General features: G+C 41.1%; 1 protein-coding gene across 1 annotated transcript; it reads right to left on the bottom strand.

Annotated features, from left to right (window-relative positions):
- Window positions 1–30,487: 30,487 nt before the first annotated feature.
- ST3GAL1 (ST3 beta-galactoside alpha-2,3-sialyltransferase 1) lies at window positions 30,488–129,172 on the bottom strand. The gene is made up of 7 exons (XM_075211685.1): window positions 128,845–129,172; window positions 58,440–59,004; window positions 47,879–48,072; window positions 42,530–42,709; window positions 37,227–37,272; window positions 35,792–35,911; window positions 30,488–34,983 (listed from the first exon to the last, which is right to left on the bottom strand). The coding sequence occupies exons 2-7, from the start codon at window positions 58,731–58,733 to the stop codon at window positions 34,810–34,812; spliced, it is 1,008 nt and encodes a 335-aa protein (XP_075067786.1). The 5' UTR covers window positions 58,734–59,004; window positions 128,845–129,172; the 3' UTR covers window positions 30,488–34,809.
- Between the last annotated feature and the right edge of the window lie 15,007 nt (window positions 129,173–144,179).

Raw genomic sequence — 144,179 nt, 5'->3', positions numbered from 1 at the left:
TAAATTAATTTGTGATTTTTTTATTCCTGGTTTTAAAAGGAAAAGTCATTTTAAAGCTGGGTATTGAGTAAAGGGGTGGGGTACGTAATTCCGGCACTGACAATGTCGGCACTTAACCTACCGACATGAAGATGTGGGCAGGCTAAATGCCGACAGTTCCATTGTGCTGATTCACACGCTCGCTTGGCCCAATCCATCCCATCAGCCAGTACAGCCTCTTCCACAAATGCCGCCATTCTATTTGATTTCACCTGTGTGACTGTCTCAATAGAATAAAATCTTTAATACACCAATTTGATTGGGTTCGACATTTACCGCTAACATTCACCATGCACGTTGAGGTTTAAAAAATTAAAAAATATTAAAATAACTATAAAAAGTTGCCTGTTTGAGCTACATTTTGATTTATGTCACACTTTTCTTTTAAATTCGAGCATTTTAAATTTCAAGGAGCGGTGGAAAAACAAGATCGACATTTGCAGAGCAGGATTAGTAAAGGGCAGATCACACCAACTCAGGATTCATCATTATACTTATAGAGGGGAATATAATTCAGCGCGAGGCCGCGTAGGATCCATGCGCAATGTGTGCGCTGCGCACGATTCCTGGTATTACGGTACCTGAAACATAGCTGATTTTTGCTCGCACCTGAACTCTGCAATGTTTTAGGTCCCAATCATCCCATGCAGACGCGTCGCTGAACTGAATTACTCCCATAATGTGATGTGTTTCTCACCATCAATTTGCACTCCTGCGGGTAACCATATTTCTAGGTGTACAAAACTTAGAGCATTGTGAAATAAAGACTTCAAACACACAACATGGACACATTGAGACAGTACCACACTCTCATGACTGATGTAAGACTTAAATGAGTCTAAATCAAAAAGTATTTTAGACTGCAATATTATATTTAATAGAAGTGGTGGGAGGCTGGATTTCGATGGGACGTTTACATGTTTGCACAAAGATCCCCTGTAGATTTTTCCACTTCCCCACAAGTCTAGGTCCACTTCTAGTTGACAGATAGTAGGCATTGCACCTTGAAATGCGTTGGGTGAACGATATGACATGTGCATCCCAAGGAGTACTGACAGTGCGTGAGGGGCCCGGCCTTCCCCTCTTGGTGCCGGATTATTGTGGGCGGAGAGAGACAGCATGGACCTATAGCCTCCTATTGGTCCCCACGGTCACACCCCCTAGGCTGCGCGCTCTGTTCCTGCTGTTGGTAAAGCTGCGCTCACTGCTTGGGGAAAGTGGCTGATAAGATGCAGCTGCACCGCAGCTCACAAATCCCCTCGGCGGCCGAGTGGCTCCAGTTCACATAGTACATGAGGTCCACTATATGTAGCTGACAGGTCCAGGGAATATTTCACCATTAATTGAACGTTTACTTTTGAGTATATTCTTTCTAACATCTTACACCTTCTAGAAGTTACAGTTCCATCCTACTATAGAATTGTTTAATACTATGCAGCCATTCTGCATTTCTTTATAAAGCACTTCAGCAAAATGCCGTCTGTCAAACACTGAGCAGGAGCTGTCGGCCTGTCTGACACAGACGTCTGTACTCTTCCATGCCGCAGTTACTTATTAAGGGCTGATAAAAACAGGGTAATTATAGAGAGACATGTGGGAATACATTATTAAAGAAGTCTGGTAGAGACCAGGGTTAATCATTAAACCAAGAGAGACTTCACTAATGTGTGTTCACAAGACGCAGGCAACGAGCTTTGTCCAGGAGCAACAAATAATTCCCTCTATAATACACAAGTGGTGTTATATGTTTATAAAGTACTGCAAAAACAATCAGTTATAACGACTTGCTTGTAACTGGTTCCGATGTGTGTATACTGGTGTATTATAAGAAATAATGTACTCCTTACTGTAAATTATAATGGATATAAGAATTCACCTCGGATTTCTACTGCCTGTATAAAAACACTCTACTGCAACCTTGGGCTTTTATATGGTCACAGAACTCTTCGTTAACCTCTAATAACAATATAATATACAGTAGGAAGTGCATTATCTATATATAAAACTTCATTTCGGTCATGCAGATATTTTGTTGCTGTAAATAATAATCTTGGTAACTTGTGTAACATCTTATTTTATGTACTGTTACACCTACTAGACAAGAGGTGGACGAAATGTTTTTGATTATTATATTAATATTATAACACATATTGGAAGGAGCCACGTGTGTTAGGTATGTACTGACATTTAATTCTGATCAGTGAACAGAGGTATCACTTAATCACAGCTTTAACATTGAATGTATTCATGAATATGACAAACTATATATAGTTATCTGAAATATTCCTTCCAAGATAGCTGGCGCTTGTGGGGCAGAGAGAAAGTCCTCTATGTGTCCTGATTTTTACAGGACAATCCCCCCTTTAAGAAGTTAGACATTTTTTAAAAAAACCTTTTTAGTCTCATTCTTCATCTGACTGCAAAATGTTACTAGGAATGTTGCTAGGATTTCGTAGATCTCAGTCCTTATTTAATTATTTATTTTAAACTCCTCACGAACCCAAATTAACAGGACAGACTGAAAAATATTACAAACTGTTTTACCATGGTTGAGATCTAAAAGGAAGTATGGAAAAACCCTGATCCATGTATTGTACAATATAGTTTGTAATCTAAACTTTTTCCAAAAAGATTCCAAGGACAGCGCCAGGTTTTAAACATTTGTCTCTGGGAAGGTCTTTTCAATATTGACCTAATACCATACTTGCCGACTCTCTCGGAATGTCCGGGAGACTCCCGAAATCCAGGTAGGTCTCCCGGACTCCCGGGAGAGCATTCAAGTATCCCACATACGGACAGTTACTTGTCAAAATAACGCGATTTGCGGTGAATCGTGTCATTTTGGCCCCGCCCCCTGCGACAAAATGATGTTTTTGTCATGGGGGTGTGGCCAAATGACACGATTGACCGTGCCCTGCCCCTTCCGTCCTCCAGCCACGCCTCCTGCCTGGGATCTCACTTTCTCTCCTTGCCACGTCTGCTTTCCTACAGTCCACACTTCTTTCAGGATAGTCCCTCCAAAATCAGGACTGTTGAGAGCTATGTACATTGTGTGTATTTTTATTCTCTGGGCTTTATAAGATAATATTTATTGCAAAGGAGTATTAAGTACATACCTACCCACTTTTAAAACCTCCCCTCCGAGAGATCCCGCAGGGGAGGTCAGGTGACCAGTGTAGGAGGAGCCATGGCTCCACTCCCTGATATGAAATGGCAAAATGCATGGCATTAAATAGCGGGGGGCGGGGCTTGAGGATGCCAACAGTGTCATTAAGCTCCACCTTCACCTACCGGAAATTCCAGGAGAGTAGGATGACTTAATATAGAAACATTCTACTATTACTGTGATTGGAGAACATGTTCCGATCAGGACAGGATTCATTAAAAATGATTCATAGGCCGAAGCCTAGTTCTGAATATGTACAAAACTGCTACTACTAATACTGCTGGACATTAATGGGCTTTACTACTACAACTTGTCTATTGCTACTGCTGATGACATATTTCTGGGTATTACTACTACTGGTATATTACTGTGGAATGGAGAGCCAGAGTTTGGGATCAATTCCATGCTTCTTCTCATGCAAACTAACAGCTAAAATCACCCCACTCCACCCACTTTTTCATGTAGCACAAACATATCAACTTTAAATTTCAGTGTACAAAAAAGCTATCAAGTATTTGTGTGCTACATGAAAAAACAGTCAGCATTTAACTTATGTGCAAAACAGAACACTCATTTGCACCCCTTGCATTGTAACATGGTTTTATCCAGGAGACTGAAATAAGAATCCTCTTCATTTAAGATCCTTAATGAATCAGGCCCCTAGTTATCATTTATTTAGTACATTCTACAAAATGACAGCTGGAATCTGATTGGTTGCAATAGGCAACATCTCCACTTTTTCAAACCAGGTTAGCAAGTATACCTCAGTGAGTTAAGTTTTGTGAAGTCTCAGATGACATTAGTGTACACCCCTCATTACCACTTAATCACGCAGTTCACATCTAATTAAGGCTAGGTTAACCCTAAATGTAAATAGTATTGTTAGTGCAATGACCCGTATAGGTGAGGTCATTTACCCTATGGCTGTGTGTAGTGTAATAGGGAAATAACCTGTTACCTTTCCGAACATTAGATAATTATTTTGCATATGAAATGATGTGGATCGTTTTGTGTCTTATTATGACAAAATATTACTTTGCTCTTGGCTCTTATTCGAGCAAAATTTGTAAATAAACAGCCATAGAGATATTTAGTGTGTTCCATTCACAATTTTGAAACCATAAATATAGTTTATGTTACATCTTATAGCCACATGTATGGAGAAAGTGTGTTCTCTCGGAGAAGAGTGTAGTGCAGCTTTTTCAGCAGCGTATTTTTTGGACTATAAGAAGCTCTCGGTCTTAAGACTCAGGAAGTTGGAGCTTCCTGCCCAAAAATAAAATCAGCCTATTCCCTGTGTCCCGAAAAAACACCACCTCTCTCATTTATAACAAGCAAGACATGAGCATCTCACGACGGGATGGCGTCTAGTGGAAGCCTTCGTGGCTATTGAATACAAAGCGAATTTTCCTCTTGTAGTTGGAACGTCCTTAGTCGGTTTCACAATTTTCTACATGTTTCCAAATGATAAGTGAGCACAACCTATTGTTTTATCAATCAATTGAAACAATAAAAGCGGTACACACTATTTTTACGTTTCTTCTTTCCGGTATTACTTCACTGGAAGGACTTTTGGGGATCTTCCTTATTTGTTTGTGTCTGCAATAAAAGACGGCTTCAGGAGGACTTTTAGCTGCAGTTTGTCATGTGGGCTCTAGGTGGCGCTAGTCACAACAGTTTATTATAGTGGACGTTGAGGTATGGGGTAGGTGAAGTTAGGTTCGCACCTAGCAGCACATGTGAGAAAAATCTGGCATAATCAAGCAAATTACTTAGATATTTTTGCATTGTACTAATGTTTAGGGAGTGGGATAGAATTTTACAGGTGTACAGAGATTTGCTCCATGGAGCTTACACTCCTATTTTAATATGTAAGGTCTACAGCACTATAAGATGAGATGTGCTTGAAATGCTGATGGAAAATGTAAAGATACCCTCTAAGTTTTTAGTTATTTCTCTATTAATACATAACTCCCAACATTTACAATCCTGAAAGTGGGGAAAAATAAGCCTTGCCCTCATTACACCCAATGCCTGCCCACAAATGGACCACTTTGAGTAAAACTCCACCCACTTTCCTTTTAAACCCCGCCCCTGTAATATTTAATTTTACAATATTAAAATGCCAATTGGGTTGTCCCTCCAAAATCGGATTCATTAGCAGGTATGTCAATATTTTTATTAACTTGTTGGAGAATCTCAATGTGTTCTTTGGGACAGAAACATTAATTTAAACGTTGCACTTTCTCCGTATATCATCTTACCGTCACTACATAATACCTTCACAACATCTCAATTTTTTGCTGTGCAGTCACACAGGTTACAATGGGAGTGGCCTATCAGTTTGGGGGTTTGTCCACTAAAAATAAATTGCTGGGGACAGACTCAAGGGTGTGTGTTGATTGCATAATAATTTCTCTTTTTATTCTGCAGTGTTGGCAATTACTATACACATTGGGTTAGAATGAATCCCAAAGTCTTAGTGCTGCAAAACATTTAAATAATTATTAATGGGAACAAACAGTAATAAAATGACTGTATTTTATTACATAGACAAGAAGGTCAATTTAATTACCAATGTAGTACACAGGAGTACAAGTTCTGCAGATAAGGAAAAGGTCAGTGACTTATTAATGAAGTTGAAAGGACAACATAGCTGCACTTGAAAGTGCACTGCTGAGATGATGAATAGCGTATTACAACTAGTGGCTGCGTGCAATCATATCTAACACAGCAAATGTCACAGAGTCACAATAATATTAAAAATAAACAAAGATGTAGATGCACGTGTTAATCTTGGATTATTCCGTATATTACGATTCCATGTGGCAATACAGAGAAGAAATACAACAGTGCTCACTATATCCCATATTCCATATGGTACCATATTATATATAGGTCAGTGTAGGACCTGCATACAATGAGGGGGCTTTGGCGCTGGGATGCAGGTTTAAAAGTTTTGATCAAAATATGAACCAATACCTCATGTTTTTATTTTGCTAGATACATACAGATATGCAGTGTTGTGGATAAGCGCTGACAACAACCATCTTTTTGTTTTGTATACGTGGCCATACAGAACCTGTGTATTCATAGATACATTCATGAACAGGAAATTGATTGGGTTCTACTCAGAAGTGGACTAGCACAAATGGATATGGAAAACATACCCTCTGGAAATCTCTTATTCAAACAGGAAGAAGTCAAGTGGGCCAGGAGTGAACCAGAATCTCATGTCTGGCTGCCACTTACATCATCATCATCACCATTTATTTATATAGCGCCACTAATTCAGTGGCGCTGTACAGAGAACTCACTCACATCAGTCCCTGCCCCATTGGAGCTTACAGTCTAAATCCCCTAACACACACACACACACACCGAGAAAGACTAAGGTCAATTTAATAGCAGCCATTTAACCTACCAGTATGTTTTTGGAGTGTGGGAGGAGACTGGAGCACCCGGAGGAAACCCCACGCAAACACAGGGAGAACATACAAACTCCCCACAGATAAAGCCATGGTCAGGAATCGAACTCAGGACCCCAGCGCTGTGAGGCAGAAGTGCTAACCACTGATCCACCAGGCTGCCCCACTTACTGGGATAGATAGCGGTGCTTATCCCTGGTCGACAGACTGGGCCCGATATAGAATTACTGCAGCGCTAAGCATAAGTAAATAGTGTTCACCCCACACTCTCTTGTCCATCTACCCAACACCACATCTGTCGTGGTTGTTCCTCTGGAAAAATATATGTGGCAAAGAAAGAAGAAAAGAATGAAAACATTCTGAAGCTGCTCCCAGAAGCTTCGTACTGTTCTGCATCTGGTAATAACATGTAATTAGCGGCTGTTGCAAAGTCTAAGGAACATTTAGGTCCTGATTTAGTGTTGGACATAAGTCCTACTAAGGGTGGTACAATCTGTCTTTACTGTGACTTTGGAAGCGTATATGTTGCAGCTCCTGAAGACCTGCTATAGACACCTGTGGTCATGATGATGACCATCGGCACTTATCAATACTTGTTAAAAAAATAATGAAAGCAAAACAAAAACTCTATGGTCCACCCCCCTAAAATAAGTAACCAGTGCTATAGCCTGGGCTGGTTACTGAGTGTTTGCCAAAATAGTGCAAAATTATTTGTACTATTTATCTTTTTCCTGAACCACTAAAGGAAGCAGGTGTCAGACCGCTTCTAATTAAAGCCTTCACTAGACCCAGATTGTATGACTAACGACAGACAAGTATCAAACTTTACATATTTATGGAAAGGGTTTGTCACGGGCACTAGGAGTCTTTACCCAGGGATCACCAGGTGATAGGCTTACCAGAGCAGTATAGGTGGTAATATGGTACTCTGGTAGCAGGGTGATCACGGAACAGGAAATAGCAGATGATGAGATGCTCAGGAAAGTCTATGACTAGCAGCACTGGCAATATGGAGGTAGTAATACACGAGGAACTGTATGGACAAAAGACACGTGAAGGTAGTCAGTGGTCTGCGGTAGCAAGTTGTACCACTGCTATAGTGAGGAGGAATGTCCAACAGAAACGAGGAGGTGATGAGAGTCAGCGGTCTGCGGATAGCAAGTTGTACCGCTGTCTGAGTGAAGGAATGGAATCCAAGTGGAGATATCCGGGGAGTCAGTGGTCTGCGTTAGCAAGTTGTACCACTGCTATGTGAGAGGATACTGGAACAGGTGAAACTGTAAACAGGAGTCAGTGGTCTGCCACTAGCAAGTTGTACTACTGAATATATATGTGAGGAGGTGCACGGGGAGAGACTGCAACACAATATATACACGGGCACCTTGACTTTGATCCACAGTAATATGCACAATATAAATGTATAAATGACTGAACAACACTGCCAATATAGAAAGTCTCTTGAAGTAATCCGGCATGAGATAACACAGTCAATGATGGCAGTAGAGTCAGCAGATAGTACACTCCAGAGGAGAACCAACACAGTCAATGATGGCAATAGACTCAGCGGATAGTACACTCCAGAGGAGAACCAACACAGTCCAGCAAGGTATGCAATACACAGCACAGTCAATGGGAAGTATGCATACCGTGGTTCAGGAGAAGGCAGTCAGACAGGAGTGCAGAGATACCTGAAGGGCAGGAGGCCAGCAGGATACAAGTCCCTGGATGGGTGAAGCAGGGGTCTAGCAGGTGCAGCGCACAGGTAGGTAGACCAGCAGGGAACACAGGAAGGCGTGGAGAGCGGATCAGCAGTAGATGGATGAGTAGCGCTGAGAAGTAACAGCAGCGGGTCTCTGCGGGAACACGGAGGTAACCAATAGCAACCAGCAGGTGCAGTAACGATGGGACACCGGAGCAGAGTTGAACTGGAACAGATGATCACGGAGAGTAGCGGGTAGCAATAGTGGCAGCAGACTCAAGGAAACACGGTAGAGTAGACAAGGACTGAAGACTGAAGCGCACAGAGGCAGCGGATAGGAATCAGCTAAACAGTCACGATGAAACACAGACGGGTTGCAGGTTGAAGACTGTAGTGCACGGAGGCAGCGGATAGGAATCAGCTAGCAGTCACGATGATGAAACACAGACGAGTTGCAGGTTGAAGCCTGTAGTGCACGGAGGCAGCGGATAGGAATCAGCTGGCAGTCACAATCATGAACAGGTGAGTGGATGTGGTTGAAGCCTGTAATGCACGGAGGCAGCGGATAGGCATCAGCTAACAGTCCCAATGATACATGGTAGAGTTGAAGTGATTAGAAGACTGTAGTGCACGGAGGCAGCGGATAGGAATCAGCTCACAGTCACGATGATATAGTAGATGGTAGAAGTGGTATGGGAACCACAGTAGCAGAAGTGGTTTGGAAACCACAGAGGTAGAAGTGGTTTGGAAACCACAGGAATCAGCAGGGCTGAATGAACAAGGAAACACAGGAACACCTTCAGAGACTCATGGGGAATGAGACTCCAAGATCAGGCAACGTGGTGTTGACCACAGGTGCTTAATATAGGGAGGTTGCCTGATCTGCCAATTAAGTTAAAGGAACATACACTGAAGGTTTGGAAAGGGCTGCGCATGCGCAGTCCCTCAGGATAGAGGACGTCCACGGTTCCTAATAGTCCGGGAAGAAGCACTCACAGTCCGGTGAGTGACAGTACCCCCCCTTTTAAAGGTGGGCACAGAACGCCTGGAACCGGGCTTGTCCGGATTTTTGGAATAAAACTTCTTCAGAAGGGCAGGAGCATTAAGATCTTCAGCTTTGATCCATGAACGCTCTTCAGGACCAAAGCCCTTCCAATGAACGAGGAAACGGAGGACTCCTCGCGAAATTTTTGCATCCAATACCTCAGTAATCTCGAAATCCTCCTCCTGATGAACTTGAACTGGCTGCGGTGCTGAGGGAGGAGTCGAGAAACGATTGATAATAAGAGGTTTGAGTAAGGACACATGGAAGGCATTGGAAATCCGAAGATTCTTAGGAAGAAGAAGTTTAACACATACTGGATTGATAACTTGAATGATCCTATATGGACCAATAAAACGAGGGGCGAATTTCATAGATGGAACCTTCAAACGAATATTTTTGGTAGATAACCAGACACGATCTCCAATTTTTAGTGGTGGAATAGCCCGCCTCTTCTTATCTGCGAAAGACTTATATTTGTTAGATGTCTTCTTTAAACAGGTTTTGACCTGAGACCAGATATTTTTGAAGGTCTGACAAGCAGTCTCCACAGCAGGAACTTGGGTGGGCGGGAGGGCAGGAAATTCCGGAAAAGACGGATGGTGACCGTAGACCACAAAGAATGGAGTTTTGGATGATGACTCATGGTACATGTTGTTATGGGCGAATTCAGCCCAAGGGAGCAATTCTACCCAGTTGTCTTGGTTGGCTGAAGAGAACATCCTAATAAAAGTCTCAAGATCTTGATTGACTCGTTCCGTTTGTCCGTTAGATTGCGGATGGTAAGACGATGAGAGTGCTAATCGTATGCCCAAGGTTTTACAAAGGGCCCGCCAGAATCTGGAAACGAATTGTACTCCTCTATCTGACACAATCTCAGACGGACATCCATGGATGCGGAAGATTTCTTTAATGAAATGTTCAGCCAGAGTAGACGAGGAAGGTAAACCGGACAGAGGGACGAAATGAGCCATCTTCGAAAATCTGTCTACCACTACCCAAATAGTATTGTGATTCTTACTTGGTGGCAAATCAGTAACGAAATCCATACTAATATGGGTCCAAGGCTTGGACGGAATGGGTAGTGGTCGCAGCAACCCTGCTGGAGTTCTGCGGGAGGATTTGAACTGAGAACATAAATCACAGGAAGCAATAAACTCTTTGACGTCTCTCCTCATTGAAGGCCACCAGTAACTACGAGAGAGAATCTCAAAGGTCTTATGTTCACCGGCGTGTCCAGAAAAACGAGAGGCATGGAACCACGAAAGGATTTTCCTCCTCAGAGTAGGAGGCACGAGGGTCTTCCCAAATGGTAGCATTTTGGTGGATGACGCAGCCAGAGAAATACATTTGGGGTCTAGAATAGCATGGTTGGGAACCTCTTCTACATCAGAGGACGTCACAAAAGCTCGAGATAGAGCGTCAGCTTTCTTGTTCTTAGCAGCTGGTTTGAAGGTTATAATTAATTCAAAACGGGAAAAGAAAAGAGACCATCTTGCTTGACGAGGGTTCAAGCATTGAGCAGATTGCAAATATGACAAGTTCTTATGATCCGTGAAGATCGTCACAGGATGGCGAGCTCCTTCCAACAAGTATCTCCATTCCTCTAATGCAGCTTTGATGGCCAGCAACTCCTTGTCCCCGATAGTATAGTTTTTCTCTGCGGGCAGAAGACCCCGAGAGTAGAAGGCACAAGGATGTAATTTTTGTTGCTCCGAGCGTTGGGAGAGAATAGCTCCTAAGCCCACATTAGAGGCATCTACTTCTAGGAAGAAGGGGAGTGTCACATCAGGTTGTCGCAGAATGGGAGCAGACGAGAAGGACTCTTTGAGGATTTGAAAGGCTTGGAGAGCCTCAGATGACCATTGCTTAGTATTAGCCCCTTTCCGAGTTAAGGCCACAATGGGAGATGCAATGGATGAGAAGTCTTGAATGAAGCGTCTATAGTAATTGGCAAAACCTAAAAAACGCTGGATGGCACGAAGAGTAGTTGGCTGAGGCCAATGTAGTACAGCATTTACTTTGTCTGGATCCATCTTCAGGCCAACTCCGGAAACTATATACCCCAAGAATGGAATCTGGGGTAACTCGAATGAACATTTTTCCAATTTACAGAACAATGAGTTTTTCCGTAGTCTGGAGAGGACCTCTGCCACATGTTGGTGATGAGAAAGCAGGTCCTGTGAGAAGATCAATATGTCGTCCAGGTAGACAACGACACATACATATAATAAGTCCCGAAAGATCTCATTGATGAAACCCTGGAAAACCGCGGGGGCATTACACAGCCCGAAGGGCATTACTAAATATTCGTAATGCCCATCTCTGGTGTTAAACGCGGTCTTCCATTCGTCACCGGAACGGATTCTAATTAAATTGTAGGCACCACGAAGATCCAACTTAGTAAATATCCGAGCTCCCTTGATGCGATCAAATAGCTCAGTGATCAGCGGAATGGGATACCGATTCTTGATAGTAATGGCGTTGAGTCCACGAAAATCTATACAAGGGCGTAATGATCCATCCTTCTTTTTGACGAAGAAGAACCCAGCTCCAGCGGGAGAGGTGGAAGGTCGAATGAACCCACGCTGGAGATTCTCCTGTATGTACTCAGATGTGGCTTGAGTTTCAGGTAACGAGAGAGGATAGACCCGACCCCTGGGAGGAGTCTTGCCAGGTAGAAGGTCGATCGGACAATCCCAAGAACGATGAGGAGGAAGACGTTCAGACTGAGCTTTATCAAACACATCGGCAAATGAAGCATACTGAGGAGGGAGTCCCGGGGAGGACGATGAGATGGAAGATTGCTGTACTTTAAGAGGAATAACTTGAGAGAGACAACGATGGTGACATTCAGGCCCCCAAGACGTAACTTGAGGGGTGCGCCAGTCAATCTGGGGAGAGTGACATTGAAGCCATGGAAGGCCTAAGACAATCGGACTTGTCGTAACAGGAAGAATTAAAAACGAAATTTCTTCATGGTGTAGTACACCAATCTGAAGGGTTACTGGAGACGTACTCTGGGTGATGAGACCATTGATGAGACGTGATCCATCTATAGCCGTCACAGTAATGGGTGTTTTTAAAGTGATCACTGGTAGGGACCATTGATTCACTAGTGATTTAGAAATGAAATTTCCTGCTGCTCCGGAATCAATCAATGCCTGTGACTCAAAGGATTTGGTAGCAAAGGAAATCGTAACATCGAAAGCGCAGACTTTAGATTTCATAGACAATGGAGAGGACTCCAGGGACCCTAACTTCACCTCTCCAGAACTAGTTAGGGCCTGGCATTTCCCGATTTCTTAGGGCAAGAACTGAGCATATGTGTGGAATCAGCACAATAGATACAGAGTCTATTCTTTACTCTTCGTTTCCTCTCTTCTAAAGATAATTTGGAACGTCCTATCTCCATGGGAATCACAGAAGGTGAAACTGGACGAAATTGAGGGTTTAAACGAAGAGGTGCTTTAGCAGAAGTTGTTTTCTCAGATTCTCTTTCACGAAATCTCATGTCTACACGATGGCAAAGAGAGATCAAATCTTCTAGTGACGAAGGAAGCTCTTGGGTAGTCAGTGCATCTTTAATTTTATCGGAGAGCCCCTGCCAGAAGGCGGCAACTAATGCTTCAGTGTTCCACTGAAGTTCAGAGGCTAAGATCCTAAATTGAATGACATACTGTCCTACTGTATGGGAGCCTTGTCGCAAACGAAGAATGCTGGAAGCAGCGGAGGTCACACGACCTGGTTCATCGAACACACTTCGGAACGTGGAAATGAATTTGGCACTATCTTGTAGAATTGGATCGTTTCTTTCCCACAGAGGGGAGGCCCAAGCCAGGGCTTGTCCAGAAAACAATTAGATAAGATAGGCCACTCTGGAACGATGGGTAGAAAAATTTTGAGGTTGGAGTTCAAAATGGACTGAACATTGGTTAAGGAAACCTCTACAAGTTTTGGGGTCCCCGTCATATTTTGACGGAGTAGGCAGGTGAAGCGTAGGAGCTGTAGACACCTGGGATGGCACTGGGGAAACGGAGGAAAGCACAGGAGCTTCAATACTAGCTGTAACAGTCTGTCCAGATGTTCCTTGGGAGGTTAACGATTGGTAACATTGAAGTAACAGCTGTTGGCGAGCATCCTGTTGCTCCACACGGCTGACCAGATGCTGCAGCATCTCCTTAGCGGTAGGTTCCGTATCTGGGTCTGTCATGGCCTGATCTTACTGTCACGGGCACTAGGAGTCTTTACCCAGGGATCACCAGGTGATAGGCTTACCAGAGCAGTATAGGTGGTAATATGGTACTCTGGTAGCAGGGTGATCACGGAACAGGAAATAGCAGATGATGAGATGCTCAGGAAAGTCTATGACTAGCAGCACTGGCAATATGGAGGTAGTAATACACGAGGAACTGTATGGACAAAGGACACGTGAAGGTAGTCAGTGGTCTGCGGTAGCAAGTTGTACCACTGCTATAGTGAGGAGGAATGTCCAACAGAAACGAGGAGGTGATGAGAGTCAGCGGTCTGCGGATAGCAAGTTGTACCGCTGTCTGAGTGAAGGAATGGAATCCAAGTGGAGATATCCGGGGAGTCAGTGGTCTGCGTTAGCAAGTTGTACCACTGCTATGTGAGAGGATACTGGAACAGGTGAAACTGTAAACAGGAGTCAGTGGTCTGCCACTAGCAAGTTGTACTACTGAATATATATGTGAGGAGGTGCACGGGGAGAGACTGCAACACAATATATACACGGGCACCTTGACTTTGATCCACAGTAATATGCACAATATAAATGTATAAATGACTGAACAACACTGCCAATATAGAAAGTCTCTTGAAGTAATCCGGCATGAGATAACACAGTCAATGATGGCAGTAGAGTCAGCAGATAGTACACTCCAGAGGAGAACCAACACAGTCAATGATGGCAATAGACTCAGCGGATAGTACACTCCAGAGGAGAACCAACACAGTCCAGCAAGGTATGCAATACACAGCACAGTCAATGGGAAGTATGCATACCGTGGTTCAGGAGAAGGCAGTCAGACAGGAGTGCAGAGATACCTGAAGGGCAGGAGGCCAGCAGGATACAAGTCCCTGGATGGGTGAAGCAGGGGTCTAGCAGGTGCAGCGCACAGGTAGGTAGACCAGCAGGGAACACAGGAAGGCGTGGAGAGCGGATCAGCAGTAGATGGATGAGTAGCGCTGAGAAGTAACAGCAGCGGGTCTCTGCGGGAACACGGAGGTAACCAATAGCAACCAGCAGGTGCAGTAACGATGGGACACCGGAGCAGAGTTGAACTGGAACAGATGATCACGGAGAGTAGCGGGTAGCAATAGTGGCAGCAGACTCAAGGAAACACGGTAGAGTAGACAAGGACTGAAGACTGAAGCGCACAGAGGCAGCGGATAGGAATCAGCTAAACAGTCACGATGAAACACAGACGGGTTGCAGGTTGAAGACTGTAGTGCACGGAGGCAGCGGATAGGAATCAGCTAGCAGTCACGATGATGAAACACAGACGAGTTGCAGGTTGAAGCCTGTAGTGCACGGAGGCAGCGGATAGGAATCAGCTGGCAGTCACAATCATGAACAGGTGAGTGGATGTGGTTGAAGCCTGTAATGCACGGAGGCAGCGGATAGGCATCAGCTAACAGTCCCAATGATACATGGTAGAGTTGAAGTGATTAGAAGACTGTAGTGCACGGAGGCAGCGGATAGGAATCAGCTCACAGTCACGATGATATAGTAGATGGTAGAAGTGGTATGGGAACCACAGTAGCAGAAGTGGTTTGGAAACCACAGAGGTAGAAGTGGTTTGGAAACCACAGGAATCAGCAGGGCTGAATGAACAAGGAAACACAGGAACACCTTCAGAGACTCATGGGGAATGAGACTCCAAGATCAGGCAACGTGGTGTTGACCACAGGTGCTTAATATAGGGAGGTTGCCTGATCTGCCAATTAAGTTAAAGGAACATACACTGAAGGTTTGGAAAGGGCTGCGCATGCGCAGTCCCTCAGGATAGAGGACGTCCACGGTTCCTAATAGTCCGGGAAGAAGCACTCACAGTCCGGTGAGTGACAGGGTTTGAGAAAGTGGGCGTAACCCAACCGGAGACCTATCTGTCAGGCCATGATATTAATGATCTGTTCCAGTCAGGATTCATGGAGATGACATAGTACTAAAACAGTCCTGGTACGTTTGGTTTATGATCTTCCGCTGGCAGAGGCGATTGTTTGATCTTAATCCTCCTGGTCCTCTCTGCAGAATTCCATTCTGTGGACCTTGAGATTCTGCCTAAAGAATGTCTGTGGACTGGATGCAACAGTCCTTAGCTGGTTCAAATTGTTTCTCACTGGCAGGACACAGAGAGTATCTTCAGGACTATTGTCATCTACACCAGTGCTCCTGTCATGCAGCGTTCATCCTACCTCCCATGACATACTACCACTGGGTGAAATAATCAGACTACCACTGCTATACGGACCATACTCACTAAGAAACCAATACCGATCCTAAATGACTGCTTAGCTGAGCACCAGGAGTGGATGAGCGGCAGTTGGCTGAGACTGAATCTTGATAAAACAGATGTTCTATTGATAGGAGCTCCAAGTCATATAACAAGATTGCAACTGGTCCAACCAACTGGGCTTAAGCTTGGGGGTTCGGAGTTGTGCAACTCTGCTCATTGGCAGAATCTTGGTGTTGTATTCAATTGTGGCTTGATATTTAAACATCGAGTTTCAGCCATAATCGTCATTCCTTTATCTGAGGAACATTGCCAGAATCAAGTATTTCATTATCTCAGAAGATCTTCCTGCCCTTATACATACATTTGTGTCCTTATACTTTGACAACTGAAATACACTCTACTTTGGTCTCCCAGAAAAAAAACTGCACCTCTCATAGCGGGTGCATTATACAGGAGCCAGGCTTTTACTCACCAGCACCATTCCTGCTACATAACATCTGTTCTCCATTCCCTTTAATGGCCGCCTAGAATTGTGTTAAAATTGGCTTATTGACATTCAAAGCCCTACATGACCAGGTTATACTGGAAGCAGCATCTGATTCCTTATACTCCCACTAGCTCAGTTCGATCCAGAGATAAAGGACTAGTAACAGTACCGAGAATCTTCAATGCTTCATTTGGGGCTCGAGTAGCTGTGTGGCTCCTACTCTCTGGAACTCGATTCCTCACTCAGTCCATCAGGCCCCCACTCTAGAAATCGTCATAAACTGACTAAAGGTTTACCTGTTTACTCAACCGTTACATTAATACCCCGTTATTTTCTAAAACAAAAAACCATACTTGCCAACTTTTAATTGTTGGCTTCAGGGAGATCCCGTGGGAGGTGGGCGTGCAGGGACGGGGCTTGACGAATCGCATAATTTTGGATCCGCACCCTAAACAATTCTCACAATTTTGTCCAATTACAGCAGGGGACGGGGCTAAGATGACGCAATATTTGCGTCATTAAGCCCCGCTCCCGCCACTCATCTATTGCGGGGGTGAGAACCGGGAGGTTGCCCTGCTCTTCAGAGAGCCCGGGAGGTCTCCCAGAAATGCAGGAGTTTCACGGACATTCCGGGAGAGTAAGCAACTATGCGTTAAAGAAAAGTAGCTAATGAATCTCTAGAGACTGAAGTGTCTCTTACATTTCTGTCTCCATTACTGAAGTCATGTTGTCTTACCTGTCAGTCTTTGATTAAATCTTGGTCTCCATGAAAATGGCCATCTCCATAGGCATCAATACATGGACATAGGACACAATTTCTGAACTGTGTCATCATGCCACAGATGGCGAAGCCAACCATGTCTTGTACTGGCTCAGCATCAGGGAGAATGCCAGACTCTTCAGGGAGTGAGGGAGATCACCCCTATTTCAGGGAGTCTCCCTGACATTCAGGAAGAGTTGGCAAATATTCAAAAAACAACAACCAAATGCTTAGCTCTCTTCAGTACTCTTTTAAACATTCTTTGTATATTTCTTTTGTATGCTGTGTTTTTTAATTGCCAAATGTAAAGCGCTTTACACAAGTACACAAAAAGTTGTGGTTCTGGCCATACAGAGTAAAAGCTTATACTGAGAATTACCTCCAGCGTACGGACCAGGAGAGGTGGTACTGTGCAGTTGATCTTTGTTAAGAAATAGAAGAAACATTTTCTTGGATAACAACTTAGTGATATAATTAAGGAAAATTGGCAAGAATGTCAATACATCTATATTTCTCTGGATTATGTCAAAGTGCAGAGGAAAGTTATATGATGGTAAAGTATCGCCATCTAGTGGCAAAACTACAAATTGTTTATCTCATGCATTTTTTAATAACAAAAGAAGGATAAAAAAGCCAGGATTTTATTCCAAAGAGTACAAAGATACATTTTAACAAGGATCAGGAGTAAGAGAGAGCACATTTGGTTATTGGTATTGCTGGATTTTACCAAAGAAAAAGACACCTCATGAACAAGGTGTAAATGATGTTGCAAGGTACAGGAAGCATTCAATAGCCGCTTTCCCGACATTTCTAGCCCCCGAGAGGAGAATAGCTGTGGCTCTGACCACATGACCTTGTAGATCTGTCCTTGTGATTGGATGGAAGTGAATAGATACCAATACCCCCAAACTAATGTCTTTACAAAGTAAAAACCTGTGAGCTGCATTGTGGTTCAGTTACGCCTATCATTACATTGATGAATGCTCCCATTGCGCACTTTAATGGCGCATCGTTGCTCTATATTAGGAGAATGTAAACTGTGAATAAATGTATTTATATATATGATTATGGTCACATTAAGACCAACCCTTTAAATCATTGTAACTTTTCCTTTTTTCTTATAAAATACGGGCCTTTAGATGGGCCTGGACCCTGATTTGTGTATCTGCGTCCCCCTCCCCCTCCCCCCCTTGACGACCCTGCATATAGCAAAATAGATATCATCTCACTAACGTATGCACAGTGGAACTAAGTTAGATGCACAGTTGTTGCCTGTGCCATAAAGTCTTCAATGATCCCCAAATCCATTATTTTGTCATTTTGTGTCACCTTCAACATTGCAGCTCCCTGTTCCTCCCATTACAGAAACCATTGTCAGATTCATTCACAGCAAATACTTTCTGCTTCATCCTCTCAGCCTTAGGACTGACTCCATCTATCATGTAGGATAAACGTTATCATATGTAACCTCATCCCTGAGCATTGTACAGACTACTAATACCTATGTTTGTCCCATAACCTGTTGCTTGCAGAAGTCATCCAGACAAATCTTTGTTCAACAGATTAATCTCACTACCCCCAGAATTGTCAGAATCACAGGACTTTCATGTTTGGGACCACAGGAATTCCTTAGAAACTCACAGCTGCCTCTAACAGTCAGTTCTACAGAGCCCGGCACAGCGGACATGTTTGCAAGGATTACGCCACTGGGCGCACATGTGCTGATAAAGCTGAATGGATGACTGCCGACAAGCCAAGTGAAGCAATTTTTTTTTTATTTTTTTTTAAAAAGACACATGACTCCAAGGACTTTATATGACAAGCACACAAATGAAGACTGTGGTCCTGATTCACCAAGGAGCGTAAGTCCATTTACGTGCTGTATCTTGCGTAAAATCGCTCTGCATGTGCGTGAAAACGAGACTTGTGCTAGTGAACGCAACTGCGTGCGAATCATGTTCGAAAGCATCTGACACTTTTGACTGACGACGGTTTGAAGGGCGGATCGGGGTTGGGAAGTGCCGAGGGAGAGCACTGGGGGCAGAGATTAGTAACTTGCTGATTTCATGTCTATGTCTTTTAGTTTCTTTATTTTCTTTGGTTCATTTCCAATCATTCTCAAACACCTATTAAATGGCAAGATGTTTAACAGATCGTCTTTCTTACCATCCCTCTATGGTATTATCCTTAGAGTTACGACATCCGTTACCCCCTTGCATAACACCCCTTTATGCAAACTGCGGCCTCGGTGCTCCACTTCTCTATAACACTCATGAACTTATCTTCCTACCGTCATTCCGTAAAATCTCTACCTCTCAATTCTTCAGCTCCTGGCAGCTGGTGATATATCATAAAATCTTCAATACACTCAAATATATAATCAGTTTCCATCACTTTCAATCTTTTAAATGCGCCTTTCACACGCCAGACCTGCGATCAGGTCCAGACATAGTTACCTGCTCCACGCAGGTCTCTCCTCTTGCACTGAGCACCGTGATACATAGTAACATAGTTCATGAGGTTGAACAAAGACACCAGTCCATCAAGTTCAACCTATTTTGGATCTCCTGCGATCCTCAGGTGGCACCCGCTAATGCAGTGTCATCTGACACTGCATTCAGATGTCTGTTCTTTGTGTTCACCTCTGTGAAGGTGCAAGAGATGGGTCTTAGTGCTCCTCAGCTTATACCTGTGCTAACATCTCTCTGCAGACTATCACCTCTGCTGTACTATATGCTGTTCCAGTAACTTTCCGGGTAGCTGTCACCTCCTCGTGTTCAGCTTGTTGCCTTCAGATTCCTCTCTGCAGATGATCTCCTCCAGTGTGCAACCCCCTGTTCCAATGGCTCTTCGTTTGCTGGTCTGAGTGTCCTTCAGCAGCCTGTCACCTACTGTTAATAGCCTAACAGGTCTCCTCTAGTACTCTCCCAGCGGGCAGCGACCTGCGGGGCAGAGGCCGCAAAGACCATACCTCCTTGTGGGGGTCCCTGGCAAAGACAACCTGCCTCGTTAGACTCCGCACCTTTGGGCTGAGTAGTGCTCAACTAGACTGACCCGGGGGATCCAAGTTCTCAGCCGGGACAGCGCCCTATAGAATGCTCACCCTGGGTCTGATTCAGAGTGGAATGAAGTCATAAGCAGAACTTGTGATTGAATGAGTCGCACGCACCATTTATATTATATGTCTGGAATAACAGCTAATACAGCAGGAACAACCCCCTGGGCGTACAATTTTTAATTTTTTTTTATCTTTTTTAATTTTTACTACAAATATAACGCTCTGCAACTCCTAATCTATGACCAGGGGACCACTAAAGCCTTAATAAACATCTGCGAATCATTTGCAAACTCTAATTACAAGTCGTTTGCTAGTTTGCATATTTGTCATCATCATCATCATCATCCGCTACTTACAACTGCCCCTCACCACCAGAAAATACATACGTCTCACTCTGAATCAGGACTCCTGTCTGTATTTTCCTCTCAAACAATCTCAACGTTCTGCCAATAACAGAAACATGGTCACATCTCACTTGCAGCCCTTTCACATGGTCGTCTCCGCTTCACCCGACCTCCTGGCCTAGAAGCAGAAAAGGAAGTGTGAGTGGAGTCCTCCTTTACCCACGATGCACATTCACAGTTCTAACAACTGTTACTCACATTTCCATTTTCTGAAGTATGTACTATCTGGATATTCTACCCCATCTCTCTGTATATTGCTGTGATCAATTGTCTCCTCGGATCACCCCAACAATTCCTTGAACATTTCTCTGCTTGGCTCCCTCACCTTCCTAACTTTCGACATCCCTACCATCATCTTGGGTGGTTTCAAAATCCCAATTGATATTCCATATTCTTTTTCTGCCTCCAAACTACTCCCTCAAACCTCTTCCCTTGACCTCCCCTCTCGATGGATTAACCTCACCTGCCCTCTATCCTCCACCACTTTAAGCTCTTTGCATTTTAACTCTACCAAACCTGCTATTATCCACAGAAATCTCAGTTCTATTCATTTTCAACAAATTTCCACCTCTCTGCAACAGCTTCTCTCCACAATATTTACAGACACCTTTACTGATCTGCCCATATCAAAGGTCCACATCTCAATCACACCCTATAGACAGCCCTTGATCGCGTGGCTCCAGTTACTCTTACTCCTCAGTGTCGGCCACACGCTCCTCAAAGTAGAACTTCATTGGTGAAAATCTTGTACTGCCAATGACTCTCCACAAATGAAGATGAAATCTCTACCATTTTCATTTCCTCCCACTCTGCTACCTTAACCCCTCACAAATCCGTTGTTCACTGTCTCCAGCACTGATCCCAGCCTTAGCTATCATCTGTAGTGTCTCCACTGGTATCTTTCCATCATTATTCAAGCATGTGGTTATTACTCATATTCGGAAAATATCTCATATCTCAACTCCCATTCCTTTACTAGCGTCTTCAGAGTTTTGCCAACACTCTCCTCACATGCTATACTGTAGCAGTATGGGTTGCAAGCTTGCGAGCTGAGCCGTTAATACACAATAGGCCTGATTAATCAAGCCACATGTCTGCCGATTTTGTGCGTATCGCACACAAAATCATTCTGCGCAGGCCCTGAACCAGGACATATGCCACAGAACGTGGCAACATTCACTGCATCTTCGCATGCGCAGGACACATACTACAGCCTAAGGATTCTGGGAGGCAGCAGGGCGGGGAAGACACGTTCATCCATAGTCAATGTACAGTAAGGGAGTGTCAAACTCGAGCTCACGCAGCCATGTTGTCCGAATCAAGCTTTGGACGTCTCAAAGTTACTTTTTTTTTCTGCTATCTCTCTTGCTCCAGCTACAGGGCTAGTTTAATTCCTGATAAGTAGTGATGATGGCTGTGTATGCATGCTATAACGTGTGTTTGCAATCAATAGCAACTGTTAAAGATGTATTTTATGCTCAGTAGACATTAAGATCATCCTAAAAAAATTATTTTGTGGCAAAAAATAATTTAAAAAAAAACAGTTTTTTTTAAAACACTAGTTTGTCATTAATGTTATATTATTACCAGTTGCTATTAATTCAATAGGTTATTTTTTTCTGTACATTGTATTGTGATTGTTATTTGCTACAAATACATGGAAGTATCCTGCAGTGCCTTGTGCAGTAAAGCAGAGCAGACCTACACCCGAATACATCAGCGCACGGATCCTCAGATCTGTTTTTTGTTGAATTTGGGAGTGCACAGAGCCGATTTATGTGCATTTTAAAACAAAAATACATTGAGCCTGATTCATTTAGTAAAGCAAGGTTAAAAAAAAGGAGTACGTTTTCTCTTGGACTAAACCATGTTACAATGCAAGGGGTGCGCATTAGTTTATTATTTTGCATGTAAGGAAAATACTGGCTGTTTTTTCATGTAGCACACAAATACTTGACAACTTTATTTGTACACTGAAATTTAAAGTTGATCTAGGACATGTCCTACCCCAACTATAAATCTGACATCACATTTTAAATTTACCCCCCCCCTCCTGTTTTCTGCTTTCCATTCCTTAATGAATCAGGCCCAGTATCTTTTATTACTGTTCATCTATAGCAATAAATATTATTATTATTATTATTATTATTATTGTTATGTAATTTATTCAGTGTTCCATTTGGATATCATTAATCATAATTTCTAGGTGCAAGTTATGTCTTGTTTCATTTGAAGTTATGTAGAAATGTCATTTGCTGGGAGCTTATGATTATTTTGTTTTTGTTTTGTTTATAATAGTTACTATCAAAAGTCCCATCTGGAATTGTAACCACATCTTTCTACACAGACCAAACATGAATATGAATTCTGCCTTTCACTATTACGTTTCATTATCAGTAAACTAATTAGGATACATCACAAGATGTCATCTACAAGACTCTTTTGTGATGTTTTATGTCTTTATAACCAGATGTTGAGGTATTACTCCAAAAAAAAAAAATACTGGTAGGTTAATTGGCTACTAACAAATTGACCCTAGTCTATGTGTCTCTGTGTGTGTGTGTATTAGGGAATTTAGACTGTAAGCCCCAATGGGGCGGGGATTGATGTGAGTGAGTTCTCTGTACAGCGCTGCGGAATTAGTGGCGCTATATAAATAAATGGAGATGATGATGATGATAATAAAAATGTTTTGTTCACATTCATACTCAAATAACATTATCACTGTAAATAAAAGTAATTTAATTCTTGAGTAATATTTGTAGAGCCTGACTTCATCAGCTGAATGTTAATCAGAGAGACAAATGTGGATAAATAGTAAAATGTCATTAGTCATAGCTGCAGATTTGACTCTGTACATTGGTCTTAGCAGAAGATTTGGCTCTGTGCATTAGTCTTATGCTCTGCGTATTAGTCTTAGCAGCAGGTTTGGCTCAGTACATTAGTCTTAGCAGCAGATTTGGCTCTGCACATCAGTCTTGGCAGCAGAAATGGCTCTGCATATTAGACTTGCCACAATAGTGCATATTATCCTTGGCACCAGATATGGTTTGACATATTAAACTCTGCAAGACATATGGCTCTGTGTGTTAGTCTTGGCACCAGGTATGATGGTGCATATTAGTCTTGGCAGGAGGTATGGCTCTGTGTATTGAACTTGGCACCACTTTCACTTACCATAAGTTTGCATTATACTTACTACCCAGTCCCCCTGTTGTTTTTCTCCAATCAATAGACATGTACCGTTTTGCTAATAGTAATAATAATAATAAAAATAACAATAATGATAATAATTTAAAAAAATTATAATAATAATAACAACATATATTTCCAATTCCCCTCAGATCTCGAAGCATTATACAGTTACCATATAATAAAGTCATGCACTCTGCAACTGTTAATAAAATTCTGGGCATGACAGGGTGATTTTGCGTACGATACTCTCAAAATCTGCTGATACGTGCCTTGGCAAATCAGACTCAATTTCTCTAAATATTTCACCAACGATTGAAACTCCAGATGAGCATGCCGATACATGTGTACACACCTACACAATTTACCTTCAGATCTGTGATCTTCATCTTTCATAACCAACTGCTGAAGAGACATCGTTGTTCTATCGTTAATCGTGATTTTCAGTAAGTTTATAGAACCAAATCAACTGATGCGTTGTATTTTGTTGCGATAAAACAAGATCGTGGGAGCGTACACACTCTTGCAATATCGACCAAACGGTTGTGAATCATGTGATCTACTCAGCTTAATTGTTAAATACAATCAAATTTGTTTCCACTTAAGCAAATTATTAAACAATTATCTCACTGACATTTGATTCCTTTACTCTACACTGTTTTTCCTCATTTTACTTGTTTAAGTTCATCTCGTTAGGAATCGGTGCATTTAATTTCTCTTTTATTAATTAATCTCTCTGTTTTACTCCTGTCTCTAAGTAACTAATGTCCCTCTCTTTTTCCTACTTTGTACATTTATATTGTCTTTTCTCTTTCTCTCTATAGTGTTCAACTAGGGTTGGACATACATCTGTTTTTTTGTGTAAGATACACATTTCTTTTCTGCACATGTCCGTATATGAATTTTTGCCTATCGTTGTCTTGCGTCTCCTTAAATTAATAAATATATTTTCATGGGCTTAACCCCTTGAGAACTAAGGACTCATCCCTTGCACTTCAGGGGTTAAGAAACAGATCACTTCCCACCAGGATCAGTGGGTTTGATGATGGTGCCAGAGGAATTGAATATTTCCCTCTATTAGGCTGGGTTCCCACTACAGTTTTTTCACAAGGTTATTGTGCCAATAACACAAAAAAACAACTGTTCGGCCTGATATCGCATTAGTGTTTACGCTGCCACAATCAGCAATTACTGTTCCAAAGCACTTGGTATCTTTTGATTTGATTTTATATACCGACTAAAAATCTCTTTAAATGATAGAACAATGTTGGGTAAATCCTGCAAACTGCTTATGCAACAGAACGGTAACATTTTAATTGCAAGTCACTGAGCGTAAAAAATAACTTCACCAAGAAAAGGTCATCTTTAATTATATTCATGATTTTATTTCAAGTAAAATAAACGTGCATAGAAATTTGGAATAGAAGACAATATAAAGCAGGACGTAGCTCTAGCCCCTTAGCTGGAGCAAGAGAAAAGGCATTGGGTGGTATCTATCGCATTTCTTCACTCTATAAGGCTAATTTGCAAACCACAGACCCGAAAAGCGCCCTCTTGTCCGCAAAGTGCAATTGCAAAGCACAAGGTGCACACCCACTTCACGGTCTTTGGAAACTCCCCTTAACATAAAAAATCAATTGCCTACATTCACAGGTTGGTGGTTGCTACAGAAAATGCAGTTTACATGCTAAGGGGTTAATTTACTAAACTGCGGGTTTGAAAAAGTGGAGATGTTGCCTATAGCAACCAATCAGATTCTAGCTGTAATTTTGTAGAATGTACTAAATAAATGAATACTATAATCTGATTGGTCGCTATAGGCAACATCCCCACTTTTTCAAACCCGCAGTTTAGTAAATATACCCCTAAGACTCCTCCCTTTAGTCATTTCATCTTCGTGTTTTTCTCCTAAAATGGTGTTTAATTGTTTTATTCTTTAGTCCTTAGAATGAGGAAATGTCGGGACTGTCTTTATTACTTTTGTCACTTTTGTCTATTTTAATATTGTTATTACTTTGACCCATATGAGCCTTGAAATGTGTTTTCTTGTAGAAGTACAACTGGACAGGGCAAAGTGTTTCAAATTATAAGCAGTGGCCGAAGTGAAAATGTAGAAGTTGCAATATTGTAAATGCAGAATTGGCTGTATGGAAAATGTAAGTGAATGGAGTTTGACAGTTTTACAATGAAGGTAATAGAAGAAGTGGCGGTATGGCGTACCACCACTGGGGGTGTATACGGCGGTATGGCGTACCACCACTGGGGGTGTATACGGCGGTATGGCGTACCACCACTGGGGGTGTATACGGCGGTATGGCGTACCACCACTGGGGGTGTATATGGCGGTATGGCGTATCACCACTGGGGGTGTATACGGCGGTATGGTGTATCACCACTGGGGGTGTATACGGCGGTATGGCGTACCACCACTGGGGGTGTATACGGCGGTATGGCGTACCACCACTGGGGGTGTATACGGCGGTATGGCGTACCACCACTGGGGGTGTATATGGCGGTATGGCGTATCACCACTGGGGGTGTATATGGCGGTATGGTGTATCACCACTGGGGGTGTATACGGTGGTATGGTGTATCACCACTGGGGGTGTATATGGCGGTATGGTGTATCACCACTGGGGGTGTATACGGCGGTATGGTGTATCACCACTGGGGGTGTATACGGCGGTATGGCGTACCACCACTGGGGGTGTATACGGCGGTATGGTGTATCACCACTGGGGGTGTATACGGCGGTATGGCGTACCACCACTGGGGGTGTATACGGCGGTATGGCGTACCACCACTGGGGGTGTATACGGCGGTATGGCGTATCACCACTGGGGGTGTATACGGCGGTATGGCGTACCACCACTGGGGGTGTATACGGCGGTATGGCGTACCACCACTGGGGGTGTATACGGCGGTATGGCGTATCACCACTTGGGGTGTATACGGCGGTATGGCGTATCACCACTGGGGGTGTATACGGCGGTATGGCGTACCACCACTGGGGGTGTATACGGCGGTATGGCGTACCACCACTGGGGGTGTATACGGCGGTATGGCGTACCACCACTGGGGGTGTATACGGCGGTATGGCGTATCACCACTGGGGGTGTATACGGCGGTATGGCGTATCACCACTGGGGGTGTATACGGCGGTATGGTGTATCACCACTGGGGGTGTATACGGCGGTATGGTGTACCACCACTGGGGGTGTATACGGCGGTATGGCGTACCACCACTTGGGGTGTATACGGCGGTATGGCGTACCACCACTGGGGGTGTATACGGCGGTATGGCTTATCACCACTGGGGGTGTATACGGCGGTATGGCGTACCACCACTGGGGGTGTATACGGCGGTATGGCGTACCACCACTGGGGGTGTATACGGCGGTATGGCGTATCACCACTGGGGGTGTATACGGCGGTATGGCGTATCACCACTGGGGGTGTATACCGCGGTATGGCGTACCACCACTGGGGGTGTATACGGCGGTATGGCGTATCACCACTGGGGGTGTATACGGCGGTATGGCGTATCACCACTGGGGGTGTATACGGCGGTATGGCGTACCACCACTGGGGGTGTATACGGCGGTATGGCGTATCACCACTGGGGGTGTATACGGCGGTATGGCGTATCACCACTGGGGGTGTATAAGGCGGTATGGCGTATCACCACTGGGGGTGTATACGGCGGTATGGCGTACCACCACTGGGGGTGTATACGGCGGTATGGCGTATCACCACTGGGGGTGTATACGGCGGTATGGCGTATCACCACTGGGGGTGTATACGGCGGTATGGCGTATCACCACTGGGAGTGTATACGGCGGTATGGCGTATCACCACTGGGGTTGTATACGGCGGTATGCCGTACCACCACTGGGGGTGTATACGGCGGTATGGCGTATCACCACTGGGGGTGTATATGGCGGTATGGCGTATCACCACTGGGAGTGTATACGGCGGTATGGCGTATCACCACTGGGAGTGTATACGGCGGTATGGCGTATCACCATATACACCCACACTGATTATAAGTACAGGATAATTCCAAGTCTCTGGAACCTCAGAGGTGGCAGAAGATTTAAGTCCTTTTGCTGGAAGAAAGTAACTGAACTGTACCTCTTTATCTCATTTAAATAATCCCATCACACAACTGTTGTTTCTGCACTTCAGTGACAGTTTACTTGTGTACCTACTTCGTACTTAGTAAGGAAAGTCCTTGACATACCCAACTCCTTCTTATTGGTCGGTGAAACCTTTTCGAGCTCTGCAGATGCTAATCAGTGCACTCTCCCATAAAAAGAGCGGCTCTTGCGCAAATGTAGACGCATGATATCAATAAAAAAATGACACACGTCTTACCGTTTTACAGTTTTGTGGTTGGTAAATGTTCATCAATGGACCTGCGACAAAGTCACTGATCTATGAACATTACTATAACATAATGTGAAAATCATAATGGGTCTGATTCATGTTCGGACATCTGTCCATTTGCGCGTCGTGTCTTGCATGAAAAAGCTCTGCCCGTGCCCAGAATCGGACATCACGCCAATGAACGCAATTCATGTCTGAGTGCAAATGACACTTATGACTCCCTATGACTTAAGAGGTGGAACGGTGGGAAGGGGGTGGAGGGAAGGGGTGATCTAACCTAGGCTATGTACAGTTATGGAGGTCCGACACAGATGCAGCCAATTCAAGTCCTGTATTTGTCATAAGTACGTTTGTTTTCAGCTGTATCATTTGCATCCACTAGAGGGCAGGCGTAAGTGGCGACTGATAGTGGTGACTGACACAACACAGTCCTTGTATTACAAAGACTATTATGCATGTCACTAGGTAGCACAGAATAACTGTATGCAACTAAGATACACTATAAAAACACATTGTATGAACAGAAAACATGTTTATTTATGTAATTAATGTAAAACAAATATATATTCTATTTGAAAATAAATATTTATATAAATGATTACATTGTTAACTTTTTTATTTTACTTTATGTTCAAATAAAACTTTTATGCGTTCTGATGTCACCTTTTACTGTACTTACGAATGTGCGTATACTGCAGTCTGTTCTGTGTGTCTGTGTACGGCAATCTTGAGATACGCTTGGATTTGAATATGGTCTGAACTACGCACAAGTTCTGTGCTCTTTTTAAACACGTAACTTATGTGCAAGTTGCGTTCGGACATGAATCAGACCCAGTGTGCGAGGTACAGATATCTGCTGCTTTGCAGCATGCAGAAAAGTGACGCGCAACAGAAGCTGCAGGAGAAAAGCTACAGAGATAAGCACAGCAGCTTCACTTGTGCACATTTATTAAAAAAAACAAAACAGTAGAAATCCAGATTTTGTGCAAAAGTAGAAAATCGAAGATAGCAACCATACCCACTTAATAACTGTGTTTAAATATATGTATGCTTTAAATACAATTTCCCTGGTAGGGTCCCCTAATGCTGAATGCTGCAGATGTTCCCAGGAATGCAGATATTCCAAGTATCTACCCAAAAATAAATCTTCTCTCTCATTTAGCAAATTCTGTTTATTGGCACCTAAGCTAAAGAAATCTTATTCAAACGTAATTACATAGTGACATGCTTTGCAAACTGTCATATTAATATATTTCCGTTTTTATCGGACAAATAATACACTGTTTCATCCAATCACATGGTTTTGTAGTGGTCATGTGACTTCTAAAATTGGTTTATTATCTTATTATAGATTAGAGCACTTTGCAGACTTCTCTCTAGTCCTCTCTGTAGTTAGCAGAAGAACTAGAGACCCCTGCAGGCCATACATCAGTACTGCACTGTGAATATTTTACATTTTTTTTAATCTTTTCATTTACTCAGGGAAACTTTATTTTTTTAATTTTGTTTTTGCTTGTGTCTTGCGGGAATTAGATTTCATGAGCAAGTATCCATTTTGTATGCCTGTTTTTGTATTCTTGCTTCCAGTGGTTGCCATAGCAGCAAATATTTATCCCTAAAACAATTGTCATACATATATTTGTCACATACAAATATATATTGTCCTCCTCCCCCCTGGGGGTCTCCCTGTCTTCCGCGCCCTCCTTCTTGGGCCCCGTCGTTTGCGGATCCTCCCTCCCCCTTCCCCGCCCTCTCTAGCTGTGCATTGAGCTTACTGAGTTGCTGTGCTTACTGTTTACTGTACTGTGCTGTCTCCCATTGTATTGTAATTTGTTTGTCTCTGTACGGCGCTGCGGACGCCTTGTGGCGCCTTATAAATAAAAATTTATAATAATAATAATAAATTGAGTTTCTAAATAAAGTGGTTTGAAAATAAAAATTAAAATATGAGAGGTAGATGCTAGGAAATCCAAAACTGGGGCTTTAAGTTTCTGCAATGGATTGAATAGAAAAGTGCATAGATAAAGCAGTGTAAATTAGACAACACCGAGGGGAAAATTTACTAAGGCTTCTAAAAAGGAAAAGTGGAGGTATTGACCATAGCAACCAATCAGATTCTAGCTATCATTTATCTAGTACATTCTAGGAAATGATAGCTAGAATCTGATTGGATGGTAGAGATTTTAGTAAATCTACCCCCGAGAGTTATTAATAGTAACCCAAGAATATTGTAAGAACCAGTAATAAACCACACAAATTCTGAATCAAATAATCAAATAATCAAAATAGATTTTGTACTTTCCCCTGCTGAGGTACGTAGATTAATGTCTGTACTCCAACAAAATGGCTGACCATTACTTATTTATTTTTGTCGAATTTCAGTATAAATGACACAGTAAATGTAAAATGTAACCACCCACATCCAATTTAAGGTTGGGATTAAATAAAAACAAAACCCCGCAAGGAGCGAGTTTAATCTGTCTTAAATAAAAGTTTACCATTTCCCCCTTTAAATTATGACATCACCACAAGTTGTATGGCATCAAAAAACGTATAAAAACATTTAGTTCTTTTCACATTTACATAAGGTAAAAAAACAGACATTTCTGGACAATTGAATACATGTGTACACTGCATAGTCATTTCGCCTGCATCAATATTTTTGTAGGCTTGCAATTAAAATATGTTGAAATGAAATCAGTTCAAAATCTTAAACACAAACAAGGAATACATTGTCATATGCAGCAAATCAATGTTACATTTCTACGCAAGAGATAATACTGTGGCATTCACCTTAAGAATTTATAAAAAATATATATATAAAAGTAATACTTTTATTTACTGTGTACTCTAGTCAAAAGTTTGCATATTTTTGCAAATACCTAGAGGAAATGTGTTAATATCGTCACAAGAATTACAAAATTGGTAAGTAAACATCCTGTCGGTTGCTTTCTGCATGCCAAACATAAACTTTAGTTACTGCTTACATGTAATTTCTGGTAGAAACCATTTATAAAACACATACTTTTTTATTGAAATGCATTTGGCTGTTCAATTACAGTGGTTAATATAAATATGAGTGAACCAGGAATTTGAGGTGGAGAAGGCATAGCTAAACAGGCTAGAGGATCAGTGTAATATTTAATAAAAATAATGTGTACCCATCCCTTACAAAGAGCGGAGGCAGGTGATTTGTGGGCTGAACCAAAATTGACATGAATGATGTCACTTCATCCTAGTGAATTGATTGGCTACTGTACATTCTAATGAATACTAATATAGCCCACAAAATGGCCTCCGCTGTGTGTGTCATAAATTAAATCTGTTTACATTCCTACTTAACAGCTCAGAATGAACCCAAAATATGTCAATTAAATCACTCAAATGGTTGTTTCAATCTAACAGAAAGGGGTAGATTTATCAAAACTTCTACAATGGAGAAGTGGGGATGTTGCCCATAGCAACCAATCAGATTCTAGCTATCATTTATCTAGTACATTCTAGAAAATGACAGCTAGAATCTGACTGGTTGCTATGGGCAACACTTCCACTTTTCCTTTTTAGAAGGTTTGTAAAGTATATGACATGCGTGTGTTACACACTCTTGCCTACAGTTTGAACCTCAGCACCTGGACAAGTGCAGGGGGCGTTAAAAAGCCATTTGCATCATCACCGCCCCCTGCTGGAAAACAACGCGATTCGCAACAGATCTTTTCTATTAGTGTGTGGTTCTTGGGCAGGAAATCCATATTTCCTAATTTCTCGAGGAAATAATAAAGTCTCCCACATGACAGAGAACAGTTAAGAGTTACAGGCACACAGGCTAACCATACAATTCAGCCCTTTATTGTTGTACATAAATAACTGTTGATTATTGAAACTTCGAGACTAAAGAACACATTGGTGAACCTGGCCCTAAAATTTGAAATTTACATATTTTGTGAAGACAGGACAGGAGACAAAAAGACTGTGCTAGCAGAATTGCTTAAAAAATAAAAATAAAAATCAACATAACATGAGATGGTCATTAATATACACAAAGAAATCCTGTTGGCTGTCGCTTTCTGTATAAACGTGCATAATTTATGCAACTGAGAGTGTGGCTAGATGGATAGATTAGTGGATTGGTTGTGCATTTAGGGGTGTGGCCAGTTATGTCCTATTATTTATTACAGCATATGGGAGGGTATGCCATGGTATCTATATCCATAGCTGTCATAATTTGGATATAATATTTAATATGCTGATTACATGTATAACTAAACTTTTTATTTTCTAGATACGTTTTGATATGTGGTTTTTTTTATGTCACTGTTGCAAAAGCTACCTTCAGACATCACTCCTCTTTACTAGGCTGTTAACAATAACAAAAACAATGAATACAATTGATTTTTTATTTTCAATGAATATAATCTAAAAGTTACTCTATTAATAGGCAATAAAGGATAATTGAAGCCAGAACCCCTCACAAAACGTTTGCGTGGAATTAGGTGTGAGAACATAAAATCCTTAATTTTTCTCACCAGCATTCTGTGGATTCACTCTTTGATTAGTGGCCCCTCCCTTGTGAGCTCACTATTTATTGTAAATGGGAATTTCATGGGAAGGGTCCTTGACAACCCCAAACCAGACAAGATCAAGGGGTAAGGATCTCGTTAGGAGAATCAGAGGAACGTCCATATTAAAATTTAACACATCTAATTCCAAGCAAAACATTTTTTTTTTTACTTTTAGGTGGAATTATCCATATTATGATGTCAACTTTGAAGATTTTATATGAATTTGTTAGCAATTCTGCTTTATAACTTTGGTAAACTGTAGTTTCCTCTGGCAATAATAAGTCATCTATACTCAGTATACACAGGCTTTTTTCAACTATCATGAACACAACATTATTTTTAGCTGACAATGAACCATCATCTTTTTTTATAAAAATCCTGTGAACATTGAGCTCCTCATGAAATTTCCGTCTAAAACGCAGACGTAAATTGCACCCAATAAAAAAAACACATTCTACACAGGTATGTAGAGCTGGACGTATCTCAGCGATCACTATCAGTTCGTGACTTACACTAGTGCAAGTTTGCCGTCTTCTGAAAGGCACATATGCATCTGAGTCTTACACTACATAAGTCGCATTGACTCCGCCCTGTTCCGCCTCTTCAATCGTAAGGAGCCGCAAGTGGTCGTAAGGCAGAATTCACCTCAATCTACATATGACCATAACTAATGCTTTGTGGACAAAATCTGTATTAAACTCAGCATACTACACTTTTCGTCCAACTCTACATGAACCCCCGATTGTTCATTTTCCATAGGGATTCATCATCCCTATTTTTGTGTTACTTACTTAACTCTCTTGCCGTGAGAATTGAGGAAAGAAGCTTGAGTACTCGAGTTATTAACCTGCAACCGAAAATATTTTGTAGCAGGTTTTTTTTTTGTTTTAGAAAAAGTTCTATTATTCAGAAGACAAACATCAATAAGTTAAAATAACAGAAAGATGTATCAAACACAAGACCATATACAAGATGAACTATGATATATGCTCATACTTAGAACATGTTTATCTCAAGTTGTTTTTTTGCAATAAGGTCCTAAAAATAAATTATCTGTACTTGTAGTGTAACTTTTAAGCAAAACTCCTAAATACCTCTGTGGTATTCATGAGAATTAATTACCAGTCCCAGCAATAAATAACAAGAAAATGAAGCTGAGGTAATCAAACGAGTAAAAGAAAGTTTTAAAGCCAAGAATACCGTATTTTTGTAGAGTCTGCTGACTACATTTGGCGTAGATCCTCACACTTCCTTAAAATTGCAATTATTTACCCTCTAAAATGGAATCATCTCTGTAAGAGCTCATATCCTTGCTAAAAAGAAGTTTGGTGACTCCATGAACTCAAGGAGATGACCAGATGTTAATAGTATAAAAGAATGTCTGGTACAAAAGAATCATAGAAATATTTTCATCAGCAGAGAACAGAGGTCCTCACAAAACATTAACGCAAACCATTAAATTCAGTCCAGGCTTTAACCCATTCAAGGAGTAGAAAATCTGATCTTAGGTGCGAAAGAAAGTACAAGGATGTTCTACTGGTCCGAAAAGGATCCGTAAGTGACCTATATACTCAAGTACTGGATTTATGAAAGTGTTAATATCATTACTTCTCTCTGGTTTTGGATGTCAGCTAGAGGGAAAAACAAATTCAAAGAACCAACAGGACATCCCAGTAAAACCAAACACATCAGATCTTAACCAATGTATAATCTTTAGGTGCTCTTCAGAACTTTCAATGAATGCCAAAATCCAGATGGTTATTGTTTGAGTTATGATTGAGTAGTGTTGGCCATCAGTTATTGCCAGTCCATAAAAGGTTCCCTCTTGTACCCTAATCTCCCAAATACCTAGTAGAACCTCAGTTACTGGGCGAGACCGTCTCAATGGACACTACGTCCCCACAGTAGCTCCAAAAGTGATTACTTTTCCATTAGAATTTGAAAATGATGATTACAAAAGCTTATTTTAATGCTATAAGAATAGCATTAAGTCAAAGAAATAATTTCAATAGTCTTTGTACAAAATATCCATGTCGGCTCCCCCCCTTGTAGGATGAGATTCATATAAATAGCAAACATATCAATCCAAGTTTGTCATGGGGTGGGGTCATCTGCCTTTGTAAACTTCAATTTTCTTGATAGAAGTAAGGTTTCCTATAATTTCTGCCTCAAAGTCACCATCGTGGACCCCGGTTTGTCGGAAAGCTCCGGAAGATGGATTGTTCTCCCAGTAGTGATGCCAATTTCCCTTACTGTCTGCTCCAAAACCATACAAATCCACCTGAATGGACGAAACCAAAAAAATATAGAAATTAATTATGATGCCCAAGAATGAAGTAAAATACAATGTCAATGGGTGACTTTCAGTGTATTAATTAGTAACAGACTCGTTCTTAAATATCCATATATGCTGCTTAATCTTTGACTTACTTTCTGTTTGGAGATACGGGAAATACGCACTGTTGGTATTCCCTGATGACAAGCTTGAGAAACAATAAGTCAGGACAAAAGCTCTACGATCTACAAAATTAATTTGCAGGTCCTGTGTTATTATTATTATTATCTCCAGGAAGCTGTTTTTTTCTCATGGGCTCCAGCTAAGGCAATCACCAGCTTAGTAAAATGTATCTGGCAGGTGGTAGCGGAGCCAAGTTTACTCTTCTTTGGGAAATCTTTTAACATAGCATGATTTTTTTTGTTAGAATTCTAACTACTACATCCCTAACAATATGGCTATTAGCAGAAATATGATACCTATATATAAGACTCATGAGATAACTTTATGTAACATAGATGTCGCCACTCAGTTTTCCCCAAAAAATAAATCTTAATTACCGTCAGATGCTGGAATTTAGCATGGGATCCAGAAGGTAGACAGTGGAAAAGGGGAATTGTAATGACTGACAGATATCAGATAGGGACATGAGAGGGTTTGATTGATAATAGCTTTAATTTTATGGACATATTTTATGAAAAATACTAAATGTCATGGTTAAGGGCAGTTATGATGAGATGGTTGTATGACTATAATACGACAGGGAGGGAGGTCTTTACATTGTGAGTAAGAAAGCACTAGCGAGAATTTTTACCTTATCACAGATGTGAAGAGCAAATATGACACTTAGCAGCCCGGTAGATGGGTAGCGGCCATGACGGTGTAGCCAATTATCGTATATATACTTCATAAACTCCGGGTGGTAGACAAGGATCTGTTGAAAGAATGAATCAGCTGTCAGAACATTGGGATACTGTAAATGTATAAAAATAATTCCAATGTCAGAAAAAAGTGACCTGTTACCAAGTGCGGTATTCAAAAACAAATACGCCCCCTTCCCATAACATAGAGAGTAAAAGCGCCAACTCGCGGTTATTAAAAAAAACTCCTAGTGATGATAACCCTATGCTGGACCCAAATACATATAGTAAAACAGATAGGTACGGATATACCACTGGCTCTAGTACTATGCAGCTGATATGAATGTTTTAATATTGCTAATAGTGATTTAATCCAATCATTGTACTGTAGAGTCAGGGGGGGTTCTGTTCAGTCTATTGTAAAGCTACAATGCAGGAAATGACTTTACACCAAGATTAGCTGTATAGTCTTGGCCATTATTAAACATCTGATATTAGTTCTTGCATGACCAGTTCGAGTTTCATTAATAATGTACAATGGACAAAGGTTTGTAACATCTCAGACAGAAATGTAGCAATGTATTACACCGGCTGATCGCAGGCAGGAAGTAACATTTAAATAAATAACGGTACACTGTAGGGGTGACTCGAGTTGCCGATCACCACAAGTCCCACCTGAACATTAACTACCTTGATGTTGGGCAGCATGGTGGCTAAGTGGTTAGCACTTCTTCCTCACAGCACTGGGGTCATGAGTTCAATTCCCGACCATGGCCTTATCTATGTGGAGTTTGTATGTTCTCCCTGTGTTTGCGTGTGTTTCCTCCGGGTGCTCCGGTTTCCTCCCACACTCCAAAAACATACTGGTAGGTTAATTGGCTGCTATCAAAATTGACCCTAGTCTCTCTCTTTGTCTATCTGTGTGTGTGTGTGTATGTGTGTGTGTGTCTGTGTGTGTATGTTAGGGAATTTAGACTGTAAGCTCCAATGGGGCAGGGACTGATGTGAATGAGTTCTCTGTACAGCGCTACGGAATCAGTGGCGCTATATAAATAAATGGTGATGATGATGTTAATTTCTGCCTCTGATTGGCCAACGTAATACAGTGCTGAAGTCTACAGGTGAGAAGTCCCTACTTATGCTGATATGTGAATGGCTGTTACAGTTTTACGGCACATTCATTATTAAATTAGCCCTTACAATGGACATAACCCATAGATGCCTACTCCACAAATTTTGCCTATGACTTAAAACTACATATAAGAGCAATAATTTGATTGGTTGATATGGGTGTCCGCACATTTTCCTATTGACAGTAGGTCATTATAAAAAGATTTTACATTATCATGTAATCCAAAAGAATATATGAATTAAACAAGACCAATTTACCTCGTCTTTGGAGACTTTGATTTTGCGTGGCACTGGAGCATATGTACTGTACAAAAGCAAACACAAAAAACAACATATAGAATATCAATAACAGGATACATTTAAAAAAATATATATGTGTGTGTGTGTGTTTGCATCATTTTTTTCGAAAATCAAATACAGTGTAATCTTTCATATCTTTTTTGCATAATGTTTATTTGAAGAGGACCTGTCAAGTTTGGTATAATCAAATAAATAAAATCGTATAAAAAAATCCAATGGTGTGCTTTTATATTTCTGAAATAATATTTTATTTATGAGGCTCCATCTCTTTCCTCCAAACAAGCTTACCGTCCGATATCTACGCTGAAAAGGGGTGTTGGCTCTGCCCCCAGCTAGTAGTATCACAATGACTGGCACTGCTGAGTGTTCTTATAGCCTACACAAGAATATTGCCAATGTATCAACTGTGGAAGACTGAAAAAACTGGGCTGGTGGGACCGTGGGAATAGGTGAATATGAAGTGTCCGACCAGTTTTATGAAACAGCGGGAGCCCCAATGGGAAGTAAATGTCATCCCCAAACATTCACTTACTTACATGTTTTTTAACGTTGTGTCATTACAGGATTGGAAAAAAAACCAAACACTTAAAAGAACCTAACATTAAAAAAAAAAAAAACCTGACGCTTGGTGAAACAGATTGCAGCTCTAAATGCCAGCTCTAGCACTGGGCTTTTTATGTCCAGCTCAGTTAATTTGGTTGATTCCATTCATTTCAAAATAAGACTTCACAAAAGCAAACCGGGAACAATGAGTTGCAGGGTTATCTAGGTCCACTAGGGGGAGCAAAAAGCATGTTAAAGTATCTACTCTCATGTCTGATCATAACAATCTTCCCTCCTATCTGCGTGTGATGAAAACTCCTTTCAGCTTGTTCCAACTAGTGTTCGGTCAACAGATGATTAAATTCAAATATATATTACAAAAACATTGGCAGGCATAGATGTAATCATGGAGATGGACTATTGCTCCATTGGTTCTAGGAGATTTTTTGGGTTAAATCTAGGCAATACAAAAAAATAACACTTATCACCGAAATCCGTGTTCTTATGAACAATTGACCCAAATGAGACAAGTGAGGAAGGAATTTAAACTGTTCCCTACAGCAATACGCAGCACTCTATGCAGGAGAACATACTTCTGGGGAATCTCACTTCTCAGAAGTCTCTTCTCGATAGGCTTATCTTATTAGCACCTTTCTACATTAAGGGACTTCTAGAATTAATCATTTATATTTCTTTTAAAGATATGAAAATACTGCAGAAGCAAATTGCGAATGATGTCTACGTTTTTTTTTCCGGTCAACTCGTGCATTAAGTTTTCCACAGCACGTTCAGGCAGATTTAACTTAGTTTAAATCTAAGTTAAATCTAAGCTTAGTTTAACTTACAATCTATTTCTGGACTAGATCTAGCGAGACAAAGGCGCTGACCCAAGGAGATTGGAACCGGGGTCTATTGCAACTATCACAATTAAAGCTAAGTTACTGGTTCCATGTGAAGTTTAGTTGAAGGCATGAATGGGACATTCACAGTTTGTTTCATACACAATGGCTTCTTGTTATACACCCCAACAGGGATATAAACTCGTGGGGGCATTTAAGTGAAAGTCTTCAGCTGAAAAGATGGAGCATTGTTCTTACCACTAAACCCTTATTAGCCACCGAAAGAGAAATAAGTATATAGGAAACCAGCTGTGACCTGTAATTCAATCATGCAGGAACTCTGTGCTATGTCCCAAAGCGACCACTTCAAGCCAATAACCTAAGTCGGGCAGGAGTTATTGCCACACTGTCATTTTTATAGGAAAAGAACCTGCATATACACTGTCATTAATCCTAATTCACTTCCTTAATCAAGATAAAGACATGGAATTGTCTACAAGACTCATTTGCACAGTAGCCTTTAAAGTATGGTCTCGATAGTGCAGAGGAAAAACCACAGGACAAAGCTATGATAATAGTTGAATATCGCAATTCCCAACTATTCTTCTTCTGGAGGTACAGTCTCTCTTTTAAGTCCAAATTTGCTTGTCCCTTTTTTCCCCCCAAATCACCTGATGTTTAGACCTTATGAACCAATTGTAAAGCGCTACGGAATTTGCCGGCACTATATAAATAAATGTTGATGATGTTGATTGAAAAACTCTTCGGGGCAGACTCGGGGCCTTATTTAGAGTTGGACGCAATTTTTTCGTCTAAATCGCAAGCGGAAATTACGTAAATTAAATTACGTAAAAAAAATACAAAGAAAAGACACGTTTTACATAGTGCGTCGAGTTGGACGAATCAAAGGAACATCATCGATCATTTGTTACACCAGGGAAAGAGCACCCGCGACAGATAGGTTTCCAGACAGGCATAGCTACATCAGTCATATTTACTTGAACTCGCCCTTACTGTACTTGGCTTCACTTGCATGCAACGCAATCATAGAAATAAGTCACTCATAAACGTCATATTTATGCTATTAATATATGGATAAATAAAAAACTATTTACAATTTTTTTTAAAAAAAACTATTGACGATTGAACAAAAAATTCAAATAATAAAGTATTTTTTCATTGTTTACGTAATCACCATCTCAGAATGCGAACCCACCATCCTTCTCAAAACCACTAGCAACCAGGGGAAACCATAAAAGTACAAAGCTTAATGATTACTGAAGCATAGCTGGAACTTGAAAACTAAAGAAACTATGTAGGAAGGTATGAATGCAAGGGAGAAAAAGGGTGTTAAAAATGGAGTTAGCCTTTAAACATCATCTATATCTTTAAAGACTTTCCTTAAGTCCACTTTAGAGTATTTATAGGTGGGTTAATTATTTATCAGAACGACAACTCCAATGTTTAGTTCACCTGTCGTCCTACATAACCTGTAACTTTACAGGAGGAAATATTTCACTGTAAGAAGTTTGCTGCATTTTGCTTAATTTTGCTGCCATAAACTAGGTCACAGTTAAAAAAAAAAACCAAAATATGTCTTAATTAAGAGACAAACTGCTCGAGCCAGAAAAATTCCCAAATTCAGCGTTATCATCCAAAAGAATTTTTGTCACTTTGAAAATGTTAACTCCCCAAGCAGCCGGTGCATGGCAGCAGAGGTGATTACGCGGGTACACAGAGGCACAGAACACATAAATATCTGATGTTTCCACCTCAGGCACAAGGACATCTCGCCACTTGCAAATGAGAAAAGGACGACGCACATATATACTGAACAACTGATAAAAGTTATTATTTCTTTATAGAGGAGTCTCTACGTCAGTGATGGGCACCAAGTCTTGGGACCCTCAACTCTTCACCTGTGGCCCCACCTGTCAGATATGATTATTATAGTGATATGATTGATTACAATGCCGGCTGATAAGTTATTACAGAGAGGTGTCTCGTTCTTTCATTAAATGTATTTTTTTAACTTATTACTGAGATTAAGGGTAATGTTTGAGTCTTTTGAAGGTTAGAGGGCCACATTATATGGCCCCCAAAACTGCCGGTCATTGCTCTACATTTATTTATTTGTAGTTGTAAAGTTTTATATAAGCCTGAGGTGGACATAATGTAGAATTTAGGACCAGTCAGTCACATGTAAGCTCCAGCAAGATCTAGTAAGGAGCCAGGTAAGGTGGGCAGACGTTGGCATCAATAAAACTGACCTGGTGGTACATTGGCTACCTGGCCCGGTGGTACATTGGCTACCTGACTCCAGCCTTGCATAAGGAAAATTTCAATAAGCTTTATTTAAAATTAACCAATCAACAATAATACATAAAATAATGTTAAAGATATTAATTAAAGAAAAAATTACCTCCATATTTTAAGGTATTAAAGGAGTTCTCCACTTTTACTTTCCATTTTTGCTATCCCGCCTTCCTTTTCTAGTCTGCCCTATATCTGTATGCCACTTCCCAGACCGACAATGTAACTGCTGACCAGCATTGACCACTGTTCGTTGCCTCCTAAGTCCAGGCTTTAATTCGTTCTACTTATAGGGGTAGATATACTAAACATTCTAAAAAGGAAAATTGGAGGTGATGCCAAATGCAACCAATCAGATTCTAGCTATCATTTTCTAGAATGTAGTAGATAAATGACAGCTAGAATCTGATTGGTTGCTATGGGCAACACATTCACTTTTCCTGTGTAGAAGGCTTAGTAAATCTACCCCATAGTATTTGATGGAATCCCCACCCTCTGGCTTCCACAAGCTCCCGACACATATATCTGATTGTAATGACCTATACTATCTGTGACACACCTACCTAGTAATTGTGTTAACGGGACACATCTGAAATAAATAACCTGAAACCATGAGCAAAAAAAATATAAGATTCTGAGGAAAACCTCAGACTTTCTTTAATTTTTTTTGTTTATAGACAAATGTGTCTCAGACATCCCCATTTATTATGTGAATGGTAGTAAAGGCCGGGGTTAGGGGGGCAGGGAGGTATCTGTCCTCCAGGCCGGTCTCTAGAGAGCTACCATTGGCTGGGTCACTGGGCTACCTCATATTTTTTTTTCATTAAAATGTTCCTAATACGAATCTTCCGGAACCTTCCATGATGTGTGTTTCATTGCTGCCTCCGCCAATAAGTTGTCTCCATATTATATGGATGTGTTGTGTAATTGTTTTGAAATGTCTTTGACACTGTTGACTCTGGATGTTGATCCACAGTCTCATCTGTAATGATACAAATGTCTGGAGTTCTCCAATAAAAATATAAAAGTATATTTTAAAAAGAAAAAACAAACGATCCTAATAGGCTGCTGAGCCGAGTTTTGCCGCCAGGGCTAAAATTTGCCAGCCAGCCCCTGAGTAAACAACCCTATACCCGCTAACATTTACACTTGTGGATGCAACCGTGCATCACGGTTTTCATTATGCTGTCTGCTTAAAAAAGTGCTTCCACCACAATTAAACGCATTGGGCCAATAGTGTGTCCTCCACTAATTACCTCAACTGCAGACGCTTGTTAACCCCCATATGTCAGTGGAGATCACCTTTGACCTGCAGTATAAGGACCCTAACTACGGAAATAAAATAACGTTGAAAGAATATTTCCCTCCTAACTTTGTGACAAACCTTTAAAATTGTGGCACAATGTATGAAAACAACGGCACGGACGGTGTATCGGTGCCGACCGAGATTACAAATACACCGCTAGTGAGATGAATGTCTTGCCGAATTATAAATACCTAGTCCTCTGGGAACCCCTAAGCCTGCCATGTCCTGGTGTAGTCATTAGGCAGCGTCTTATAACTTACTGGTTGATGGTACCGGTGGTGAGAGCGCTGACCACCCACTGTAAGTCCATCACCTTGAATGGTATGAGAACCATGCTGACATTTTCCCTCAGGTCTCGGAAGCTCTCCGGGTATATAAAGTGGTGCGTGGTCCTATTCCCAACGTCCTTCTCAAATTTTGCCGTGGGAGCGTGATTCATCCTGAGAGATGGGGAAATTATAGAGAGAGAACTTAGTTACTGCAGCAATATCTAGAACAATGACATGTATAGTTATAGGACAGGTTTGTTGTTACCTAAAGCTAATCAACCAGAAAAATATATATCATACAAGCCAACCTTTAAGATCCGGGGGAGAAGTCACGTGACATGGGGTAATGGGGTAGGAGGAGGGCGTCACCAAAGCCCCGCCCCCACTATAAAAAGCCAAAATTCACGGCATCGAATGGTGGGGACGGACCTTAATGGCGCGATTGAGCCCCGACCCGCCATTCACTGCCGTGAATTTCGGCAAATGCAGGAGCTTTGCCTACTCTTCCGGGAGTCCGTGAGGACTCCCCGAACTTACCTTAGTGACAGGGTAGAAGTTAGGGCACGCCACTGTTAAACCAGCGTACGCTTTTTGTTTTAATGACAGCATACCTCCTTCTTATGGGCCGAAATGCAAAATGTAGACTTAACCTCATGTATCAAACTCTCATTGTCCCATAGATTGTAAGCTTGCAAGCAGGGCCTTCTCTCCTCTTTGTCTGTTTTACCCAGTTTGTTTATTAGTTTACTACGTTTGTCCCCAATTGTAAAGCGCTACGGAATATGTTGGCTCTATGTAAATAAATGATGATAATGATGATGATGATTGGAACCAAAAGGTTCCATCCCTGTACCCAGTTACATGCCTTTACTAACATTAAACACTCTAGCTAAAGCATGATTTTTCGGGTAACTATCCTAAATAGATCATTATTATTATTATTATTATTATTATTATTATTAAAAAGATAATTATTATTATTTTGTGCACAGAGGACAGCAGAAAAGTTAATAACTAAGAAGTTGCAGATGTTGATATTATTGATTACGCTTTAAAATATAACTGATATCAACCTCACATTATTTACTTTACTCCAACAAGCTGAGAACATTTTATTTGGCCAGAACAGCCTCTAGTTTTATGTGGAAAGTGTGAGTCTGACAAATAGGTTCAGACATAATTCTTATTACTCACTGCACTGTTTTTCTTCCTGACTAATTACTCCTACCCTTAAGTAGAAAAACAGTCGCCTTCGAAAAAAGTGTCACCTCATGCTGGCCATTAACTCTGTGGTATCGCAGTCATGATTGGGGAAACTGCCCTGATACTGACCGCGATGAATGATAATAATCCTATCAAATCAATAGGATCATTATTCTGGATGTCCGTGACTAGGGTCCCAATGACGCAGAGTGGAAGGATCGAGCAGTGTGTGGGCGCCTTTAATGATACAGATTCGTTGTTACTGGTAAATAGGTCTAGTTGTTTATTAATTTCTAATCAGTAAATGTACCTCTAAATGATGGTACCACTAATTATTATTTTATTATTATCGTAGATTTGTAAAGAACCACTCTGCTCCGCAGCGCTGTACAGTATGATAAACAGTACATACATAAAACAAGGACATACAAGGTAGACAAAGTATATGCAGACATGAAAACAAAAGGTATGGAGGACCCTGCTTATTATGGAGCTTACATTCTAAGGGGAAGAGGGCACAACTGAGACAAGAGGAGCGAGTGTGGCTCAATGTGGAGATTGGGATAGTTGTGAGGGTGCATTAGTGTGAGTATTATCATTGAGGATAAGGTAAGCTGTTATAAAGAGATGGTTTTTAGAGAGCATCTAAAGGTTTGAAGGCTGTGTGAAAAAACTGATTGGGCTTGGTAGGAAAATCCATACGTGGGAAACAGCACGGGAGAAGTCTTGTAGGTGGAAGTGAGAGGTGGTTACCAGAGATGTGACAAGGCACAAATCAGATCTAAGAGGGCGGGAGGGAGAGTATTTTGATATTAAATTTAAAATGTATGAAGGGGTAGTGATGTTGAGGGCTTTGGTGAGTTATTTGAATTGGATTCTGAAAGACACAGGGAGCCAGTGTAGGGATTTGCACAGCGGTGCAGCAGATGTGAAGCGGTGAGAGAGGAAGATCAGTCTTGCAGCAGCATTTAGGATGGATTGAAGTGTGGATATATGGGTGTCAGGAATGCCAGATAGCAGGAGGCTGCAATAGTCAAGACGGGAGATGATGATGGATAAGAGTTTTGGTAGAATGTTCGGTAAGAAAAAAGCATATGCTGGCAATGTTTTTAAGGTGGAGTTGACAGAACTGGGAGAGAGTCTGGATGTGAGGAATAAAGCAGAGGGCGGAGTCAAGTGTGACACCAAGGCAGCAGACTTGGGAGGAAATTGTGGTGTTAATAACAGTGAGGGAGATTTGAGGGGAGGTGATGACTCTGGCAGGAGGGAAGATGATAAGTTGTATTTTGGACATGTTGTGCTTTAGGTAGCGTTGTGACATCTATATGGAGATAGCAGAAAGTCAGTAGGCTTTATAAGATAGTACAGAAAGGGAGAGGTTTGGGGATTAGTTTCCCAAGAGAAGAGGTAGACAGTGAAAAAAGTACCAAAAAAAGGGCCAAGAACAGAGACTTGTGGGACCCTAACAGACAGTGGGAGCGTAGGGGAGGATGTGCCAGAGGTAGAAACACTAAAGAAGCGGTTCGATAGGTAGGGAGTGAACCAGGAAAGAAATGTGTCACGAAAGCCACTGGAGTGAAAGGTGTGCAGGAAAAGAGAGTGATCAACAGTGTCAAAAGCAGCAGAAAGGTCCAGGAGAATGAGTATGGAGAAATGACCCTTTGCAGTAAGTAGATCATTGGTCACGTTTATAATAGCAGTTTCAGTGGAATGTTGGGGGCAGAAGCCCAATGGCAGAGAGTCCAGAATGGAAGTGAGACAGTCGATTGTACATTAATCGCTTGAGTAGTTTGGTGGCAAAGGGGAGGACAGAAATTGGGCAGCAGTTGGAAAAACTTAAAGCAGCAGTGCCATAATAAAAAATCAGGTGTGTTTTTCACCATGCTTCACTGTGACAGGCTATAAAGACAATGTTGGTATTTGCCATTTCCCTTGCTTTTGTTCTTCAGGCTGCTATTAAATAATTAATTGTGGACTACCATGACAACCACAGTCACATGACAAATAACACAGTGAGCAGAGAAGCTTTGTAACACCCCTCTGAGCTCTGTCTGCACTGTGACATCCTCCTTCTCACCTCTCTGCCATCACATAACTTGCTGAGAGCTGTGAGCCTGTGTAGCAGATTGACTGTGTGTGTCTGTGCCTTGCAGCCATGTCTGTTTGCCAATCATAGAGGTTTTTAAAAGGAGATAATGATTCGTAGGAGAACAGCTAAGAAAATAAATTTGTCAGATGCATGCTAAAAAGGTACTTAACTTGCTCTTTAAAGAAGACATGTGAGATTGCTGATTTATCCATATCCATGGATAATGCTGGTACACCCTGCCATAATAATCCTAAATAAATGATGTAATTCATTCTGCACAGCAATAAATACAATTATGGAAAGTGCATTTGATCAAAATACCACAAAAAGCTGCTGCAAAATGCACCTTCATTGTTGTATATTATAACACAAGAGCATCAAACTAGACGAAGCCGGGGGACCGGGGGACATAACTAGATTTGGGGGAAGAAGAGACATAATTGCATCTGACATTGTTTGACATTTCATTTCCCACATATGAGAATAGGATCCAGACGAGTGCTGAATAAGGATTCATTTCCTAGCGAGAGAATAGAGATTTGTAACGTGCTTTGTGGCTTTGCAACACAGACAAGCAATATCTCATTAACAAGCCCCGGAATACGCTACCTGATGCCTCTAGCAGTTAATTGCTACAATGATATAAGTCCCGGCATTCAGTGTGGTCTATCCGACCTGTCACTCTTCAGAGTCTAATCTTTGTCAAAGTTAATTGCAGGCAACACAATGTGCCCCTTGGTGTTTATAATTCTAGGGTTGGAGGCAAAAACTTATAGGAAAGAAAAATCACCTATTTATAAGTACAGCATATTATTCTTCAGGAAATTGTGCTAAAAAGCTTAAAGCTATTTTTCTTATGAAAAGTAATAAACATGGATATGTGAACTTTGTTTCATAAACATACACATTTCACATATCCATCTATGTCATATCTCTCTATCTTATATTTAACTAATATCTATCTCACATCTATCTAATAGCGCTATCTCATATCAATCTATCTCATATCAATCTATCGATCTCATATCAATCTATCTATCTCATATCAATCGCTATCTCATATCAATCGCTATCTCATATCAATCTATCTAAAATCTATCTCATATCAATCTATCTAATATCTATCTTATGTCAACTTATCTAATATCTAACTATCCATCTATCTCATATCAATCAATATTTCTAATATCTATCTCATATCAATCTATCTAATATCAATCTTATATCAATCAATCTATCTAAAATCTATCTCATATCTGTCTTATGTCAATTTATCTAATATCTAACTATCCATCTATCTAATATCTATCTCATATCAATCAATATTTCTAATATCTATCTCATATCAATTTATCTAATATCAATCTCATATCATTATCATTTATTTATATAGCGCCAACATATTCCGTAGCGCTTTACAATTGGGATCAATCTAATATTTATCTTATATCTATCTAATGCCTAAGTATATTTCTATCATCTATCTATCTAATATCTATCTATGAGAGTTCTAAGGGTGTGATTGGCTACACTTTGGCCAATCCCTGTGAGCCTTCTAATATACTGATTGGTTAAGCCTTAGTCCTAGCCCTGCCCTCTGCAAAAGGTTCTAACTTTAAAGTGCTGCACACATATAAAGAATTATAGTATACTGCGCCCAAAGTCCTGTATCCATGAATAGTTCCTTTTTAAAACCAGAGCAAAATCCCAAATGATTGTTTTAGACTTAAAATTGCTATTTAACTCCTTAGCGGAGTAAATCTTCTCAATATTTTCCTATAAGCGACATAATTTCACCAACTAGGATAAAAAATAAAACTGTCCCTTCCCTAGCCCTGGGGACTGCTGTTATTTTTGCGTTGCGTTATCGTTTTACAGAACAAGACTTATTGTGTTTTTATGGTATGTAAACGAATCAGGATGCAGACGGGGAGTTTGATAGCGATAGTAAAACAGTGGGCGTGGTTTCCATCACAGAGCATTTGCCACACAAACAAACATATTCGGTTATTAAAATGCTCAACACAAAAATAATTCCTTATTCTCACCTCAAAACAAAATCATGGCCATCGATATCACGTCCGTACTGAGAATCCTTCAGGTTGCCGGAATTTCCCACCACGGCACAAGTCCGGCACCGGTAAGGATTCTGAACCAGCAAATTGTTATCGCCTGGAATGACTTTAAACATTTCTTCAATGGCTTTGTTGACATCCATGGCTTTTCTTTCACTTTGCAAATGCTGTTTAAAGTAAAATAAAAAAAAGGACTTATGAACATTTCATCTGAAGACGAATCTCACACATATATTTAGCTGTGACTTCTATAGTTTTATATTATAAAAGTTCTATTCATTGAATGGGGATTGAAGTTGAGTAACACTAAACAGAATCCAAAGATACGTCAGACAGTGAGGTTTGCCTTTACCAGACAGAACAAGAGAAGTGGTACTGTGTAACTGTCAAGGGCTAGCTGGGCGGGTTAGATACGCTTTAACGGTGCTGAAAATTCCGACACCGAGGAGTCCTCCACTTAAAATCCGAATCTGTGAAAGAACTATGTAAATCTAAGCAGACTTACCTCCATATCGACGCTGTAGATCTCCAATCGCAGCAGGATGGTAACTGCAAGTTATTCCGACTACTCAGGTGATCGTCAGTAGACTTTCACATCATTGCGACCTCTAGCACTTTTAATTTAAAGCGGCAATGTCGGGTTAAGTTTTTAAACACTTAACCTGCGGGGTCCTGACATTGCCGCTTTAAATTAAAAGTGATAGAGGTCACAATGACGTGAAAGTCTACTGACGATCACCTGGTGGCAAACGTGAAAACGATTACCACAGAGCTGGGCTCGGTGGTATGGGGCATATGCCCCTCAGACTGGTCCTATAGTGGGTTACCTTAGGCTGGGTCACTGGGCTAGCTGCATTTTTTTTACCCTTTAAAATGTTCCTAGTCTCGGCACCATGGGCTCAAATTTTCCAGCCAGCCCCTGTTAACTATCTGCACAGAGGGAACAGAAGACATATCTACTGAACTAAGTGCTGTATGTATATATACTGACAAGAATTTGCCTAATATGTAAATCTTCCAATGTGATGCATAGCCCTAGGAACTTACTTGCGAGCAACTTACGCATAAACTTGCGACCAGCGTTGCCTTCAAAGCATATTCCAATTTTTATTGTGGTCCCCTCTCGCACAAGTGCCAAAATTCCTATTGCCTAGCTTAAGTGTCTTTCAGTGATGTTAGTTTGTATTGTTTTTATAAAGAAATAAATTCATAATTGTCATTTTTAAGTGTAACGTCTGCCGGCGAGTGGAGATTAAAAGAAAAATATAGAAGCCGGAACTGGCTGGGACTATATATCCCAGAGTCCCTGGCGTCCGGAAAGATATTGCGCGATCGCATCAGAACTGACAAGGTAGTGTGTCAGTTACAGTAGAGAGAGAGGGGGAGTAATGGTTTTATTGGACACCAGGGTAAGGAAGACAGGAGACCTATGTAAGGAGGAGAAAACTAATTGAGGCAGATATTTGAGAAGACAGATATATATTAGGGAGATTGATCTAGTAAGAGATGTATATCTAAAAGGCTCAATTTGTGAAAAAGCATCTGGTGATAGAAATATACATAAAGAGAATTATCTATGAATCTAATTCACCTGTGAGGAGAATCATTTTGAAAAAAACCCTCTGGGAAAAGAAACATTGAGTATAATCAAACCCTGGTTCTTGTGAGTAAATCTGAGAAACTATCATATCTTTATATTACATAAACCTGAAGTGAAAGGGAGATACGAGTATCATCAATATAAATAACTATTTAGAAGACTGTATTATAGATAAATTCAAGATATCATCTGCATCAGTATGAATATTCATTTCAGAGACTGTGATATAGGTCCATTCAATAAATTATCTGTGTCATAAGAAATACTTATTTCAGAGACTAAAATATATATTTAATATATCATCTGCATCGATAGTGATATGGAATTCAAAAACATTTCTAGAGAAATTAAAATGTACATACAACTAAGTGAAAAGTAGCTACCCATGGTATTATGAACACCAACGACAGCCTGGCCTGGATGGGATATTACAAGAATCAATACGGTGAACTGTGACGTTTTAAGTGTGTTATAATATTGATTAGTTAATATTTATTCTAAGTAAAGGGGGTAATTTAATATTACTTTCTTTATAAAGTAATTTAGTGTTACATATATATAGGTGATAGACATAGTAATATTTTATAGTGAGTTAGGATTAAGGTTATAAAGGGAATTTTGTAGTCTATTAGAAATAATATCAAAATTACACAGATATTAGACCATGCAAATGTATTAATATATCTATAGTCAGTCTAATACTCAACCTCATAAAAGTGTGTGTGATTTTAATTATTATTTATTCCTTATTTGTACATCTATTTAAAACAGACAAAAGCAAATTAGGTAGTTGATTAAAAATACACACAGAAGATAGATATATGGAAAGATCAATACCGGAACATACATAGAAACAGACAAATACAGCCCCAGCTAAACACATACATAGATTTATTAAAGATAACTACTAATAAACATTTTCATTTAAGCAACAAAAAGATTACTTTGTGTCATCTTCCCAGCTGTCTATCAGGTCTACACTATATGGACAAAAGTATTTGGCCACACCTGTTAATTATTGATTGAGGTGTTTCAATCAGACCCGTTGCCAGAGGTGTATAAAATCAAGCACCTAGCTATGCAGTCTCCATTTGCAAACATTTGTGATATAAAATTGGTCGTTCTCAGAGGCGAACGCAGGATTTAGAAGGGGGGGGGGGGGGTTTCCGCCCCCCCCCCACCCCGGGGAAAAAAATAATAGAGCGATAGAGTCTGAATTCTACAGCAGCCGCAGCGCTGTCAAGAAGCATCCGCGGCAGTGCTGTATTATACTACAATACAGCACTGCCGCGGACGCCTCTTTGACAGCGCCGCGGCTGCTGTGGAGTACCGTTGGTTCCCGGAGGGGAGGGGTTTCTGTGGAACCAGAAACCCCCGCTGCGTGCGGCACTGGTTCTGAAGAGCTCAGTGACTTCAAGTGTGGTACTGTGATAGGATGCCACCTTTGCAATAACACGGTATGTGAAATTTCATCCCTGTTGGATATTTCACAGTCAACTGTAACAGATATTGTTATAAAGTGTAAGCGTTTAGGAACAACAGCAACTCAGCCACGAAGCGGAAGACCACGTTAAGTCACAGAGCGGGGTCAGCGATTGCTAAGGTGCATGGTGCGTAAAAGTCGCCAACACTCTGCTGATCCATAGCTGAAAAGTTCCGAACTACCACTGGCGTTAATGTAAGCACACACACTGTGCAGCGGGAGCTTAATGGAATGGGTGTCCATGGCTGAGCAGCTGCATGCAAGTCTCACATCACTAAGACCAATGCCAAGTGTCAGATAGAGTGAAATAAAGCACACCGACACTGGACTGTGACGCAGTGGAAACGTGTTCTGTGGAGTGGCGAATTGGGCTTCTCTGGCAGTCAGATGGGCGAGTCTGGATTTGGCGAATGCCGGGAGAACATTACCTGCCTGGCTGCATTATGCCAACTGTGAAGTTTGGTGGAGGAGGTATAATGGTATGAGGATGTTTTTCAGGGTTTGGGCTAGGCCCCTTATCTCCAGTGAAAGGTAATCTTATTGCTTCGGCACACCAAGTCATTTTGCGTAGCCTAAAATTTGAATTTCACTACTTTGCATGTCCACAAAAAAGGCTTGAGCTTCAGTCTGTATGCAGAGCCAGTCACATCTTGCATATAAGACTCAATGATTTATAGATGCAGATCGGGGGAGGTAACGGACGAGCCAGCATATGCCAAGGACAATAAAGTCACGTTCCAGTAAATGCAACCTCTAGACCTGACCGCAGACACTGATTTGCCTGTATCTGTTGTGGGAGTTCTACTCCTTGTGTAAAATACAAACTGATAATGATGACGATCAGCTGAGATGCGTCTGACTCAGCACATATGGTACAATCTCTTTTTTCTTTTTTTCTTTTCGGATGCAACTTATGTATTTTAGACGGAAATTTAACCCAACAGATGAGGTCCTCCGTGTGTGGCTGCTGGCACAGGTTACTTTTAATTGTCGCAGCCAATCACCTCTGACCTACTTCCCCCCAAAAAAATATTTAAAAGATTTGAGAGATGGATGAGAAACTTAATGCAGCTAGTTATTATACAAATCAGGATCAGAATTACGTAGGCAGGAAATTATAATAATTTAAAGATAATGGGTCAAATTCATCAATGCACGTATTCTGAGAGCAACCCGCATTCAATATTATACTGAAGTGTGCCTGGATCACATAGAAATAATTTATTGTAGAAGTTTATATCATTGGAAATGTACTAATTTTTGATATTGTGTTAAACGTATGTATTAGAAATGTATGGATTTCTGAGGTAATAGGCATATTTGTTGGAGAAATTGTGTTATCTGACACTGTCTGAGGGCAGGTAATCTCATGTTAATTAGACCTTTTCATCTCAGTGACCAACATCCTTTAACCTTAAGGCACAGGAGGGGGTAATTACAGTAGACTTGCTATTAGGCTTCCTATCTCTGTAAGACTCAGGATGCAAGCGATTCAGGAAATCACATATTGATGTGAATTTGGTAAATAAAATTGCATTAAATGCAAGATAAGAGAACATTAATTCCTGATCGTAAACCTTCAATGTAAAATTCAGACGTTACGGTGCCAGTTAACACAGGGGTTGGGTTACCTCCTGCCAGGCTAGGACTCCAAAACTGTATAAAAAGAGTACTGTTTGACCATGTACTTTATCATTCCATCTGTAACTTCTGAATGAAAGTGTACTTTCTGTGTAGAAGTCCTTGTCAGGACTCTTGAGCTATAAAACATCACTGCTTGAAGATTCTGCCTGATACTATTACCTGGTGTATCCTGCGACCAACAGATAAGAGCTTACACTCTAATCCGTTCCCCTGCTGTCCTGTGTTTAACCCAGCCTCTCTGTGTCAATGCTCTGCCTGCTACCCAGCAGTCCTGATCCATAGTAAGTGGTTGGGTGGTACCAGCCAGCCCACAGAAAAGAGGCGCTGCAGCAGCTATACCAGCTAACCCAGAAGTAAGCGGATAGTAGCTGATAATAATATTAGCACTAAAACACCCAAAAAAAAAAAAGTGTTGTTGTTATTTTTAACCCATGAAATTCATTTAATAGAATGTTGTTAATGTCTACTGAGCATAAAACATACTTGCCAACTCTCCCGGAATGTCCGGAGGACTCCCGAAATTCGGGTAGGTCTCCAGGACTCCCGGGATAGCAGGCAAGTATCCTGCAAACGGCAACTTGCTGTCAAAATGCCGCGATTCACGGTGAATCGTGTCAGTTTGGTACCACCCCCGCGACAAGATGGCATTTTGTCGCAGGGGTGGAGCCAAAATGCTGCGATCCACTGCGCCCCACCCCTCCCGCCCTCCAACCACGCCCCCCTGCCCGGGATCTCCCGCAATTAAGTTTTAAAAGGTTTGCAAGTATGGCATAAAAATACATTTTTACAGTTGCACATGTATACAGTCGTGATTGCAAACACATATTACAGCATGCACACGAGAATGTCATCACTACTGATCCGGACTTAGATTAGCCTCTTAGTTGGAGCAAGAGATATAGCAGGAAAAACAAGTAACTTTCAGATGCACAGAGCTTGATGGGAAACGTGGCTGCATGTCCTTTATTTTGGCACGCCCTTACTGTAAATTTACCTTCCCCGCCCTGTGCACTTTCCAAAATCGTATGCTGTATTAAGTGTTCTTTACGCTTGCTGGCGCGTGGAACAGGACTGCGTTAACGGACGTTTCCGCCAGTTCTGGGCATGAGTTATTTTGCGTGCAGTACACTCAATATCTGCTGATGCCTTGATTAGACTCATCACAGTATATCTTTTTTTTTTTTTTAAATGCATTTAGATTAAATGCCAAACAACCGATCAGAAAAACTTACAGAACTACATGGGAGAGTTAAGCTTTATCTTGCATCATACTTGCTTGTACTCACTGACAGTGGTTAACTAATGAGATAAGAAAGATCTATTAATAGTCAAATGGTGCAAAGTTACAGCGTGGGAGTATCCCGGGTTAAAGTAGCAACATTTTCACAGATCCTAATTAATACACAATTCATTATTTTGTTCCTACCTTACATAGGAATAAACCAGCCTGTCTAATCTGGGAACATAGTGCAAGATGAAGTCACTGGTGTATGAATGACGGGATGATTTGCATTAGATGTTGCAATTGCTGAATGAAAATCACAAAAATAGAGAGAAAATCTCTGCAGTCTCAAAGAACCATAAATTGGGGGTTTACACTAACTCATACTTACTGCCTAAAGGGATGAGAATGTGGCTCTAAACCTGCAAGGGAAAAACTGTATTTATAGGTTGTTCGTACAGGTAATTAATGTAAGGAATAGCAGATTCATAATTCACACTGTACAATGTGTAAATAAATTTGACAGCCTGAAAAAAGGAAAAAGTGTTTGGTCACTGACTGAACCTGAAACAATGTTAAGGTTTATGTAGAGTGTAAAGTCAGTCCTTCCTTATAAATATGCATAAAAGCCACATGGATTATGATGTATGCAATTTGCATACATCATAATCAATGTTTTATCCACTAGATGTTTGGAGCATGACACAAGCCAGTAACGAGATGGTTAATTCCTCTGTTTGCTCTATATTATATGTACGCATCTAAATCAGTATTGGGCAATAGGTGGGCAGGGGGTCGTAAGCAGATCTCTAAGTAACTGTTGAACTCCTTGCCAGGCTAATCCTTTCTTTGGTTTTCTTCCTAGTGAGCAAATGGCATAAAATAGAGAGTAGGGGATGTGTATTGGACCTTTTGAGCAGTATAGTGGTTTAATAATCTGCTCGGAACTGTGAATTCATCTTAAGAAACGCCCTGATTTACCCAAAGTCCTTAGCAAAAATTAGCTCCTCCACCAAAAACACCGATTTGACATGGAAATCAGTGCTCAGGTGTGGGAAATCCGGGTTAATGGGCAGGTAAAGTAGTTGTTTTTTGTCACAGCTTCTTTGGGAACTTGGGGGGGGGGGGGGGGGGTCCTTCAGCCTATGTTACAAAATTCAAGCTCTCCGTTTTTCTCTTAGTTTAAATAACCAATAAAACCACAATTAGAAATTTTCAGATATGAGAAACAGAACAGTGATAGTAAAAACTAGAGATCCTTGTGCTCCGAACTTAGGAGATCTGAGTAGTACTTTTGCGCGTCCTTGGACCTGAATGGAGGCAAAATGTCATTGTTACGTTGTCAGAGCTCGCGAGTTTTGGATTCCATAAGTACCTCCCTCCCCAGGAGATCCATCGCCATTGCTCATACAGAAACAAGGGTAGCAGTGTTCTTGTCACTCTCCAGTCTCCAGTGACATTGCTCAGTGCCATTGCTCACACAGAAACAGGGGTAGCAGTGTTCTTGTCACTCTCCAGTGTCCAGTGACATTGCTCACACAGAAACAGGAGGGATAGCAGTGTTCTTGTCACTCTCCAGTCTCCAGTGACATTGCTCAGTGCCATTGCTCACACAGAAACTGGAGGGATAGCAGTGTTCTTGACACTCTCCAGTCTCCAGTGACATTGCTCACACAGAAACAGGAGGGATAGCAGTGTTCTTGTCACTCTCCAGTGTCCAGTGACATTGCTCAGTGCCATTGCTCACACAGAAACAGGGGTAGCAGTGTTCTTGTCACTCTCCAGTGTCCAGTGACATTGCTCACACAGAAACAGGAGGGATAGCAGTGTTCTTGTCACTCTCCAGTCTCCAGTGACATTGCTCAGTGCCATTGCTCACACAGAAACTGGAGGGATAGCAGTGTTCTTGACACTCTCCAGTCTCCAGTGACATTGCTCAGTGCAATTGCTCATACAAAAACAGGACTGGAAATGACTAGAAATGTTATTAAGATTAATAATAATGTAAGAACAAAAAAAGAGCCAAATTCTGTTATTTTAGGAAAAAAAAAATAGGGATCCAAAAACAAAACCAAAACACAAAGTTAATTCAGATCCAAAAACCAAAACCAAAACGAAAACACGGGTGTCAGTGAACATCTCTATTGAAAACACATTAGATATCAACTCAACATTTGCTACATCTGTTAAAATTTACCGTATTACCCCCCCCCCCCCTTACAAATAAACAGGAGCGCCTCACATCTTTAGAACAGCCTCCTAATGGGATCTGACGCAGGTCAAAAACTGAGATTGCATCCACAAGACACTATACAGAGCAGTCCTACAAATCTGTCACTCTCACCGTGCCTGCTCAGACAAAGAAGTAAGTCCCACATTAGATGACAACCTGTTGCTAAGATGGAAGCCTGGTGTGCATCGATATTTAAGAATAATCACATCAGTTCTGATAGGTATATTGAAGTCAATAATGAACAGCCTAATAGTAATAATAATATTGAGTAGTTGCAGTACTTGAGCTGCTGTGACAGGCTCTATGCATCTACCACACACCACATAGTGCAGTTTTGCAGAACTCTGCAATTCTGTCACTCTCACCGTGCCTGCTCAGATAGAGAAGCACAGCTCACAAAAAATTTAAACCTGTTGCTACGGAATAAGAGAGGACATAGTAGACATATTAATTTACGTATAATCACTCCAATTATGCCAAGTATATTAAGTTGAATCGTGGCTTTCCTTAATGATGCCTATAGTTTTGAGCCTGTACAGGTGTGTCTATAAATCTATACATTAGTCCCCAGATAAATATGCAAGAACACAAAGATGGATAAATCAGAAACTAGAACAATGACACCTGAGAGGTGAACTGTGGTTGATCACAATGTAGAATGGATTTCCTTATCGGAGAAAGCATTGAACTGTTCTGATAAAAACAAGTGATTTGATTTATAGCTCATGTGTACAGAAACTGTTACATATAATCAGGAAGATAAGGAGTTATTACAAATATGTCAGGACAAAGAACAATGTTAACCAGGCAAACAGTGGCCAGGCAATGCGCCAGGTGTATTATAAAGTTCTCCACTTGTTTAGACAGGACCAGGTTTGCTGTGGATGAATAAAATGAACTCCACGCTCCACCAGAAGTACATACGGTTCATGTAATACAAAGCAGTGCCCCAGATTCCGGTCCCCATAAATAAACTCAACTTTATTTGTACAATTATCATTGTATGTCTTAATTTATTATTGAATGAATTATTTTATAAAGTCATTGTTGGAGTAGGTAAAGAGGAAGCCACCGTCACAGTGCATGTATCAGTGCACTGAATTAAATAATGGGGAAAGATTCATCGATACAAACGATTCTGTAAAGTTCCAAAAAAGATTCTATTTTGTTTCAGGGCTTTCTATAGCCAATGGTGTCAGCTGCTAGTGTTGTCGATAGAAAAAATGAAGTCAGTTATTAAACATGTATCTCCCTATTGATTTGAAGATTTGAAAACATCTCTATTTTTTTTTTTGCTCCGAATGGATTAAAAAAACATTGAAACTTCAGATGAGTTTTTCTGCAGCACACTAAGGGGTCTATTTATCATTGGAGGGGGCAGTTTGCGGCTATTTAAGAGTACTTGCCTAGTGATCATCGGTAAAAAAGCTCTCTGCAAAGTGTACTTGTATCATTGCGAAAGGCAGAGGCAGAGGCTCCATTGAAGTGACAGAGTTGACTTACTGCACATGCGCCGATGTTTCATTACGCATGCGCAGTAATGTCAACTCGGAGGGGAGGAGCATGCAGCCTGGTAAGAGGAATCCTCTCGAATGGTACCTCAGCCTATTAAGGTAAGTTACTTGTTTGACACAAGCCTCCTATCTAGATTTGTAGTGTCTTCAATACTGGTGTTGTACAGAAAAACAACAGGCACCGAGTACCATACTGACCAAGGGAAATGGTATGGTGCAGTTATCCACACATGCAGCGCTAGAACAGATACTGAGAATCACATCTAGATTGTAGATGGAAAGAACTGTCAATGTGCAGTTGGCCACATTTATAGAAAAGGGACAAATACTGAGAATTACATTAACCATACCAATGAAGAAACGCTATGTTGTACTTACTGGAACATACAGAACAGGATTGGAAGCTGAGAATTTCATACAGAATACAGACCAAGGGAATTAGTACTATGCAGGAATTTATACAAATAACAATAGAACTCAAGGGAAGTTGTACTGAACATGTGACCCATGATCCCTTAGTGGTAGTGGGCCAAGACTGTTTAGGACAAAGGATTTAAGACATACTTGCCTACTGTTCTGAAACATAAGAGACTCCCAAATTTCGTGGAGTTCTCCCAGTAGAGTAGGCCATCCTCCCTGATTCCGCACAATCCTCTCCTAAAGAGATGAGGGGCGGGATCTTAAAGAGGAGATTTGCGCCAGCAGGCCTCTCGCCATCATGGCTCCGCCTCTCACTGTGCCATGACGTGAGGGGAGGTTCCAATAGTAGGCAAGTGTGACTTATGAAGAAGGTTACCAAACACACAGTGATTATGTAGTAATAAGTATCTAGACTCACCGACCACCACTTGTACGCGCTCTCCGAAATAACACTGTTCTCTTTCGTCAATAGAGGAGGTATGGTATAATTAAACCTCTCATCGAACCAAAGCGAAATCTCTGCCTCGGAAATGCAGGTCTCACAGTTGCACGGTCTCCTCATAGACGCCATAAACCTCATAAAAGGACCTGAGAACCTAAAGTACAGCATGGAATTCTGGGTGTAACTCAGAAGGAACGACGTGATGGTGATGGCAAAAAAAGCCAAAGCTACAGTAAAGAGCTTTAAGTTCCTGTTCCTTAAGGCAACCATGATTTCACTTCCGTCACAGGGGCGACCTGTAGCAGTTTCGGCCAAGTGTGAAACAATGGCTGTTGGTGCTTTATAAGTAAAGGTGGGATTCCAGAAACGGATTTCTGCCTCTCCTGGGAAGCTGACAAATTTTATTTGTGATTGAGAACAGAAAATTTTCTAGAAATTCTTTTTTTATTATAATCGAAGACCGAATAATAAAAGGTCTATCCAAAAATCTGGAGGTTTTCAAGAATGACGAATCCAACTTCTCTTTGTGAGTTTTTAATACCTGTAGAGAGAAAAGAAAATGAGAGCAATAATGATGTTTCTGGGTTATGTGAAAAGAAGCATAACAAACAACGTTCAGGAACAGAGTATTTTTTGGAATGGAGTAAAGACAACAAAATCAAATCGATGCCGAGTAAACATAACGTCAGAAAACGGTCACACTTTTTCCATTACTGCAGGTTAGCATCATGAGAGGGGAGCGGAAACGAGGCCTGGTATCTACCACTAATAAATTCTGTAAATTACACTGTCCATTGTTACCTTGAGTCTCTAAACACTCAGGGAATCATTCAGAAGGTATTCATTGTGCAATGCCACATTTTTGTAAATATCAATCCCACACCCCAAGTCACTGACAATAATCAGTAAATAAACTGATCAATAAATAAACTGCCCTGTATGGCACACTTTTATTTTTTGTACTTCTGCTTATATATCACACTTGATAAAAAAAAATAACAAAAGCAAATCATCATCACTATCACAGAATTTTATGTACACCTAGAGATTTTAAAAGTGTAAAGTTATTTCTTCTTCAATTCAGTCTGGTTGATCTGTGCAGGTGCTTTCTTTGGTGAGGCAGCCTTACTGTTTGGGCTGACACCTGCTCTAACCTGTAAAAACAGATCTTGGTTCCAATGTTATGGAGTCTAACACAGGGGTTACAATGCTTATGTATCTATGATAAGAAAATGAAAAAATAAAATGCCTCTGTTAACTGTCTGATTGGATAATTCACCTGGTATTGTTATTTTCTAACGTCAATGGGGTAAATGTATCAACTTGCGAGTTTCCGGCGTGTTTGAAAAGTGGAGATGTTGCCTATAGCAACCAATCAGATTCTAGTTATCATTTATTTAGTACAGTCTACAAAATGACAGCTAGAATCTAATTGGCTGCTATAGGCAACATCTCCAGTTTTCAAACACGCCGGAAACTTATAGCTTGATACATTTACCCCAAACAGATATGAGGGCAGCTCGGCGGCTAAGTGTTTAGCACTTCTGCCTTACAGCACTAGGGTCATGAGTTTGATTCCCGACCATGGTCTCATCTGTGTGGAGTTTGTATGTTCTCCCTGTGTTTGAGTGGGTTTCCTCTCGGTGCTCCGGTTTCCTCCCACATTCCAAAAACATACTAGTAGGTTAATTGGCTGCTATCAAATTGACCCTAGTCTATCTCTGTCTGTGTGTATGTTAGGAGATTTCGATTGTAAGCTCCTATGGGGCAGGGACTGATGTGAGTTCTTTGTACAGTGCTGCAGAATTAGTAGCGCTATATAAATAGATGATGATGATGATGTGAGCATTTAAAGTTGCTTTGTGCCTACGCATCACAAGGCTGCTCTGTCTAGCGTTAAATACAGCACAGCAGACCCTGGCTTAAATTTAAGCATCCCTTCCAAACATGTTCCATTTCACCTGGATACAATGCTCTGCTCTGGGTTTCCCCAAATTTTTTACATCACTTATTTTTACCCCACATTACTTTACGAAGAGTAGGTGAAGTCGGTACATGCTGTATTTAGTATATTCTCACGCTGAAAATGTACAGCCAGTGTGCGCCACCCCCGTTTATTTATATTGTACTTAAGGGGTATCTAGCACAGTCCTTTCCGGTCATTGCTCTACTTTGCTCCCTAGAAGGTGCCTCCCTCGGGCTGCTAACAAGAAGCAGTGTGGGACAATCATGGGTAGAGTGATGGGGGCTGCGGTCCAAGTAGCTGCTGTCCAATCAAAAGGGTTCGGGGGATGTCCAGAAAGTGTCAACTATGTGACGGTGCCGAGGACGGAGGAGGTGCAGGTGAAGACGTATCACTGAGCGAACAAAGTGTTTCGGTACTTACTGTTTATAGGTGGCATCCGTACTCAAGATAAGCCAATAAGACGTGGGTGGAGTACAAGTATTAAGTGACCCCTGTATAATTAACAAGTACCCAATTTCCTGATATCAGCACCAATATAACAGCAAGTGGCGCCAGCATTAGTTTGAATGTGAAAAGTCTGGGACCAACTATCGTCTCAAGTATGCCTTTATTATAATCCTTCACTATAGCTCCCAACATTCAGAATCCCGAAAGCGGTACAAAAGAAGCCTCGCCCCAAACCCCAGCCACTTACGCCCAAACTCCACCCACAAATGGGCAGATTTTTAGAAGCCACACCCACTTTGCCATTAAGTCCCGCCTCCAGTGGGGTCCGTTAATAGGGATGTTTCGTCAGAACAGCGACAGTTGGGAGGTAAGCTCCACTGTTTATAAAAGTAAGAACATACTTGCCAACTACTCCCGAAATTCGGGTCGGTCTCGCCGACTCCATGGAAGAGCAAGCAAGTCTCCTGCATCCAGCAACTGCCTAGCCTAAATGACCCGATTCACCACGAATCGCGTCATTTAGGCTAGGCAGTTTTGGCCCTCTTGTCACGCCCCTCTCCCGGACTACACTTGCCAAAAGTAGGTGAGTATGAGTAAGAGCTGTGAACTATATTCACGACAGCCCTGAAGTCTTTACTTTGTTGCTCTGTAAACAACGCTTCATGTCGACTACGCCACAATTAGTTTTCCTCCGACACACAGAACAGTTTCATCTCTATCCTGCACTTTGCCATGGTCATTAAAACAAGTATAGCAAAATACTTTGTTGTTACCCAAGTTAAATCTTGCAGTAAACTGGCGTGAGTCTGGTTCCGTAGTTCACCTCCAAATGATCTTGGTGTTTTGGCAGTCTCGGCATTTTCAAAATTGCGGCTGAGCAGAGCCAAGACTGTGTCAGAAATATGCATATAAATCATAGTGAAGCGATACGGAATTTACCGGCGCTATATAAATAAACGGTGATGATGATGATGAACAGCAGAGCATGTTAATTACTATTGTTTTACCTGAATATTGTGTCACTTGGAAAATAAACGATTATTCCCTATATTTTGCCAACACTCCAAATATAGTATTTATAATTTGCTTTTAAGAAAAATAGGAAACCTCTAACTCTCCAGCGGATGTGAAGCGATAAGTCCCAGGATATTCTGCAAGCCACTGGAATCCATAGTTCTACAACAGCTGAAGAGCCACAGACTACCCAGTAGGCCTCATTCACTAATACTGCATCATGGTGCAACATTTGCATCAAACCATAGCACCCAGACACTGCGCAGTAATGCCATATAACATTAGGGGGTAAATGTATGAAGCTCCGGGTTCTTCAACACCCGCGAGTTCGGCCTCTTCAGCGCTTAAATTTAAAGCGGCGCTCCCTTGTAAAGGGAAGTTTCCCTTTATTTCGTACAAATGACAGTATATTTATTTCTCATATCGTCTGAACAACCCTATAAACTCTCCATCATTAAACTAATATACAAAAATTAGGTCACAGCAATCAGCAGCAGAGATCTGACACAACATTGGGCGTGTCTGCTGCTTAGTCAGGGAATTCCAGTAGGGAAAGGACTTGTCATCTAACCACAAGTTGTTTTAAACAGTTAGAGTTAGGAATGGGGGGGGGGGGGCGGACAGAAATGAAGTCATGTCTGGCTCTGCATTAAACTTGTTGGAATTTGCTGATGTCACGAGCAGAATACATACAACCGCCCAGGGATCAGAGGGAAACATGATACTCTGCAGTCGTATGGAAATGATGCTAAACAGTTGCCAAGAAATAAAATGCAATCTGCCTTATACAAAATAAATATTAATAACATTCTTATGCCGTGTTGAAATATGCACATTGAATAAAAGTTTTGCAGCGCTGTAAACAGTATGTGTGTCAGGATCGCATTAGAAATTCTATAGACTACAAACCATCATCATCAGCTATTTATATAGCGCCACTAAGAGAACTCACATCAGTCCCTGACCCATTGGAGCTTACAGTCTAAATACCCTAACACACACACATACTAGGGTCAATTTGCTAGCAGCCAATTAACCCTACCAGTATGTTTTTTGAGTGTGGGTGGAAACCAGAGCACCCAGAGGAAACCCACACACACAGAGGGAGAACATACAAACTCCTCACAGATAAAGCCATGGTCAGGAATCGAACTCATGACCCCAGCACTGTGAGATAGAAGTGCTAACCACTGAGCCACCATGCTACCCAAACATAAAAATGGAAAATGTATATTATGCCCTTTCTGGTGTAAGAACCAGTTGGCGGAAGGGGGGGGGGGGTTTCTGCGCAGGCGCCGGACCACCCTTGCAGTGGTGGTAATTCTCCTGCTCTGTTTTTTCATTACATTTATTCCTAGAAATAAGCACATCCCACTGGTTAAAACAAAGCAGGCATCAGTGATATACCACATGTATCAATATTTGTTGCTTTGTCGCATTGTCGTTATGTCGTGAGGTTTCCTTCCAGCAGTTAAAACAATTGTTTACAACCCAAAAATGATGTTTTCAGTATCTGTCGCTATGTGGTCTAATAGGTTCCTTTTTCGATACTAAATAACTATGTAAGATTTGGCAACTTCACCTAGAGAGCTGTGGAAGATATTCACCAGCAAACAAAACAAGCAAACAAACTTCTTTAATATACATAAGATTTATTCATGACCTTGTAGATTGCCTAGAGAGTAAGTCGTCCATAGTTTCTCAAACTAAGATGATTGTAGCTTTATAGATACAGGAGAGGATAGTATCTTGCTCCAAAAGCATTTAGACAAATTGGAAAGCTGGGCAGGAATATTAGGATAACATAGATAACTGCACAGTTATACACTTGGGGGTAGATTTACTAAAGCTTCTAAAATGGAAAAGTGGAGGTGTTGCCCTTAGCAACCATTCAGATTCTAGCCATCATTTATCCACTACATTCTAGAACACGACAGCTGGAATCTGATTGGTTGCTACGGGCAACACCTCCACTTTTCCTTTTTGGAAGCTATAGTAGATCTCAGTCCTGCAGATTGGGCAAATCGGAGATGGATAAAAAATAATTGATAATAGAGATGGATAGAAAATAAATGAAAACAAGTCTGTTTGCTGTTACGGGTAACTGCACATGTGCCCTTTGTTAGTAGCAACAAACTTGCAATTTATTAAAGGACAGATGAAGGAAGCATCTGTTTGACAAAAATGCAAATAGAAAACAGGTTGACATGGAGACCTATCAAGTTGCAGCATCTGTTTGCCACCTCTGCTGTCTTCTGTGTCCCTTCCCCCGTGCCCGGGTGTAATAGGTTTGTTGTTTTTTTTGTTTGCTGTGAAACTAAAGATCACCTGGCAATGGGATTCCGTCATCTAAAGTAAGAAGTTAGTAAGGGAACATTCTTTCCCAAGAGGTTTAATTAGCTAAAGAAATATATAGCACAGGACACTGTATTTTTTATCTTGCCACTTTGTTAGGCTGGAAGATTTATACCGACTATTACGGCTGTAGCAGAAAGACTGCAGGTTACATTCGTTTTGCCCTGCGGGTTGTTTATTGCCGTCAGATGAAAGGAACGTATTAAAGAATCCGTCAGGTTTTCCGCGCAGGCCAAGTTATCGGCCTAAATCACCGCAGGTGTCTTTATTAATTGTTTAGACGATACAGGATAGTTTAGGTTACTAATGAAAGTCTGACAATGCGGGGTGGATTTACTAATGAATTTAGTGAGTGATGTGAACAAGTTTCCTGCTCTGAATATGGGCACAATCATTTCTACAGTGTGTTCAAGCTGCCCTCACTGTTCCCAAAAGGTCTCTGTGTATAGATCCTTAAGGACAGAAATGAACATAAGACAGTTTATTACACGGCCACAAGCATAGGTAAAACGAGGGGGGGGCCCTAGTGCCTGGAAACCCCCCTCCAAGCCTGGGGCACTGTATAACTGAGGTGGCTGGACCCTGTCCCTGCTTTACACGACTCTGCTTGAAAAGGGAGAGCTGCGTGCACCTAACAGTAGTGCACGCAGCATTGCCCATGTATATTATAGGGATAGGAAGAGTTGGAGAGCAGCCAACCACTGTGTAATATTATAGCCACGCCCACATGCATGCTGGTCACGCCCACTGGCGGTGTGGTGTGGAAACCTCCCCCTCTACAAATCCTGCGTTTGCCCCTGACAAACCCAATAGACAATTGTTGTAATTTGCATGCAAAACAAACGCTTTTTCTAATGATCACAAGTGTTCTGTGCTCTATTCGCCGCATCCCGCAATAGCGCAAAATTGCGACTGTGTCACTGAACGTTGTCACCTGAGCTCTGGTTTACAGACTATAAGCAGTGTGGAAAGAAAATCTGCAGAAAGTAAAAGTAGAACTCGAACATTTTATCACCAGAACTTTACACCTCTATAAAACGGGCTGTTCCACCACCAAACGTGACTGGCGTAAAAATTCACTGCAGATTTGCTTATTTCTACTGCAATGACATTGATTGGTAGCCACATAAATGCACATTTCGGTAAGTGCAAACTTCGGTAAATTAATTTGGTTGTTTTCAACAGGTGACACTTTACGGGCAATCATTGAAAACAATCAAATTTCCATCTGCTCAGATTTGGTTGCCCATTTCGGACAATCATCTCCTTAGCAAATTGTGTAAGGTTATCAGCGAACCAGGAAATGACCAATGAACATGTCGATATCTCCCAACATTTAGAATCACAAAATCTGGACAAAATAAGTCTCACCCCGAGTATGTCCACAAATGGACAATTTGGGCAAAACGCCACCCACTTTATGTTAAGCCCCACCCCTTTTGTGGAAATTTGAGTCTAAGAGAAAGATGGGATGACAGAGTGTCTCAGTGTGCCTCTTACACTGACAATGTGTTAACTAGGTGTAATTAGTGTAGGACAAGTTGCACTAGTGAAACAAAATGGCTGACTGGTAAGTAATTCCGGAGAGTCTTAATTACACTCCCCTTTGTGAGCTCCCAGCACCACAAATCACATTGTTTAGGCCCTGCAGCAAAATGCGCAATCACGTGATAGCTCTGCGAGGGGTGGGGCCAAATTGAGGGAGCGGGCAAGATGTGCGGGGGTGGTCTGTTCTCCCATGAGCCCGGGAGAAGGACCCAGAATTAGGGAGTCTCCGAGGAAATTTTGGGAAAGTGTAATTAAATTGTAACCCATTACTTATGCACAGTGAGAGTACCCATTTTTGGACCTATCAATTCATTAGGTATTGGTGACATCTGTGAGGCACATAGTGATATCACTAGATACGAGGGAACGGTCTCCATTTTGAATATTGGTTCAGCACACAAAATGGCTGCCACCACTGTGTGCAGATGACAGACACATTGTAAGATGTAAAAAACAATTTCTTTCTATATTTATAGGCATCTCCCTGTCAGAAACAATCACATTCTCTATATCCTAAGAGTGACCTTTAAGCACCTCTTTAAGTCAATTAGCTCTCTCACGGCTCAATGTCTTAATCCGGCATGTTGAACATGTAAACGTATAGGCAGCGATAATTTACCACTGTACCACCTGCCACAAACTATTAGATTTCTTCTTTAATATTTAATGGCAAGTCATTAGGAATAGAGGTTTGAGACTCCCTCTCTCATAGAGCGCAGCGAGACATATGTCAGGAAATTGTGTAACTTGCAACGTGATATGGCTGCTTCCTCTGAAATGTGCGCACTGGAGATTAAAGAGTTAAATACTTAATCTAATGAGAATTCCCTTGGAGATCTGCACTGAGAATCTGCTGCTCAGTACAACCCCGTGCCATGACGATTTCATGAGTCCAGTGTTTGTAATATCATAGGCCGGAATGTTCAGTTTAGCGGGAAGTGTAAAAAGGACTACCCCGCTTCCAGTACCTGAGCGACCTCCTTTCTATGCTCTGTGGGAGATTACTGATAAAATAGGGATTGCGCACAGGAAGACTCGGTCTGAAGAGCGGAACCCAATTTAGAGACTGAATGCTGATGCTAAGTTTGTGCTTTTTATAAAAAAAAAACACGTGAAATTGCAGAGAATTTAGCAATAATGCATTGAATGGACCACTATACTCTAATGAATGAATGTCCGTCCAATAAATATGTATGCTGACCTTATGAATATGTATAAAAATGCAGAGTGTTCAAAGAGCCATCTAAAAAAACCTTTTCAATTAAATGGACTAATATGTAACTGTATATATAACACACTTACCAACTTGATGGAGCTGTCTTCCGGGAGCCTGCCGGGTGAGGGGGACAGGGCGCCAAAAATCGCATCATCTTGGACCAAATTCTGCCCACTTTACCAGGAAGTGGGCAGAATTCCGGAGATTGCCATACTCTCCCGGTAGTCCGTGAGACTCTCCCAAAAATGCGGGAGTCTCCCGGACATTCCGGGAGAGTTGGAAAGTATGATATATAACCATAACTAGTGCAACCTCCTCCTATCTGGCATCCCCCTCACCCATGTATCCCTGCTTCAATCTGTCCTAAATGCTGCGGGGAGACTGATCTTACTCTCCAGTCATTCCACATCCGCCGCAGGACTCTGCAAAGCCCCACACTGGTTCCCTGTGTTCTCCAGAATCCAAAACAAATTAAGCTGGGAAAACAGTGATGCAATGATAGTGCAGCTCACACGATAAACGATCACACAGTGTGATGAAGATGGCACCATTACAATTATGCTTCAATTTGTTTCAGGGAGTTTTATTTCAATAACCAATTAATTTCTTTATACAGCTAGCATGTGATACAGGCAGCACGGTGGCTCAGTGGTTAGCACCTCTGCCTCACAGTGCTGGGGTCATGAATTCAATTCCCGACCATGGTCTTATCTGTGTGGATTTTGCATGTTCTCCCCTGTGTTGCGTGGGTTTCCTCCGGGTGCTCCGGTTTCCCCCCACACTCCAAAAACATACTGGTAGGTTAACTGGCTGCTATCAAAATTGACCCTAGTCTGTCTGTGTGTGTGTGTGTGTGTGTGTGTATCTTAGGGAACTTAGACTGTAAGCTCCAATGGGGCAGGGACTGATGTGAATGAGTTCTCTGTACAGCGCTGCGGAATAAGTGGCGCTATATAAATAAATGGTGATAATGATGTGATAGCTGCATTGAAAGTACTGTGATTCTACGGAGATTAATGACAAAGATCCTTAAAAAGCCAGAACGTGAAGAATAGGGAGGGAGGGGGTTTCACTGTGGTCTAGCACTTGTAAAGCATTAACCACACCCCGGCAGTAGGTTGGCTACGCCCACTCGACAATTGTCACTCCTACTTAGATGAGGGGTGCCGATGCCCTGTCTCGCCCAGGGCACTAAAACGTCTAGTTATGGCACCGCAGCTGACAATACCGAGCACAGATCTGCACGCAGATAGTAGTCAGTAACTACCTCTCATTTATATCACCGGCTGTGGAAACGGTGAGGAGAATATCTCCCAAGACGCACTCTGGGGAGAAAAGGATCAGACAAAGGATTGTCTACATGGAATCACTTTCACGTTCTTCTGAAAAGTGTCTTAAAGGTTTTTTTGCAATTCAACCAGGTGCTGTTAGGCCGTAAAACAAATAATTAAACGCCTTGATTTTATCAAAACTTCCATGGTGTCTTGGCCCCTCCTGAAACCCAAATATGTCTTTTAAAAAGTAAAGAATTTAGGGCCTGATTCATTAAGCATCTTAACTTAAGAAACTTCTTATTTCAGTCTGCTGGACAAAACCATGTTAACAATACAAGGGGTGCAAATTAGTATTCTGTTTTGCACATAAGTTAAATACTGACCGTGTTTTCATGTAACACACACATATCAACTTTAAATTTCAGTGTACAAATAAGATATCAAGTATTTGTGCGCTACATGAAAAACAGTCAGTATTTAACTTATGTACAAAACAATACTAATTTGCACCCCCTGCATTGTAACATGGTTTTGTCCAGGAGAGTGAAATAAGAAGTTTCTTAAGTTAAGATCCTTAATGAATCAGGCCCTTATTCTGAATAGAGGGAAAATTATTTCTTCCGTTAAGCTGTAGTATGGAAAAAATATTACTTCAAAGACAGAATACCAGAGATAATATAATGCCTTAAAAATATATTTTTCTGAATATTGCCAAATAAAGTTTCACTCTTGTATGCGCCTATATATTGTACATCGCAAAAGTTTATTCTTTACCAACATATGATAAATAGTGAAATCTTGATACCGCGATTTAATAGAGATATTTGCTGAACATACTGTACAATATACATGGCACACGTTTGCGTTATACACGTGGCATGATCAAGGAGTATACACCCAATCGCATCACATAAACCATATATTCAGCCAACTCTTCGTCAGGTCAATTTGTAGAGGTGCCTGGTCAAATGAGGGTGTAATTACTTCAAACAATGCAATGACACTTCAAGAGGTCAATACATTTCTGTGTCACCTGCCGCGTTCCGGCTTTACTGCAATCCGTGCCAGCTCCTTTGTTTAACAAGGGTGATGTGCTGTGCACAGAATAATATGGCATGACCGACGTGCCAACTGTGCTCCACCTTTGGGGGGGGTGTTTTATCTAATATCAATCATATTGTGTAGCAGAATAACGAGCCTCAACTGTCACCTCTAATGTTATTTTAATATAACCTCGTAAACTTTGGATCCTTCAGCTGAGTTTCCAAAATTGCCACATATGGCAGATACAATAGACAACCATATTATCAAAAAGTCAACCCGGGACAGCGCATTCGGTAAGAGGCTGTCCTGACGATGACTCCGCTTCATTTACAACTCTGAGTTCATGTGCGGAGTCAGATAACGGAAGCGAGAGCACGAAGACTGCCCGAAAACTATACACACAAGAGCTAGCCATAACCGTTCCTCAGGGGTCCATCCTGCTCCCTCTACTCTCCTATCCCTCCAATCTTCCTCTCTACTACACAGAGGTCTGGTAAGAAGGTATTTCATCCCGCAGTATGGAAAGGGGGCTTTAAAGATAGGGATATAAAGAAGAATGTATGATCTGGAAAGAAATAGGAACAATGGTGATGCTTCAAATGGGCTGTTTAACTGCACTGCACTCATTTATTTATATTTCCATTAGAAGAATCATGTTGGAGAGGCTTATAAGACTGTCCCATTAATTATGTTCCAACATGGATGGCAGGATGAATTTTCTTAAACCTCACAAAAAAAACCTCTCTCTCTCCCTCTCTCCCTCTCTCTATGAAGGAGATTCAATTGCCGACGCACTAAGCACACTGACGGTAATTACGGTAGGTATAATTTTTTGGTACATGGAAAAATGAGCAGAGATTACAGCCATATCATTGGTGCTAGCTGCGTCCGTGGACAATCCGGAGACACCACCCACTAAATTGAATCTCTCCCTATATGATTTTATATTAAATTATACACTTGCCTGCCGCTCTGTGCTACAGCCATTTGAAGTTCCAATTAGAAATGAGAGTAACCGCGGTGAAATGTTGAGCAAATTGACTTCTGTCGTGCGAGAGGCGGTTTCACAGAGTTGGAAAATTCCTGTGATTAAAGTTCTGTTTTTGGCACATGATTTTCTAGTGATGACGGCTGTGTTTGCATGCTATAACATGTGTTTGCAAGCAGGAGAAACTGTAAAAATGCATTTTATGTGCTGCAGTAGACATTAATAACATCCTAATAAATGTATTTTATGGAAGGGGCAATTTTTTCTCTGTGACATTAATTGAATAGATTTTTTTTCCCCCTTTGCGTTCTTTTGTGACTTTATATTCCACATAAGTATTGGACGTATCCTGCAGACCTAGATCATACTTGCCTACTTTCGCAAACTTCTTTCCGGGAGAGGGGCGTGACTGGAGGGGACGTGGAGCAGCCAATCGTGTCATATTGGCCCCGCCCCCGTGATGGAAATGCCGTTTCGTCGTGGGGGCAAAATGACGCGATTCACGGTGAATCCCATCCTTTTGGAAAGGCAGTAGCGGGATGCGGGAGACTTGCCAGCTCTCCCAGGAGTCCGTGAGACCGACCCGAATTTTGGGAGTTTCCCAGACATTCAGGGAGAGTTGGCAAGTATGACCTAGACCCATATCCATCATCAGACATATCTTCACATCCACATCTTAAATACAGACGTACATATGTCTGATATATGTGTTTTAAAAAAACGCACAATGAGTTTGTTTTACGTTCCTTCATGACTGACACTTAAAAGTGTAAATGTATCAAGCTGTGAGTTTCTGGCGGGTTTGAAAAGTGCCTATAGCAACCAATCACATTCTAGTTGCCATTTTGTAGACTAAATAAACGATAACTATAGGCAATCTCTCCACTTTTCAAACTCACCAGAAACTCAGAGCTTGATACATTTACCCCTTAGAGGCTCAGAGCACAGAGCTTGGACGGCGATTGACAATTCATCCTGCTGTGTGGAGCGTCTGGGATGACATAAGGCCAAACTCCACCACCGAAATGTGCGCAATTTTGCGGCAAAATGCGGATTGAGAACATTTCACTCGTGTCACGCTGACAGAGACTTCCTATATTTCCCTCTATTGGGGCTGTTTCAAGTAATACACAATTATTTTTCGTTTCTTGGTTCTTTAACCTACAATTTAGCTATTTTTTACATTTCTCCGTACTGAAAGCTGCCTCTGAAGAGTCAGAAACGCTTCTTAAAATATCCATGGATGTGAATTGAGATATATTATTTTGTTCTAAATATACACTCCACCTGCAGACGTATTTATGTTGACTTCAGAAAGAGCTCAGAGAGTTGGCAGTCTCAGCAGATTCTAACTTTCAGACTTTCCAGCCCGTACAGTTACTAATTAGCAGCACCTCATTAGCTGCTAATTGCAGGCAATAGTTGTTTTGAATTAGAAACAGGAAATGGTCTAGGCTTGATAATCAGGCTTTAAAAGTTCATCACGGGGGAATACAGATTTTGCTGTAGGGCTGCTCATAGTGGGGTAAAATGTTTTAAATAAGTGCCGGAGGTTATGTTTAAAAGTAAACATGGGAAATAAATCCAGAAAAACTGGGAGCTGTAAGACTTGATCACTGCATAGTTGCCAACATTGGCAATTTGTGTTCCAGGAGGTCAGGGGGGCATGTGGGGGTGGGGTTCAAAGAATTGTGTCGTTAGCCCCAACCCCAAAGCTGTCACCACCTTTTCGACCAATAAAACTAGGGGTGGGGCCACAATGACGCGTACATGACGTGGATAAGCCCTGCCCCCTCCATATACTTTGCAGAGCTGGCCGGGAATCAAGAGAATTGCCTGCTCTCCGGGAGTCAGGGAGACCGACCCGGATTTCGGGAGTCTCACGGATATTCCAGGAGAGTTGGCAAGTATGGATAACTGCAATATAGCGCAATGATAGATAGTATGGTATAAGCATGACCCCTTCCCATATATAATATAGAGGAGGGGGGGAGAAGGTATGAGAAACAGACAGCTCCTTTTACATGTAAACACTGGCCCCCAGGGTACTCAGACATTCTTTAAGAAAGACTCTGGAAAAATCATATTTGTTATTAAATGACTTACAAGATAAAAGGGTCTATTTATGATCCATCACATATTGCTCACGCTAATGATCATTTCTTATCTCAATTAGCCAGGATAGCAGTTCCAACAGATGCCTGTCCTGGCGAGTAATCTGTAGTAAAGTAATCGCACAGCAGATGCTCAGAGTATTATCTGCGCTAAGAAAGAGGTAGGAGCATGAAGCCTGCCAGAGAGATATGAGAGGATCTCTCTCCTGTGATGCTCCCTACTGAGGACAGAACGGCTAACACTCATACTTGCCCATTCTCCCGGAATGTCCGGGAGACTCCGGGAATTCCGGGTACATCTCCCGCATCCTGCCCACTTCTTAGTGAAGTAGATGGGAGCCTCCATGACACGATTTGTAGTGAACTACGTCATTTTTACCCCGCCCACCGTGGCAATATGATGCAGTTCGCCATGCCCTATCCCCATCCATCTTCACATTTCACCTCCCCCAGAGGGAAAGAGTAAGAAGTTGGTAAGTAGCTGTTAGCTGTCGGGGTGAAGCTCTGAAAAGGTAAGTTTTTCAGAGCTAGGTAACTAGTTGCAGACTGCAGTCCTCACCGAGCATGATAAGGACTGCGGTAGTTTGCTGAATGCAGGCGATAAAAACGCGTTCAGACCATACACTAAGAGGGGCAATTTAAGTCAACATGAGGTCGCCTATTTACGAGACTACAGTACCTAAAAATTTCTGATTTTTGCAAAAATCAATGATGTTCAAGGTATCAAACATCCCGCCGGGTCTCATCATTGACGAGGCTCCGACAGGACTTCACCTGGAACTCAACCCCCTCAAAACAGTGTTTCCCCAACTCCAATCCTCTAGAACCCCCAGCAGGCCATGTTTTGAGGATTTCTTTAATCATACACAGGTGAACAAAAGCCATTTGGCTGGATCAGTTATTATCCAGTCTGTTCCCACGTACAGAAATCCTAAAAACACGACCCGCTGGGGGTTCTCGAAGACTGGAATTGACAGACATAGAACAAGGGTGGTTAAGCAACTCAATGCATATTTGTGTCAGATTCTTCTGCCAATATTAAGCAGATGACAGTCAGGTGGAAGGAGAATTAGATTTCATTTCCTCCTGTCTTTCATAAAACGTCTGCGTCATTCCCTTCATTTACAATCAAGAAATCTTTAAATGGATTTTCTCTGTCCCTGGGAGTGAGTTTTGCCGACAGTCTTCTGCATGTCATTATTACGGTCATTACCGCGGATATGAAGCTGATGTGAAAACAGGGACACAATTATTCTCGGACATATTTCCTTCTTGGTGTATGAATGACTGCGAATCTCTTGGCGATGTGCAAGCAGTCAACTCCCTTTCAGACGCTGCTAAATTTTGTGCTTGTTGTAACCCTTTGACAAATAACACATTTTATTGTGAATATTCCAGTACAATGTATTGCTTGGGTAGTTGAATACTTGGAAAGCTAATGGCGCTAATGTCAAGTTGAGAAAAACATTCTTTGGTGTGTTTTTATGGAATATACCGGTTGAGATCACAATGAATTGCAGGTCTATTACTACACCTGGATGTGCAGCTGCACTGATACAGAGTACAGAGAACAGCTGTATTTTGTGATGTGGTTACTAGTAGGTTAATTGGCTTGAGACGAACACTCACCTAGAGCGCATGATGGAGTATTTAAGCTGTAAGCTCCACATGGGCAGTAACTGTTGTGAATGATATAATACTCTCTCTCCCTACAGTGATCTGCAATATGTATATATAAAGCATAGAAAATGTGTAAAATAAAACCCCTATATATATATATATCATACTTACCTACTTTCGCGAAGCTCTTTCCGGGAGAGGGACGTGACTGGAGGGTGGAAGGGGGCGGGGTACGGCCAAACGCGCCATTTTGGCGCGTTTTACCGTCATTCAATCGCGTCATTTAGTGGTGGCAGTAGCGGGATGCGGGAGATTTGCCAGCTCTCCCGGGAGTCTGTGAGACCGACCTGAATTTTGGGAGTCTCCTGGACATTCCGGGTGAGTTGGCAAGTATGATATATATATATATATATATATATATATATATACACATACATACACACATATATATATATATATATATATATATACACAAACACACGCACACATGCACACACATACACACATATATAAATAAGTAAATCAGGCAGGCGGGAAAACTAACACAGTTTCAGCACGTAACCCTTCACATTGCACTTTGGTGTTCCGGGTATATCCTGAGTCGCCACCTTTTACACTGGACCCGTGTCTGTTCTGCATTATCAAGTTGAGTCATTAATAGGGGACAGCAGAGACACATCTAGATGACGTAGTAGAGGCCAATGAGCTGCGTTTAACAGAGCCCAAGTAGAATAGCCCAGGAACACCTTTTATACCACAACGTATCCGGCTCCAGCACGGGAAAAACCCTAGTCGCGGACATGGGTCACATGACCCAGGTTGACCAATTCACACAGACACACGTCTTGGGCTATTCCTGGGTCCATGCCTCTGTGTGAGAGGGGTATTAGAGCCACAGTCATAGAGAGCATCTTATGTATACTTTGCCAAGTACAATTCAATATGAAAATAAACTAAGAATAATGCACAGATACACTTAAAGGGCCCGAGTTATTAAGGAGAGTAAAGCATAAAAAAGGAGTAACTTTGCACCTGGGCAAAACCATGTTGCATTGGAGGGGGAGGTAAATGTAAAATGTGGGGACAGATTTATAGTTGGGGTAGAGCATGTCCGATTTCAACATTAAATTTCAGTGTAAAAATAAAGCTATCAATTATTTGTGTGCTACATGAAAAAACAGCCAGTATTTACCTTATGTGCAAAATAATAAACTAATTTGCACCCCTTGCATTGTAACATGGTTTGTCCAGGAGCAAATTTTTTTTTTTGCTTTGCTCTCCTTAATGACTCAGGCCCAAAGGCGGTATCCACCTTTAGATCATTTTAATTTATTGTCTTGTGTATGCACTCTGGTAATCTTTACTAGAGTCAGTCATCCCTGCTTCCCTGGGATATAATGCCAAACTTGTTGCATCCAAAAAAAAACAAACATGATGATATAAAGACATGGATGAAATGAACAGAAGGATGCAAGAAAAAATAATGCATTTACTAAATGTTGCTTGAAGGCAACTAAAAGCCAGTAAATTAAAGTTGTCTGGAGGTGGAAAACACCTTTTACTTTCTGATGAGAAACAAAATAAATCTTTGTGTCACGGGTCTTAAACTTCAGCATGTTTAGATAATAAAACACAATCCTGTGTCTTAGACATCTTTACAGCAGTTCCCTTGATGTACAATTGGGTAATATAATTTTACACCGCACAATAAACTGACACCATTGTATTCTGCCACGTTGCCCTGTCATAGAGCAGGAGCTTAAAAGATGTTGGTATTAACCAGAGGACGCTGAGACTTCATATTCCGCCGTTGTTACAATCCCCGGCCGTGCTCGGCGGCCTGTACGAGCGATGTAAGGCTGTGATGAGAAAGGAAAGCTATAAGCCGCAACATGCGCTCTGACAAGTGTCATTACTGCCGATGTGTTTTACAACAGCTTCCAGCTCAGAGGACGAGGGGCAGAGAAGGGACAACAGACGACGCCGTGTTTAATCAAGTTTTAGGCGTCAGCAGTGTTTGCAAAACAAAAACGAAACACTTTGGCTTTCTGTAACATAACAACAGCATAACAAAGTAATAACGGATAGCAAAATAAGAGACGTTAAGTTCGGAATAGCTGTAAGGATGGAAAAGTGTTAAGAAAGTGACTGCAGAGGAGCTATTTAATAATCATAATTTAAAGGCCGGGGGCTGCTCCTTGCTATCTTTTTGCAAGGGGTGTGGGCTGCATTCACAATGATGTAAGGAAAATGAACACCCATAACTGACACCTACGTAGGACATATTAAAGGGAAAGTAGTTTACATTGTGGGTTTTTAGCGCATTTACCTTGGTGCCCTTAGAGAACTAGGGCACGTGTCATGATCATCATCCTCATTTATTTATATAGCGCCAATAATTCCGCTGCGCTGTACAGAGAACTCACTCACATCAATCCCTGCCCCATTGGAGCTTACAATCTAAATTCTCTAACATACACACACACACAGACAGACAGAGACAGACTAGGGTCAATTTTGATAGCAGCCAATTAACCTACTTGTATGTTTTTGGAGTGTGGGAGGAAACCAGAGCACCTGGAGGAAACCCACACAAACGTGGGGAGAACATACAAACTCCTCACAGATAAGGCCATGGTCAGGAATCAAACTCATGACCCCAGTGCTGTAAGGCAGAAGTGCTAACCACTAAGGTGGTGCCCATACAGATAGGTGTCTCTTTCTTTGCTTAAATGTAATGTTTTAAATTAGTCCTGAGATTAAGGGGAATGTGTGGTCCTTGTGAAGGTTGGAGGGCCGCCCATACGGCCCCTGATAGGTATCAGGGTGCCTATAACTGGTCTAGACCATGCCCATTTACATACCTCCCAACTTGTCTAGGACAGCGGGTCAGGGGGGTATGCCATGTCACGACAGGGGCATGACCTTGCCCCCAGAAGGCTGCCCATTAGCTACCTCCCTTTCCCCAACATTCCCACCCACATGTCCCCGGCCCTAAATTCGGCTCTGTCCCGTTGAATTCGGGACGGTTGTGAGTTATACACTTATTGCATGCCAATTCTCCGGTTAGGTGGAGCCCCTTTTGGCCACTGGAGATCGGTCCTGCCCTACAAAGTCAAGAAAAATATATGTATTATTATCCGGTCAGAGTATTCTGCAATGCCAAACAAGCTTTAACTAACACTGCATAAGATTCAAATCTTCTCTGAGAACTACCGAACATACTTTACATTAAAGCTATTTTTTTTTTATTTCTTCATTATTTTATAAGACAAATAAAAAAAGACAAATCACAACGCATAGCATACAAGCCTTTAGAAGTCAGATGCGGGAACTACAAGCCTCAGATTTTATAACTAATAAATGTTTGAGTGGGTGCGCCATTTATAGAACCAGAGCTCATCAGAATTCCAAAGAAAAGCAATGTCAGATTTATATATTCTTCCCATGTAAGAATGTATACAATGACCAACTTACAATAAGTATTATTTATCTGCAATAAGCTAGTTTTCCTTCCCACTATAGTTGTCCTTTCACTTTACAAAACAGTAAAATGTTGATGGTAGCAGAAAATGCTTCCACCCCCATATAATGTTTAATATCTTTCCAACCCGCTGGCCACAAAGATAAACTATTAATAAAAATTGTTTCATGATGTCACTTATTGTTAGTACATTAATATATCAACAAGCTGGCAGGGATTGATCAGTTTATGTTCTTCATTTCGACTAGTTTGATACTGATGTCATTTTTTTCCTGATTAATTCATATATAGCCAGCTGAATAGCATAGGAATAGCATTAAGACAGCTGTGACAAACTGCGCTTAGAGGTTCTCATTTCATAAATAGAAAAATGCTGATGTCCCGAAACTTCAGGCACAAAAATAATAATCATTTAAAACATGTGAAAAGGCTTAGTCAATATAAGGATACAGCAGTCATCGGAGTATAAGATAATAACCCATTATGAATCTCTATGTTATAGCTTTCCCAACATGAAAGATAAGGAGGAGATTCAAACAAAACCGTATTGCTGCTGGACGCCCTCATCTGATGAGACCCTAAGAGACATAGGCAAACCGAGGCGGGGGTTTCCTAGTGCCTGGAAACCCTCCTCCGAGCATGGGGCACCGTATAATTGAGGTGGCTGAACCCTGCCCCCGCGTCACACGGCTCTGCCCATGTATATTATAGGGACAGGAAGAGTTGGAGAGCACTTAAGCACTGTCTAAAATTAAAGCCATGCCCCCATGCATGCTGGTCAAGCCCACTGGCAGTGTGTTGTGGAAACCTCCCTATACAAATCCGGTGTTTGCCCCTGAGAGGAATTATTCCCTACTTCCCATTGGGGCTTAAGTTCGATTTCTGACCGTGGCCTTATCTGTGTGGAGTTTGTATGTTCTCCCCATGTTTGTGTGGGTTTCCTCCGGGTGCTCCGGTTTCCTCTCATACTCCAAAAATATACTGGTAGGTTAATTGGCTGCTATAAAATTGACCTTAGTCTCGGTCTGTCTGTCTGTGTGTATGTTAGGGAATTTAGACGGTAAGCTCCAATGGGGCAGAGACTGATATAAGTGAGTCCTCTGTACAGCGCTGCGGAATTATTTGTGCTATATAAATAGATGATGATGATGATGATGATGAAGGAAACGCACTTGTATCAAACTCTGACTTAGCCCCTATATTTTGCAAAGAAAACGTTCATCTGTGACACTGTTTACCAAGGAGAGAACATTTATCGCCCTCTCTCAGCTTCATGCTCTCTCCCTCAAACCAGTTACTTCAAGTCAGTTTCCGTCCTTATAGAAATTAAATAATTTTTATTATTACAATGAAAATGACTGTATCAGTTTCTGAGTAAATAAATTAATTTACATTTTTTTGAGGTAATCCAGAGTAAGCACATTATAATAGTTACCTTAAAGAAAATAAGGAGATTAATTCAAGACCGAAAAAAGAATAAATTGGCATATGGGTAGAAGGTACTGGCCAGGGAGCACAAATGCCATCCTGAAAAAACTTTGTGCATGACATTTTCGGGTTCCTTTTTTCATACATACCAACACTTACAAAATGTGGTCAAAATAAGGCCCGTCCATTATCCACCCAACCCCCACCTCATTCCATCCAGAAACGCCCATTTATGGACAAACTCCTCCCACTTTCTTGTAAGCCCCAACTCTTGTGGTCCATAAATTGGGATGGCTGGGAGGGTATGCCCTTCTGCAGGCATCCCTGGGAATGTCAGCTGTACTCTATGTAAAGCTTATCTCGACAAAACAAGTCTCCTCTCAGTCTCTGGTTTGCATATACTTGGCAACTTTGGAGTTCTCTAAAGCAGCCTCGTTCTGGGGGCGTGGTCACGTGAATCTCGTCATACTGGGCCTGCCCCTCTGTCAAACTATACCAAATTCAGCCTATTACAGTAGTGAGCAGGGCTAGGATGCAACAATTAGCCCTGCCCCCACTTACTTCACTAAGGAACTGGGCAAGATGCGGAAGGATACCCTGCTCTCAGAAATTCGGGAGTCTCCTGAGCATTCCGGGAGAGTACGTAACAATGGGTGAGCAGTGTAGTTTCCCAAGCAACACTTAGTTACATCATAACATCAGCAGGAGAAGTTTTGATCTCAGTGAAAAATATGAGGTTTTTTTTTTTCTAAATCCACTGGATAAACCACAAAACTTGTAATGGAAACAACTATTAAATCGCCTGCAGTCGCCTCATTCTCCGCAGAGTTGATCCAATCTGCACAACATCAAGATTGTAGGACCCAGAGAGATCATTTCAGCTCACGGAGCTTTACAGGAAACAAAACATGTTAAGATTGTTAGAACATAACAAAATATAAAGCTGGGAATTGGGGATTTGCTCCGTCTAAGCTGCAGTACTTGTAAAATCGTTGAGACACATCAACATTGAGAAATCTAGCAAAGTAACTGAAAATACAAAGTTAAGGCTGATAAATACAATCACTGCATAGAACAAAGCAACTATGAATGGGTACTATAATAACATAACTAAGCTGTGAGCAGTGTTACAAGGACTTTTTCCTAATTGAGTTTTTTTATTACTGTGACAGGATGAATCGCCTATGTCTACCCTGTCTGTTGATGCTGGGAACCGGCTGGGCTTACTTTGCCACCGTTCCCTTTCGTTATCCCAAATGCGCCATCTTGCTGCAGTAGGAGGGGCTTTACAAATGCTGCCACCACTGGACTCCTTATCGGCATCCAGTATCGGGTTTCTTCTGACGCTGCTAGTGTACCCCATTATTGGTGCACCTGGGCTGGTACTTCTGACCTCTTCCTATGGATCAGGGTTGCTGTGGATGGATCCTCTCTGGCCTATCACACTGGCCAGAGCTGCTGGGTAGCGGGCAGAGTGGTGGTACCAGAAAAGCTGGGTCCAAACCTCAGTAACAGCCGGGGACGGATTCGATTTTAGGTCTAATCTGTAGGTCACAGGAATAGAGAAATTTTCAAGCAGGTCTTTGAAGCAAGTGTCGTTTATTTGCTCACACTGGTTGAAGGTACCAGGAGCAGGTCAGATGACGCAAGAACGAACAATTTTCAATACAAGACAGGGCTTCTTATACCGATTTGAACACAGCCTCACAGGCTATTTTTAGAATCAGGATGCAATTTGTTTACCCAAACATGGATGTACATGCAATGCAAAGCTAACAATATTTACACTTCTCTGTTATGTGCTAAAACTTGATGCTTGCATTGTCAGAGATCCAGCAATGCCAGACAGCCAGGCATTGACCCCCTGCTGGGTATGCAGGCTAAACAGGTGTTTGTCACTTCACATAAAGACTTACTTAACATTTCTTGCTATCAGCAAACAGACTTCCTCTAGCAAAGATACAAACCCAAACAATGACACTTGCAAACAAAACACATCCCAATGTAACACAATAAGTGCATTTCAAATTATACATTGGTGCCTGCACCTCTGATTGAAATACATTTCTACAATAAATTTTTTCTACATGATTCAGCCACAAACAACTTATTTATCAGTGATCCAGTCACAATTACAAATTCTGAAGTGGTTAAAATAAATAGGTTTTCCTTTCTTTGCAATCTTCACTTCCCCCAGCCTCCGTTTCTAAAGCCCTCAATCATCCCGGCATCATGAAATTTCTCTGGGAAATGTCAAGAATAAAGACCTCTGAAACGCATCATCTAGAGACCTGTAAACAAAGTTTGCAGTACAGCCAATAAACCACTAAGAGCCTCTTGACCTGTTTTCATTAAGTCTGGACATCGACTTTGGATTTTCTGGATGACAGATATACACCGATCAGCCACAACATTAAAACCACTGACAAGTGAAGTGAATAAAATTTATTATCTTGTTACAATGGCACCTGTCAAGGGGTGGGATATATTAGGCAGAAGGTGAAGTCAGTTTTCGAAGTTGATGTTTCCGAAGCAGGCAAAATAGACCAGCATAAGGATCTGAGAGACTGTGACAAGGGCCAAATTGTGATGGCTAGACGACTGAGTTAGAGAATCTCCAAAATGGTGGGTGTTCTGAGGTGTTCCCAGTATGCAGTGGTTAGTACCTACCAAAAGTGGTCTAATTAAGGACAACCGGTGACAGGGTCATGGGCATCCAGGCTCACTGATGCACATGGGGAGCGACGGCTAGCCCGTCTGGTGTCAGAACACACAGTGCATCGCAACTGCTGCAAATGGGGCTCCATAGCTGCACACCAGGCACGTGAGAGCCAGAACGGGACCATCGAGCAATGGAAGAAGGTGGCCTGGCCTGATAAATCACGTTTTCTTTTACATTATGAGGACGGCTGAGAGTCGGTTACCTGAGAAAGAGATGGCACTAGGATGCACTATGGGAAGAAGACAAGCTGGCGGAGACAGTGTGATGCTCTGGGCAATCTTCTACTAGGAAACCTCGGGTCCTGGCATTCATGTGGATGTTACTTTGACACGTACCACCTACCTAAACACTGTTGCAGACCAAGTACACCCCCTTCACAGCAACGGTATTCCCTGACAGTAGTGACCTCTGTCACCAGTATAATGCGCCCTGCCACACTTCGCAAATTGCTCAGGAATGGTTTGAGGAACATGACAAAGAGTTCAAGGTGTTGACTTGGCCTCCAAAGTCCCCAGATCTCAATAGGATCGAGCATCTGTGAGACGTGCTGGAAAAACGAGTCTGAGCCACGAAGGCCCCACCTCGACCTCAGAGGATCTGCTGCTAACGTCTTGGTGCCGGATACCACAGGACACCTTCAGAGGTCTGGTGAGGTCCATGCCTCGATGGGTCAGAGTTGTATTGGTGGCACGGGGGGGACCTACACAATATTAGGCAGGTGGTTTTAATGTTGTGTATATTTCCAATGTGCAAGTGAATGTAAATAGGTTTTGTAACAGGGTCCCCCTGCAGAGATACTTAAATAAGAATAAAAATATATATTAACTACAATAGAATGTAAAATAAATAACTAAAAAAAAAAGAAAAAAGTTTAATACATAACAAAGTTTCATAATAGTTTCCCTTTAAATAAAGTTGTGTTTTCAGGGAGATTAGACACATACGATTTCCGTACATACGACAATATAGGGGACTCATTATCCACATCTGTCAATTTCTGCGGGAACGCCGAGCTGCAAATGTGGTGTCAAATTAAAAAGCCGAGCTTGTAATTAACAGACTGGCATCCCTCTGGTGGCAGCGCTCTCTATCTCTTCTTCCTATCACCGAAGAAGATATTTTTCACTTGAAATTAACAGATCGGTTATGCCAGAGCACTGCTGTATTGTCAGATGAATTATTTAAAAAGAACTCAGGAAAATGAGAAAGACCATTGAGATTCTGCAGGACGCCCGAGGAACAGAGGGCTTAACTCAAGCAGAGGAAAAAGTTTGGAGGTTTTGTGAAGAACTTAATGGGAGTGTGCAGGCAGGCCCGGCACTCCCATTAGGCAAGGTTAGGCACTTGCCTAGGGCGCCGGGCTCTGGAGGGCGCCACAGAATTCTAAAATACTTTAAAACTGTGCGGCGACCGCTGACCACACCTGTCACGGCCGCCGCACAGCATTCAGATGCACGGGGAGGGGGAAGAGGCTATTTTGTCACCACCGCCGCCTCTCTGCTCCGTCTCCTCCCCTCCACTTACTAGTGTCAGTGAGTGGAGGGGAGGAGACGGAGCAGAGAGGCGGCGGTGGTGAGACAAGGTAAAGAGAGGAGGGAGGAGGGCGGCGATTTTTGCGCGGGGGGGGAGGGGGCGGCGATTTCTGCGGGGGGGGGCGCCGCTTTTTGAAAAATGCCTAGGGCGCCGTGGACCCTAGCACCGGCCCTGTGTGCAGGTAAGTTTAACCCAGATAACACAAACATGGATCATGTTAGAACTGGCCAGAAGGGGAAGAGCATGGTGTGAGTTGGTCAACTTAACATATATTGCAATATGTGGAAATAACAATCCCTGTTTTTAATATAGAGTAGTTAGAACTGATTTAATTGTTAATTTGGTGAGTGTAGAGAATGCATGTATATATATATATATATATAAAACACACACACACGCACACACACACGCACACTTACACACGCACACACACACGCGCACACACATACACGCGCACACACACACACACACACACACACATACACAGAGCCAGAGAGTGCTCCTAGTGCCAGGTACCGTATAATATAAAATTCTCAAATATGTCCACCCCTGAAGAAGTTGTGTAATGAAACGCGTAGGGTGGTCACTCGCACGCTGTATCAATTCAATATATAGACTGTGAACTTCCGGTGGCGTCACATCCGATTCTGTCCAGCGTGTTCCACAGTCTTCAGTATCCATTTCTGAAGCAGATAAGCGATATTACGTGTGTGTGTGTGTGTGTGTGTGTGTGTGTGTGTGTGTGTGTGTGTGTGTGTGTGTGTGTGTGTGTGTGTGTGTGTGTGTGTGTGTGTGTGTGTGCGCGTGCGCGTGTGCGTGTGTGTGTGTGTGGTGTCTAAGTGGTTAGCACTTCTGCCTTACAGCACTGGGGTCATGAGTTCAATTCCCGACCATGGCCTTATCTGTGAAGTTTGTATGTTCTCCCCGTGCTTGCGTGGGTTTCCTCTGGGTGCTCCGGTTTCCTCCCACACTCCAAAAACATACTGGTAGGTTAATTGCCTGCTTTCAATTTGACCCTAGTCTCTGTCTGTCTGTGTGTGTGTGTATGTTAGGGGATTTACACTGTAAGCCCCAATGAGGCAGGGACTGATGTGAGTGAGGTCTCTGTACAGCGCTGCGGAATTATTGTCGCTATATAAATAAATGGTAATAATAATATTATATATATATATATATATATATACATCTCGATATAACATGTCTTTTGCTAATTGATTTTTGTATTGCTCATCTGCTCATCAGTTCAATTTGTTTCACATAGGACACAATCTGTTACATTAACTTGATTAGCGCCGCTATTTTGTCTTGTGTTGTCTCCAATTAACAGTGTGCATAAAAAAGCATTTTACAGCTGCTGCTCCTGAGTTGGATCGAGCTAGCGCCATTTATAAGGTGTTTTATTGCTTTGTTTGTTTTTCTGCAATTTTGTCATTTCAGTTATCTGGGCACCTCAGAAATCTGTTATTAACGTAAGGGGGGGGGGGTCAAACCCCCCCCTCCCCACTGTTGCAAACAATGCATATGAAGGAGTGATAGAATGACAGCATTTACCATATAGAGTGTGGGACACCCACATATCAGGTGGAGGAAGATTCTGTGGTCTGATGAATTCAAGACAAAACTTTTCTGCCGCAAAGCACTATGTTTGGATATCTGCTAACACCAATAGATGGAGAATCGGGAGGAAATAAGCCACACCCCCATATAGCCAAACCCCACCCAGATAACGACCACTTTAAGGTGAAACTCCACCCATTTCAGCAGAAGGACCGCCCCTTTAGAGGTCCGCGGATTGAGAGGTATGTTCTTGACGTCAGCTTAAGACTGTACAACACCCGTATAACATTAACCCTACCTTGAAGTATGGCGTGGAAGTTTAATGCTATGGGGATCCTCCTCTGCTTTAGAGACTACATAACATGTCAAACTAGAGGGCAAAGCGAATGTAGCAAGATAAAGACAAATCTTGGATAAAAACCTGCTGCATTCGGCAAGAGACCAAGGACTTGGGAGAAGATTCAGAAATCAGATTTAAAGCCAAGTTGGAGTGGTTTTAATGCAAACATATCAATGTCCTGTCCTGACCTCAATCCCATTGAGGATCTGTAGAATGAATTGAAAATGTATGTTCGCCAACAGTGATGAATCTCGAGCAATTTTTGCAGAAAAGAATCGGTTACAACCGCCCACATGTGCAAAACTGGCAGAATGTTACAAAAATAACTGTGATGTCAGCAAGTATTGGAACAAAGGGAGGGGGGGGTGGCGGGATGACTTAAAAGTTTTAGAGGCAAATTCAGTTAGCCGCAAGGTGACGCGAGGCGTCCCCGGCACGGTCCATAGAGACGCATCACACCAGAGTCTTTACTAATATCTCCCTCGTGTCCCATAGAGAGGCGAAGGAAAATGAGCGGAGATCCTTTACCATATTATGGACAGCACGGTGGAACAGTGGTTAGAACTTCTGCCTCGCAGCGCTGGGGTCATGAGTTCAATTCCCGACCATGGCCTTATCTGTGTGGAGTTTGTATGTTCTCCCCATGTTTGCGTGGGTTTCCTCTGGGTGCTCTGGTTTCCTCCCACACTCCAAAAAACATGGTAGGTTAATTGGCTGCTATCAAAATTGACCCTAGTCTCTCCCTCTCTGTCTGTCTGTCTGTGTGTATGTATGTTAGGGAATTTAGACTGTAAGCTCCAATGGGGCAGGGACTGATGTGAATGAGTTTCTCTGTACATCGCTGTGGAATCAGTGGCGCTATATAAGTAAATGGTGGTGATGATGATATTAGCGGGCAAGGTGCACAGCCGGATATCAGGGCAATGTTCGATACCACCTTGCGATTAATTGAATCTGTCCATTCAAGCTGTCTATTTATTTGACATTAGACAGAATTTTCTGCAGGAACGAATCCCCGACTTAATCCTTTTTCGTTATATGATATAAGAAAGTAATATAGCAAAATAAAGCGAACAAAGAAAATAAAAATGCGAAAATGCAAAAGGGACAAATAGTTTATATAGCCAAGCCCGGTTGTCTAATCACATGTGTTCCGACGAGGGGTCATAGGTCAACCTGACATTTAGTTCCAAAGTTCTGATGTTCTATCTATGGTTGTGTCTCTGAGATAACCCTATCTCTAACTACTCCTATTTCCTCTCTTTCATGGACTTGTTTTGTCTGTACAGAAAATATTCATCAAAGCGTTTTACGTCGGCACAAAAAAAATACAGAAACTGTATACTGTCATATACGGCTGCGGAAGTGGATTAAACAGCAGATTATTAATGTCTTCAGTTGTCACTTCAAAGAAACTGTTAGATCTTTGGTTGCTAAGAATTGTATATATGAAAAAAATATGTTTCATATAAAACAAAAAGAAAAAGAACGTCCACTGACTTGCCAAAAACAAATATATGTATAGTTTAATTGAAGAAAAAACATATGCAAATGTATATATTCCAAAGTAGCTGATCAATTAAAGAAGGTGATTAATTAAATATACATTATATATATATATATATATATATATATATATATATATATATATATATATATATATTTATTTCATTGACAATGCATCTTTAATTGACCAGCTGCTTTGAAATATGATCCTCGCACTTCCCTCAATTACATGTCTTGCCTGTTTCTACCTGTAGCCTTTGAGAGATGTACTTAAGTACATTATTTACAGGTTATTAACACACAATAGTATAGCATTCCACATGCACTTCAGCGAGCCCATAGAGACAACCCTTACAACAATAAGGAGTTAAGTGACTTAAAAAGACTCTGTTGTTCCTAACAATACAAAGGTTTTTCTTTTACTCAAAGTCAACATGCTACCCGATAAGATGTCTATATATATGTCTAGATGTCTGTATAATTTAGGTGGCTGGACCCTGCCCCCACTTCACACTGCTCTGCTCGAAAAGGGGGAGCTGCATGCACCTTACAGTAGTGCACGCAGAATTGCCCGTGTATATTATGGGGATAGGAAGAGCTGAAGAGCAGCCAAGTACTCTCTAAAATTATAGCCACGCCCCCATGCATGCTGGTTACACCCACTGGCGGCGAGGTGTGGAAACCTCCCTCTGCAAATCCTGCGTTTGCCCCTGCAAGCGGAATTATAATCTTTGAATATATAATCATAACCCCCAACATTTGAGTAGGTGGCCTCGGAACAGGGGTGTGGCTATGGCACGATGGGGGCGTTTCCACCCAACCCTGTCTAGCCATTTTAAAGCGCTAGTCTGTCCCATTCTCTGCTCCCCAACCTTCATTGCCGGATGCACCAGTGCACTTAGCGCCTGTTCACTGTTGAATAATAGATACTTCCCAATTTTCTTCCTCTCGGGACAAAGCTCCCTAGATCGGGATGGCGGGACAGAGACCTCAAATCGGGACCGTTCCGGTTGGAAGGAAGGTATAATAATCATGCTTCATACAGGTTTGGATCAGTTATCCAGAAGGTTCCAAAAAAACAGAGCGATTCCTTCTAATGTCACTGTGAGGAGCACTGCTGAACATTTCAAAAAGAACAATGCCAGTGCAATTTAGCATATTTTATACCTAGATTGCCAAAGTCTTACACATTCCAATTAATAAGCTAGTCAAAACCAGTGGCGTTATTATTTGTCTTTGAAGTTTGGAGACTCTCTGAGTCATTGCTTAAATTTGTTGCAATGGCTCTTCTGGATACCTTCGATTTTGTCCACTTACATCTGTGCATTTGTTTCTCCTTGCAACGTTTAGACGACTGTTCCCCACTATGTACTACGGATCTTAACATCCTCTCCCCTTCCTCTACAGACCCCTTCCTCTCCCTTAAGCTGGGTACACACTACAGAATTTTCCACCAATTTTTTATGCCGACCGATTTTACATGTGATCGATGGTCAGATCGCTCGGTCCACGGACTGCATACACACTAGCCTTGTTTTAGACGATAAAGGGAAGAGCGGCCGTCCCGTTAGTGAATTTTTACAGCCATGTTGTCGTGAGCAATGATTTTAATTTCGTACACACTGAAGCAACATTTGCAGGGTATGTAACGAGATACCAAAGACATTAGCATAAAGGGGCAGAGCTTTCACTATAGTTAACACCCAAAGCCGCATAAAAAGAGAAGGCAACACTGTCTCTTCATTCATTCCCATATTTTAACCTACAATGGATACAGTAGAAGAAGAAAAAGCAACTGCACTTTTCCTGCTTGCTGTGGCAAGAAGACTGCAGGTCCGGAACCAAAGAGAAAGAAGGAGAAAGAATAGATCTTGTTGTAGCAAAGATTGGTTCAAGAGGAGAGACGCATCTCTCATATGCCCCTGTTACAGGAGATACGGGACATCCACCAAGATGACTTTAAGAATTTCCTTTGTATGAATGATGCCACTTTTCAGGAACTGCTCCAACTAGTAACCCCTCTCATCCAGAGGGAGAACACCCAATTAAGGAGATCCATACCACTAGAACAAAGACTGGTGATCACATCTGCAGTCTATTTAGCCCATAGGCAATGTGATTTTTGAACGATTATGTCAATAAAACTAAACTAATTGGCCAGCAAAATGGCATCTTGAATGGGTACCTTAGGGCTGGGTACGTGGGGGGTTGAAGAAATTGTGGATTCACCCCTGCGCTGAGGGTCACTACACTGACCTCAATGGACGGGCTCTCTTTGAGTTGAACGCAATTTGCGTTTTTGCCGTCTAATACTATTTTTTTGTTTTACTTCTGAGCAAGCGCACAAAGCACTAGTTCCGAAACTAGTTTATATAAACATGCTGGTATTTCTCTTCATGTAAACGGTCACTGTGGTCTTTGTTAATAATAATAGAGGTATACCTACAGATTTGTGCAAATCTTTTTGAATTGTAAAAGGAACGGTATAAACCAGATCATCCTTATGGAACTGCTGCCAACTGTCTGGGCAGTGATGGATAGTGATAAGATAAGGAGCATCTGCATGGTGCCAAGCTAAGAGGAAACTGCTGACATCTCAGGTCCTCTAATGACATCCGGTCAGTGATGATAAGTGCCCTGGGCAGGAGCATAGGAAACATGAAGATAGGTGATGTCTGTCATTAACTCTGTCAGTGCCTTATGCACCGCTTTTATGCACTTGTTCTACTTTCATGCAAACTGTATCATTCTAAAGCAACTTTGCTGTTACTTTTTAACTGAATGAAAACACTTAATGTAACACTATAGGGGCTATTTACTAAGAATTGGCAGCTTCACCCATATATATATATATATATATATATATATATATATATAAATAATCAGGAGAGAGGGGGAGAGGGGGAAAGGGGGAGAGAGAGAGGGGGGGGGGAGAGAGAGAGAGAGGGGGGGGAGAGAGAGAGAGAGAGAGAGCGAGATCTCAGAGAATAAATGAGCCTGCACTCAGTTAATCTGATATCATACATGGTACCAACTGTATGGCAATATAAACGCCCTATATGTTTACAGAATGAACAAACAGTGGTTGTCTGTGCTTGTCATTAACTCTACACATATGTGTGTGTATTTAGCAAAATAAAAGCATGAGGTATTGGTTCATATTTTGATCACAACATTTAAGCCTGCACCTCTGTGTCAAAGGTACCTCATTGTATACACCGACCAATATGCTTACACCTGTTTTTCAAAGAATCCAACACACAAGGCTATCATCAAAATTGCACCGACATACATCTCCTCATTTGTCTCAAAATATCTCCCAACTCGACACCTCTGTTCTGCACAAGATCTGCGTCTCTCTTCCACTCTCATCACTTCCTCCCATTCTCGGTTACAGGACTTTTTTCGGGCTACACCCACTTTATGAAATTCACTCCCTTAAACTACAAGACTTTCCTCTAATCTTCAAACCTTCAAGCAAGCGTTCTCTGAAAACCCACCTCTTCAGACAACCTTATAATATTCCTCAACCAGCATCTTAATCTCCCTAAGATAAACGATTAACACCCTCTACACAGCTAACACAAAACAACAACCCTCTGACCAACATATTTGTGTGACTGATCATACTGCCCACTAAATACTTTATAACAATTGCATTCTAGCTGGACAAATATACAATATGATGTAGCACTTACCCTTGTGTATCAAACCATTGTCCCATAGATTGTAAGCTTGTGAGCAGGGCCCTCTTACCGCTCTGTATGTATGTATTACCCAGTATTGTTTTATTACTGTTTGTCCCCAATTGTAAAGCGCTACGGAATCTGCTGGCGCTATATAAATAAATGTTGATGATGATGATGATATATAAATTCCTTATGTAGTCAGGACTAGTGGCTGATGTCTCCTATGGTTGGAGATTTGAAGGAAGTGGACTAGGCGTTGAGCTGAGCTGCTGTCTGGCATTGTGTATTACTTGTAGGACCACCATAGGACCACCATTGTGTATCACTTGTAGGACCACCATAAGCCCACATTCCGGATGTTTCAGAGCTCACGTTCCCAGGAGGGGTACAAAGCAGGTGTTGTACCCTGTCTATTCTTCTCTGTAGTTACCTTGTTTTATGTGAGCCAATAATGCCATGTCTATGGGTTATTAGTCAGTGGTGGGTAATGATGACGTTAGTTCGGTTACAAGCTAGGTGGATACACCATCTGTACTCGTGTATGATGGAGATCTGCTCGCAACGGCTTGGCTCTGCAGCTCCGAAACTAATAACATTTGGAAGGGCAATTTACTCTTGGAATGTTACTCATTTGAGTTGTGGCCATTTGACATCAGACCAAATACATATGCCAACAACATAAGCTGCAGTGTAAAAGCTGTCAATGCATGAAGCTCATTAATAAATGGTTAACCTCGTTGTGCTGTAAAATGTTTTAAACAAAATAAACTTTGCTCAGTAATAGTTATAACTAAGACTATTGCAGTGTTGTGACTGGAGCCTGACTAGAAGCACCACACTTTCTCTGGCTATAGCGGATGGCGCAGGTAACTAATGCTACACTCCGCTGAGTGTAGCGACTAGTGCAACCAGCAGGGGGAGCAAGGGCTGGCTGGGTGAAAAATTCACCTCTGCAGCCCCACTACAAATGTGCCACATACAAGATTCTTACTTTGCCTCATAGAAAGAAAGGCCCAGATGGAAGGACATCAAATACAAATTTACATAGGTAAGCAGTTCTCCCCACTGCTCAACACAACTCACCACTTTGTCTTCAATACAGAAGCCACATTGGCTGAGCTATTTATATAGGCCTCAGTACATTTTGGTCTCCAGAAAAATGGCTGCCGCTTGTATAACCTAGCAGTAACAGAGACAATCTGTAAAATACAAGTTAATTTACCTGAAACGGATGTTCAGATAAGACTTTATGTAGTAACTTCTCATTAGCAAAATTAACAAAACCTGGGGCTAGATTTACTAAGCTGCGGGTTTGAAAAAGTGGGGATGTTGCCTATAGCAACCACTCAGATTCTAGCTGTCATTTTGTAGAAGGTACTAAATAAATGAAAGCCAGAATCTGATTGGTTGCTATAGGCAACATCCCCACTTTTTCAAACCCGCAGTTTAGTATATCTAGCCCCTGGTGTTCTACTATTTCTAATGTACACAACACCATTCTCAACATCTATCTTAGGGCACAGGCAGGTACTTTAGTGATAGAGCCAGACTTCTGCATTATATAAAATTTATTATATATATATATATATATATATATATATATATATATATATATATATATCATACTTGCCAACCTTTTAAAACTTCATTCCGGGAGATCCCGGGCAGGGGGTGTGGTTGGAGGGTGGGAGGGGCGGGGTGCGATTAATCGTGGCATTTTGGCCTTGATCCAGCGACAAAATGCCGTTTTTGTCGCGGGGGGGTGGGGCCAAAATGACGCGATTCACAGCAAATCGCGTCATTTTCACAGCAAGTTGCCATTTGTGGGATCCTTGCCTGCTCTCCCGGGAGTCCGGGAGACCTACCCGAATTTCTGGAGTCTCCCGGACGTATGATGTATATGATGTAAGTATGGGCAGCACGGTGGCTGAGTGGTTAGCACTTCTGCCTCACAGCACTGGGGTCATGAGTTCAATTCCCGACCATGGTCTGTGTGGAGTTTGTATGTTCTCCCCGTGTCTGCGTGGGTTTCTTCCAGGTGCTCCGGTTTCCTCCCACACTCCAAAAACATACTGGTAGGTTAATTGGTTGCTATTAAATTGACCTAGTATGTGTCTGTCTGTGTGTGTGTTAGGGAATTTAGACTGTAAGCCCCAATGAGTTCTCTCTACAGCGTTGCGGAATTAGTGGCGCTATATAAATAAATTATGATGATGATGAAGTATGATATATATATAATCATTGAGCACATTTATTTGCATCTTGAATTCTGACTATGTTTGTTTTGGAACCACTGGGCATTAGGTTTAGTACAAGAGTGCCCTTCTCCATTAAATATATATACAGATTACACATTGGATTTGCAAAACTTAGAAGGCCAGATCCAGCATTGTTCTAACAGATTGTCATTTTATTCTCAGGATCAAATATTCTGGAAACGAGGGTGAAGGAGCCTTCCCAGCGGTGAAGCGAATGATCTCAGCCCTGGAACACTAATGTTTCCATCTCCAGGAATGTGATAATTCATTCCCCTCTGCTTGTTCTCTCCAACGCCACAGAGACTGCCAAGAGCAGTAAATGAGGTCTGTTCAGAGACCCTGAGATATGAGACCTGCTGGGAAGAATCTGAGACAATGAGACAAATATTGGACTTTGGACAGAAGTGAAATTAGTTCCTGAGAGACAGGTAGATTTTCATCCTGGCTCCAAAATGACAAACTAGATTGAACAATGCAAAGTTTAAACTAATAGAATAACATTGTAAAACACTGCCAGACTCAAAGACACCAATATTCTCAGAGCAGTAGACAATTCTCTATTACTGTAATTCCAGAGAAAGTCTAAAAATGAAAACTTGCGAATGAAATTTCTGAACTTTCTGTAAAAGAGGGTCAAGTTTTGTTTTTGTTCTTTTTAGAACAGTAGTAGTAGTTGACAACTGACTTAGGGTGACCACACACAAGTAGATCTCGCCACTGACCCTGACCGTAGGGCAGCCATATTGGACAGTTCGGTCTTTATGCTCGGGTCCACAGGACAATAAAATAATAATCTCATATATGGTCAAACGGGTCATCGTCCAAAAGCCATCCTGCTTGCTATCTTAAAGCTGCAATCCCACAGTGAAGACAGCGAGTTAAGTGCCTTTTAGGCATGAAATTCATAATCATTTCTGTAAGCCATACTCCTAAACATCATTATCTCCTTTTCAAAAGCTCTCTGGTAACCCGTTGTAGTAAGAGATAACCTAACTCTGGCGAAATCACCCGTTCCCGCTGGAGAAAGGGGTTATCACCCAATGATGAATAAAGACCCCACAGAATTCGCCCTACAAGTCACAAACAGGTTTCCAGTACATGCATTTGGAAAACAGAAACCTCATAGCTTGGTCACACTTAGGCAATATCCTGCTTAGCACAAGTTCAGTCTTTGCTATGTTGGTTTATATGCCAATATAAACAGTAAAGATTTATCCTTACTACAGATTTGTAAGGTAGGAATCATGTTATTTCCTGATAAAGCAACTTGACTTTGTTTGGCTTTGGAATAAACACATTCAGAGCCTCTCCGTTAGACCATTATTATTGTCAGAGTCTCCCACTTCCTCAAGAATAGATTTTAATTAACGTGATTTACAGCGCTAGCTTTACAAGGATACCTTAGGGTAGTATTACATGCAATATATTTGACACGCTTTGGATAGAACAATCTACTAGATAACAGCCAGGGGATAGTACTGCAAGAATGGTTGATTACAAAACAAATCTACACAAGTAGTATACCACACAAATCAAACCACAGATCTGTTAAGAAATAAAATGACATATGTTTTATGGCAGATGTTAACAGTTCACGTTTCTCCTCTTTAGAAATTTAATAGAGGACAGATGTAACATGGTTTTCACCAACAACAGGGCTGAGTACGGATTATACACCAGCGAGCAAAAACGGCATTTAGTTTTATGGAAGAATTTTATTTAATGGGGATGGAGGGTGAATTTACAGCGGGCGTTCTAGGTTTGAACAATTGCGTTTATTGGTGCAAATTACATCTCTGAGCATGTGCAGAGCGATTGTCACTCAAGATACAGTATGTAAACGGAATGACGTCCAAACATGTGGGCAGCTCGGTGGCTTAGTGGTTAGCACTTCTGCCTCACAGTACTGGGGTTATGAGTTCGATTCCCGACCATGGCCTTATCTGTCTGGCAGTCTGGGAGGTCTCCCAATAGTCTGGGAGTCTCTAAGACATTCCAGAAGATTAGGAAACCATGATGTTAGTATTTCAGAGCACCTAGTTACCATACAAATGAGCAAAATAATCCATCCAAATGGCATTTCTACCAAAGGTCAACTAATGGGGCCCCTGCTCTCAGAATTGTTATAATTACAGACCGTTGACAATTCTTAAACATAAGAGGAAATAGGCAAACAAGGAAATACATATAAAAAAGTTATATATTTCAAGCAACTCTGGTGCAACCCTATACAACTATGCATGATTTCTAACAGTACTATCTTGGTTGGAGCAATTATTTTTTTTATAATGAAGTTTGCAAAGAAAACTATGTATGTTATATATGTATATGTACTGTATATATGTACTGTTCTTCACTATGAACATTTTGATAATTTCTGAAATATCTCATTCCTCCTAACAAAACACACAATGTGCCAAATCCACACCCATATCATCCAGGCGTTCCGCTTTCGGAAATCAGTACCGTCTCCCGAACATCAGGACTGGTGCCAGCCCTGGTAGTTAACACTTTGTGGGTAGAAATAATAATAATAATAATAATAATAATGAATCAAAATACTTGCTCTAAATAACTTCCATGAATGTATCTCATTATACACAGTAAAATAGTTTTTTTTTGATGGACTCTGGGAGTGAAACAAGATCATAATTTAAAGCAACTCTTCTATGTTAGTTTGTCATTCAGAAAAGAAGGACCATGAATCAAACAAAAGCCCTTTACAAGACACACAGAGGTAAAGAGAGCTGTGTTGTAACGTTTTATAATGTCACCACCTCTCACTATATAGCAATAATGTCCTGGATAGGGGAGAAAGCAGAACTAGGCATGCACACAATGGCTTGAATTTCAAATCTCATTAAGACGGAGCGCATGACCTGATCACAAAACAGGAAAGATTACACTTTGTTCTAAGATTATAATTCCTTGAGGAATTTTGCATCCTCGTCTACAGAAAACATGAGACAAACTAATGAGAATCAGGAATGCAAACTGCGCTTTCTGTCTGCTAACGAACAGCGCCAGCAGCCACTACAGTCCCGAGCTATAGAAAGGCCATATCTGGCCCCAGTGAGGTGGCATTGATTTTCTGCGTTTTCTACCAAGCGTGGAAGGAGCAGTTTCATACGCCCTCTAACGAACTTTAGGGCGAAGATAGCATATACAGAACTAAAGTAAAAAACAGTGGGAAATAGTGTTTGAATCCTTCAAGCAGTAGGTGCAGAAATTGGACGTATGGGGTCTCAACAGCCTGTGACCCGGGATGGTCTTTATTTAAAGGGTGAAGAGCCTTTTGCCCGGGGCTTATTATAGCATCAAAGGAGTAACTGGCAGCTGGGAGCCAATTTAACCAGTATCTCAGAATGGCATTAAAAATATTCTTAAAAGAAAGTATTTTTAATATAGCACTGTTTTTTTATATTAATTTAATGGCAAAATAAAATAATGTTTACTAGTAAGACATGTGTTATATATAATGTTGTTTATGTTTATTGTTTTAATAATCTCTTATTTATTTTTTTGGAACTCTCGGAACCAAAATCCTTCTCACGCTGCGCACAGCGGAAACTGCCGCTTCTAAGAGGCAAGTTGCTGTCAGCGCTCTGGGTCAGTATCGCTCAACTTCCACAATGATATTTGTTTGATCGGTGCAGCCGATAGGTCATTTAAAAGGTCTCTTAGGGGCATATTTAACAAATCACGGTAGTGCACTATTGTGAACTTACCGTGGAATTAAAGTCCCGATGTGCCCTCCGCAAATTTATTAAAGGTGCATCGCAGCAGATATCATGGATATCTGCTGCTTTGCACTCCTGATCGTTTTTGCAAGCAGTCACCATTCAACAGAATGGTGACTGCTCTGGCCGCAATCTAACAAGTCCCGAAAAAATCACGAAAAAATCAGAATTGAAGAAATCCACTGCTGTCAGCTCTGCTCCGAAGAGCCGAGCTGGACAGCGCATGTGTGGAGGGATCACATGATCCCTCCCTGTCACTCAGCGCGCTCTCTCTGCAACGATAGTCGCAGAGACAGAGTGGGGACTTTGTGCACATGTGCGCTGCACATGCGCAATTGAAGGAAGAAGAGGAACGAAGAGTAGATCCCGAGACAGCGCATCCGAAGAGGGGGGTAAGTGTGATTTTTTCTATCACAGAAACAGCAGTTTTTCGGAACTGCTGTTTCTGTGTTCCCTTTTTAATAAATTTGAGAAATAGTTCAATCCTTATCCTTGCGATAAGGATTGATAACTATTTCTCACTTTTGCCGATTAATGATAAATGTGCCCCTTATTCCACTGCTAATCACAGCTCTAATCTTCCTTTACCTTAAGACAACCAATCACAGGTCTGCTTTCATGGGTGAAAGCAAAGAGGAGACAAGGCGTAAAAGAAGAAAAAAAAACAAACACTAAAAAGCAGAGATCTCAAAACATAATAAAGAAATGTCTACAAGGTTCACAGGACATGAAGTTATCAGAGCATATATAATCCCCCGGATGTGTGGGCTAATATTTTCTTTAGACACGAAAGCAGTCTAAAAAAAAAAACTATTATCTAGACATCTAACATCCACGTCGTATATTCTCATAAACCTTGTTATATTATATTGCATGCTATAGATTCTCTGCTACCAGATGTTGACCATATATATGGAATAGTAGAGGAAGTGATTCGGGAACGTTAAATGGTTCACCTACGAGTATTTCAGGAACCTGCTGTGCAATATTTGGCCTAAACCCTGTCCCGATTTTGGCGCGACTCTGGAACGGACACTGAGGCGTGATTCTGAAAAGGACCGCAATGTCTGGCTGCACACATTGCTGGCAATTGCGGTAGGAATCTCCGCTTAGTTTCCTGCGATAAAATAAAGAGCGGAGATTCCTGCCATAATATCACAGCGATGTCCGGCTGCCCATGTTTCGGGAACACTTTGCGCTGCATTGAATCTTTCCCTATGTTTGATATATTATCTCTTTTAAGCTCCTTTGTTGTTATATGATTTAGGTTGTTTTTTTAGTTAGTATTACTGCAAATAATTGTGTGTTTTTTTTATATATATACCTGAATATGGCCAATTCCTCTCTGATTATAGACTCAGACAAGATTAAATTATATAGTTTCTTTATTAAATGGTTTACATACTTGCAACAGCGCTGTTTGTTTCTATACATTATATTTGCTTTGTATAAGGAGTAGCAATATCCCCTTTGAAACAGATGCAGTGGTTTGCCATATTATTGAGTAGTGAATTAAGCACCGGTGATTTTTTAAAATAATTTTAAGTGTAAATATACTTCCTCATTAAGGGTTAGTGCATGTTTGCCTATAAACGATTTGCGGTGAATTGCGCCATTTTGCACCCAACCCCCCAGCTGCGGCAATTTTTGCATCGTTAAGTTCCAGCGGCGGGGCCAAAAAGACAGGATTCGCCCCACGCCGCCCTCACTCTTCACCTCCCCTCCAGGATCTCCCGGGAAGCCAATTATGAAAAGTTGGTAAGTATGGGTTAGTGTGGTATTTTATCTATGATCTACCACGGAATGCAACGACTACCAGTTACCACAAAGATCCCTAGTGGGTTCTATGGAAGCATGAATAAAAAAAAGACAGTCCTATTGGTCATATTTCATACATACTTGCCTACTCTCCCGGAAATCCCGGGAGGCTCCCGAATTTTGGGGAGTCCTCACGGACTCCCAGGAGAGTGGGTAAAGCTCCCGCAATCGTCGCAATTCATGGCATCGAATGGAGGGGGCGGGGCTTAATCGTGTCATTAGCAACAGCTTTAAATGAGCACATAAAATGCACATTACAGTGTAATATTTAATATGCATTGACAATGCTACCTTATTGTGCTGTTTCTCCACCCCCCTCAATAAAATCTGAACTCTATTGTTAGGCTAACACAGCTGTGAAATGGAAGATAAAGTACAGGAAAAAAGATGTTATGCTGTTTTCATCTATGGACAATAAGTAATATTTCTCATACGTCCTCTGCACGTTGACATTTGAAAGGCATTTCCTACATAACAAAATCCACTTTAGGACACGGCACGGCACCTCTCTAAACCCAGACTGTCAATTACTCAGCACAAAACCAGTGTGACAGGAACAAAATAGGAACATCCGAATTGCTTCTGGAATCTACGTACAAAAAAATGTTTTCATAATGCAGAAAAAAAAAATGTCTTTTAAAGTCCACTTCCTGCAGCATCCATGTGCTTTTATCCAGCATAACCTTTTCAGAAGTGTGTTGGGGACACGGCTTTGAAATATGTTTGAAGCAAACGCTTTGTTAACTGAATCCTGAGGTAAATACCATTTTAATGCATCTCTTGGGGCTAAAGAGCTCCGACAACGGAGGTGCCAAGCAGCGGACGCACGCTCCGTGTCTCTGGCCTGCAGTCCCACAGAAAAGATTTTTTAGAAAAGTAATTGCTTGATGGTGAGATGAGTGTAGGGGGCTTGTTAGTCTAGTTCGAAAATTGCTAAATGTTTCTGCCAATGTTTGTCGCAGATCAATGCTCAGATATTTTGCATAATAAGTTATTCAAGCAGCAAGTTTTTGTTTGCATTTTCTATTTTTTAGTTTAAAGAACAAGTACAGCCACTATTTGACATATTTATACAGTATATCACGTACTGTGCACTACTGAGCTGAATAATATACATGAAACAACTGGTGTTTAGAATTGATTAAATATCTCCATTATACTGTATTTTATTCCTCTGCAAGTAGGTTACTCTGCTTTAACACATACTTGCCTACTCTCCCGTAATTTCCGGGAGGCTCCCGAATTTCGGGGGACGAGTAGGCGCCCTCCGGGATCCTGACTGCATTCACTGTAAACTGCAGAAATTCACGGCATTGAATATCGGAGGTGGGGCTTAATTATGTCATTAACCCCAGCCCCACCCGGTCCCTCGGGGGACAGATATCGAAAGTCGGAAAATATGCTTCAACAGAGCAAACACAGAGTGACTGACAGCCTGGCAGCCTTGCTCTACAGAACTGCACTGCATTGAGAAATTTAAAAGACACAAAAAAAAAGCAAACTAAATAGTATAAAAAATCAAAACTCAAAGATACTACTTGCAACCTAGCGGAGCCATAACCAGAATTAATGACTGATCTTAAAGGGTCAAAATGCCAATAGCCAATCAAAGCAGTTTTCCACACGCTCCACCAATCAGACACAATACGCAAATTGACTCCTTCCTTGTCTCTGCAGCTCAGCTAGGAGCTAGTAGCATTGTTTTGCAATAGTAGTTTTATTTTTAAGCCTATGGGCTATTTCAGGAAAGACAGAAGATTTAGGGGTTGAATAAAGCAATAAAAAAATAGTTTGGCAGGAGTTTTTTCTTCTTCTTCAGAGTCCAGGCTCCAAGCCATGCTGGCACTTGTAGTTCCACAAGCTACAGCATGCTCTGAAAGCTATGGACAAGCTGGGAATTGTAGTTCCACAACACTACTCCATCTGTTTTTTACATTCTACTATTACCCTGGCATCCACGGATCCACGTGGGTGCCAGGAAGACCTCCAGGGCTACTCAGGGGACCCAGACATTGTCAATGGGCCTGATTGCCCCCACAGAACAGCGTGGTCTGGGCTGGGGATGGAGTCACATTATGACAAGACGAACGCACACAGCGTTCATCTACTGTTACTCGAACGCATTTCCAGGGGCATTTATGCCACCCCCAAAAAGTTACAGATTTTCCTTCACTCTCATTCATTTTTATTATTAATCCCCATTGTGACAGAATCTAAGTACACAGACTCACATAACAGAGTATGCTGGGTGTTGTAGTTCCAAAAATCTGAAGCCCCACCTTTTGTCTCCCTTTGATATACTGTACATCGTTGGTCTCTGGCTCGCAGACCCTTCTGAGACTTGTAGTTCCACCACAGCTTGGAGCCCTACCTACGTTTTTATGTCCTCTATAAAAGGAAAAAAGAGTTCTACAAAAAACGTATTTCGCACTGGGTCCAGAAGACACTGATTATTATTATTATTTCCCGGCAGAATTGTCTATTGTTTGCATCGGTTTAGTGGACATGAAGAAATGGCCTCTGGCAAAGCATCGGCTGTAATTAACAATACAGGCAAACAATGCAGCTCATTCTCTGCAAAGCTGGGAATGATTGGACTCGGGGATCTGACCATCTGGTTGAGAGCACAATGATGACAGAGGAGTGAGCTTCTGCAGTGTAATAGTACATCGTAGGGATATAACATTAATGGAGTAATACAAGGGTTTACCACGAACGTTGGGACACAGTTGTGACATATTGATGCAACACAATCACAATAATTGTTAGAATGATTTGCACATGTTTGATTTGCAAGTGATTACAATGCTGTAAGTGTTTTCTTCCTGTGATCCACGTGGATGATTAGTAAGGGGAATCCTCCCTCATAATCTTTTTAACATGAGACTGACTAAAGCCAGAATATATTTTTGCTATTTTTGCTATCAGCCTTCATCTCCCCAGTTTTGAAGTACGCAGGGATAGAACAAGCTGCTGCCAATCAGATCGTCGCAGATTGCGCACAGCAACACAGAGTATTTCAGGATACAAGGGAGCCGATCCTGCATGGGGGGGCGATGAGCCATGCTCTCGTGTCAGTAACTGCGGACAGGGCTGCATGTAATAGGAGCAGTGTGAATACCTCACAACTGTCCCTGATTTGTGGGCCACAAAGGGGGTGGGGCTAAACAAAAAGGGGTGGAGCCACACATCATTGGCAGTTCATTGCTTCAAACCGCATTTACTATAGGGCAGCTTAAGGCTGTGATGCTATGTGCCTCCAACTTGTTTCAATTTAAAACAGTATTATGGTAGGAATTGTATGCAGGATTCTGCTCAAATAAACACGTATCTACTTTACTACTATATTGTGTCTATTCAAAGAAACTCAACCTTTGTTCCTAACTTCTTTAGTACTGTGAACACCAGTTCTTACGCTCACACTGGCTGAAATAACTTCCCACCATCGGCGAACAGCAACAATGTTATAAAGGGGCATATTTAATAAAGCACGATAGTGCTTTTAACGGATAATTAAGGTCCCACAGTGTCCTCCGCAAATTTATTAAGGGGGCATCGCAGCAGATATCATGAATATCTGCTGCTTTGCACTCCTCTTCGTTTTTGGGAGTAGTCACCATTCAACAGAATGGTGACTGCTCCTGGCCGCAATCTAACAAGTCCCGAAAAAAAAATTTTTTCGGGAACTTGTCATGTTAATGTACGCTGCAGCTGGCGTACATGAGGAAATCTAATGCTGTCAGCTCTGCTCCGGAGAGCAGAGCTGGACAGCGCATGTGTGGAGGGATCACATGATCCCTCCCTGTCACTCACAGCTCTCTCTCTGCAACTATCGTTGCAGAGACAGAGAGGGGATCTGTGTGCGCATGCGCAATTGAAGAGTAAGGAGAAGACCCGAAGACAGCGCTTCCGAAGAGGCAGGTAAGTATGATTTTTTTTTTCACAGAAACAGCAGATTATCGGGACTGCTGTTTCTGTACTCCGGTTTTGATAAATTTGAGAAATGAATCAATACTTATCCGTCCGATAAGGATTGATAACCATTTCTCTATTGCAACGTTAAATGATAAATGTGCCCCATAGTCCTCTCCTTAACGTCCCGGTTAGTGACACGGTGATATCGTCTTGGCTCAGAACAGGAAATTAAAAACAGATACTATCGCTGAATAGACGAACGCTAACATTTGTAGACTGTTGCAATAAACACACTGACATCACAATGAATTACTAAGTCGGATGATGATTCCGAGAAATGGGATTCTATTCCCATGGTAAATTACCAAATTCATGGTAACCCTGAAGCTACGGGCAGGACATCATCATGCACATTTATACAGATATACCAGCACTGACAAGAACCTTTGCCTGAACTATAACCAACATGGAAAAATATTCAATTCAGTCAATAAAAGGAGCAAATTGTTTCAAAGTGAAAATTTTGTTTGTAAAGAAACAGTAACAAAAAGAATATTAAATATTTGCTCTTCAGTATTGTATGTTATGCAACTTTTACTAAATTTACTAGATACACTGATTTATCTTTCTGACTTCTGTCCCAAGTTTACCATGGCCTTTCTATCTACCAGGCAAAACTGTTTATTATCCTTAACCTTAAACATGACACAAGCCAGCTTTACTCTGTGCATTAGATACAGTTGTGTCATATTCAAGGGCTGCTAATGATACAAACATTTTGGGTAACAAAAACACTAAGGGCGGCAAAGCAGATAAAGGGATTTATTTAGTAATATAGGCAGGGGGCAAGAACAAAGACAGAAGTCTGCTGAAGGTGCAAAACCCATTTAAAAGGGGGCTGTCTGCATTCCAGCAATAACCTTAATTCTCGCCAGCATCCTGCTTTCCTTACTGCTACTGTGCACATGTGATCACTGAGAGTCACAGACAGGCTTGAATGGATTCCTCTGACCATAACAATCTCGCACGTTGCTGTCAATTGGCTTTTAAATGAAGGGAAATCCCAAACGTTTATTATGTGAGACTGATATACCCAGGAGACAGGGTTATTAGTGTTAAACAAGTATTTTAAAGAGAAAATATTTTATAAACCATTAAAAGTCAGAGCCCAGGGGGTAAATGTATTAAGCGGCGGATTCTGTAAGTTGCCGATATTGGGCGACTTTGCAGGGGAAATTTAAAACGACAATGGCCTTCAAGGCAAAACTTGTCATCCTGAGAGAATGTTAGTCTGCAGGAAAAAGCAACTCTTTTCGCTACTTAGTAAATTACTGACATCGCAGGCCTCAAAGCTGCTGAAACCCATGAATAGTAGGTTAGTGCTAAACCCTCTGGACAAAACAGCTGATCAAGCTGTCATAAATAAATAGCCCCCTTTGTTTTGATGCGTTAATATATATATATATATATATATATATATATATATATATATATATATATATATTTATTTATATATATACACACACACACACATAAACACATACATATATATTTGCAAAATATATATATATATTTTTCAGATTCTTTTTTCCATGTGGGACATATCACCCCATCTGCAATATATTTTGGTTAAATTGTGGCGAAAAGTGATTATTTTAAACCTATTTAATGCTGGGATTGAAGCTTTAATGATTGACAAATGTGCCCCTACATAGCTGCGAACACAGTCAACCAGATGGACATTTTACCCGGCTGTAGCTGTAAACCCCAATCAGTAGGGGCAGAGTGATTTCACGGGGGGGGGGGGGGGGGGGCTGTTCAAAATTCTGATTCAATGCCCTGCATTGTTCTTTACCGTATTGTAATAGATGCTCATTATTACCATTAGTTCGGTAATTTCAACGCTGATTTTTTGAAGCTCTTTGTCTATAAGTGCGAATAGGAACTAAATGCAGGGTGATGACTTTTACTGTCCCTGGCAGAGAATTGGGGTACGGTCACTGAACACTTTAAAGTACACTCTTTTATATATACATTAAAATCTAAAGGTATACGCTGGCAGAAGAATAAAAAATAATTCCCACCAATGAGAGTACTGCTGTTGTTTACAATTTGCATAATAAAGGCATAAGACATTTAGGCAAGGAAAGCTGGGTCTTCTGCATGAATTATGAAGAACTTCCCATTAATCTGTTCAGGAATTCTTAGTTCACAGTTAAAGCATCCCCCCCCCCCCCCCCCCATGATTTATTTCCCTTGAAGAGTAACAGGGACATGTGACTTTGTAGAACACTATTGGGGAGGATTACATAGAGCAGATTTGCTTCTCACATGTACCAGCCTCCATTTTCCCTGTGATAATACAGAGTAGAGCTTAAAAGATTCAACAGCCAATTATAGAAAGACTTTTTGCTTCCTAATCCCTTGGAAATGAGTTAATATGTGCTTTAGGCTTAATCTCGATTTTCACCGCTATTAATTATGATCCAATTTCTCGCTGAAGTAAATTTGAAGACGGTTCTTTTTTTTTTTGTTTCCATCAAAATATAAAGTAAAAATAAAAATGTAAACGGAGAAGATGTACATTGTGCACAGATTTAACTGTGAAAAGTAGTGCAAATTCTATAGATACGATTCTCTCTGGTGAGAACTGTGAGGAACTAATAGGAAACATTCTATGTGTATATAAAACCTTAAAAGGCCACTAAATCTAATGCACCAGTGTCTTTTCAGTAATGATAAATTAATGTGCTTTTGTCCATAAGTTTGAGCAACAATCAGACATGACATGTTATCTACGGTGCTAAATATGCGGCATATTGCAATTTTGTTGTGTGCACCTTATTCATGCAAAAAGTTGCATTCGAATGTGAGTCACTGAGTGTTACGTTTTGTTACGCATAGTTGCAATTTGCACCTTAAAATGCAAGACATCAAAGTGGCAAAACCATTTTATTTGAAAAGATTAGCTAAAGTAGCGATCCCACATCAATTCTTTTTCTTCTTTTTTGCAAAGTATGTTTTAAGCATGCATTTTTCTTAGCTATTCTCCTACAAATAAATGATCTCCTTTTCAAAACCTCTCTTGTTGGAAAGCAAAAGTGTCTGCCAGACACAGTCAGTCTGCTACACAGACATCAAGCTCACAGCTCTCGGCATGTCATGTGATCGCAGAGGGGGAAGAAGGAGGATGTCACAATGCAGGAAGAGCCCAGAGGGGCATTCCAAAGCCTCTCGGCTCACTATGTGCCATTTAACTGTGGTTGCCATGGTAATCCAGAATCAAAAATCAGCAGCAGGCTGAAGAGAAAAAAATACTAGATATTTTTTTTTTATAGCCGCTACGGAATATGTTGGCGCTATATAAATAAATGATGATGATGATGTATGTTTAAAAAAAAAAACATCTGTTATTATAATAGAATTGCTGCTTTAATATAAATTAAAATGATAAAATATATGTTACACTTTTCAGATAACAAATTACATTTTTACTGCATTTTCTACCGATATCACAAAACAACAGAAATTCAACTGATTTTTGATGCTTGTGCTTCAGGTTAAGAGTTTGGAATATACTGCTGTAGGTGTTATAAGCGGTTGTTGTTTATATAGATGCTTTGTTTGGTTTTCACATACACCCTTATTCCCACCCTGCACCAGAACATTCGAAGCAATAAACTGAGCTACATCCTTTCAGACTGTATCAACAGAAGGTACAAGAACATTACTGAAAGCTGCCTATAGAGCATCATAAGTAGAACAAGCCGGCCGGATACAAATAATGCATTCTCCTCTTATTATCTTGTCTTCCTAATTGTTAGTTATAATGGTGACTTCTTTAAATGGAAAACAAAATAACATTTAGGGATAAAGTATTCTCTGGAACCTTATTTTTCTGTTAAAAGAACATTAATTTAATTTGCAGATTGTCAATGATCTGTTCCATTTATTTTCAAAATTATCCAGGCACAGAGAACTGGACCACAAATTTAAGCAAGGCTGCTCCGGCGGTGACCATAGGGGTCCTGTTAAAGGGACCCTCAATGTTTTCTACATTTGGGCAACAAGTATTTTATGGAAAACTTTGTTAGGATTTCTACTGTAGAGTAACTCCGCCCAAAATGTTCTATGTCTAAGTTTTCGCCCATTGTAATCTGGCAAGAGTGTTGCCTGATGTCCATCTCATGTGAAGGTCCCATTCATAGGGGAGGAGCAACAACAAAATCGCTGTGTGTTTCAGCAAGGCAACCTTAGCAGCAGAGCGGAGAGCTACGATGGAGAACTCTGAACGCCAAACAAGTAAAGCTTTGTATGGTACTGTCACTTGGTGTCATCCAACCAAAACTAAATTTCAAATTTTAGGATTTTTTTTTTTTTAACAAGAGTGGACGTTGTCACATTGATTACTTTCCCAAAGTAATATAAAATATGAGCCATATATTACGGAAGAATGTTGTCCTGGTGCCTGATTTTACCAGAAAAATATGTAGAGTATTTCTGATACACGGAATTAAAATTAATTTTACCTGACAAGGAATGCTTTATAAAACATGTATATTAAAAAAGTGAAGTTTCAGGTTAATGTCCACCTAAAAACAATACACTTTGCTCACCAATTCTACTTTAGAGATGTTGAAATCGGATCATTGATCTTCATTTGGAGAAGACTGTAATGACATTGAGAAGGAAATGATTGCAGCAAACAAATACATTATTGATTTATAACTATTTCCCTCTAAATACAGCTGAGGTATTGTGTTTTCTGAAGGGAAATTACATTTACAGAAAGGATGACATATACAGGGAAGAAACACACGGTATAACATTATAAAAATGAGGAACAACGCTGAGTGATACAAAAGACTTGTGAAATCGTACAGTGATCCATTATATTTATGATACAATATATTGCACAAATTGGCAAAACCACCCGTTCATGGAACAGGTGACCTAGAGGAATTCAAGGGAGTTTACATATATGGAGCATGATAGGTGATTAATAATGGGTCAATGGAATGAGACGGGAGTGTTCACACACAATTAATAAGGAGGATGTGAGTAATTAAATATAGGTTATTAACGTCAAACATTCTTTGCCACCTTTCCGTAGGAGGCATACACTTTCCCACTTTACGAAATGTCCTTCTAGAAGCTCAGCCCCTACCTATATGGATGTACATAGTCAGGATTACATCAAAGAATCCCCTATTGATTAAAAAGCTATTGTGATAAAAAAGGTCCGTCCAGGCAAAACAAGGACACAGATGACAAATAGGAGGTACAAGATGGCAGAAAAATGGTGAGGCTATGAGGTCTTCAGGACAGGTGACATCCATTCATACCACCGTCTTTCGCAGGAATAATCCCACTTTTGGACTCAGACCCCCTTATTCCTAACTGTATGTCTTTTGGATCCAATATACCATTGTTTGTCAATAAACTCTATTAGCTCCCTAAAGTTTGGAACCTTTCCTCTGTTCAAGATCATACTATCTGCTCAGTCTGTGTTTCTGTAAAGTCTACCTCCAAACTTGACCAATATCTGAGCAGGATTTAGCAGAGGTTGTTTGGTACAGGCAAGAACGGTCACCGGGTTATGACCACAATGTGATGATGTGTATGGTCAATGTCCAACTCATACGATCTGGTCATTTATATCAAATTTAGCTACACAACTGTGAGTCCAACTGGACATAGATTTGACCAAGTGGCCAAGTTTAGCTTAAGTTACCCACATGAACCGAAATCAGACCTATCATCACAACCACCGAATGACTTGATCCACATCCTTTAAACCAGCACTTTGAGGTCAAACATTCACCCTGCGTTGGTGGCCTCTATTGTTTTTCATAATCAGAGCTAGACCTTAGTCAAATTAAGCACCAAAATGACACGTGTGAATCACTGAAAAGGATTACCGAGTTGGAAAAAATGTTATGAGACAATACATGATGGGAACTGTTGCAAGTTGAAATTCTGAATGGAGCTTTAATACTATGCTGCCTCTCGTATAAAATAAATTACACAGAATCCAACATGTCACATTGCATGTGTAAAAATAGACCACAGACGCACAAGTTAAACCAAAGGACATAAAAAAAAAAAATTCGAGGAAAACGTTATTTGCACAAACATGATTATTAGCCCCTGTACAGTTCTATTCCCAGAGCGCTGCCTTTCTGAGACCACTGATTGTTTTTGAAGTGCCTTTCACATAGATGTCAGATGTCAAGTGAATGAGACTTAAAATAGTACAAGGGAAGGAAATCCTGTGTACTCCCATAGTCAGCCTCTGTGCTGCATTCAACTGTGCCCACCCCGGACATAGCACAACCTATGTAAATATAACAGACACAACAGTAAACCTAGCACACAATAGCGTTGGCTGAAATCAGAATCATGTATCAAACTGAAACTCGCTGATTGGACTGTGTCAGCAGCAACTATTCCGTTCTTTAAGGAGAAATATAAAAGCGAGATAGAGAGGTCCACCTTAGCTTCAAAGAGTGTATCAATTTACACATTAATCTACAATACACACATATACGGTGGCTCAGTGGTTAGCACTTCTGCCTCACAGCACTGGGGTAATGAGTTCGATCCTGACCATGGCGTTATCTGTGTGGAGTTTGTATGTTCTCCCCGTGTTTGTGTGGATTTCCTCTGTGTGCTCCGGTTTCCTCCCAGACTCCAAAAACATACTAGTAGGTTAATTGGCTGCTATCAAATTGACCCTAGTCTGTCTGTCTGCCTGTGTGTATGGGAATTTAGACTGTAAGCTCCAATGGGGCAGGGACTGATGTGAATGAGTTGTGTGTACAGCGCTGTGGAATTAGTGGCGCTATATAATTAACTGGTGATGATGATGATTTGTTAATGATAAATAGCTCAGTGTACATAGTGTTTAGATGCACATGCTGAATGTAGACTCCCGCTCGCTCTTACATCTCCTCTCCAAGTCCGCAGTTATTCCTAAATAATGATTGCACCCATTAGCCATCAAATATCATTTCCCCTTAATAGAATTATATATTCATACTAATCCTGTAATATTATAAGGCAATAATATTGCCCCATTAATATAATGAAAAATAAATATTTCCCCCATAAGCTAATTATAAATAAATTTTATGGCCATAATCAATAATTTACAGAAATTTAAAACCACCGGAAACTGGTGGATCCATCAAACCGCTGGTTAGTAAATCTAGCCCCCTGCCTCAAAAACGCGATTTTTAGTAAATATACCTTTGCAGCTCTTCACTGGCTGTTTCTTTTTAATAACGTTCTCTAATATTAAAAACATCTAATGGTATTTATCTTTTCAAAGGAACAGTTTTCTCCCACAGATGTTATGCTGCAGACTTCCTGAACTATAGAGACGGCATAATAAAACTGTTGATGTTCTCAGTATGTTGCGATAAGAGACGTTGCAGTACCCCAGGGCTTGGTCCAGATGACTCATGAGATAAGACTTCCAATTGCACAAGGATGACAGAGAGTTCAAACCCTATTTGCAGTTTTCAAATAACCTTCTCTGACTAAACAACAAATGCAGACAGCAATATTTTCATTTTAAAGTAACAGTTCAGTAAATTATTATGCATGCAAGTCAGAATTTTTTTTTTTTAAATAATGACAGTATATAATACAGTATCTGAAGCTTATCCGAAATATTAAGAGCCATAGGAAATCGTTCAAAGATTGGCACAAATATATCAACAGTATCTAAAAAAAAAAAGTATAAAAAAATTGTGATAGTAAATCTACAAATGGACATATGACAATGATTTTCTGTTACTAAGTGAAGCAAAGCCCCAGAAATAACAGACATGTTCATACATGACATGGTAATACATGCTGCATTACCTCCTATAAAATTATCCCACCCCAAAGCCTGCTCTGTGCTGTCGTTTTTCTTACACCCTTACCTCCACAGCCATAATATTTCTAGGTGGAAATGAAGATTTCACTTGTAGGACCCGGTGAATCTTGAACGTGGGCGAAGTGGTTTGGATGTGACCTAAAGTTCTTATTGATAAATTGTGAATTTGTAGGGATGCTTATCGACACCTCACACTGCTGAGGACCTGGCTTGTAGTCACATAGTTAATGGACCCCAAACAGCTCTGTTTGTTACCTACATTCAAACACAGGTACATAATCAGCTTTGTCACTTTACATTTGCAACCTCGTCCTCTCTGGCCTCCCCCTCGCTTGCCCCAATCCCTATTCAATGCCACTGCTTCAATTATTTTCCTATCTCGCCGAGTTTCTACCTCCGCTCTCTGCCAGAAGCTACACTGGCTCCCTGTCCCCTACAAAGCCCAGTTCAAACTACTCATCCTCACCTTTTAGGCACTCAACCACTCCTCTCCCCCTGCATCTCCAACCTCATTTCCCTCCACACTCCCTCCCACCCTCTCTGTCCTGCCAACGACCTCCGCCTGATGACCTCTTCTCTTTAGACTTCAAGACTTCTCTTGTGCTGCTCCAGACCTTCGGAACTCACGCCACCACGTCCAATCAGACTATATACTAGTCTCCAAGACTTAAAATGTGCTCACAAAACTCATCCCTTCATCAAAGCCTCCTCTCTCATCCCTTAATGCCCCTAGCACACCTACACATACCCTCAGTGCCAACCTCGGCATGCCTGCTTCCACCCTCTAGAGTGTAAGCTCTAAGGAGCAGGGTTATCTGTCCTTCAATTTTCCTGCCTACACTATCCTATCCACCTTCGCTCCCTATACCTGGTCTCTTAAATCTCTCACTTCAGTGTCTCTGGCCCTGTTAGTGCCGCTCATTCTACTGGGCACAGGCCTGGCACACGCTGGTATCCTCCATGTTGGGTCTATTCGCTCCTCTGTAACCCCTTCCAGTTCTATGCAACTCGCTTCGATTTTGTTGATGGTGTAACTGGTAGTTCTTCTGCCTTACTATGTAACTGTAATATGCTTTGTACTATGTATGCTGTTTTACATTGTGTCATTTGATGTTTGCTCTCCCCTATTGTATGGCGCTGAGGATCCTTTGTGGCGCCTTATACATAAGTAATAATAATAACAATAATAGTAATATCTCCTGCTATAGTTACTCCACAGTTTGAGAATCATACCTGGGTTGTGTATCTCATTGGAAATGAGTTGTGGTAATCTCGTTTTACACATTTTCAGAAAAGCCGAGAATACGCGATTTCTCATCTTCTGCATCGAAAATCTTGGCAGTAAAAAGTTATCACCCACTTTAGTGGCAGATGGTTGTAGTAAAACGTGCCGCAGGACAGATTTTCATTAAATACGGACACGTGTTATGAAATGTACCATATGAAAGGAAGAACCAACCATTTATGCTGCTCTATTAAACGTTGTCCAGCTAACTGTATCCATATCAAATGTCCGGATGGTATTTATCAATCAACCCGTGGCCACTTGTTTGTGTCACGTTATGGATAATGCCATTCCTGGATAACGTCAAGTAAAATAAAATTGTGAGCTCTTTTGTCTCTGTAGATCAGGCAGCAAAGATGAGTGAAAGAAAAAAAAGACTTTAACCGCTAATCCATGTTCTCAGACTTAGTGGTATTACAATGACACCGATAGCGATTCAAGCACCATATAATACAAGAACAACATTTCTACACGGATCCAGATATACAAACCTGCAGCAAGGAATTGTGGGTAGAGATATGCAAATCAGCCCCTTTACACGTTGTGCTTTCATTGGTAGATGGCAGATCAACTAATGTCATACTTGCCTACTTTTGGCTGGCTCCCTCCGGGAGACCACTGAAGAGGGGTGTAGGGGAAGGGTGGAAGAGGGCGGGGCTTCGCGAATCACCTAATTTTTGACCCGCCCCCAGTGACATCGTACACTGGTAAAAAGACCCAAAGCAGGCATTACGTCAAAATGGCGCGATTCGCGAAGCCCTACCCCCTCCACCCATAAACAATTCTATGCCGGCTCTGATGCGGGAGAAATGCCATCTCTCCCAGGATTCCGGTAGACCTACCCGGAATTCGGGAGTCTCCCGGACATTCCGGGAAAGTTGTCATGTATCCACAGTGCATAGAGGTCACATAGCAAACCTGGAGGATATGCGCAGTACTCTCCCTCCTTCCTATGTGTGGCCCCTTTGAAGGCTGGGTGGCCGCGCATACAACTTGGTACTATCTACTCTGCAAGAAACACCCTCACTCAGTTCCACTCCTCAGATCAGCTGTGTCTCATACCTCTGCAATGTCAATAGACACTAAGGGGTAGATTTAACAAACTTTCTAATAAAGAAATGGGGAGGTGTTGCCCTAGGCAACCAAATTCTAGCTGTCATTTATCGAGTACATTTTAGCAGGTGATTGGTTGCTATGGGCAAGACCTCCACATTTCAGTTTTAGACGTCTTAGTAAATCTACCTCATACACAGCGAGTCAATTTCTTATTTGATGTTTTTAAAAAGACAGATATTGATATAAGAACCCCAACTATAGAAACATGAGGCGATGCTGAGTTGTCTTTGTGTTTAATCACAATTACACATATCAATGTAACTGATTTTATAATAGTCAGGGGTGATTTTTAGGGGGTCGTGCAAAGTTTCAACCTGTCACAAGTTTATAAAAAGACCATTCAATGTCAGTTTTTATAAGTAATTGTTTCTAACAATAGAGACCCCCAGCAGTATACACTGCATCAATCATACATTTTCACAGCAATGTCACAAAGTGGGAATAGATACTTTACTGAGGACATAAAAAGTGAAGCATTATTCAAAGTAAAAGAAAATGAAATGCAGACATTTATTGCAAGAGAAAAGCATAAGACAAAGTTGTGTTTTTAATTTACGACAAGCAGAAACTGTGCATGAAAAGGATATGGAGAAAAGGAAACACTGAACTAACAAGATAATGATCAGTCCTGCAGATCTCTATCTTCGCCTCTCACAATACCAAGGGCTAGATTTACTAAGCTGCGGGTTTGAAAAAGTGGGGATGTTGCCTATAGCAACCAATCAGATTCTAGCTGTCATTTTGTAGAAGGTACTAAGTAAATGAAAGCTAGAATCTGATTGGTTGCTATAGGCAACATCCCCAGTTTTTCAAACCCGAAGCTTAGTAAATCCAGCCCCAAGTGCTTGAATTATTTTCGCCTCCTTAATCTAAAAAAAAATTTGTACTATCTCGGTCAGCCTAAAGATGGCAGTAGAGAGCAACAGCTGACACAAGTGTAATATTTCCCATTTAAAATCTGTTATGATAAAAAACACAAATGTCTAACAAATTACGTTCACCGGTTTGTAAACACAAACCTGGTTTTATCCATTCACGGTGAAACCGCAAATAAACTCACCAAAACCCCCCGCTACACTCAGGTCATTCTTTTTCTGGATAACTGGCTTCATACAGTTACTCATCTATTCCAATGAAAGGCTTTGAACACTGTTATAATGAAGGCCAGGCTTCGTTCTGTGGTTTTACGGCAATAAAAAACAATTAATAGCCTTGAGCCGGATTGCTTACATATTAAAACCCACTAATGCAGCTCAATTATGTCCCTGTATATTTTCTGTGAACTCATCTCTCGCAGCGTTAATCGACTTTACATTTTACGCCGTCATAAGCAGCCTGTTAAAGCTGTTAAAGAGATTATATGTTTTATGGTTGTACCCCACAGGCAACGTTACCTCTGCCGTCGGGGCTTCATGTAGCAGAAATCCCCAGAATGTGAAGAATTAGGTCACAGGGGTAATATTGCAAAATGCAAAACTACAACAGCTGGTTAAAACATTGAATAAACAGTGAGCAATCGCCAGCCAGCGCTGTCATTTAAAGGAGTCGATGGTCAGTGTCTCATATACACCAAAAACCTTGGTAGAAAATACCCCCAATTCATATTCAAAGTCCCCCTCAATCACCCCAAACCTAAAGCATTATAGTGAGTATGCTCCCCTGATTTTAACCCGCCCCCCTCCCACCCCCCCACTTATGACAAAACCACACTTGCCGGGATAGAGCATTTTGTATTGTTAGTACATCGTACAATCAATTTTTGTTTGCAGGTGTTCTATAGACAGTAAAGCTGGGTACACACTGCAAAATTTTCCACCATCTTTTTATGCCGATCGATTTTACAAGTGATCGATGGTCCGATCGCTCGGTCCATGGACTGCATACACACCAGCCTTGTTTTAGAAGATAAAGGGAAGAGCGGACGTTCCTTTAGCGACTTTTTACAGCCATGTTGTCGTGAGCAATGATTGCAATTTCGTACACATCGGTCGGAAGTTTATACACACTACACAGCGGAAACGAGATTGGAACGAAAATATTAAACGGTACGACCAATCAAATGAGGTGATAATCGTCCATTTGGGCAGAGTTTCGACCATCGTGTCACTGCACACACTGACCAGACTTTTAAACGAGCGTTCGTATGTCGGCTGGTTGAGCCGATTATTGGACAAAAACCTTGTAGTGTGTACCCAGCTTTACCAAAACCCGTACATACATACCTCCAAACAATCCCAATTTTACACAGACCAGAAGCAGAACAAGATTTTCTTGGGTAAACAAGAGTGTATCCTGACAAAATAAGGCACACGGAATAGAATTCTCTGGTTCTGGCATGTCAATACACAAGATATGTTTGCCCATCAAAGCAAATAATAATTGTTCCCCCCCCCCCCCCCCCCAAGTTAACATTACATTGCACAGTACATATTATTGTCATTGTTTATATCATACCTAGAAATGACACAGTGCTTTACAGAGAAGTATTAATCATCCTCGACAGTCGCTGTCTCAATGGAGCTTACAATCTAAGGAGCATTATTTATTATTCAGAGCCTTCATGGCGTTAAGTCATTTTATTAATGCCCATAGCACTTCATTTTATAAAAATATATTTTATATATATATATATATATATATATATATCACTGAGATCGATCGACGTCAAAAAGTCCAGATGAACATAGAAATTTTACACAGATCGTGCCCTGGTCAGAATTGACCCTATGCCATACTTGTCTACTTTTTGCAAGTTGTATCCGGGAGAGGGGAGTGTCTAGAGGGCGGGAGGGGGAGGGGCGCGGCCAAATGCGCCATTATGCCGTTTTGTGGTGGGGGTGGGAAAAATGACGCGATTCGCTCATTTTAGCCCCGTAATTGCGGGATGCGGGAGACTTGCCAGCTCTCCCGGGTGTCCGTGAGACCGACCCGAATTAAAAAATTATAGGCCAGAAATGCAATTTGACTTCAAGTTAACATGCGCCCTCCAATCCTTAGTCTATTGGGAAGATGATATAAGCCGTAATATTCTTTTCTTCACATTGTTACATATCGGACCTCACAACTACCCCCAGAAATGTTGCTGTTTATCTGTCTTTGCATAAATTGCATAATTTTTTTTATTTCAACTGTTCATTGGCTGTTATAGATCAGGAGGAAGACTCCCCTCACACTTCCAAAATAAAGAGAGACAAATATTTGATCTTTAGCAAACTACACCGATAGAATTTGTACTTTGCTCGTTACCAGTGTCAATGCTCTTTCGAGCCTTAGCAGAGATGTTCAGCCTAAAAGGCCAGATAATTAAATGATTAGTTACACAGACTCCTGTGTGAGAGAACTGTGACCCTGAAATCATATTTTCTACATTGTAATACATGATGCATTATTCATCCAGAGCTGGCTAAACAAACTGGCCGACAGGTGTTGTGGAACTACAGATCCCAGGACAGCCTACAAAGCCGTTAACGGGTGTTCTTGACTATTATTGAACTACAACTCTCAGCATGCTCTGAAACAGGCAGGGGAGATATCAAATGTGGGCAAGCAGGGATGTCATGTGATAACGCACGCGATGTCATGTGATAACGCACGTGGTTGCTCCTGGCCATCACGTAACCTCGCTACAACTCTGGGTTTCCTCCAACTTAATTGGCTTCTGAATATTAGCCCCATTGTGTGTGAATGTATTAGTGTGCCTGTGGTAGGTAATAATAGATTGTAAGCTCCATTGGTGCAAGGACTAACGTGACTGAATAAAAAGTTCTGATTCAGCTCCAAACTATATGTAGATGCTATATGAACGAAGGATAATAATAAATAGTTTGAGTTTAGTGAAATTTTAGACTTAAGCTATCTAAAAACCGTTCTGTAAGATGAACGTCACAGCAGAAGGCACTTCTGGAGTTAGCTGATATGTCAAACAACCAGCACAATTGATAAACACATATTTGTTACAGTTATTATCCAATGAAAAAACAACAATTAGGCACTTCTTGCTCTGATATGATGATATTGTAAATGTATCAAGCTGAGAGTTTTCCGGCAGGTTTGAAAAACCAATCAGATTCTAGTTATCATTTATTTAGTACATTCTACTAAATGACAAATAGAATCTAATTGGTTGCTATAGGCAACATCTCTACTTTTCAAACCCGCCGGAAAACTCTCAGCTTGATACATTTACCCCCTGGAGAACAGTATTTAAAAGTAAGATCGAAGGACAAGGAAAGATCATTTCAAGAGAAAGCCAAATACAGGAAGATGTGTACAAAGTGGATTAAACGTCAAAGGAAAAAGATGTACAACCAATTTCATGAAACCTTGTCTGGAGCTGTAAGTAAAGTTACGAGTAAACTTCCTAACATTTATACCTGCACAATGTACATTTTTAGCCCACACAGCAGTTTTCTACAGAATAAGGAACCTGAACAGGAATAGGAAACTGGGAAAGATATTCGACATTCCGTTAACAAAAAAAAAAGCGTTTCAAGTAATGGGAACAAAGCCAAACAAGAGACATCTAAACATACAAGCAAAAAAAAGAAAATAAACAAAGTGAATTCGCTACAAATGTAAAAAGCAAAAGAATTATTTTTTTTTATGTGTTTATTTAATTTAATATATAAACCAAGAAACTTCTGTTCAGGATAATTAGCTTACCTTTTTGATTAGTCATGCCGCTCACATGGAAAAATATCCAGAGCACAACCAATTACTAATGCAAATGTGGGTTGTGCACAACATACATTCTAACATTCCAGGACTAGGTCATAGTGCTCCAGCTCTGGGAAAGATATCTGGGGGGGTTGTACAACTCCGCTCTCTATGTTGGCGATATATAGATTAAGGATGATCATAACTAGATGGGGGCATAGCTGATATCAGCACACACAATGGTAGAGTCTGTAACTTATTTAATGAATCCAACTATTAAGCACAGCTTGCCCCAGGAGCTTATAACTACATTTTTGTAATACAGTCAGGTAGAGGTGGGAAAGTGGCATTTTTAAGGTCGTAAGAAGCTGACACTGGAATTTTAACCAGGGTACAGAACAAAGTGCAATTCCAGGGGGGTAAATGTATCAAGCTGCGACTTTACGGCAGGTTTGAACATTGTAGATGTTGCCTATAGCAACCAATCAGATTCTAGTAATAATTTATTTAGTACATTCTACAAAATGACAGCTAGAATCTGATTGGTTGCTATAGGCAACAACTTTACTTTTCAAACCCGCAGCTTGATACACTTATCCGCAGATCTCAGCATAACCTTTCTGTCACAAGCTGTATGGTGGCTTTGAGATTGCACCATGTATATTCTCCATCTTGGGGAGTAATAGTAATTGCAGATAAAATCCATGTCAAACCAAACCTGCCTTTACTTAATTGCTTTTGATTCCAGTCCCAGGATTGGCTCTGATGAGTACTTGATCAGCTCATATCGTACCCTATGAAGGCAGATTTCTTTATTGAAAGCCTGGGAACGTGCAATCAAAAACCCAATGTGCCCAAAAAAGGTGCAAAAGCATAAAAAAAGTGCACAAGGGGTGCGGTACTGGCCCCTTCTTTAAAAAGAAAGGGCCCTGGTCCCCGACCCCCGGAACCAAAAAGGTCCCTTAGGGGGCAAGGGTCTTCAGACCCCCTTCGCTGCGAGGCTAGGGGGGTCCCTTTAGCCCCTGGGATCCGCCGAAGCTTCACCCAGGGCTTAACAACTAGTCCACCCCCTAAGGGGAGGACCTACATAGGTGTTCAGGGGGGCCGGAGCCTCAGGGCCGCACAACCCCCCCTAGATCGTCTCGGGGACAGGAGCCCAAAAGGGCCTACCCGCACCCAATAAAATCCAGAAACGTGAACACAAAAGAAAAAGTGACAAACGTGAAGAAAAATAAATAGTGCTGAGTGCGTACGGCCCCAGCCTAATGGCTGGGCTTGGTATAAAAAATTTTCTCGCCCAGCCATAAGGCCGGGGCAAAGAATAGAGCGAATGCTTAAAAGAAAGTGGTCAAAAGTGTGTGGGTGCCAATCTAATCACGTGTTTAAGGTGCTATGACCAGTGATTTATGGCACCCCCGGGGTCGCCACTCCCGGAGGCACATTTGTCCCAGGCTTTTCAAAGCAGCAATCCCAGCCCCTGGCCAGAGGACCAAGTGCAGCTCTGCCACAACTGCACTTGATCTTAGCCAAAAGGCCGAGAAGCGATTAATAAATTACCACTGTTATTGTTGCTGGTGTAATTAAATTAATCTAAATTATACATAAGATAAATGCAGACAGTGCCTGGGTGTGTACCAGACACGTACTGTTATGTTAGGGTGAATTAGTGTTTGATTTAGCATATGGAAGGTGTGAGGCAATGAGATTTGCATCTTGCATTTAATGACACTATAGAAAATGGGTCAGAAGCACATGATTCATTTGAGCAAGAAAAAAGAAACAAAACAAAATAGAGAAATGTTCTAAACAATACTTTGTCACATCTGCCAAAACATGTTTATAAGAAAAACACCTGTTATCAGGATAGTCTTTACTATATTTATCTTTAAATGTTTTCTCATACTGGTAGAAATGCACCTACAAATGTCCTTTCACCTATAATGCACACATGACAACTTTTAAGATCTCTCCAGCATTGAATGGAGGGGGCGGAGCTTAATTACACAATTAAGCCCCACCCTCTCCATTCACTTGCCGTGAATTTCGGCAAATGCGGGAGCTTTGCCTACTCTTCCAGGAGTCCGTGAGGACTCCCCAAAATTGGGGAGCCTCCCGGGAATTCCGGGAGAGTAGGCAAGTATGCTATAACGTGCTCCTGGAAGATTCAACAAAAATATGCTTTAGGAAGTTTAGGTCAAGACCGGACACCCACCACCTCCAAGCAAAGGGTAGAAATCAGAATTTATGATGGAGAAAAAAGTTTTCCCATTAAATCCATGTGCATTATTTGACCAGCCAAACTATATCACATTTTTGTATGTGGGTGATGGGGACGGGTCGTTTTCAGGGAGGAGAGTTCATGGGGGGAGGGGGCTCTGTCTGTTTCATTTGTACTGGGCCCCACGATTTTTGATGGCAGCTCTGGGTGCACATGCTACAAAACTACAATGGGTGGACCACCTTTGGACAGCCCCACCTCAATATCACTTGCCCCCTACAGCGAGTGGAAGTTTTCCTCCCCAACATCCCCACAAATCAGGACAATCTGAGCCGACAAGGAGGCAGTTGAACCATGAAGCCCTCTACGTTTTTCAGGCCACATGCCGGTAAGTGGTAGAAAACAAGACAGATAGAAAAATACAATTTGATTGCCCTCCTGAAGCTCCCCCTTGAAAATCCCAAACAATTTCTGGACATAACCAGCCCCAGGCCTTATAATAAAACACAGGAACTGAAGATATATAGAAGACAGACAGCAAGGGATGAAGGGAATCCGCTTACTTCAGTAAGGACACACTGCGGCTTCAAACGCTGAGCCTCAGCCACAAACAGACTTTGAAGCCGCAGCTACACATGCTGTTTATATTATTCTACTGTCAGGGAAAAAAAAGACACCTGAATACTAATTGTAGCTTCTGTTTGTTCTACAAAATACACTCATCTTACGCCGCTAGTTGTATTTGCTTCCAGTCGCCTTAGTTGTGCAGAGCAAAACTATGTGTGTTATCTAGCAATATCTACACATCCGACCAGAACGGCCACTCCTAGAGACTGCTGGGAGTAATAGGACAAATTTATCCTATGGGTCACATGATACCATTGAGAATCAGACATCATCAACGAAATATGCGGCTAAGTGTACTATTATATAGGTGTGACATAAACTGAGGCTACTAAATTAATGACACGTGTTCGGTCCTACGTCTAAAAACGATGCTATAGGGACACTTGTCTGTGCATTCACTATAATGGGTATGAGAAGTTGTACTGTGCATTTATCTATGTGGTCAATGTTACAGCAGATACAGCCAATGATATCATACATAAAGATCGAGAGGATGAACAGCAGTACTGTGCATTTATTTTTGCTTGCTGCAAAGGAATATTCATGGTCAGTGGTTAGCACTTCTGCCTCACAGCACTGGGGCCATGAGATTGATTACTGACCATGGCCTTATCTGTGTGGAGTTTGTATGTTCTCTCCATGTTTGCCTACTATTCCTCTGATACTGATAAGTTTACTGGCTGCTGACAAAATTAACCCTAGTATGTGTGTGCTAGGGGATTTAGACCATACTTGCCTACTTTCGGCAAGTGTAGTCTGGGAGAAGGGCGTGACTATAAAGCGGGAGGAGGCGGGGTGCGGCCAATCGCTTCACATTGGCCCCACCCCATGACGGAAATACCGTTTTGTCAAGGGGGGGGCAGGGCCAAAATTACGCGATTCACCGCAAATCGCATCAATTAAGCTAGGCAGTTGCGGGCTGCGGGAGACTTGCCTGCGCTCCCGAGAGTCCGTGAGACCGACACGAATTTCGGGAGTCTCCCGGACATTCCGGGAGAGTTGGCAAGAATGATTTAGACCATAAGCTACGATGGGGCTGATGTAAATAATAAATATTTTCGGTACAGAGCTCGGTAATTAGTGGTGCATTATAAATAAACGATAATAGTAATTTTATTTTAACCATCACTTTATGTCCCCCCACCTCCATTCCCCCAGACAATTTATTTACTGTCCTCTCATTCCCTAAATCATTTTAAATGGAACTGGTTTTAATGATTTTGTTTGCATAAGCTACAGAGTACTTAGTGTGGCCTATATACCACTCTATATTAAGGATGCGGAGCCCCAGAACATGCAGTTCTACTGCACTCTAACAAGCTAAGATAAAGTTGTTAAAAGCAAAAAGCGGCAGGTGGGCAATTTATTTATTTTTCAGGGGACAAGTTTAAAAGTGAGAGGGGAAACAATGAAATATAACTTCAAGTGAGAGATGAACTTACAAAAAGCTCTAAAAAGCGGATCAGCGTCCTCAAGGATAACGATCTATCTATTTTGATCTGTATCGTCTATTTTAAGAAGCTCTTGTTCCTGAATCCAGGCTGGCACACATGACAAAAAGGAAAAATTAAACAGTGACCACACTCTGGCTGAGCGGTCTGGAAATGACACTGTTAAAAACTGAACTTGCAAGAAGAGAAGAGTCATCAGTTAAATTAACCTTTTAACGCTTTTTTTCTGGATTGCCTCTGACTTTTATGACATGTGTATGTTTTAAGAGTGCATTTTATTTTAAGGAAAGGATTTTTATCCCAAACAACAAGGAAACAGAATATGAACAGGAAACTGGAGAAGATACACGTTGTTTATTGCAAATAACTCATACTTGCCTACTTTCGGAAACTTGTTTCCGGGAGAGGGGCGTGACTGGAGGGCGGGGATGCGGCCAAACGCGTCATTTTGGCCCATCTCCCCACAACGGGTCCAAAATGACGCGATTCGACACGAATCGCATCATTTTTGCTAGGCAGTAGCGGGATGCAGGAGATTTGTCAGCTCTCCCGGGAGTCCATGAGACCGACCCGAATTTCGGGAGTCTCCAGGACATTCCGGGGGAGTTGGCAAGTATGAAATAACTGTGGAATAACCTCAGCATTTCAAGCAATGACAATCAACCAAATAACTCAAACATGCGAACAAATAAATAAACAGGAAAAGAAAATGTATAATGATATTTTAGGTGCTTTATTCAATTTACTAGATAAACCAAAAGAGGTTTCTGTTCAGGATGATTACTTAACTTTTTTGCTTAGCCTCGACCATTAATTCCGAAAAGTGCCACAGCAAAGACAATTGCCTATGTAGATATTGGTTATCTCCACCCAAAAGTTTTTACTACAGCTGATAACTGCGCAATGACCAAAGCCTTTACCAGCCCCCCCAACACGCTTCAACCCAAAAACTATCCAACAGATCCACACCATTCCCACTCATAGTAACATATTGAATCCTTCTCTCCGATAAGTTAACCTCCTGTTTGCAACTATCATCACGAACTGTGAGCGTGCCCTTGTTATTTTATCTTTAATAACGTTTTACCTGTGGGTTTTGACAGCTAAATAACGTTTATTCATGTTCAAAGAATAAATATGTTTTTTCATTGTCTATGCCTAACAGTGCAAAAAGTACGTTCTTATAATACAATTGCAATACTTAATTGCTAGGTACATTGCTGGATTTATGTTTGCCGTGGTTGCTGTAAACGTTAGACTATTATTTTGAGTAGATAAAAAAAAAAAGTTTGCTATGGAAAATTATGATGGAACTAGTTGCACAACTGATGACAAAAGAAAGTCATTAAAAGTATGTTATACATTTGGGTTATAGCAGCAAAGTTGATTTGGTGCGAGTGTAATATAGAGGCAGAAATGGTGAGATTGGTGGACAGTTCCCGTTAATCGGTCAATGTTGTAATATTTATACAAATATCTTTGGCATACTTTAGTCTCTAACTCGTATGCAGCCATAGCCTGTGCTGGCCAAGCATTAAGCCCTTAGTGCATGCTTAATTTGCCAGTGGTAAATCAGAATTAGGGCAGCACGGTGGCTAAGTTGTTAGTACTTCTGCCTCACAGCACTGAGGTCATGAGTTCAATTCCCGACCATGGCCTTATCTGTGTGGGGTTTGTATGTTCTCCCTGTGTTTGCGTGGGTTTCCTCTGGGTGCTCCAGTTTCCTCCCACACTCCAAAAACATACTAGGTTAATTGGCTGCTATCAAAATTGACCCTAGTCTCTTTCTTTTTGTGTGTATGCTAAGGAATTTAGATTGTAAGCTCCAATGGGGCAGGGACTGATGTGAGTGAGTTCTCTGTGCAGCGCTGCGGAATCAGTGGCGCTATATAAATAAATGATGATGATGATACATGAAGCAATATGCACAAATGTGTTGTAACTCTAGGAAACCATATAATGGAAACCAGAAATAATCTGATTGCCATTGGTTACATCAATTTTGTATATTATTTAAATGTTATATATTATAAAAGTATAATATAGTACACTGATGGGCAACAGGCAGGCCCGCCGTGGCACCATCTCCCTAGCTCCTTCCTGCTTTATGACACGCTAATTCTTTTATCTGCTTTACGCCCCGTTGTCCCCTTCTCTTACGTTCTGCTTTATGTCACTCCGAGCGTTATCCATGTCCTCAGCTGTTAATAAATAAGACCTAGGACTGTGGGTGAACCTTGATGAGCCATAAACAAGGGAAGACCAAACCAGACAAGAGCAGCCGACTTCAGCATCACACGACCTCCTCTGCCCACCCCAGGACGGTCACCCACTGAAAGAAGAACGTTTAAGATCAAGTAGGAAGGAGGGACGTACCGACCAAACCACGTTGTCTCCTACCACCATGGGAAAGTCCTACGACGTGATACCTTCTCTGAAATTTATTTTGGAGAGCATGTTGGATCTAAACTAGGGGCATGCTGTGTCTCCTTCTTTGACTAAATTGTTTCTTTTTAATGTATTCCCAGGATTAAGGGCAATCTGTGGCCCTATTGAAGGACAGAGGGCCACACATGCGATACTTGATGTGTATCGGGTTGCCTATCACTGTTAGAGCAGATATGGATTCAAGCAGGCATATTTATCAACCACCGCATTTTAACCATAATTAATTTCAATCCTTATCGCAAAGATAAGGGTTGAAAAATAGAGATTATTTATTTCTGCACTAGGAACAGCAGTCATGAAAAACTGCTATCTGCTATCACCACTTTTGCGATAGTGACCGGAGAGGAGAGCAAGTTTCATCCCGGGGGGCGCACAGGCGGCCGCATCACATGACACACGCTGCGGCCGCCTCATAATGACGTGCTGGCCCGGTAATATTACCGGGCCGCCGGTAATATTAATAAATTATTGCATCCACCGGGTGGAGGGGAGTGGGGGGAGGCGGCTGCCCCGAACAGCCGTTAAAGTGAGCGGCCCGGGTGCCCGCTGCCCCCCTTCCCCCCGTTCCAGGCCGCCCCTGAGAGCAGGTAAGTTGCGGTGAGGGATCTGAATATTACTCTACTGCAATGCTCTCCCCATAGGCTTCAGTGGCTAACGCCAGCTTCAGACATATATGGGGACTGCTTTGCAGCTCGATGAGAACTGCGATGCAGCAGATAACTACGGTATCTACTGCGATGCCCTCTTAATAAATGTGAACCTTACTTAAATGTGCATCTGTCATGAAAAAAAATGAATAAATAAATAGGCCCCAAGCAGTCTGGAAACAAGAATACTACAGTATATCATCATTTGTGGTTAACAAGCATAAAGATGAGCGACAGTAGACCGAGACCCAAATGTCACTATCAGCCAACTCCAACTTGTCCCATCCTGCTTCAGCCCGTGACCTCAGCAACAGCTCTGAGTCTGCAGCACAGGAAGGACAATATACTGATTGTGTCTTAGCCTATGACGAACATATTTCATCTCTACTATATTGTCACTGAACTAGGAAGCAGAATGACGCGGGGGGGGGGGGGACGACCTTTATTCTTAATGTTTATTTGTAAAGCACCAATATTTTCCGCAGCGCTATACAGTAGGGAGATAAAACATGCACAGATTACACTACAACAACACATCTTAAAGTTTATTGTCACTTAATGTACAGCAGTTGGGTGTGAGGCTTTTGCTTAGTAAGGGACCACGTTAAATGACAATTTTGCAAAAGGGATTTAGCCTTAAAGTCAAATGAAGAAAGGGCTTGTGCGCAAAAGCTAACAATCTAATATGAAATGATTTATGTTCAACCTGATTATACAATATACGAGCAATTGTGGGCAGCACTGTGGCTTAGTGGTTAGCACTTCTGCCTCACAAAACTGGGGTCGTGAGTTAAATTCCCGACCATGGCATAATCTGTGAGGCGTTTGTATGTTCCCCCTGTGTTTGCGTGGGCTTCCTCCGGGTGCTCCGGTTTCCTTTCACACTCCAAAAAAATACTGATAGGTTAATTGTTTGCTATCAAATTGATCCTAATCTGTCTGTCTGTTCATGAAAATCTCTTGTCCAGCAAGGTTTATGCCCCTATGTTATATGCACTGTAAAAACAGGAGACTGATTCCTGTCAACACTTGGAGGTAAATTTATCTAGCTGCAGGTTTGAAAAAGTGGAGATGTTGCCTATAGCAATCAATCAGATTCTAGCTGTCATTTTATAGAATGTACTAAATAAATGATAAATAGAATCTGATTGGTTGCTATAGAGAACATCTCAATTTTTTCAAACCCGCAGCTTGATAAATTTACCTCCTTGGGGGGATTCAATTACCCCCCGAATTACGACCTCATTAAACATATTACCGTTATTACGGTAATAGTAATCTGGCTTTCTGCTCCCGACATTAAAACTACCGTAATAACGGTTATTACGGGCACTATTATCGTAATAACGGTAATAGTGCAAAGGCCGTGTTACTTTTTCAAGTGGCCAATTGAATTTCCCCCTGAATGTTAACTATCTTTAAATGTAGCACCTATGATTTGATAAAACGTTGTAAACAGAATTTTTCAGGCACAACTATGAAGCTTACAAGATACAAGTGACTTGTAGAGCTGGATTATCCATTGGGCAAACAAAGGCTTCTGCCGAGAGCTCAGTGGGAATTGAGAAGCCTGGATTACTTGAACCTCCTTTTATTTGTGCTTTTTTAAGAAAAACGGATAGGGGTAAGGGGAGCAAACAAGCATTTTTGGGCTCTCGTGGGGTCTTAATCAGGCTCTGATTCAAGATCATGGAACCGTGTGTGGTGCAATAATTCTTTTAGGCCAGTTGGGATTTGGTTTAACTGCCGTAAACTGTGTTTAAGTACCAAGCTTCAAAACATTTAAAGTTGCCTGTTCACACTTAAACGGTTACATTCTATAGTAGTTTTAAGTTTCTTTATTCGAACAGTAAACATAACTGTTTGTAAATGAAGGAAAAATGTTAAAAACACTGTACAAAGTAACAATTAAGCTTAAAAAAGCTCACACCCCATCACCTTGCTCAAACTGCTTTAATTTTGTTTTAGTCCACATAATGTTCGAGAAGGTCTAGCGATTCTTCGAACTTCAGCTTGTAAATGTATCAAGCTGAGAGTTTTCCGGTGGGTATGAAAAACCAATCAGATTCTAGCTATCATTTATTTAGTACATTCTACAAAATGATAGCTAGAATCTGATTGGTGGCTATAGGCAACATCTCCACTTTTCAAACTTGCAGGAAAACTCTCAGCTTAATACATTTATTTACCCCAGATCTGTTTTGACAAACGGTTTGAAAACCACTTCGAAACAAGTTCATGTCTCAGCAAGTCAGAGCACTTGGCTTACCTTGTAATGGCCATTATCCTAACCAGTCTTTAAAGACAGGAACACAACACTTCAGTATCTTCACTACACACAGGGTTAGTAATTTGGGGTTAGTTTGGGTTTGATCTTCTAATATCGACAAGGGCACAGACACAAATTAAACGGCGGTTCCTACACAATCACTACATATTTGTCTTAATACCAGATGGTACATACAGCCATGTCTCGTGAAAACCAGGGACCAGAAAATGAATACAAGCTTACATGGGTTCACATAGAATAATTATCTTTATACGGTGCCATTACACAACTTTCAAAAGTCATCTAAATTAAACCAGATGCACAATACTATTTCACTGCCCAGTAATCAGAGTGATAGACTTGTATAACAAACTTAAAACAAATACAGCACATAACTAAAATGCTAACTTATGATTTTGCTGTGATCCTTGTTGCCTAATATAATAATAACAAATACTATCTATGCATATTTATATTTGTTAAAGTTTGCAAGTAAGTTTTGAATAATAAGAACATGTTGAAACAATAAACGTTATATATATGCCCAGCAGCCCGTATATACTGTTACTTTTAATTAACAAACAAAAAAAAATCACAAACATCTCTGACAGTTATATTGATGTGTGTGTGTTTTGATGTGCAACTGTTTGGAACCAATTAAAAAAACTCACCACAATGTTTTATACCATTCTAGTGAATGGTGACCCCCAAAAATAAAAATACATAAAAAGGATAATAAAACTATAGCAACAAAAAGTAACTGTGACTACAAATCGAATCCTGGGGCATCCTCAGTTTTCCTTGGCAATCACAGAGTTAACATTGGCCACCAGACACAAATTCCATTGTGAGGACTCCCCCCTGCAATTTGATACTGACAGCAAGACCCCCACACACCAGGAAGTGTCTGCTGAAACCGAAAGATTGGAAACCCCCCACCAAAAAGACATACTATTAACAGACTTATTACAAGTTCACAGATGACATCATCACACCCAGTAAAATGCTACCCTTAACCCCTTCACTGCCGCTGGCTACTTTCAGACCCCCTTCCTCAGTCTGCAGATGGTGTAGAAAACAGATGGACTATACTGTAATAATAAATTGCAGAAACATTATTCTGTAGTATAAAATGCAAAATAAGGTGGGTCATCTAATAGGGAGAGAGAGAGAGAGAAAAGGGGGGTCTTCACCCTCTCATACAGATACACAGAGATTATAGTTGTAAAGCTGCTTTATATGAGTACTACCAGCTGCTAACAAGCTTGTCACTACATGGATCTCAGCCCAGAGGTCACTGGAGTATTGTATGTAGCAGAAGCTTGCACTCAGCTAAATAATAATAATATAATACTCCGCTTTATAAGTCCACCTTAAAGGACACACATTACTAAAATTACAGAAACCCATGTGTGTTCCCCGCACACAGCTGCTGTACATGTGTGTTCCCCGCACACAGCTGCTGTACATGTGTGTGCACGTACCCATTGCTTAATACTTGTCTTAAAAGTTGGAGACAGGCGCACGGCCAGACAATGCAGCGCCCGTTATGTTCAGACACATATGTCCATAGCAGACATCTAACAATACAAAATCCGCTACACGCTCCTCCAATCTGAGCCCGTCACAATACACCGTTAATGGAGGAAAGTGAACAACTACTGAAACTACATTCACCTAATCTGCCCAAACTCAATCCAACGTCTCCATAACTGCGTTCCTGCCCAGTGTCCCCAAAACGCACCCTGGCCAAAACTGATTAAATAGTGTCCTATCCAAACAACTTCAGTTTCCTCTTTATCCAGCCTGTCTAAGCTGTGCCTACCCAGGTTGGCCAAACTGCCCTCTCACCTAGTCTTTCCAAAACGATGCCCTTCCGAGATGCCCTCTCATCATACATGTCCAAATTGTGCGCATCCACAGATTGCCTCTAGTCCCAGACCTGTGCCACCTCGGGCTGCATCAACTACTATCATGCCCTAGCCTGCATGCCCAAACTGGGTTCATCCAAACTGCCTCCCCTCCCTGCCTGCCTAAACTGCCTTCTCATCCAGCATACTCATGCAGCCAGCCTGCCCACACATGTCTAGCAGAGTCCCTCTCTTTGTCTGCAGCCAGCTCTGCTCCAGCAATAAGAGGCACACAACACATCAAACATTGGGAACACAAAACAAAAGGGGGGATCAGAAGAGTAAATTACCAGAAATGTGCGGAGCCCTCCTCCTCCTTCTCCTCCAAGCACTGGCAGATTACAGAGAAATTCTACACAGCACAATTCCACCTCTGCCCTCCCTTAATCGGCTTCTCCCTTACAGCCTTCCTGTGACTCTAATATAGTTGCTCAGGGAGCCACGTGGATTGGAGAGAAAAAGCTAAACATAGGAGACTAAACTCCGCCTCGGCTCCAGTTAAAGCAGAGCCCCCAGCACTTCCAATGCGTCTCCAGCCCGGCAGCGCACAGGGGTCTTTTTGGGTACGCCCAGCACATCTGCTTCCTCCAGGGGTGTAGTGCATGCTAAGGCAGCTCTGCTGTGCACCAGTGGATAGCATGGGCTCTCAGTGTGTTGCATACATGTGGGTGGAGACCCCTGGAGACAGAGCTTCTACCAGAACGCAGTGTTTAAAGCAAACCAGACCTCAGTATTTGCAGCTCAGCCCACTTTGAAATGCAGCATATATAGAGGAAAGGAGAAGAGTACTTGTTTTTTGAAATGTAAAGGAAATAAACTATTAAACACAGAGGTATCCTGAAACAGCAGGACACAAACTAACAATGGGTTGCCATGGTGATTACATGGATGTGCTGTTTAGTGCCATGCCCTGAACCACTTGTGGATTGCGGTTAAGAAAGGAGAAGCCGCAAATTGGGAAAGTGTCAGAAGTGTTGAAGTTTATAGGTTGCAGCAGAATTCACTTTCGCAAGTGAAGCACAAAGTTGCACAGTCAGGGATGCCAACATTTATAAGCTGTTTAATTGCCAGTTTTCTACAAAATATCAATTTGACGACCGCAAAATCCTGTTTACGGCTTTTGCGACATTCCCAATTTTTTTTCCGAGTGGACAAGGGGCTAAGCAATTGGCAATAAGGGGTTAATAACGCTTCTCGGCCACAAACCATCAGAAAGATATGTGTTAGGTTACATCCAGATGGGCACATTTTTGAGACTTTTTGAAGACTTTGATGTTACAAATATGCTGCTTAAAAAAGTCCTCATGCAATTGAATTTAATTCTAATAAAACCCTATGTGGCTGGATCTCTTATAAATAACTTATTTATTTCACTTAGGGGTCTATTTACCAATGACCGCATAATATGAATGAAACTTTTCAATCCTCATCGCATAGGTGCGGATTGAAAAGTTTCTCATATGTATTAAAAAATCAACACAGGAACAGCCGTTCCGAAAAATGGCTGCTCCTGTGAAGATTAACACTTACCTGTCACTGAAGTCTTCTCTTCTCCTCCCTCTGCGGTGCTGCTCGCCCCTCTTTCAATCCCTGTGCGCATGCGCCGACCAGTAAACTCGGGCATGCGCACAGAGATCCCTGTCTGACGGAACCTGAGGCAAGTGTGGAGGGATCACTTGATCCCTCCACACATGCGCTGTGCAGCCCTGCTCGTCGGAGCAGCGCTGTTTTCAGTGAAACTTTTCAATTATGGTAATGTACGCCAGCTTCAGATGGCGTACATAACAATGATTGAAAACTAAGTATCAGTCATTGATACATAGCGTTACTGAGCACTTCCCATACACTGTTATGGGGAGTGCTCAGTAAACCGATAAGAGAAGCAAAGCAACAGATATCTGAGATATCTGCTGCGATGCTGCAATAATACATAGTAATTTAGTGGTAAGTCCCCGAAAACTGCTGGTTTCGGGGATTTACCTCTAAATTAGAGGGGAGAGATCTTTGATAAATAGGCCCCCTAGTGGCGAAGTGCAACAATGTTTATCATTGCAGATGTACTGAGTTTTGTATTGGCAATGCACTGATGTCATGTTAGGGGAAATATGGTTCTGCAACTGTCTGAAGTAAGGAAATCCCATGCTAATTGAGCCTTTTTCATCTGTGAGTGACACTTTTTTTACCCTGAATACACAGCAGAAGATTGTTTCCTTTAATCCTGTCTTTTTAAAAATATAGACAACTACATGAATAATGGAAATCAGCAAGTAATTTAGGAAATCACAGATTGATGTGACTTCTGTTAAATCCAAGATTAGAGAATATATTAAACCCTACTGCTAAATATCTGATGTAATATCTCAGACCTTGTGGTGCCAGTTAGGAAGGGGACTGGGTTAACTCCTGCCACCATGTGTGTCAGAAATAGTATATACAACCTATATTTTCTATTTTAACTGTATTGTACCATCTGTACATTTGGATAAACACTAGTACCTCAAACTACTGTGTAATGGTCCTTATAAGAACCCCTTTAGCAAATAAACATCACTGCTTGAAGTTTTTGCCTGACGCCTATTGCCTGATATATCCTATGAGTAAAAGGAGACTGTCTACCTGTGCTCCTTCTGAATGCAGCTTTACTGATCTAAAACAAGGATATGCACTTCCCAAATAATATATTAATAACAAGATCTGATTAACTCTTCAAGCGCTATTAGTGTTCAAACATAGATAATAGATAAATATTAAATAATATTGGTAGCAAACAAGCGCTGTCTATTTCCTCAAAGAGGTATAATACAGTGGGTTGCTGCCTATTAGGGATGAGAGAGGTTTCCCTGCCACTCAAAAGTAAAATATAGAGTTGCAGTTCCCTGGCGCTCCACCACCGAACAGTGTAATAAATCCAAATATAGAAATAATGATATATAATAATATCTCTTTATAATATAAATAGCATATAGCTAAACAACTCTGGCTAGAGTAGAATCACGTAATGGATACAATGATCAATAAATGAAAAAGAATAAAGTGCACATGGTTAAAAACATAGAGTCAAGTCCAAAATATGGACGATGCATAGGTTGCACTATGTTTCTGAGATACCATCTGCAGATAGATAAAGTCCGTCACAGAATGTATAGAACGTCCAACACGCTTCCTTTTAATAGTTCCAATAATGAGATTAAAAAAACTCCATGGAGGACTTATAAATGTGCCGTTTTTCAATTAGCTTGAACATATAATGTCTAATTATTGGAAAGTATTCCAGTATGTACACCTAGTGGCATGCATAATATTGGATATATGACATTCCTTTACAGAAAAATAAAATAGCAATGTTAATTGCTACATAATAATGAATGAACATAAGCATGAGACTGACAGATAATGATTTAATAATGAATAAATTAAATAGATTAGATACATAAACGAATATAGTAAACAACCATAATAATATATACTGATAATAATAATGGTTAGGAAGTAGGATAAATAATAAGGATCTAGAAACTGTGCATATGTGCATAGCTGGAATCAATTGCTAAGGAAACTCCCTAGGTCAAAGTCTACATTGAGGCCATGTAGTGTAAGGGATCCTAGATCATATATCCATTTGGCCTCTTCTCTTGAGATCTTTGCTGCAAAATTTCCACCCCTCCAATTATTTTTGAACTTTTTTAAGCCCAGAAATTTCAGCGACATATAGTCACTGTTGTGATGTTGCAGGAAATGAACTGATACATTGTGGTTCTCTACTTTGTTCTTAATGTTCCTACAGTGCTCAGTAAGTCTAATTTTCAGTCTTCTAGTCGTCGTCCCTATATATTGCTTGTTACAGGGTCATTGCAAGAGATATATGACACCAGTCGTTTCACATGTGATCTTATCCTTAATCCTAAACTTTTTGCCATTGTGGTGGGACATAAATTCCACAATCGGTTTGGTAGTCTGGACATGTGTGTTTTTACACGCGAAACATTTGTTACAGATATAAAAACCTCCTTTATTGTTAATCATCCAGGTATTCTGTATAGTGTGTGTTTCAATAGGTATGGCAATCCTTACCGAAGTATTCTGGAGATTACGTGATCTTTTAAAGGGAATTTTTGGTCTAGTGGGAATAAGACCTACTAATTTTTCCTCTTTTAGATATAGAGGCCAATATTTAGAAATAATATTGCTGATTTTGTTAGCATGGACACTGTATTGAGTAATAAACCTTACTTCAGCCTTTTTCTCTATATCCTGGGTGATTTTCTCTTTTCTTTGGAGTAGAAGATGTCTATCCGTTTCCCTTGCTTCGAGAATAGAGGGATTGTAGTGTTTTTCTTCAAATTTAACACTAAGATCAGCTGCCTCTTCCTCCAAATCCTTAATATGTGTGCAATTTCTACGTAGTCTCTTAAACCGACCCCCTGGTATGCTCTCTAGCCACTGGGGATGATGGCTACTTGTCGCTACAATGGGATTACTACAGTCTACCTCCTTCATGAAGGTCTTAGTATGGAAGCTGCCATCATAAGCAGTGATCTCCGAATCCAAAACCTCAATCCTCTCTTCGCTGATAGAAGTAGTGAATTTAAGGTTGAGATCATTATCATTGATGTAATCTACAAAGGATAGGAGGGTATCCATTTCCCCTTCCCATATCACAATTACATCCTCTATATAGTGACGCCATAGTCTGAGGCTGCCTATATAGGGATGGTCATTCCAGACTTTGAGGTTCTCCCAGTGTGCCACAAACAGGTTTGTGTAACTGGGGGCGAATTTTGTCCCCATTGCTGTCCCGCAAACTCGTCTGCTCTCGTTGGAGTTGTCATTCCATATTTAATAGATTAGTGATATGGGAACATCCCTGATCGTGCTGGATAACTGTATACAAACATGTGACGTCACAAGTCATCATAATGTAATTTTTTCATTGTAAATTATCCAGGACGTTAAGTACTTGTGTAGTATCCCTTAAATAACTTTTCTGATTGGTCACTAATGGTTGTAGGAAAGTGTCAATGTATTCGGACAAATTGGATGTTAATGATCCTATGCCCGAAACTATAGGTCTTCCCGGAGGGTGGGTGAGTGACTTATAAATTTTAGGGAGAAAGTAGAATATTGGTAATCGAGGGTTTGAGAGAAAAAGGAATTTGTATTCTTGTTTGGAAATAATACCCTCATCCTTCCCTTTTGTTCAAAAGTTGAAATAGAAGTTTATTGTATACATGGATGTTCTCTTAATGGTTTGTATGTATCGTTTTCTCCCAAAAGTCTTAAAGCTTCTTGTAGGTATTGATCTTTATCCATGATCACTATCCCTCCCCCTTTGGCTGCGGGCTTTATAACAATTTGTTTGTTGTTACTCAATTCCAGGAGGGCTTCACTCTCCTTATTGCTAAGGTTGGGCTTCACCCCAGAAGGCCTCATATATTCAATATATTTCAATACTCCTTTGAAAAGTCTCTACATATGGACCTTTGAGATGGCCAGGATCGAAAGTAGATTTGGGTTTTAGTTGTGTATGTTGAAATCTGCCTTCCCGATCACCTTTCGGGACATATGATAGTCGCGTATTGAGAAAAATCTTTTTTAGGGTTGACTTCTGGACAAATTTGTGTAAGTCAATATAGGTATTTATTAACCTCTGCGTAGGGGCAAATTTTAGACCCTTATTGAGCACTTTTACTTGGTTGTGCGTCAAAATATAGGTGCTAAGGTTGAAAATTCCTTCCATAGTAATCTCTTTGTATTTGTTTTTGCGCCTAAGTAGTTGTCCTCCTCATTTTTCTCTCTCTCTATTCCTCCTAATTTTCTCTTCGGGTTTCTTGGTGTGTTGTACACTGTACCTCTTAATAGTTGGGGGGGGGGCCTTGTGCTCTACTATTTCTAAAAAATAATCCATACATTGATCTGGGTCAGGGGAAGTGTCCACCCTCTGTGTGCTTGGATTTAAATTCTTGCTGATCTGCTTAATCAATAACTGTTTTTTGCCTTTGGTGATTACTTCTGTTTCATTGCTTCCCCTTTCAAAATTACATTTAGATAGTTGTTTGTAATTGCTAGTTTTCCCACGTACTTTCTTAGATGTTCCAAAATTAGCTGGATTTGGGGATAGGTATTTTCGAGAAGAGTTTCTAGATCTAGGTGTTTGTTTGATAAGTGGCGGTCTAATATGGGCTGGACGTTCCCCGTATTGAGAAGGTTTCTGGTATACAGAATTACTTGGATGTTGTTTGTTTCTCTGGTGGTGTATACCAATTGAGGTTCTAGGATGAATATTTGAAGAGTGATTGTGGTTATGTGAGGACCTCTCTTCCTATATTTCCCTTATTCCAATTCCTATAATCTCCTTTGTTGTCTGAAATATTTCTAAGGAATTTCTTCTGTTTTAAGGACACGGTGTCTTTTCAAATCTTAGTCAATTTCTCTTGTGTAATCTGTTTGAGATTGATAAAGCCTTCCAAACTCTCAAGTGCTTTGAAGGTATCTTGTATTTGTTTGATTTCTAAATCAATTGCCTCCAGTGAGGTTTTCCTACCTTCCACTATGAGTTTCATTAATTCTATGGAACAATGATCAAGTGCAGTGTTCCATTTATCAGTAAATGTATCATGATGGGGTATAAATCTGGGTTTTTTAAAATTCTGAGACCCCTTGGTATAATGTTATATTCTAAGTGATCACAGAAGCTTTTATACAGTTATTCAGCACAATCAGGGATGTTCCCATATCACTAATCTATTAAATATGGAATCACAACTCTAACAAGAACAAGTCCACTTTTTAGTGGAAGCCATCAGATGTACTTTGACCATAATTATTTTTGGTTTAAGGGAGTGTGCTACAGACAGGTTTGCGGGACAGCAATGGGGACAAAATTCGCCCCCCAGTTACACAAACCTGTTTGTGGCACACTGGGAGAACCTCAAAGTCTGGAATGACATTCCCTATATAGGCAGCCTCAGACTATGGCGTCGCTATATAGATGATGTAATTGTGATAAGGGATGGGGAAATGGATACCCTCCTATCCTTTGTAGATTACATCAATGATAGTGATCTCAACCTTAAATTCACTACCTCTATCAGCGAAGAGAGGATTGAGGTTTTGGATTTGGAGATCATTGCTTATGATGGCAACTTCCATACTAAGACCTTTATGAAGGAGGTAGACTGTAGTAATAACTTCGTAGCAACAAGTAGCCATCACCCTCAGTGGCTGAAGAGCATACTAGGGGGTCAGTTTAAGAGACTACGTAGTAGTTGCACACATATTACGGAAATTGAGGAACAGGCAACTGACAGTGTTAAATGTGAAGAAAAACACTACAATCCCTCTATGGTCGAAGAAGCTATTAAAACAGCAAGGGAAACGGATAGACATCTTCTACTCCAAACAAAAGAGAAAATCACCCAGGATATAGAGAAAAAGGCTGAAGTAAGGTTTATCACACAGTATAGTGTCCATGCTAACAAAATCAGCAATATTATTTCTAAATATTGGCCTATACTTCTAAAAGATGAGAAATTAGTAGGTCTTATTCCCACTAGACCAAAAATTACCTTTAAAAGATCACGTAATCTCCAGAATACTTTGGTAAGGAGTGCTATACCTATTAAAACGCACACTATACAGAATACCTGGATGAATAACAATAAAGGAGGTTTTTATTTCTGTAATAAATGTTCCGCGTGTAAAAACACACATGTCCAGACTACCAAACCGATTGTGGAATTTATGTCCCACCACAATGGCAAAAATTTTAGGATTAAGGATAAGATCACATGTGAAACGACTGGTGTCCTGTATCTCTTGCAATGTCCCTGTAACAAGCAATATATAGGTAGGACGACTAGAAGACTTAAAATTAGACTTGCTGAGCACTGTAGGAACATTAAGAACAAAGTAGAGAACCACAATGTATCAGTTCATTTCCTGCAACATCACAACAGTGACTATACGTTGCTGAAATTTCTGGGCATAAAAAAGGTCAAAAATAATTGGAGTGGTGGAAATTTTGCAGCAAAGATCTCAAGAGAAGAGGCCAAATGGATATATGATCTACGATCCCTTACACCACATGGCCGCATTTGACCTGGGGAGTTTCCTTAGCAATTGATTCCAGCTCCGCACATATGCACAGTTTCTACATCCTTATGATTTATCCTACTTCCTAACCATTATTGTTATTATCAGTATATATTATTATTTTTGTTTTCTATATTCATTTATGTATCTATTCTATTTAATTTATTAATTATTGAATCATTATCTGTCAATCTCATGCTTATGTTCATTCATTATTATGTAGCAATTAACATTGCTATTTTATTTTTCTGTAAAGGAATGTCATATATCCAAAATTATGCATGCCACTAGGTGTACATACTGGAATACTTTCCAATAATTTAGACATTGTATGTTCGAGTTAATAGAAAACGGCACATTTATAATTGCAGATATAACTTCTTCCTGCAATATAGGTCTATTATTGGGCGATATTCTGTATTGCATATATTTACATATTTGATTATCTACCAACATAGTTAGCAACCTTAACGGCATGTATCGGATTGCGCTATAGATCCGCACTTCCCCTTTCCAATTAATCAACCAATCAGGAATCGGAAGGGGAGGTATTTGAACTGGCAACACACAGCGAACATACATTCACTATTATCCCTGAGGAAGCCTCTGCTATATTGAGGTGAAACGCGTTGGTTTTCTACTGTTCAGACCACTATTCAGACATCTACTACTGATACCTCTCATGCCGAATATCTCCCTGCGAGTACTTCTCTGATATCCTATCAGACACCTATTACCGAGCGGGACTACTATTGACAACAGATCTAGCGGTCTTTCACAAGGACCTGGTGCGCAGGCTCCAATCGGAACAGTTTACACACAATTCTCCCTTCCAGCTGAAAGAGGTAACGGAATTATGTGGGAACACCAGAGAGACTGACAATACCCTCTAACCACTAAGTTAAAGTTCTCCTTGGAGTTTTTGCAATCTCATTATTGGAACTAATAAAAGAAAGTTTGTGGGACGTTCTATACATTCTGTGACAGACTTTAACTGCAGATGGTATCTCAGAAACATAGTGCAACCTATTCAACGTCCATATTTTGGACTTGACTCTATGTTTTTAACCATGTGCACTTTATTCTATTTTATTTATTGATCATTGTATCTATTATGTGATTCTACTCTGGCCAGAGGTGTTTAGCTATATGCTATTTATATTATAAAGAGATATTATATATCATTATTGCTATATTTGGATTTATTACACTGTTCAGTGGTGGGGCGCCAGGGAATTGCAGCTCTAAATAATAGATAATACTTATATTCAATGGAGATCGAATTCTTCTTTAGTGAGACTTATTCTCTGTGTAGTATATCATGTGAAAAAAGAGCAAAATAAAAAAAGAACATAGCGTGATTCCATTTAACATAGGAAATAATTAATGAACATACGCAACATATTAAAAAATCAATTCCTGCTGAAATCCCTTTAGGGGGTGCACTTGCTATAAATTTAATAAGTGTGCGCTTTGAAACATGAGTGATCAGAAATTCTTCCAAAGAAATTTCTTCCACAAATTGGGTGTTGTCTTTCTTCCCACACCCTCATGTGTTTGTACTTACAAAATATGCATATCAATATAGGCGTTGTACATGTATTCCTTTGTGTTCTTTAGGATGAATAATAATATCCAATTTTTACTTAAAAAAACATCCGAAAAAATATATGCACTTCAGTAAAAAGTATATATTTAATTTAAAACAGTAAAAAAATATGTATGGCAGAAACAAAACATAATGAAGGACTTCCTGGGTATAAAAATTAGATGGATTCCTACCAGATTACATAGGTGTTTAGCTTGGTACAAATCATTGCAAGTCCTAGGAAATTTGCGATGTTGTCTCCTCTCTCAGGGGCAAACGCATGATTTGTAGAGGGGGGGTTTCCACACCACGCCGCCAGTGGGCTTGACCAGCATGCATGGGGGCGTGGCTATAATTTTAGACAGTGCTTGGCTGCTCTCCAACTCTTCCTATCCCCATAATATACAGGGGCAATGCTGCGTGCACTACTGTTAGGTGCATGCAGCTCTCCTTTTTCAAGCAGAGCCGTGTAAAGCGGGAGCAGGGTCCAGCCACCTCAATTATACAGTAACCCAGACTTGGAGGGGGGTTTCCAGGCACTAGAAAACCCCCTCGATTTGCCTATGTCTCTATATAGTATCCTGGCAGTGCAATTCTTATATCACCATTCAAGTCCACAAGCCTTTATAACCAATGCATTTCAACCTTCAAGGTATTTTTAAAGGATAAAGGCCAATAGATCCATTCACTCCCTTATATACTGTCTGACCTCTGGATTGCATAGTTCAGAGGTCAGCGGTAACAACTTAAATATTACCTCAAAATCCTAAATTTATATATCGAAGACTCCCGACACTTAAAGAAAAATTAGTGAAAGGGCCTCTAAAAATATATAGTGAAAACAAACTGAACAAAACAAAAGGTTATTTTGTGGTGGTGACTGTATAGCATGTTAAACCATAAAAACAGATCACACCAAAATAACACTATTTTCTCATAATAATGTTGATTACAAAATTCAGCAATTTATAATTTGTAATACTAAAAATGTTATATATATTCTGCAATGTAATTGTGGTCTATTGTATCTGGGTAAAACTTCCAGACCCCTTGAAAAACGAATTTCTGAACACCTATATCATATAAGTAAGGGTAAAGAAACTCACTCTGTATCACTTCATTGTAAACAAATACACAATTGTTTCAGCAAAAGTCTCAGTAATTTTTGGGGAATCCAAGTTATTGGTCCCAATTGGAAATATAGAGATATATAGGGCCTGATTCATTAAGGATCTTAACTTGAGAAACTTCTTATTTAAGTCTCCTGGACAAAACCATGTTACAATGCAAGGGGTGCAAATTAGTATTCTATTTTGCACATAAGTTAAATACTGACTGTTTTTTCATGTAGCACACAAATATCAACTTTAAATTTCAGTGTACAAATAAGCTATCAAGTATTTGTGTGCTACATGAAAAAACAGTCAGTATTTAACTTAATGTGCAAATTTGGGTAAAGAGCCACCCACTTTTAGTTAAGCACCACCCCTTCTGTAGCCCTCTAATCAGGAAGTCTCTCCAAATGTATTATTTAGTAAATATTTGAAAAATGTGTTATTTTCTGCAATTGTGACACCTTTTTTTATTTGACCTCTCTGGCCCTCAGAATACACTCTCTATGCTAGTTCAACCAATGCAAATTGGGTACCAGTCTTGTCGTGAGACCAGCAGCTATTCACAAAGGTGCGACAATCCTACTTTTTCAATGGTGCGCCCAAGTTGTATTTAGTAAATATATGATTACCAGTATTTTTTTTTTTCGTTATTATGCCACCTGCTGGGAACTATTGTGTATTACGGGATTGGGTTACAAAGGTAAGTGACCTTTCATTTGATGCAGTAGGTTGTCTACTTTACAAAATTATATTCCTTCCCAACCTTTCCTTTGTTTTTCTTGTCTGTCTGTCACCTTTAAATGCTCTTATGATCTTTGTACTCCTCGAAAGTTCTACGCTAGGTCAACCAAACCAAATTGGGTACCATTCTCTTGGTGACAGCTATTCAGAAAGGTATATCAATACATCTTTGTCAATTGGTTGCCCACTCTTTTTATATTAAATAAATGAAACAATGCACTATTTTCAGCTATTACACCACTTTCTGTACAATAAGTGTACATTCAAGTCTTGGGGCTAGATTTACTAAGCTGCGGGTTTGAAAAAATGGAGATGTTGCCTATAGCAACCGATCAGATTCTAGCTTTCATTTATTTAGTACCTTCTACAAAATGACAGCTAGAATCTGCTTGGTTGCTATAGGCAACATCCCCACTTTTTCAAACCCGCAGCTTAGTAAATCTAGCCCTTGGGCTTGAAATGTAACTGAGCCCTAATTATATGTAGTAGGTTGTCTAGTTTTCCAAATGGTATGCTTTGTTGTGCTAAGAACTGGATTAGGTCCCCGGGGGGGTTTTAGGCACTTAAGATATATGAATAGACCTATTTCCCTCCTAGCAGCCGTGGCAATAAATTGATTGCATTACTTTTAATAAATATACTTATTTCCCACAACTATCACAACATTAAATAGTACATTTTATTCAATGTGAAAATAGTACATTTTCAAATTGAATAAATGGGCTTTGTCCTCAAACTCAGCACCATATTCAATTAATAGCCCCCAAACCACCCCAGCATTAAATTAAAGGTCTCATCACCCAAACTTAAATGAATGCCAAATCAATACAGTCATCCGCTATTAAATTAAATACCTCACCATAAACCCACAAATAAATTATACAGTACTCTATGGTTACATTTAGAAAGTACAGATATCTCTCACCCTGTGGTGCAGAGTGTGCAGCATCTCTTGAGTCCCGACCAACAAACACCATTCAACTCCCCAGTATCCAGGGCAATGGACTGCTCACCAGGAGGTCCCTGTGTATCGATGTTAAATATTATGTAGACATTAAACAAACAAGAAAAGAACCCCCAAACATAGTGCAGTATTATTGAACAATTTTAGATCAACAGTGAAGGGCTCTGATCAATATCTGCGTGCCAAATAAATAAATCATAAAGCGAAGTGTTTGTTACCTTCTTCATACGTTCAGGTAGGATGTTTCTTCACAGAGATGCTGTTTCACTCACAAAAGAAATAGGGGTATCATAGTGTAGTGTGTTTAGAATTATGAAACATATTCAGATGTTACAGCTAATATGCGTACCAGAGAGAGAGAGCTTAAAATATCATTCAATAGTTCAGATTCCAGAAAGGTTGTTTATATAATAGAAAATAATAAATTATCAGGTTAGCTCACCAATAGATTAGTGAGATCCAGCTGTCTCAACAGGTATTAACTAGACTTCCCTAGAGGCGCGAAGTCTAACAAGGCGGAAGGTATTCACCAGAGACTCCCGCAAGGGAATTTGAGCTTCAGCGGCGTCCACCCTGCAGGTCGTGGCCCTCCAGTGAAGTTTCCAGTGAGACAGATGGAGAACAGACTTAATAGCAGAAGAAATCCAATTTGGACATCAAATGGTGATAACCACTTTATTGTAAAATATAATACAAAGTTCACTGAAGGCTGAGTAAACTGCAGATGATGATCACAATAATATACAGAGAATAGGAACCATCAATAAAGTTCAATAATGCAGACTGAAGGCCTAATAGCAAAATCACCACTATGCCACTGAGGAGTGGAACATAATACAAAGTTCAATGAAGTTACTGGAGATGAGCAGGTCAATGAAATCCACATATGCAGCAGCGATGAATCTCAGCTCACTACGGCGATGTAATGCGAGTCAGCATCAGATAACGACATTGATAGAGTAGATAGCAAGCGTTGTTCCTACAGCAGGTACACTGAGATCAGCAGAGTCTGATACAGTCAAGTCCATAAATATTGGGACATCGACACAATTCTCATATTTTGGACTCTATACACCACCACAATGGATTTGAAATTAAACAAACAAGAAGTGCTTTAACTGCAGACTTTCAGCTTTAATTTGAGGGAATTTACATCCAAATCAGGTGAACAGTGTAGGAAGTACAATGGTTTCTATATGTGCCTCCACATTCCATGCCTTACACCACATTCAGATCTGAAATTGAGGCAAAATGTCAATTCCGGTAAAATATGTCAGATTTGGATCGATTCCCCCTCCCCCCTCCTCCCGTGGACAGGGTGAAAGAGGCAATGTATATTGAGATAGCTGTGATTGCACTGCACAAATTTTAAGAGTTTCTTTAAAGACCAGTCCGCTGGAATTGTGTGCTGATAAAATGGGTGTGAAGAGAAGACAAGGGGTGGCTCAGGGGCTGATTGGTCATAAGCCTTACCGGAAAATATCCCGGTAGGCCAGTGACCCTAATGAGGCCGTCTGAAGTTTTTTTCTTTTTTTTTAATTGCAGTTATTATTTTTTTTTGTAACAAGGAAGGTGACCTTCCCCGAGACCAGCCAACTTCCTGCAAGTGCCTCCCCCATATATGCAGCCTATCACAGTAGAGTTAGATATCACATGGGATGTGCACCATGTGACAGGTGCCGTCCCATGTGAGTAAAGAAGCGCTGCTGGAAGCTGCAGAAAGGTAAGTGTTTGTGCAGCGCTGGGGGGGCCTGTTATGTGTGTGAGAGCAGCACTGGGGGGGGCCTGTTATGTGTGTGAAAGCAGCGGTGAGGGGGCCTGCTATGTGTGTGTGAGCAGAGGGGAGTGCTATTGGCTATGTGTGTGTGTGCATAGGGGAGTGCTATTGGCTATGTGTGTGTGTGTGTGTGTGCATAGGGGAGTGCTATTGGCTATGTGTGTGTGTTTGAGCAGAGGGGAGTGCTATTGGCTATGTGTGTGTGTGTGTGTGTGTGCATAGGGGAGTGCTATTGGCTATGTGTGTGTGCAGGGCCGCCGAGAGGGGGGGGGAGCGGGTACTATTTACCCGGGCCCGGCCATGCCAGGGGGCCCGGACCGGGCCCCCACCGCTGAATTTTATTTTTTACACTTTTCTTTATTGCAATTTTTTTTTATTTTTGTCTTCTTTTTTTTTTTTTTTTTCCCGGGGAGGGGGGGGGGGGGGGGGGGGGGCTTGGGGTGTCCGACCCGTCCGTTGGTGGGGGGAGCTAGATAGTTAAAAAAAAAATAATTTACATATTCACCTGATCGCGCCGCCCTCCCTCCTCTCTGCTCGTTTCACACTGACTGTCGGGCGTGACGTCATCAAGTCACGCCCGACAGTCAGTGAGGAACGTCGCAGAGGGGACCAAGCAAGAAGAAAGAAGAGAACACAGAAGAAAAGAAAGAAACTAACAAGTAAGTAAAGAACAGAGAGTCAAGGGAAGGAAAGTAGAAAGGGAGAGTGTGACAAAGAAGGGGGAGAGATGTACAGAATGAAAAAAAAAGTGGGGAAAGATGTACAGAATGAAAAAAAAAGTGGGGAAAGATGTACAGAATGAAAAAAAAAGTGGGGAAAGATGTACAGAATGAAAAAAAAAGTGGGGAGAGATGTACAGAATGAAAAAAAAGTGGGGAGAGATGTACAGAATGAAAAAAAAAGTGGGGAGAGATGTACAGAATGAAAAAAAAGCAGGGAGAGATGTACAGAATGAAAAAAAAGTGGGAGAAATGTACAGAGTGAATAAAAAGGAGGGGAAGCAGCATGGAGGGCGCAGTGTGAACATAAGGGGGCACAGTGTAGTGATGAAGGGGCACAGTAATGTGCACAGGGGGCTTGTTGCAATGTAGTGAGTGTGAGGTAGATGGTGGCAAATTAATGGGTGCTATTTTGTTTGTAGGGTGATGGGGAGGCAATTTAATAGTGGGGACTTAATTTAAGATGGGGTGGTTTGGGGGCTATTGAATGTGGGGATGAGTTTGGGGAGAATGAGGTCTATTTATTAAATGTGACTATGAGTTATTTAATGGCAGTGATGGTTGCGGGAAATAGGTATTGCTGTTTGCAGGAAGGGAATAGGTTTATTTATTAAATGTGAATACTATTAT

Source organism: Mixophyes fleayi, chromosome 5 (assembly GCF_038048845.1).
Source record: "Mixophyes fleayi isolate aMixFle1 chromosome 5, aMixFle1.hap1, whole genome shotgun sequence".
NCBI classification, from domain to species: domain Eukaryota; kingdom Metazoa; phylum Chordata; class Amphibia; order Anura; family Limnodynastidae; genus Mixophyes; species Mixophyes fleayi.
The sequence above is the reverse complement of the archived record's forward strand: the minus strand, read 5'-3'. Positions and strand labels throughout refer to the sequence as shown.

Coding starts and splice junctions, on each gene's coding strand:
- ST3GAL1 (XM_075211685.1), bottom strand. CDS start 58,733: ATGGTTGCCTTAAGGAACAGGAACTTAAAGCTCTTTACTGTAGCTTTG. Junction 48,073..58,439: donor GCGCGTACAAGTGGTGGTCG/GTGAGTCTAGAT, acceptor TACTTTAAACAG/CATTTGCAAAGTGAAAGAAA. Junction 35,912..37,226: donor TCAAAGTCTCCAAAGACGAG/GTAAATTGGTCT, acceptor TTCTTTCAACAG/ATCCTTGTCTACCACCCGGA.